Source organism: Magnolia sinica, chromosome 3, assembly GCF_029962835.1.
Source record: "Magnolia sinica isolate HGM2019 chromosome 3, MsV1, whole genome shotgun sequence".
In the NCBI taxonomy this organism is placed as follows: Eukaryota; Viridiplantae; Streptophyta; class Magnoliopsida; order Magnoliales; family Magnoliaceae; genus Magnolia; species Magnolia sinica.
Genome location: NC_080575.1, coordinates 60040127 through 60184305, shown reverse-complemented (window position 1 = coordinate 60184305; position 144179 = coordinate 60040127). Strand labels below are relative to the sequence as shown.

General features: G+C 40.0%; 1 protein-coding gene, 1 non-coding gene and 1 pseudogene across 13 annotated transcripts; 2 read left to right on the top strand and 1 right to left on the bottom strand.

Moving 5' to 3' along the window:
- Positions 1-19963: 19963 nt before the first annotated feature.
- LOC131239947 (uncharacterized) lies at positions 19964-27700 on the bottom strand. Of its 12 annotated transcripts, XR_009168514.1 has the most exons (5): positions 27220-27700; positions 25801-25934; positions 25076-25123; positions 22704-22782; positions 22480-22567 (listed from the first exon to the last, which is right to left on the bottom strand). XR_009168514.1 is itself a non-coding variant. In XM_058237902.1 (3 exons), the coding sequence occupies exons 1-3, from the start codon at positions 23851-23853 to the stop codon at positions 22542-22544; spliced, it is 471 nt and encodes a 156-aa protein (XP_058093885.1). In that variant the 5' UTR covers positions 23854-23911; the 3' UTR covers positions 22480-22541. The 12 variants fall into 12 exon arrangements, 1 of the variants encoding a protein (XP_058093885.1); XR_009168512.1 differs by lacking the exon at positions 25801-25934; XR_009168517.1 differs by lacking the exon at positions 22704-22782 and having other exon boundaries at positions 22481-22567.
- Positions 27701-71782: 44082 nt separating this feature from the next.
- LOC131238897 (uncharacterized) lies at positions 71783-120221 on the top strand (annotated as a pseudogene).
- Positions 120222-130697: 10476 nt separating this feature from the next.
- On the top strand, positions 130698-130804 carry LOC131241884 (small nucleolar RNA R71). Its single transcript, XR_009169450.1, has one exon. It is a non-coding gene; the product is annotated as a small nucleolar RNA R71 (small nucleolar RNA).
- Positions 130805-144179: the final 13375 nt, after the last annotated feature.

The window sequence follows — 144179 nt, the reverse complement described above, 5'->3', positions numbered from 1 at the left end:
AAGCTTGAAATAATTGCAACATTCACCACCATACATACATCCCACAAAAAGAATAAAAACAATTAAAAGAATAAATCAATCAACCACAACTCAAAGGATATATAGTGGTTCGCCTGTGTGTTCACCAACAGTTATCCAAAAGCCACACAAAAAGCTACTCCACTCCTAATATCCTCACACAGGGGATATTAGCGTTCACTAAAGATAGGTTTTCCCAGGTTCACCCAAAACCCTTACAATTGTGTCTTTATATGTGGGCTTACACAATTAAAAAAACCCCACTTCAGAGTTTTCCTGGCTTTCCTCAGATAACCAAAATAACAAGATTTTTCTGGCAAATCTTGAAACAAACCAACATAATAGAAATGAATATAAAATATTTAAATTTACTGAATATCTCCTTCGTTGTAGCAGCCCGGTAGAACCAAATCAGAGTAGATGATTGAATGTCCAAGTTCAATGTCCAGTTCTCGATTACAATGGTTCTAATTCTAATAGATTTTAAATTAAACCAAATAGGGCTTGCCTTAATTGATTTTGATTCCAAAGAAAGGGAATAATAATTCCTCTTTATCAAATCGATTGGAATATAAGAAACAAAATCAATAAAAAAAAAGCTCAGGACAGAAGATATTAAATAAGCACACTTAGCTTAGATGGAGCGCACAATTAACTCTCAGAAGATCGACGAAGATTGGCTTGAATACTATAAATAAATAGATGATTTCTTATGAGATACGTGCTCTATTTTTAGGTGAGAAGATCGAGTCTCGACTTGTCTAGAGTGCTCTACGACTAGTCGAAGCTCTAACGATATTTGAAAAATCCGGCGGGATTTGCTTTGACCGTTCTACGATGGTCGTAGCCCTCCTACGATCGGTCGTAGGTCACCTACGACGTCGTAGGTTTCCTTCGACCGGTCGTAGGTCAAAAGTTCGCCGGACCTCGAGTCGTAGATTCTACGCCTGGTCGAAGATGCCGAAACTCCTACTAGACAGGTCGAAGCAGTTCTAGGACTAGTCGAAGGCTAATGATTTTATCCGAATTTGTAACAAACTTACGATCGGTCGAGGATTTTCTTAGACTGGTCGAAGCAAGTCTAGGACTAGTCGAAGACCTAAGACTGGTCGAAGAACAGACCAATCACATGTAAAATAACATTCGGCTTATGTATCCGAAATGACCTACTTCTAAGGTCATCCTATGGTCAAACAAACCTCAATCATGAAGTATGGACATTGAAACAAGAGACCATGAAGAATGAGCCTTGAAGTCTTGATGTAGACTAAACCTTGAAGTAGCTCAATCATGAAAGTGGCTTAAGTTTCAGCTTGAGTCTTGAGTTCAGCTTGACTTTCAACTTGAGTCTTGAGTTCAGCTTAAGTCTTGCCTTGTACTTTCTTTTTCTTTTCAGCTTGAGTCTTGTGAGCAGTTCTTGCATTCAAGAGTCTTGTCTTGTGATCAGTTCTTTCATTCAAGATCCTGAGTCTTGTACTTGAGAGCTTTGCTTGATGTGAGCTTAGCTTGTTCATGTATGTTGATCCTTGAGAGAGCTTCACTTATGCAAGTTATGTATAACAGAGTATAATAGTGATTTTGGCACTACAAATTTGACAACAAACAGGGATATAAACTATAGCACTTACACAATGGGGTGTCCTAACAGTGAAGTGTGGACTAAAAGTGGGTGGACAGTGTAGTGTGGGCTAACTGTGGGGTCCATGGGACCCATCCACGCCCTCCACCCCACGTGTGGGGCCACACCATAGTACCTGTGTTCTATCCAAACTATCCACCACCCCGATATGGTGGGACCCACGTCCATGTGGGGCCCTCCCTGACACACCCAGATGCATAGCTCCAGTGGTCGACTGAGTGAAAGATACCTCTTTTCAACGTTGAGGTCTTGGCATGGATTCCCTTGTAGGGTGGCTAACGGTGAGTGTGATCGGACAGTGGGGTCCGTGGGACCCACCTTATCCCACGCCATCCATCCAAGTGGTCACATGGTGATGCGTGTGGGACATCCACCGTCCCTGGACGATGGGACCCACCCCACGTGTGGGGCCACCTTGGCGTGCGCATCCGTCCAGGCCATCCAGGGCCTAGACATCAGGTGCATATTAATATAATATTAATATATTATATTATATTAATATATTATATGATATATATTATATATTATACTATAATATAATATAATACCTTATATGTATTGAGGGTGGGTGTAACGACCTTGGAAATTTTTGTGCTAATCTTTCCTTAAGTAGTTGTTTTTGGGGTAATTAGCGCTATACTCGATTGCTTGTGAAATTCGCATCAATCACTTTAAATTGTATCTGCATGACTCAAAACTTGTAGATTAGTTAGCACTATGTTACTCTAAAACCTGAGATCCATCGCTAAATCCAGTTATTCTGGAGAATTTTTGGAAGTTCTAGATCGGACCTGGACCGCGCGTCGAAAGTCCGATGGCAATGATCTTAGGCTGTTGCGGTCACCGAGTTGGGCTTGACCATCACCTCGAAAATCAAGTCCATGTGATGTTCTGGTCGATTTGATTGAGTTCGGAGTGAAGAGTGTGAGAACGGTTGGAAATTTATTAAGCTTTTATGAAATCTGAGTCGTGTCGCTTGCGCGACGATTTTAAGCTATCTGACCGTTGGATTCTGACCCAATTTCACCCTCTGATCAGGGAAGGTGGCCCAGACATATCTTTGTGCTTGTGGACCTGATCGAGATTCTGTGACCGTTGAATTGAGTGTGGTCCGCCACGGCTGATCTGAAGAGTCGGTCGGTACGAAAACTCAGCCTGACCTAGATCCATGGTCAGAGAGCTTAAGTCCGACCTTTCGTGGTTATAGGCCCACCAGAAGTGCTTCGTTGGATCGAGAGAGGCTTGCTTTGGTTATAACCTAAGTATACCTTGTCCCTGGGGTTATTTTCATCAATATAGGCCTATTTATAGTCCTTAAACCCTAGCTCTCTTTTCCATACGAATTTTCTCTAACCCCAGCTTGGAAAGAGAGTGGAAAAGAGAGAGAAAGTGAGAGAGATAGTTGGTGAATCATCTTGGATTCTTTCCTGTTCTCCTTCACTTTAAATCATTATTCTGACGATTCTAAGTTCATCTTGGGGTAAGTTAACCTAACCCTAATCTGTGTTAGAGCTTAGATTAGTCTTGGTGTTGTTGTATCTCATTTCTATCCTTGATTTAGGGTATTCTTTCGCCGTTGACGAAGACAACTCATCTAAATCAGTTCGGCGTTTCTTTCCTTGCTTAAGGTGCGGACTTTAAGTGTATAGGTTATGGTTTTCAAGGCTTTCAATGCCAGTGAATGATTTATTCTTGTTATGGATGAGATTTCACATGCCAAATGTTGTGTTTACATTGCTTTCCTGTTATGCATGTGTTATATTGAGATTTGTGTATTCTATGTGTATGTATAAAGTACCGTATACATATAAAATATGCACTTGTGTTTGCCATGATTATTTGTCATGTATGTATGCTAGATGCATGTATGACAACTCCTTGGCAAAAGGAATTGTCTAAATGCATGTACTTCAACATACGTCATGTATGTTGTTCCATGTATGCTAAGTGTTTGTAGAAATGCATGAATGATCTAAAGTGTAATTTATTACACTAATTACAGGCATTGAGAAGTGATTCTCACACTCCTATTAATGTGCATGATTTCCTTTATGCAAGTTACATTCCATGTTATTTAATTTCAAGCATTACTATGCTTACATTTATGTTAAGTTGATATTCTTCAGATGCTTGAGTACCACTTGATTTAAGTTGTTGTCCCATTACTGTTTTACATTCTATACGATTATCTATTGTAGTGTAATGTGTGTGGGACTATGCATTAGTCCAGGAAATCGGTAATCGGCCTTAAGTTCGTGGTTGAGGTTGCTTTCGCCACGTAGGACGTATTAGACGAACCCGAGTCGTATTAGAGTTGTCGGCAGTGGTTTGGCCACGCGGAGTGTTTACGCACTCTATGTCGTTCAACCCAACGTGCGCTCGTGCTAGTCGAGTTCGTCAAGTAACCCGATTATCCGATGTATGTTCACCATGTATGGACGTTACTGCTTGAATCTAGGGTACCGAACTTACCAGTGAAATCCTAATAACCATGGTACCTTGATCCGCTAAGACTCATGAGCCGGACATGGTGGTATGGGACACCGTGGTCGAGCTGTCGGCCTACGCTGGGGTGACGAGCCTCCCCATAGTGATTAGTGAGCAACTAAACTCGTGAGCTGATTATGGTGGTATGGGACACTATATTCGTGCTGTCGGCCTACATTGATTGGTGACGAGCCCTTTGTAGTGACCTCGAGCATACTTGGATACTGCAAGGAGGTGACGAGCCAAATTGTGGTAATAAAGGTATGAAAGGCGTGCATTGATTGGTGACGAGCCCTTTGCTACGACCTCAAATATATGATCGTATGAGACAACTAGGATTGATGACCCTAGAATGGATCATTGTTTGGATGGTGACATGAGGAAGGTATCTTAGCTTCCCAATCCTACTGTATGAAATGGACTAATAACAACTTGGTAATCATGTTCATGCACCGCATTTGCATGTGCTTTGTAGACGTGGTGCACTTTGAGGCGATGTTATGCGTAACGTAAGATGAAGACGCTGAGGGTGTACGCGTGAGGGCACGCATTATTTTGCATACATCCTTGCATTAACAAGAGTACTTAGGATTTATTTAAATGTTCTGCTTTATCATTACTGCTTGATTGAACTGATAACATGTTAACCAGTGCCTTATTGTTCCACTGAGTTGATCACTCACTCCCACGTTCTGGGGCGGTGTTAAACACCCACCAGACTCTGTCTTAGGTTCTGATGTTGCAGATGTTGATGCGACTTCTGAGGCAGAGCGGGAGATGGATGATGATGAGGCTGCCTTCTCTTATATGCAATTTTCAGACGGGTTCTAGCGAGCCTTGGTCTGATGCGCGGGATGCTGGGATCATTTTTGGGAATTTAAATGATGTAACTTGATACTTATAATTTTATTAAGTAACACTTTCATACGACCTGATTTGTATATGTACTTCAGGGATTAACACTTGTACACATATTGTTCTATAAGTCTTCCGCTTGCTTTATTCACTTATCCCTGAATTATATCTGTGTTTTGGCTTAATCTATTCCATGTTTTATGCACTAATACAATCAACATACATCCATCATTAAATATGTTGCATAAGTGATGTTTTGGAACTCGGGAGCTGAGTTATGCTCGACCCTCGAATTTCAGGGCGTTACAGTGGGCCCTACGTGGGACCCGCCTCTGCTCTTTTTTTTAAATGCAGTAAGTTGCACTAGCAACAGCCATATATACATATATTAAATATATTATGATATATACTTTATGTGTATATAAGGGTGGGCCCTACGTGGGACCCACCTCTGCCTCTTTTAAGCAGCAGCAGCTGCATGTACACGAGAGCTATATTGCTGCTATGCATGACAGCAAGTGGACCCCACCGCCAGCAGGTTGTACACGGCGGTAAGCTCCATGGGTCCCACCTGTTTCACCCACGCCGTCTATTTATGGGACCCACCATGATGCATGTGCGGTATCCAAACTGTCCAACCATTTGTGAGATCATTTTTGGCATGGGGTAAATGAGTGAGATCCAAAGTTCAAGTGAACCCCACCATTTGCAATAATAATAGGGTACAGTGACATCCACCATTTAAAAACTTCTTAGGAGCCACAGTGGTTCCCACCCAAGCCGATACTTGGTTTTCACTTCATCTATCTCTATGCTAACTTATGAATAGGTCGAGTCTCAAAAATACCTAAGGGTGGGCCCAATTTGATATACATGAGCGCCCGAGTGCCGAATATCAGGATTCGCATCTTCTACTGTGCCGTGGTCGGTTGGGAGGGGGTGTGGCCTTACCCGCCCGAGGGAGTAGATATAGCTAGGCTGAGTTTGACCAGCTTGAGGAATGGGTCCGCTATCAACTAGCCGGGTAGGTATTGACAGACTACTGGCCAAGCGGATAGTAAGGTCTCTTCCACTTATCCAATTGTGCGCTTGATGGGGCGGTAGGTGGTGTGGAGTGTACTAAACCCCGGTGATGATCGCAGAGAGGAACTGTACTGATATGTGAACTTATTGAGCAGGAATTGCATATTCATTCATTCATTCATTTATTCACTATCCACTCGAGCTGGTGGTGCACAACTATTTGTTACGTGTACCTTCGCATGTCTATGATTTCGATTGGGCGCGCAACTAACCTGAGATTAGGAGTTTACTACATTGAGTCTGACTATCCAAATTTAAGTATGGGGCTGGTTTGGATAGAAGTCCTTTATGATAGACCTCATAGCATGCGATACCACGTACTATCATCCCCGACTTCACACTCTAGCGTGGTCATTCCATTCGCACCACATATTACATTACATCCTCAGCATATAGCATTTTGGGTTACTATGTTTCTGCACCTATATGGCCTAGACGGACCTAACAGGCTTCTGATATTTGGCTCTCTTTGACTCCTCATTTGCATAGCTGATCTACATTGCTTCATCAGTATATGATATTATTTTTATTGTATTTCTGCATCGCGTAGCCTGGATAAGGCCGATGGTATTTATGGGTCTATCAGTATGTTTTCGTATTACTCTGATTTCGTATGATTTTTATGAACTTGCCAGTATTTCTAATATTGTATGATTTATGAGCCTATCTGTATATTTCCGCTTGCTCTGATTTCTCTGATATTACTTACTTAGCACTTACCTTGTGCACACACTTTCACCACCCTCTAAGCTTTCTATAAGCTTATGCACGATAGATGTGTGCAGGTGGCATTAAGTTACGGCAGTGTTGAAGTTGAAGCGTATAAAAGACTTTTGGAACTTTGATTTTTGACACATGTATTTCTCTTTCAGCATTATATTCAAATGTTCATATTAATGGATATGTGATGATGATGTTGCCTTTATGATTTGGGTATACTTGTGGTTATGCTTCTTATGAGACAAATGTACGTTGGAAAATCCTCCTTGTAAGATCCCAAGATCGAAACCCGACATTTAGACCCTGGGAGCTGAGAATGGGGTACTACGGAGGCTGTTGGCACCGGGTTCGGCGATCGGGATTCCTGTGAATCCAATCTCCGAGTTTGGGGCATGACACCAGTCCTAAGTTGTTACAATTTTTTGAAATTTTTTGGTTAAGCTACAACCAGTCATGGAGACTGCTCGACCGGTCGTAGGAACAGTGTCGACTCGTTCTAGGACCAGTCATGCACCTTCGACTCAAACTATAGTGATCAAATCAGGTACCTCACGACCAGTCGTAGGATGCTCACGACCAGTCGTGGAGGGCTCACGACCGGTCGTGGACACCCTACGACTAGTCACGAAACAGTTTTATCCAATCACGCTTAAAATTTTAAAAATCTATTCGGTCTACGACTAGTCGTAGTGTCCTCAGGACCAGTCGTAGATGCGATTTCTGCAACTATAAATAGACGACGAATTTTAGAGTTTTACAATGCAATTCAAGTAAAATCAAGGCATCACTCTAAGATAAGTCTATGTTCATTCTTAAGCTAATTGTGCATATTTAATATTCTCTTTTTTAGCTTTTTCTTATTTGATTTTATTTCTGCATTCCAATCTAATTTGAAAGAGGAATTAGGATATTCTACTTTTTGGAATCAAAATCAAATAGAGTTAGCCCTAATTGGATTTAATTTAAAATCAATTAGAACTTAGAACCATTTCAAAGTGAGTATTGGACATTGAACTTCCACATTCGAACTTCCACTCAGATTGATTCTTCCAGGCCGCTACAAAAGGAGAAATCCAAGTATTTTACTGTATTATAAATTTCCTTCATTTTGGTTTTTGTTTGAGATTAAGCCAGAAAAATCTTAATTTATTGGTTATCTGAGGAGAGCCAGGAAAACTCAGAAGTGGGGTTTTTGAATTGTCTAAGACCATTGAAAGACACAATTGTGAAGGTTTTAGGTGAACCTATGAAACCTATTTTCATAGTGAACGTTGATATCCCCTGTACGAGGATATCAGGAGTGGAGTAGCAATTTGTGTGGCTGTTGTTTAACAGTTGGTGAACACACAAGAGAAACACTATAATTCTTTGTGTATTGTGGTTTGAATGTTTGCTTAACTTTTATATCATTTATCATTCAAAATTGTGGGATGTATGTGTGGATGTGAATGTTGTAATATTTACATTTCAAGCACTGTGGGAATGCTGTAATAGTTTAGATTTCAATTCTTGTTATTTCCTTTCTGTTCCTTTACAGTTTTAGCTTTTAATTCTCTAATTGTTCTAGTAAGGTTGTCCTGCCATAAACCCTTGGTTTTTATGGTGAAAGGTTGTCCTTAGAACAACTAGATTTTGTGATTGCTTTACATTCTGTATTGTGAATTATTATCTTTCCTGTTCTTAGCTATCCTATTATTTTATTCTGCTGTTATTATTTTAAATATGACATAGTCAGACTCATCACCCCCTTTCCCCAAGGACATATAGCTAGGCCTTTTCAAGGTGTCGCAGGCTAGATGAACAGTGGATCTCGTGATTCCACATTCTAAATTTAAAATGGTCGGTTAGATCATCTATTAATGAAATTGAGATGTTCAAAGTAGGTTTTTCTAACGATGTGATGGTCCTGGATTGATTTATGGATGAAGATCATTCTCAACAGTCAAATTCGTGTCAAAGAATAAGTGTAAGGTTAGGAGAGTTAGATTAATATCGTACACATGTACATATTACGTTGAATTTCATGGTAACACTCGAGAACTTTCAATACTCAGATATTGAAAAGTTTGTGATGTTACATCGGGAGACTCTCCCACGAGTTCTGGATCCGAATCCCTCTATGGTACGCCCCTACTAAATAGGTAGATCTCCTCTATGTCGCCGCCTCTCCTCAACTATAAATAGGAGCATCTCTAATGATGAAAGGTACCGACAATCTTTAGCCTAAAACCCTTTACTCAACTAGACCCATATTTCCAACTTGACTTAGGCATCGAAGGGTCCCCTGTGTTAGCCATGGTCTCATTTGTCCACTCCTTGTGCAGGTATATGAAGGTCCAGGCATGGCTAACCGGATTTCTGCATCAACAAACACCATTCATTATACATTCAACCGCACTTCCAACCCATTCATGCATATCATATAAAAGAACATAGACATTCATCAAATAAGTACTTAATTACAACATATATCAAAGTCATTTTTTTTGTTTAAAGGGTTGAGGTTGAGAGCCAATCCATTAAGGGTCGAGGTTATCACGAAAACAATAAGGGTCGAGGTTGACAATCTACCTTTAACGGTCGAGTTTGTCATACTGATAACCTCGACCCTTACTTTATGCCAACCTTGACCGTGCTAAATGTTGACAATCTCGATCCTTACAGAATGACAAGCCTAATCCTTACTGGATGACAACCAAGACCCATATACTATGTATGAAATAAGAGTGAAAATGGGTTGGGGTTGCCATTCCGAAGTGATCCAGATTGTCAACATTCCTAAAATATATCATTTTCACATTCATAGTCCACAACCATTACCACAACCAACACAACAATAACCTCCACCCACAAAAATCATCGTATTCACAAATGAAATAACTTCTCCCCACAACGGTCCCTTTCCAAAAAATTAATTTAAAAAAAAAAAAAAAACATTTCAAATACTATCCACGTACTTGGGGGGAGGCAATTTTTATGGTTTTCAGTTATGGAAGAAGGCATTTTACACAAGTAAAAGAAGTCAAATATGGAGAAGATGATACCGGTGAAAATCATGCTAAAAAACGGTGCCAAAGGGGTTCGTGGTGCATCCCAGAGAAGAAACTTCGAAATGGAGAGGTGGGGTCGAGCTCGAGAAATAAAATTGGGCCCTATAGTTGTTTTCGGCAATTCAAACCCTCTTCCATACGACTTATGCGGGTCCTATCTTCAGCTTTTGGTCAAATCCACTCTGTTCATTCTTGCCAAATTTTTTAAGAAGGGAAATGTTTAGAGAATGACTAACATATTTTGATCGGGTGGCCCACAACAAAACAAAATAGTAGGTATTATTCGAGCAAATGCTAGGCATTTTCCCTTATTGTGGCCATTGAGAGCTTAAAATAACATGAAGGTAACACTTTCTTAAGAAAATCTTAGGCCAGGAATATCACCAATGGATGGATCTACCTTCCAATGGGCCATGTGATCAAACAGGTACAATATATTATATTAGGAAGCGTAATTGTTTAAATTTCTCACACATTTTTTATGGTACAAACTTATGATTAATTGGGAACCATACACACCACCCATAATGATGTTTATATGTCATCCAACATATTAATAATTTCGCAGATACATGGATGAAGGGAAAATACAAATATCATATTTATACAAAATGTCTGTGGCCCACCAGACAGTTTTCAGCAGTACTGTGCAACTCACACTATTTCTTGTGGTATAGCCTACTTCTTATACAAATAAACTCAAGTTTTGGGGTCATATATTGTAATGAGCTAGTACAATAGATGGATGGTGTAGATCAAATACTTGAATCACATTGGGCCCCACTACCATGAGCATTACCATCCACCATAAGACATCTCTCCTAACATCATTACCTAGCATCTGCCCGCCATGCGCAAGGCTTCGTGCAGGAGCAATTTCATCCTATTTATATTTTAAAAAGTATAAGGGGACTACGTATGGCATATTTCTAAACCCTTTTCGTCATGGGAAATTCTAGGGGTGCACATCGAATCGGTAGAACTGTGGAACCGGACCAGAACCGACCAAACTATCCGGTTTGGTCCGGTTTTAGAGTGCACCGGTTCCAAAAATGAAAGAACCGATTACATTGGTTCGGTTCTCGGTTTGGAGGTATGTAGAACCGATCCGAACCGTGAACCGACCCGTAGAACTACACCGTGGATCTGAATTACGGAACCGAACCAGGAACCCTTTGATTGTTTCCATATTTGATTCATGATTTATGGTTTACAATGCACCATTTGATTGTTTCCATAAATGTATTTTAGCACACCTTATACAATATCTAAACCATTCATCAAATTGATCACAACACGAATGAACATGGGCAAGATTATAAAATAAAACATGAAATTGGGCTGGATTATAAAAAGTCCAGAACCGTGGAACCGAATCGGTTTTATCGGTCCAGTTCCGGTTCAGTTTTAGAGTGCTAACGGTCCGGTTCCGGTTCCGAATATAGTAGAACCATTGGGAACGGTTCGGTTCCAATTTCACCCTAGAACCGGACTGAACCAACCCATGTGCACCCTTAGGAAATTCATCCTTACTATGGGTTAATACGGTCAAAATCCCAAATCATTTTCCTTACTCTGGTTGTAGGATGGATGACACATGTATGCTGAGAAATTGTGCTGGGGTTACATGTATAAATCAATTTGAGCCGTCCAAATTGTTATCCCCATTTATGTGGATCATAAACCTAAATTTAATTCGTTTAATTATTTATCTACTCAATTGGAGTATATTTGTTGGACCAATAAAATTTAAAAGTATTCAACAGTCCTAATTCACCAAACATATGACCACAAATCAGAGTTTTGGAATTGATATACCAATATAATTGTTGAGATATGGCTTATCTAAAATGGGTCCCAAAAATCGTACGGTTGAAATTTGGGTTGGCATATGGCATATAACAAGAATATAATTTATTAGTATATGTGTACCAACCGTCAAAGTCTACTGGCGTATCAAGTAACTCTCCAATGCAGCGACGTGGACTCCCTGCCAAAGGCCGTAGCAGAAACTCCCTGCCGACCGGAAGCTAGGTGGAGCCCACCGTGATTTTTGTGAGATATCAACACCGTCCATCCGTTTTTCCGGATCATTTTAAGACATATTCCGGAAAATAAGACAAATCTAAAACTAAAGTGGGTGGCACGAGAGAAAACAGTGAGGATTGAATGTCCCGTTGAACGATGCTTGGGCCACAGAAGTTTTGAGTAAGGCCAAAAGTCTTGTTATTTCAGTTAATATCAATAGGAATGACCTTATGAGCGGAATGGATGGAATATAAACATCTTCAGTGGAACCCAGGGAGGTTTCAACGTTGGCCATTTCCCTACCATTTTTTCCTGGTAGTGCAGCCCACATGTGTCTTGGATCTGCATCATTTTTGAGCCCATGACCTAACATAATCCAAAAAAAAAGGATGGACGGAGTAGATATCTCGAAAACATTACGGTGGGCTCCATCTAGCTTGCCGTTGCAAAGAGTTCCTGGTAACGCTTCCTGCAGAAAGAGAAATTTACACTGTGGGCCCCACCTTTCATCCATTGGATATTCTTGAAACAATACAAACTTAACATACACACTTAGACCTCTTCGTACGGACGACAAATTGCAGGACGAAAATACCCCTCTTTTTCGCAGAAACGGATTGGGTACGCCTCCTCCCACCCGACAATGGCGGATCGTGAGTGGTATGTGGGTCCCACCATGATGTTTGCTTTTCATCTATGCCGTCCATATGATTTTCCAGATCATTTTATGGAATGAGACCAAAAATGAGGTATATCCAAATCTCAATGTACCACATTAAAGGAAACAGTGTTGAATGAGTGTCAACCATTAGAAACTCAAGTGGAGCCCACTGTGATGTTTGCGAGAAATCCCCCCGTCTACGTTCATTCATAGGGTCACAAAGACCTGGATGAAAAGGAAAAACAAATTTCATAATGATCCAAAACTTCGGTAACCCCTGAAAGGGTTTCAATAGTAGATGTTCAAATCCCCACTGCCTTTTACAGTGTGGTCCACTTGATGGTTAGATCTATCTTATTTTTTGTCTCAAGCCTTAATATGAGCTCGCCAAATAGATGGACGGTTTGGATATAACACAGGCCTCATGATGGGACTCACAAAAGCAACATATAAAAAAATAATAATAACACGTACTGCCGTGACACTACCGCCGGTTGGGCGGCAGTCCCGCAGTAGTCTGATAGATTTATTTTTTTTATTTATTTATTTTTCCCGGGGAGAACTTTTTCTCCCTTGCATATTTCTCTAATACATAATTATATAAATATGTATATATAATTATATAAAAATATTTTTTTATCTTTTAATTCATTTCTTTATTCATGTATTCAACAAGCATATCTCCTAAACTAAAATGATTTGTTTTTTTTTGTTTTTACACACGCACACACACCTCCACACACTCATAGACCTTTGTGACCTTATGAATAAATTGGATAGAAAATAAATGTCATGGTGGGCCCTATAAAATTTTTAACGGTAAAAATCAATTTTCGCGCTGCTTTTTGTTGTGTGGTCCAGTTAACCTTTGGATATGATTTTCTTTTCTGGGGATAATGCTCCGAAATGATCTCGAAATATGGATGAACGTTGTGGATATAATAAATACATAGCTGTGGGGCCATATAACTTTGATCTCTTTTGATCCGTTCGCTCAACTCTCGGTTGGAGGAGGCGTAGTTTCGTCCTGAAATTCGGACTCCGTACGAGGAGGTCCAAGTGCGTATTCTAAGTTTGTATTACTTCGAAAAAACCGCTGGATAAAAAGTAGGGTCCACAGTCGTAAATTTCTCCTGCGGAAACAACCGGAGGGTTATTTGATGCCGCACCATAAAACACCTGATGCGCAGGCACTCAGAAATGTAACACATGACAAACTTTGACAAATATTAAACCGTCTAAATTGAGAAAATCACTGGTTATAATTCAGGGCCCCATAATTAGATTTGCCAAACGATTTTAAAGTCTGATTTTTGGATACATGTTTGTTGTAATAGGACCGTTGGATATTTTCATTTTTTACCATCCAAAACATGGAAAATAATATGAGTTTTATATCATCAAATAAGTTTAATTTTTAGTTTATGATACATCCAAACAAAAAACTTATATTTTGGACTGTTTAATTTGAATTATTTGTATTCTAAGTCTGAAAATTTTAGGTAATTTACAAGTGCATGCGTATCATCCATCACACTCTGCCCCTATATCAATTTTTTTTTTTTTCAGAGAAATGCATCAGCAAGTCAGCATCATTGGCAGGGTCGTTGGCATCATCAGTCATCGGCAGGGTCGTTATTATAAGGATTAGGACCGGTTAGAAGACTGTAGAATATTCTCGGTAAAATGCTCTTTGAGATGGGGATTTATTTGATACTCACATTACTTACAACGCTTGATGCACAGGCATGTGAAAAAAATATAAATGTTTTATATTAACTCAAAATTAAACCGACTTAATTGTTATAACCAATGTTTCTAAAGTATAAGCTAGAAATTAGATTGGTTGGACAATCATATTCTCTGATTGGTGGACACTTGTTGTTTGAAATAAGACCATTAGACATTTTTCACTTTAAGTGTTTAATTATGCCTAGAAATCTACAATTTAAGTAATCCGATATTAGAAATATTTTGCTCGTAATATATCTAAGCTGGCTTATGTAAGTTCGACCGTTAGTTTTGGTTAATTGTATGTTAAATGCCTGCGTGTCATCCATCATACTCTACCGGAGTATCAAAATATTTTCCCACTTGAGATGGAGGTGGGTTTCTTTGCAGCGTTACTAGTATAAGCTTATGGTGTAAGACAGCTAACCTAATGTACATATCATATCCAATTCATCCATAAGGTGGGCCCCTTCAATTCGACCCTTCATCCTGGAAATCAAGCCAATCCAAAATATACAACAGTCACACTGCCGGGAACAGTTAGGAGATATGGAAGCCAACCATTAAAACATTTTCACCTATGGGAGGTGTTTAAAGTATTTTTTTATATTCCTTTAAATCCATCAATCAGATGAGAAAAAGAAAAACTACAATGAATAGACATGCAAAACGATGAGACCATCATAAAACTATTGTAGGGCCAGACCACGTGATTTATTTTATGGATTGTAAGCATGATTTCACATGGTGTACCCCACTTGAGTTTTATATTTGCCTAATTTCTTCGGCAGGAAAGATGCAATGAGGGGGCGTAAATGATGGATGGACTGGATGTCATGTACACATAACGATGGGCCACACAATGTATAAGATTATTCCACGAGGAATGGGCATGTCCGGAGTGAAAGTGACCGTTAACAACGGAATCCGGGAGATTTTTTACAGACTTTGATAAGCCGATGCGCATACCACACACGCCCTCTGCATGATGCCGCTCGTGCTGGAATGGCATGCGTGGGAGACATCCAAAGCTGGGCTAGCTCTCAAGTCTGATAGGCGCATTGAGAAAACGGGGCACGGGTTAGGTGCTGTTGCCAAAAGTACCGCCCGGCGGGTGAGTTGATGCGTTGGGCGCTGTGGTGCCGAACGCGATGTATATGTTTAAAATCCATGCTGTCCATGGGTTTTTGTTTTTTTTTTTTACCAGCTCATTTTAAGCTAGAGCCTGCTCTTATGGATCACACCACAAGAAACAGTTGGGTTGGTGACACACACCATTGAAACCTTTTTACGGCCCACCGTTATGTTTATTTATCATCCAACGTATCTATAATGTCACTCAATCCTCAACAAAGGGAACACACTAGTATTAGCCTGATCCAAAACTTGTGTGGCCTCCAAGAAGTTTTCAACGGTGGCCATTAAATCAACACTATTTCCTGTGGTGTGATCTAATTGAGCTGCAAGGGGGGATGATGGATGGCGTGGATATAAAAACACATTCATTATGTTGGAGCCCATAGCACCCAACGTCCGGGTCCCAGAAAACGTTGAGGCGTCTAGGAGAGCCGGCTGCCTACTGAGTAACTCGGTATGATTTACTAAACTATGTAGGGCCACCGTTATGTATCTTATCCACGCCGTTCATCCGTTTCTCCATGTCATTTTAGTACATGATGCAAAAATTGAAGCATAGTGAAAGCTCAAGTGGACCACACCAGAAAAAAAGAATGTGAGAATTGAATGCCTACCTTTTAAAACTTCTTCAAAAAAAAATGTGAGAATTGAATGCCTACCCTTTAAAACTTCTTCCAGAAAAAAAATAAAAATAAAAATAAAAAAATAAAAAATGTGAGAATTGAATGCCTACCATTTAAAGCTTCTCAAGGGTCTTAGAAGTTTTGTATCAAGATGATATTCTTGTTTTCCCCTCATCCATGTCTTTCTGACCTTATTAATAGGTTGGATGACAAATAAACATCACTTTGGAACCTAGGAAGGTTTCAACAGTGGACATCATTATCCCAACTATTTCCTGTGGTATGGTCAACTTAAGCATTCCATATACTTATATTTTTGTCGCATGACCTAAATTAAACTAGTAAAACAAATGGACTGCATGGATAATACGTATACATCGTGTGGGCCCCACAGGGTTTAAAACATACCAAGTTGGTAAAACAGGTGGACTACATGAATAATACATATACATCACGTGTGGCCCCACAGTGTGAAAAGATTGCCGGTCCTTACCATGCTTCGGTGTCGAAATCACGGGAGTTTCAATGAGGTCCTATGTTCGGGTACCTATTGTTTTGAAATTCAGCCGGGAGCAACCGGTGTTTTGAAATTCAGCTGGGAGCAACCGGTAAAGGTGGTGTTGGCAAAGCGTTTACCGGCTGTCAGCACTTTTACTGACAGTTGTGCTGGCCGCCAGCATAAGTGCCAGTTAACGCCGATCAAAGCGCCGGTGCCAGTAGCATTCAAAAGCAAAAGCTCCTGTACGCTTCTAGAAAGCATGTGCATGGGATAACTAAATCTCAACCATCCAAGAAACTGACCTACTGCAGCTGGGAATAACCTCAAAAATAAGGTTTGATTGGAAAATTCATATTCCCTGATGAATGAACCTTTATTGAATGAAGACCATTGATTTTATTTTTATTTTTTTTTCTCATTGGATCCGTTTCATTGATGGTCACTTATTGAACGGCTAAGATCATCCTTTAGTATGATTTTGTAGTTATGACCACCATTTGAATGGCTACAGATGTGCATTTGCATGAATTCCATACTCCGCTGAAGTATCAATTGTTTTTTCTCACACTATAAGAAAACTGGCCTTTACCGGCGGTCAAAACCGCCAGCAAAGACCAATAAAACCGCCGAAAAATCCTTTGCCCGCGGTCAGCTAACAGCTGGTAAAGCCTCGGTCGGTAAAGGCTTTACCAGTGGTCAGGACCTTTACTGACGATTGTGCTGGACACCACTAAATCGCCAGTTTGAAAAATGATCAAAAGCTACGGATAAAATCCGTAGCTAAAGATAGTAGCCCCATAGTGTGACCGTAGCCATAGAGCAAATCTTTCTCATTAAAAAAAAAAGTGAAATTGAAGACAAAAATTTGGCAAAAATGTACAAGAAACACAGATTGCAAAACAAAATTAATGGATTCACTTACCGAAGGAGTAAAGCCATTAAATGGATTTTTCCCTGCTTTTGAATCTGCTAATAGATTCCTAGCATTTTAAATATATGATGCCAAACCACCTAGATAGCTTGAATTAAGCCGAGTTACATATAGAAAAGAGCTACTTGACATCAATAAGCAGATATGTGAAGAGTATTAACAATCTTGCTGACAGGTACAAAGCAATGTAGGTTTCCATAAACCCATCAAAATCAGTTTGGACTTCTACCAGAAATTTGTGGTCAGCAAGGCTTCCAAAGATAAATTTCAAAATAATCATAATAATAACAAAAATAAATGTTTGAGTGAGGAAAATGGAAAGTTAAAAGTTAAAACCGATGTTAAACTTTTGCTGCTTGGACTTGGAAATCAATAGAGACCATTTAATATTTCCAGGATAAACAGCAGCTGAGTTGTAAAAATATACTAAGAATGCATGGAATACAAGGTTCTTGTACTCGTAAGAACCAAAATAATAATAACAAAAAAAAAAAAAAAAGTGCCATGAAAATGAACTTGATCAAAGAAACTTTTCTTTTCTTCATCATCAACACCTTGTTCAGGCCAATGTACAAAAAGATGACTTTATCCCTCCGCCAACAACATTTTTGCTAGCTCAATCTGGCAATCAACTATCAATATAATGAGGGCAATGGGAATGTTATCAAAGTAGAACTTTTGAGAATGGTGCCTGAATCTTGATGATGGTTTAATGGAAAGCCCACGGAAAAGTAGACATAAGGACTTTTACAAATGTGAGATTGAAAAGCAGACACGGCTATCATGGTGGGACCCACAATTCTCCTTAGTAAGACACCTTATGATGACCAACTGGACTGGATGTTTTCAAACAATCCAGCCAATTGTCGAGCGTAGGATCTAATGGATGTATGCAGTGAGTGGATCAATGGTTTTGGAAAACTAATTAGAAACAAAACTCCGGTATGATTTTTGCCTATTTTTTAGTTAAAGGTGACTCAATTGCTTTTGTAAAAGAGGTCAATGAGGCCCACTATTGTAAACATATCTAATAGACCAAATATGATCAGGAACTGCATGTGGTGCAATCCAAAAGATGCATATTGCTTCTTTGCTTGATGTTGTAGTCATTTCCCTTCTCTTCTCTATTAGAGCTGCCACGACCATGGGAATGACTATTAAAATAATATTTACATGGGCAATCAATTAAATAGTTCCAATAATAATAATAATAATAATCCAACCATCTAACTCCCATTCATCCCTTCCTAAAGCTTACAAAACAAAATAGCAAAAAGAAATTAATTGGTATCAAAGTTAGAGATTGGAATTCAACTCAATATTGCATCCAAATACATATTAAAGCTATAAGTTTAGTACAAATGAGTCAGTTGAACATACACATTAAGAAGTTTATAGCTTTTTTGGGATGGCAGTCATGTATCAGACAAGCTGTTGTTTCCAAAAAACTTGAAAATCGCAATGCAAGTGGAAGATTTGGTTTGTTAACCTGAAAGAAAGAATGCAATAGTTATTTACTACTAGAGCTCATGAAGAAAAGAGATTTAGAACTAAACGAAAAAAAAAAACAGTATAAGGTGAATTGAGATGCTAAAATATGGACTGCCCACTATCTCCGTAAACCGCTTCCCTCTAGAAAATCCCCAAAGTTTCAATGCTAAAATCTCCCAACAGAATAACAAAAATTGCATGAAAAACATTTCAGAATGACAACTAATGAATGGAGGATGAATCATCCATAGTGATAGATAGTTACAAGCAAGGAATCCCAAGGCCTTACCAGGTTTAAAGAACACAGACAACCCAAATCAATTGCCTTGAGCGGAGATGACTCCTTTTTGGGTTGGCTCTGGTTGAACACATCACAGTCATCTGCATTACGTAAATGAGTACGAGCAAGCAATTAAGTATAGATGATCTAGAAATCATCATCTTTCTGCAGAAATTGTAACAAATGACCTTATGGCCCAAATTTGAAAAATGAATAACCAAGCATCCAGAAATAACCTAGATTTCAAAGATCACTTGATCAACTTCTTTGTTTGATGTTGTAGTCATTTTCCTTCTCTTGGCGACCATGGGAATGATTATTAAAATAATATTTACATGGGCAATCAATTGAATAGTTTCAAATACAAATAAGTTTATAGCCTATCATTTAAGGGGACAGATAGGATGATACTGCAAGTTGTGATAGATTGGCCCTCATCTTCATTAGGGAATGATCACAATAATTTAAGCTTATGGTAATAATTACACTTTTCTAGAAAAAACCAAAAAAAAAAAAAAACTCAAAAGTCTTCATTGGGGAATGATCACATGAATTTGAAATCATGATAATAAAAATCCTTTCAAGTTGTGTACGCTCATCATTGATGTTTAAGCATGCTTATTTTCCTTGGATATCCTTACTTAGAACTTGTAATATTACAAAGCTCACTTGCATCCCGTCAACTATTAGTGAAAGAGAAAGCATCAAATTCAGCCAACTATTGTTGAAGAGAAACACTAAGTAAATCTCCAATTGAAGATGAGCCCCAGCCAACAACTTTTAGCCAAAACAGAACTACTGAGCATACACACTCAAGAGAGAAAGAAAAGCAGAGAATGCTTTGGCTCCTTATCCCTAGCTCAAACATCAACCTCTAAAGCTATAACGATGAACAGCTCCTGCAACAAGTTGTGTCACTAAGATTGAGATGCTAGTGCCTGCAAAGACAAAATAGCCATTGATTAAACATGCCAATTTTCATTCTAGACGAATATGCCCAAGCCAGAATCAACCATGGCATCATCTAAAAACCATAAAGATTCACCAATAAACAGCAAAATCCTAACCACTTCAATTCATAAAGAGTGGTTTGGGTGTCTGGAAAATATCCACTATGGAAATGAAAACCATAGGTAGATGCAAATTCTTGCGTTTGGGCCCATGTAAATACTTGGAATTGGTTTCCTGTTGGAATCCATTTCCACCAAAAGAGACATTTTAAAATTCCTTGGTAGGGTTTGGCTTGCATGTTGGCTGAGTTTGATGTTTGATATTAAAAAATAAAAAAAATAATAAAAAAAAAGGGGTACACCGCTGAGTTTTCAGCAAAGGAGATTTGGTCCTAGCCATCAAGAGGACAATGATTCACCACTCAAATCAAAAGCATATTTGAAGGAAAAGTTAGAAGGACCCTTAATCATCTATGTGGTCTAGGAAAGCGAATCTGAATTTCAAAGAATTTTCCAGGTGATATGGTGAAAATCATGCTTACAGGTCCAACTTCCTTTGGGATGTTTCTTGATGCAAAAATAAAAAATAAATAATAAATAATTCAAAGAATCAAGCCAATGTTTACACTAAATAGAAAAATAAACAAGATGTGTTATGGAAGCTTGCAGCTCATACATTTTCTTTCAAATTCATAGGTTAGAATCTTAGTCATACCATATGATTCTTGTGAGAATGTGACTTTTGCACGTATAGTATGTTCAGATCCACCAACAATCTGAAATATTTCACATCTGCGCAAAATCATTAGTATTATGAAACAATAAAAACACTTCAGAAATGATAAAATCAGATATGTATATTGGACCCAAGACTATTCTAAACTACATAATGTGGACCAACCACTGCTACTTCCGGGTCGAACAAATCCATATTGTTTCTCACAATTAAGCATCATATAACACCTCTAAAGTAAGAGACAGGTCTCGCAATCGAGAAAAAAAGTTTTTTTTCTCTCTAAGTTCTTCCTTCTGTGAAAGATTCTAGTGTAGACAGTATGATCTAGAAAGCATGGTAAAAGCATCCATACGGGAGTATATACCTTGTCTATTTCAATGTCAAACAGTTGATTTAATCCATATGGGTGCAGAACATGGGATCAACAAATTGGCATAGCATATTATCTGCCAAATACAGATATCTCCTGTCATATAAAAGCATATAAAAAAGAAAAAGAAAGAAAGAGAGACGCGGTTCATACCATGTCCAGGAGCTTTTCTTCTAATCTGTGACAAAAAGTAAATAATGATTTTCTGGTAGATGCCAACAGTTAAGGTAGCTGCCAAATTAGAAAAGGTGACAGCAAAAGTCATTGCCTGGTTTGAATAGAGAAACCAAAGTGAACCTGCATTTCGCATATGAATTGTCAAATATCTCCATAAGTGCTCCTACACCATCTGGAAACAACCTAAGATTCCCTTATGAGGGGTTTAATAAACAAGAGATTGTAATAAGGTAAGATGACTTTCATTTTATGCACATTAATGAGTAAACAGAATTTGGTGACATTTTTACCGTAATGTTGCATGTTAGTAAATGATAAATGAACTAGATATTGTACAGGCACAGTGTTATTTAGCCTTCAAGGGCCATAGGAATCAACATAGGAAGACAGGAAACAGAGAAAGGCAGGAAATAGAAAAAGGAAGAGAGAGAGAGAGAGAGAGAGAGAGAGAGAGAGAGAGAGAGAGAGAGAGAGAGAGAGAAGGAAACTTTATTGGAGAATTTTGCAAACAAAAAGGAACTTCAAAGTAGCACCAAAATGATCCAAAAAAGAAAGAAATGGATCTGGCCAGTATGTGCAGCTTGGATTAGCTTTGCAAGTTACAGCTTTAATAGATGGAGTTTGACTTGGAATTAAGGGAGCAGATCCATGCCTTCTGGTGCAAAATAGCATTTAAGAAAATTTTAGAACCAATGGAATTTTTGTAATTTCATGAGTAGGGTAGTCTAACAACATCTAAAGGAATTTCTAAAAAACAAAAAAAAAAATTGTAAAATTCACATCAATTTCATGAACTAGATGGATTTACAAGATCTTGACAAAGAAAGTGAAGAGAAAAGGAGAAAACAAGTGACAGTAGATGTGTTTGCACATGGAGCAAAAGGAGTTCACGCATAGAGATAAGGTATCATTATCTAGAGCCACCAAAATTGGAACTTCTAAGTCACAACACAAGTTGATTCCAGAAAAAAAAAAAAAAAAAAAACAACAACAACAACAACAACAAAACATTTGCCTATAATCGAAATAACAATGAAGATTTTCCAAAGCAGCCAGATAGTCTTCGTGGTAAAGACTATTCAAATACCGCAAGTAGTGGACCTACATAGAAATCAAAGGACAAAGGTAAAAGAAATGTATCGTTTTAACTTAGCTAGAATTACTACACGTTATATGTCTTTTGCAGGAAAAAAGAAAAATTAAACAAACACCTCCAATATCTAAATTTACGTCTTACACGATGCAGCTCTGGAGCTAGTTTCTGAAGCTGCATTAGGATGGCCTCGAATGCATTCAAAGGGAATGAGATGGCATGCCTAGTACAGAAAATACACGATTTCATACCATCCAGAGTATATTTCTATCAATAAACTAAGAGAAATGTGATGGCTACTAGCAAAAGTGGAATTTTGAATCCTACTCTTCCCATGTAAAGAAGATACAGTTGTTATCTTGTGGCCCCATCGTGTCTGTGCCATGGCCCAAAAATCAGATCAGTCTAGTCATTAGGTCAGCAACAAAGATACAAAAAATGGATTTTTTTTTAAGGCCAACTTTCCATAATCATCAAACCCATGCTGGCACATGTATTACCCAGAGTTTTCCAGCAGAAGTAGGTTGGATTTGCAATCACAAGCCTGCAAGCCATAGCGAGTGAGCAGAGACAAGAAAAAAGCACAGAGAGTAGAGAGCGAAATATCAAGCATAGTCCTGATTTCCCTAGACACAGTACACAAAACACCGGACAGGCATTTACCATTTTTTGAACTCTAAACCCACCCCAAACTATCAAGCCACAATGCAGGCCCTCCCTTCTAGCTTCTCCACCTCCATCTTACACACCTTCCATATTCTACTAGTTTCCCTCACTATGTTTTTGAAATACCAGGGATATTTGCACTAAGATGTGGCATATTTTTGCAGATCAGCGTTTAATGTGTAGGTTATGTCCATTTTTCATATGGTTTCTTTTCTTGTAAGTTCCATTCATCTAAGCATAGGTTACTTGGAATTTTACTCACCTTCCAGGAAAGATCTTGGGCCATATAGTTATTAATCATCTCTGTAAAAGCAGGTGTACCGTAGACGGAGAGGGTTCTCTTGATGGTTGTGGCAATTGCAGTCACGTCTACGGGATCGACAGCCTCGCACTGAAAAAAATAAAAAGAAAAAGGAACATGGAATGTGAATTCAGTTTTTGTAAAGGGAATAGTTAAAATGGATGGGGAATTCAATTGATGAATAAAAGAACTGTTACTTGCATCAACATTGAAGGATCCCATCTGGAATCCGGTGAAACCTTCTTTGACGGTATCAACTAATCCACCAGTTGAAGCCAATGGTTGGTTATTATTATTTTCTTTTCTTTTTTTTTGAAATGAGGCCATTATGCCTCACACAGGCTGATGAGAGCCTTTTTTCTTTTTCTTTTTCTAAACAGCCTGGTTCACCACCATAATTTTGTGATAATGGAACTCCTAAATGGAAAGCTATTGGGAATATTTATATTCTAAAATTCCCATGTTATCATCAAACCAGATTTCATAGATGTACCAGATTGGCGAGAAAGAAAGATCCACTTACTTGTTGTCATGTCCAGCAATCACCTTTTTCCCTATTTAGTTTTACGTGCATGCTCGATCATGGCAGGGAAAACAATGGCAAACCAACGAGGACAATGACCATCTTCCTCTTTAAGTAGCTCCTCTGTATTTGCATGAATAAATTGCAATCCTTAAATTTTCAAAGAAGATGAGCTTATCAAGTTACAAAGGTTATACACAGTTAAACAATACAAGGCTATATATCTTTAAAAGAAAAAGAAAAAGAAAAAGAAAAAAACAGAGCTCGTCAAGGGATGTGGTCTCCCTCTAAAGCTGGGAAAAAAAAAATGCTTCGTTCCAGCTCTTGCTTAATTATTTGCATGGGCTAAAGGAATGGATGCCATATGGCTGAGAGTTATACAAAGCAATCCAATGTTTAGCCAACTGATATAGTGATCCACGAACAGTAATGAAAGCCCATCCTTGCACCTGGTTTCTCCATTAGAACTAGGTACATCCTTACATGGTCTACACATAAATCAAGTCGATACAAATAAATAAATAAATAAATAAATAAAATAAACAAAACAAAACAAAACTAATCATACTCTTCTCACGAAGTTGTTAGCTTTCATAAATCAAGTATGGAATGGACCAAAATTTCCAAGGTGGTAGCTTCTTAAAAAACTTTGCCAGTAGATTAAGCTGAACCCAATGATGATGATGATGATGATCTGTTGTAGATTCATCAGTGGATTAAACTAAACCTGGTGATGATGATGAAATGGAAAGCCACAAGTTCTAATGAAGACTGTTGGCAAAACAGAAGTAACAATGAATGGAGGAAAAAAAAACAGAAGCACACAAGAGTTTTCTTGTGTGCGACTGTAATTCTCTTAGATTAGCAACCCACCACATGAAACAGTAACTCTGCCCCAACCTATACATCAGGTACTAACTATGCCCCAACCAAAAGTCTGACCTAAAGAAAAATAATGTGAGAGAGTTAAAATAACAGAAGGAAAAGAAGACGAAATGGAAATGCATGGAACAGCTCTAGAGATACCTGTTATCAGCAACCTTTTGTTCCAACATACAATACCCATTCCTTCATCTACACATGAAAACAAAAGAATATCAAGAAAATAGAAATTTTATTACCAACCATTTTCTTGAGTCCTATAATTATCATATATCCATATTTTCTTTCCAGAAAAGGTACTGATATTGCCTGCTTATGCAACTAAATTTGCAATTTAAGAAAACACAAGTGAATGTTTTAAATTCAATTTTCTGACATAATCAACACCCAAACAATACATCATGACCTGAAGTGTATATTTAGAAGCAAGGAAATTACAATTTGGTCATTTCAGTTTACAAGTACAAATAATTGCAATTTGTTTCGACAACACATCCAAACATTCACATCAAAAAATTGGTTTACCTAATCTATGAGAGCCAAGTTAGCATAAAAACAGGACTTAATGGTCCCAATATCTTCCCAGTAGCCATTAAATAGATATGCCTGCCAAGTTATGAATGTGACAACCTTGTTAGAGACTTCTACTACTATGGTTTAAATGCCCAATTTTTGTTCTCAAAAAACTGAGACCAGTATATGGTTCCTTTCTTTATATAAAGGCTGACTGGAACCTGATAACTCACTCTTGGGCCTAGAAAGGTGCCAACACTTGTAGCAGCAACCCCCTTGTAAACTGGCCTTTGAAAGAATCTACACTTTTTAAAGAGAATCTACAATAATACAGAGGATTTTGAGGAATTCATTACCTGAACATTGTATTCTTCAGCAGCCATTGGAATGATCTCTGATCCAAAATCCATTAAATGTAGAATTCGATATGCTTGTAAAAAGAAAAGCATTGTGGAGAGTAGTCCATCCTCTGCAGGAGCCACCCAATGGACTGCAGAAGCTTATGAGCTTATGTTAATGTTTAAGACTGCATACGCTTGACTCAAATAGTTTTGCCTAAGATTTAACTCAAATAGTGAATTGTAAATCATGGGATTTTGACAAATATGCTGACTTGTTTGTTTTTGTTGGACATTGTTAGTTCTTACTCTACAATTTCAATTCCATAAATAAGAAAAATCATGTTTCTCTAGTTCAAACAAGATGTGGTTAAGCAAAAATATATAGTGGCTTCTATTAATTGAACAATACATTAATAGAAGGTTTAGGATTACAACCCAAAGGTTTGTTTTACTAAATTTTGAGTTGTGGACTAAACCCTCATCCATTGCTAAGTACTATAAACTGTGATATTAGACCCCCGGGGTCTAGGGAATTGTGGTTACTGTTGTTTCCCAGATTTTGGTATATGTTTCCAATAGACAAAAAAGGCATTTCTTTTACTCTGAAGTTAGGGGTAGCTTCCTAGGTTAAAGTTTAAGGTTTATTCAATTGCTCAAGAAGGTCTACTCCTTTACTGCCCTCTGCTCATGGATCCAAAAAAGGATATATAAAGATACAAAACTTAGGGTAGAAAATGGACAACTCCTTGTCTGGACACACGGTTTGCATCCAACCAATTAGGCCCTTGAAATTGACATGATCAAATCAAAACACCAGTTCTTCCACTATTGTTGTTGTTAAAAAAATAAAGCTCAGCTAGAGAACAAAACATTTCTGGTATCTTATGTCTTGACTCTTCTCTACATAATGGTCCTCTATTTAGGAAAAAGATAGCTCCAACTCCTATAAACAAGGTTGGACTATGACCCATTAACTTAAAAAAGCAAAAATAAGACTTAATCGTGATTTCCTTCTCTTTATCAATTTAAACATGATACACACAAATAAATGCTTGGACACTACTAAGGTGTATTTTGAACATGAATTCTCAATAGACAACTCAAAAGAGAAGAAACTCATGAGCACAATACAAATCCTAAAAATGAGTATCAACCCAACAGAAATATCATGATAAGCATAGTTTCCTACTAAAGTTAACTAAATAAAGAAGTAGCACCATTAATGAACCTGATCAAGTCCTAAAAGTTCCCCACTAAAAGTCCATTATATGAATAATAATGAACAACCATTAGAACAACTTAAACATGCCAGGCAAAAAATAATAATAATAATAAATAAATAAGAAGGAATACAACTCAAATTCAATAATTCAATAGAGACAAAAAAGAAGAACAACAGCAAATAGAAACGCAACAAAATGGTAACAAACCCACCTTAAAATGATCACCAGCTCCCTCCTCAAGATCTTTCCGGCAGCGCATTTTGGTATCGAGTTTACGAAAGCTACTCGTCGTATTTTCTTGTATGGCGTAACCTGTAGCAAGAATAGTATGACAAATGGAAAGTGAGAACCCATGATTAAGGAATAATTGAAAATGGTAAATGATGTTGGGTTTTGCCTTTTAAGGCATCTTTGGATACACAAAATCCATGCGTGCTTGGAAATTGTTTTCCACTAAAAAGACAGTTGGGCTATTTGGATGTGTAGTTTCACAAAGTACTCATTACACTTTATCCATAAGATTTTTGTGGCACAAGAAACAAAGTACTTGTTACACTTTATCCACAGATGACTTCTTTTTTATGCCAATTCTTTTTTTTTTTTTTTTGGCATATTATGGCCTACCCAGGAGTTAAACAACCTGATTTTTAGGCCAAAAGTTCTAAACAATGTGGCCCACCTACTGAAAATCTCCTAACTATATTGGCACATGTAAATGCAATCATGTTTTCATTACAAACCTCACTTCTTACCTTACACTTCAATTTCCCTGAGTTCTTCCACTCTTTCCATAACTTAAATCTTTCATTTTCATTTTTTTTTTTTTTTTTTTTTAAATTTTTTGCAGAAAGGTGGGAGCACACCACCTGTAACTTTGTTTTTAAAAAAAAGGTGTACAAACACTCAAGTAGGCTCCAAAACAAAAAAAGGGGTCACCCTTGACCTATGAAACATACAACTCACAACATTAGCCTATGCAATAAAAAGTAAAACCAATAAAATAGAAAATACAATAATCTCCAACCACAAAGAGATGCCCCTGCAGCTACAAAAAAGAAGAAATGCCAACAACACTGAGACTTTCCCTCAGCAAGACCTCCACCATTGCAGCAACCAACAAACCCAAATAAATGACAGCAGGATGGCAGCACAACAATCCACAGCTACACTTTCAAACACAGCACAACAGCCCCAACAAACAAAAGACAGTCCAGCAAAACCTCGGTTGCTAACAGAAGCTTCAACAGCTAAACTCCATCTTCCTCATAGGCCACCTGACATCAAAACGACAGCACAAGAGACCCAGTCCAGACTAGCCAAAGACACTGGCCACTACCTGAAACATCGGATACAAACCAGAGCCACCACAGGAAAGAAGAGGGACAAAGCCGAAGAAGCTGCATGGATCCAACCCAAAAAGTTGATATGGTGGGTACCACCATGGATGGGCCATGAATGAAACATTTTTTTCCAAATAAAACCTCTAGGCCAGCTCCATAAATAGGGCAGCAACTCCATGTGAACCATGCTGTAAAGAACAGACAAAAGCAAGAATGAACATGGATAATTGCTGTAGAAACTGTCCCAACCATGTCTCTCCCTGTTCAGTAGCCATGTTATCTTCCAAAGTGAAATAGGCTACTGAATACAATCTTAACCTTCAATTTTGCTTCATCAGGGTTAACATGGCTTCACAATCTGTCAGCATGCAGTTTCATAAAGGATAACCTGAATCGAATCATTTCGATGCAAGCCCGAAACAACCCAATACAGGGCAATGCGATCCACTTTTTTTCAATCCTTGCTATGTACATCTGGTCAAGAATGATATGCATGCACTATTAGCAATATTCCTAAAGTGGGCCACATATGACATCTGAGTTCGGAAAAAAAAAAGGATTTGAATGGTTCACATCATTCAAATGAGCAGGTATACTAAGATGGCATTTTGAAAATCTACATTTGCATAATCAAAATCAATACAGAAACAGTTTACAAACTACTCGATCCGCAGTAATAGTAAGTTTTAGAATGCTATGAAACTAAAAAGTGCATGCCAACCCTAAAAAGGGTTTTGACAATGCAAATCCCTAAAAAGGGATTCGACAATGCAAATCCCTAATTGGTGATTTGACATACAAATCCCTAATTAAGGATTCGACAATGCATATTCCTAATTAGGTATTCTAAATTGCAAAAAGCAACAACAATAAGGGAAAAGCCTTACATCATACCTGAGAATCCGAGATTCATGAGCAGCGGAAGGCCGAACTGCGGCAGAGGGCCGAGGAGATAGAGAGAGAGAGAGAGGACTAGGGTTTTGAGAGAGAGAGAGAGAGAGAGAGAGAGAGAGAGAGATAGGGATAGAGAGAGGGAGAGGGAGAGGGAGAGTGCGCGAGAGGGAGCGAGAGGCAGAGAGAGAGAGAGTCGGCGCCATTTGAGATAGATTTAGGGCTTTCTTTTATATATATATATATATATATATATATATATATATATATATATATATATATATATATATATATATATAGGACCCTTTGCCCGCGGCCGTTAAAACTGGCCACTGGCAAAAGGTAGTCTTGTCGCGCCCCAGACTCAGTGACCGGGCTCACAAGAATCCCGATTACCGATTCCAATGCCGACAGCCTCCGTAGTACCCCATTCTTGGCTCCTGGAACCCATACACCAGGTCCCGATCCTGGGATCCTACAAGGAGGATTTCTATAACATAAGTCTTATTCCTAAAGAGCATACCCAAGATCATAACATCATAACCACAGGTAATAACTACAGGAACACTATTACAAAATCCACTAAGAATTTAAACTTTACAAGATACATGGCTCAAGGGGAAATACAAGAACTATATAAAGAAAGCTCCAAAAGGGTCAACGGCACGCTCCAGCTCCAGCTCCGTTCTTTGGCCTCGAATCACCTGCACGCATCAATCATGCATAAGCTTATAGAAAACTTAGAGGGTGGTGTAAGTGTGTAATACCAGTGCTGGGAATGCAATATCAGAGTATGTGGAAATGTGGCAGGAACCATGAATATCATTAATGCTGTAATGCTATACCAAGGTTATGCTATACCAAGCAGGAATGCTACAAGTCGTCACAAGGCTATGCAATGCGACATATGAGTAGTGGGCGTCATACCAAGGCGATCTAACAAGAGGCCTACATAGCCAATGCTATATCTGTCACGCCCCAAACTCGGATATCGGACTCACAAGAACCCCGATCGCCGAATCTGGTGCCGAAAGCCTCCGTAGTACCCCATTCTCGGCTCCCAGCACCTATGCGCCAGATTCCGATCCTGGGATCCTACAAGGAGGATTATTCAGTGTACATTTATCTCGTAATAAGCATAACCACAAGTATACCCAAATCATAAAGACGACATCATCATCTCATATCCACTAATATAAACAGTTGAATACAGTGTTGAAAGGGAAATACATATGTCAAAAATCAAAGCTCCATAAGTTCATTGCACGCTCCAAGCTCAATGCTACTACAACCTAACACCACCTACACGCATCTATCGTGTATAAGCTTATAGAAAGCTTAGTGGGTGGTGAAAGTGTGTGCACAAGGTAAGTGCTAAGCAAGTAATATCCGAGTAATCAGAGTAAGCAGAAATATTGACAAGCCCATAAATCATACAACATCATAATTAATGCAAAAATATTGATAAGACATGAATCATACGATATCAGAGTAAGCGGAAATATACTGGTAAGTCCATGAGTGCTATCAGTCGTACCAAGGCTATGCGATGCAAAACATAATAAGACAATAACAGATGCTGAGGATGCAATGCAATATGCAAATCCTGAGAGCCACGAACACCATCAACCTCATGCAAAAACATAGTAACCCAAAATGCTAAATATTGTGGATGCAATGTAATATGCGGTGCGAATGAAATGGCCATGCTGGAATGTGAAGTCGGGATGATAGTATGTAGTATCGCAGGCTAAGGGGTTCACCACAAGGGACTTCTATTCAAACCAGTCCCATACCTAAATTTGGATAGTCTGACTTAATGTGGTAAACTCCTGATCTCAGGTTAGTCGCGCGCCCAATCGAAATCCTGGCCATAAAAAGGTACACGTGACAAATAGTTACGCACCCCTAGCCCGAGTGGATAGTGAATGAATGAATGAATGGATATGCAATTCCTGCTCAATAAGTCCACATATCAGTACGGTTGCTCTCTGGGGAAATCACCGGGGTCTATTACACTCCAAACCAGATTGCCTCCTCCCTAGCTGCATAGCCCAGTGAGTGGAAAAGACCTCACTATCCACCTGCCAATATCAGGCCCAGCTCGTCGATAGCGGACCCATTCCTTCAGCTGGTCAGACTCAGCCTAGCATTGCCCCCTCCTCTCGGGCAGGTAAGGCCGTACCCCCTTCCAACCAACCACGACATAGTGAGAGACGCGGCCTAATGGTATACGGCCCTCATGCGCTCATGCATCCACTCGGTCTAGACGTTGAAGTAACCTCTGGAACTAAGAGGGTTCTGGGACTTTCACCCAAGGATATCTATAGCACCCCATGTAGAACAGATTTTCGGTGTCCCATCTGGCCATCCACGAAATACTGGTGGAGGCTACGACCCTGATGTCGCTAGGGCCTATGGTGGTCATGTCACACAAATGCGAGATGCATAAGTCACACAGTCCAATCATGCATCAATCTTTTGCATTTCATGCTCTCAGGTGGGGCAACTTCTCCTATCAGGGAGCCCCAAGAACAACCTGCCATATGGCATATGCAATGATCAATCACATCTCATAACAAACATGCAGATGATGCATATGGGCATGTATTATGATGTTATGCTGTCTCATACTCATAATCGGTATTAATAACCGGCACCAACAATCAGCGTCGATAATGTGGACATTTAACCAACATTGGCTCCAAGGAATGGCCACATAGAGCCAAATAAATGATGGGCCCACAGCCTCACGCAAAGGCCTAATATATAACACGATGGGCCTTAATCAAGGGCCACATATACACAACAGGTGGACCCTGCTCATGGGTCTAATGCATATCACAATGGGCCTTGCCTATAGGCCATGAATACCTCACAATGGGCCTTGCCCATGGGCCTCAAATACATGACATGTGGGCCCTACACATGGGTCTTGAATACATCAAATGGACCTTGCATCATGGGCCTAATACGTGTCACAATGGGCCTCAATTACGGGTCGCATGTATATCATATAGGTTACGACAATCGGCCCTTGCAATCAAAATCGACCTCGACAATTGAGATCGGCCTCAACAATCGAAATCGGCTTCGACACTAGGCCTCGACAATCAGAATAGGCCTATACAATTAGGCTCGACAAATCAGAATTGGCCTCGACAATCAGAATCGATCAATAATTGGAATCAACGAATCGGTCACGTCAATCAGAATGGGCAATCGGCCACGACAATCAGGATCGATCGATAATCAAAATCGGCAAATCGGTCCCGTCAATCGAAATCGGCAATCGGTCATGATAATCGGCCTCGATCGCTAATCGGCAATCGGTAAATCGGTCATGACAATCGGAATTGGCCTTGATAATCGGCACTAATGATCGGTATCGACAATCGACACCGATAATCTGCGTCGATAATCAGCACCGACAATCAGAATCAGTAATCAACACCGACAACTAGCACATAAACAAGGCTGGGTCCATAGATGAACAACCGATCAACCCTAATATAAAGATCGGCCCTCGGCCGTACTTATATCAAATCCGGTAGCACAAAGCTAACCGTTTATGGTGAATGAGGCCCACTGATTAGGGTTAACCCACAAGTGAATGATGAGAATGGCACTATCAAGGCCTAAGGGAAGGTCACGATGTGGACATTCAACCATCATTGCCCATCGACGTGGACGTCTAACTAACATTACTCCCAAGGAGTGGCCCACATAGAGCCAAACATATAGTGGGCCCATGGCCTCACACAAAGGCCTAATGTACATTGCAATGGACCTCACTAATGGGCCATAAATACACAATAGACGGGCCCCATCACATGGACCAAAAATACAACAGGTGGGCCGCATCAATGGGCCGCACCAATGGGCCATCATATACATCAAGTGGGCCGCACCAATGGGCCCTCATATATACATCAAGTGGGCCGCATCAATGAGCCGCACTAATGGGCCCTCATATATACATCAAGTGGGCCACATCAATGGGCCGCACCAATGGGCCCTCATATACATCAAGTGGGCCGCATCAATGGGCACTTAACCCATTTAGAGGTCAATCTAGCGCATTTTCAAAGGAATGAATCGTATCGAAAGATCATCTGGACCAGAACACAAATAGTAGAGGAGATAATGGTTTTCACCGTTATAAAAATTCCAGGGCCCACCATCAAGTTCATTTCCCATCCAGTCTGCTAGTAAGGTCACAAAGACCTGGTTGGGAGGAATAACAAATATCAATTTAGTCCAAGACTGCCGTGGTCCAAAAGGACTTCAATGGTAGGCGTTCATCTCTCCACTATTTTCTGTGGTGTGGTCCACCTAATAAATCTGCCTCCTTCATAGTCTTAAGCCTAAGACGGATTACCAATAGGATGGATGGTGTGGATCACCCAAAAGATGGATGGTTTGGATGGAACACAACCATCAGGTGGGGCCGTAAATGGCACCGTCCAAATGGGCGGTGCAGATGAAATACATACACTGTGGTGGGTCCCACCAGAACTTGCTAACATAAACTCCACAACGGCGAGCTGTGTGAAGTACGCCAACCAAACCGTTCATCAGGAGGGTCCCACGTACGTGGCCCACCATATAGTATTATTAGTATAATAAATATTAGATAATATAATATTATATATTATATACTGCATAATGGCAGAAGGCTGCCCGAGCAAATAATGTATATATATTAAAGGTGGGTCCCACGTGGACATGGCCCACCGTTCATTTATAATATAACATATTATATTATAAAATAATTATATATCATATATGTATAATCACACACGTGTGTGCATGGAGGGTGAAAGTGATAGCATCCACATGGACGACTGGATTTGAATACATCCAGCAAGGTGGGCCCACCCCACACATGCAGGGTGGGTCCCTAAAATGCCATAAAACAATCTCTTCAAGTGGCTGGACGGTATGGATGTAAGGTTGGTCCCATGTGCATAGAACACGTACACATGAGGTGGGTCCACACATGTGGACCCACAGCTTTGGAGGAGGCTGATATGTGGTTTCCAATGTCCAGCAGCGGTGCGTGTACAGCACCAGAAAATGGTGGAGCCCACCTCAATGGACAGCTTAGGTACACATACACATCACGTGGGACCCACAGGACCTGCTACGTCAGTTGGCAGGTGGGTCCCACCATCAAAACGGATGGGCAGCATGGTGAAACACATACGCCAGTGGGGGACCCACATAAATTGCTGACGTCTATTACAGCAGTAACATAGCTGGTGTGTGGCGTACAACAGCCAATCCTTTTCCAATCTAGGTGGGTCCCAAGTGGGGCCCGCCATAACGTTTATATGTCATCCAACAGTTGATAAGGTCACACGGACCAAGATGAAGAGGTAAAACAAATATCATTTTGATTCAAAACTTCTCCTACCCAAGAGGGTTGCAATGGCAGACGTTCAATACACTGTTCCCTGTGACGTGGGCCACCTGAGTCACGTACACGGCTAAGTTTTGGAGGGACCCACTATTTAAAAGGGGCCCATCAAATGCACAGTGTCGATGTTCAACTCACATCATGGTGGGGCCTGAGGTGGGGCCCACTGACCCTGTCCCAATCCAAGCTGCGAACGCTGCTTGCTGCAGCGTCCTCTGGACGCTGATAGCAGCAGCGTCTGCTATTAATATATTTTTTTTTGCTAATTGGAGATTTTTATAGGTGGGGCCCACATCAAGGGAATCCAGTCCGTTGGCTAGATTCCTTAGCTCAAGACGGGTCTGACAAGCTAGATATTGGGTAAGTTTGATGTATAGAAACATTGTAGTGGGCCCTATCAATTCTCACTATTAAAATAATTATTTAGACGGTGTGATCTACTAGAGTATTGGATTAGCCTCATTTTTTGGCTCAACGCCTAAAATGGGCTGAGAAACAAGGTGGATCGCGTGGATTTAATCTATACATCACGATGGGGCCAGCACGAGCAGCCCACACATCATTGTTAGCCACTCCACGTAGTTCTCACTTCACTATGAGGCCACGTCTAGCGTCCTTAGACGCTGGACAGTTTGGATACCACGCAGCATCATGGTGGATCCCACATGTACGTGGCCCACCTGATGGTATAATATACATATAATATATTTATTATATGATAATTAAAAGGAAGAAAAAGTGGGTGGCTGGGTGGTACACACTCCACCGTCAGATCTCACTTCTCAGTTGGCTACACCCCACTGTCAGTTAACACTACACTATTAGCCGCCACCATTGACTGACGGTGTGGCATATGCCTTATCAAGGGGGGTCCCACATGTACGTGGCCCACCTGATTTGGATCAATCTGATATTTTTGTTTTCCACCACCATGAGGTAGGGTCCACATGACTTGGACGATTGGATAAAACATACATCAAGGTGGGGTCCATCTGAGTGGGCCACACATCACACAAAAAAATGAGAGAAAGAGAGAAGCACCCATCTTTGATCTCTTCTTCCTTCTTCCGCCAATGTGATCTAAAGTTCCAAGTGGATGATTTCAACGGTCAAGATGATCATTGGATGGTGGAGATGGGAGGTAGGAAAGTGGGCCACACAAGCTCTCTCCCATGGAAGCTTGGACATGAGTTGCTCTCATGGAGCTTGAGAGAAATGAGAGAGAAATGTGAGAGAGAGAGAGGTGATAGGTGAGAGAAGTGAATGATGGATAGGTGTACATGATGGGTGGAGAGAGAGAGTGTGTTGACTTTAGGGGTTGCTTGGGGATGGGTGTTTGTACTTGAAATGATGGGATGGGTTACTTGACACTTGATGCGATTGATGGGACATTCTCTTGGGATTGCAATGCGTGGCGTTTCCCTCGAACTGAACGCGGGCCCACATCTCCTAGCTCGGGTATCGCCTCGACGCGTGAGATACGGCATCAGAACCACGGCGACGGCGCGATCACACTGGTACAAGTCTTGGGTTGAGCCGACTCTGATATACGGGACACGACTCAGGATCGCACGCAAACGCCGATTATATGTCGTGGGTCACCGAAATTCGACAGGGAGGATTGCGGGAATCTACGGAATAGTACGGACTATGATACGGGTCTTACAATATGCAAAGTGCAATGCAATCATGTCAGTCCTCATCGTAAGTACACATATCAAATAGTTCCACTTTAGGGAATCCACTGGGGTCAAATACACTACCTGCTGATTGCCGCTCTCTTAGCCACATAGCCTAGCGAGAGTAAGAGACCTCACTACCCACCTGTGGATAGCCAATCACCAACAAGGCTCGCCGGTAGTGGACCCATTCACGAGCTGGTCAAACTCAGTCTAGCTATTGCCCCCTCACTCAGGCGGGTAAGGCCACACTCTATCCCAATCGACCACGCTACAGTGGGAGACACGACCTAAATGTAAAGGCAATCGGGTGCTCATGTTTTTCACTCGATCTCAGCATTGGGGCGTCTCCTGGTACCATGAAGGTTTAGGGGCTTTCACCCAAGGACATCCTACGTACCCTAAATGCTCAAGTAACATTTTCGGTGTCCAAATCTAGCCATCCATGATATACCTGTGGAGGCTACGACCCTGATGAAGTAAGGATGAATATCCAAGGGTTATGCAATGTCAGATGCATAAATCACACAATCAGTCATGCATCAATCCCAAGCATCCAATGCGCTCAAGAGGGGCAACTCCATCCCTCTAGGAATACCATAATATCCTGCTCAATGGCATAACCATGACCAATCATAATCTCAACCAAGCACACATATGATGCATCTGGGAATGGGTCATGAAGATAAGTAATTATTTCATGCGGTAATGTTGTACTCTCCTCCTAACCAAGTAAGGTCTAGGTACTTAAACAAATTCCATAAGGAACACAACCTCTAGTGGGGGACCAATAGCCTGGGTAGCCCACAAGACTAAGATAGACAATGACATGGGCCTAAATGATAAGAATGGACCTAACAAGGGTCTATGGTAGACATTTAACCACCCTTAAATGCGAGTGAGCCTAGCTAGGCCTAGAAGGGTACACAAATGTGGACATTCAACCACCATTTGTCCCAAAGAGGCAGCCCAATAACAATTTACCAAGAATCAAGGCCCGTGGCCCGAGCACAATCATAAACAAGAAATGGGCAGCTATATACATACATACATACATACATACATACATACATATATATATATATACTACTTTCATCACATGTTAGGCCTCAATAAAGTGGCCCAAGGCCTACATACATTATGTGGGTTCAAAAGGGCAATACATGGCCTAAAAACATGCCACAACATGGGTCCAAAGAGGAGGTTTTGGCCCAAGGATAAGACTACCAAAACCCATGCATTATGTAACGTCCCAGATTTTTGCCAACATAGAGTTAGACGTCCTTGGACAATGGGTCTATCATAACACCTTATTAACTTCTCAAAACTCAATCCTAAAATCTCAAATCCCCTTTCAACCCATTTCCTTCAAAATCTCACCTTTCACCACTGTATTCTTCAAATATTTTCAAGTACTTTCATATTAGACACCAATCCTAAAGTTTAAATGATGAAGAACAATACTTAAACTAAAATTTACTATAAATAGTAAATTTATGAATAAAATAAGTTTTTAACCATTAACCTTATGGAATATCATAAAATAAATAGGTTATTTGGATAGATCGGCTTCTCCTACCCCAAATTCATATATGGCATGTCGCATAACTCATTCCGGATTGGAAGATACGCCCATTTCAACAAAACAAGTGGCAGAACCACCACCAAGTGAGCGCGACAGCACCGCCCGCCTCCACAGTGGGGCGTGGAGGCACCACCCTGCCCGTGGCGCGCCGCTAGTGCACCGGATTTCGGTGGACCCTCATTGTGATTTTCTGCAGTTTTCGACCGACTTTAAAAAGTCATATCTCCTTCAATATAATTCCGATTTAGGTGATTCAAAAGCTAGATTGAAGCTTGTTAAGTATAGTTTCATATAAAAATAAGTAAAAAATATAATAAAAATTTTAATATAGTTAAATCTAGGTTGATGTGACAACTATCTAAAAATTATTAGTTCAGACAGCTGCTACTTCCAGAATTTTTAAAATTTTCTAGAAATGAAATTTAATGAAATTTGATGGAGATAAAGTAGACTTGATGATGAACTACTGAAAAAATAATTAAAATAATATACTAACTGAAAATGCCAAAAAGGGACATAGAACTACCCTAGGACCTTATTCTGTCATAATTAAGGCTGAATTTGGTTAAGTACTAAACTAAATAATTGCTGGATTTAACTTGAACCACTATCTATACAATCTGGAAGACTCAAAATCATTAAAATCGCTAACTCAACATTACTTGAAAACCTAAGAGAAATCTCAAAACCAAATTGCTCTTGGGAGCACCTTGAAACTCAGTATCGGACCTGGACCGCGTGTCGAAAGTCCGATTACCGTAAAACTATAAGGTTATGACCGCCTTATTAGGCTTGACAACCATTGGGGGAATCGAGCTCAAATAGTACCCAGAAACGCACAACTTGAGCCTGGAGTGAAGTGTGTGAGAAACGCGAATATCTTTAGGAAATGAACTCAAACTTAAGTAATTTGGCTCATTCGCTTGGGTCGAAATTGAGGACTTCAAATCATCAGATTCTGACCCAAATACACCCATGGATCAGAAAAAATTTCCTGCACCTATCGGTATACTTGTGTCCCTGATCGAGGAAAGACGACCGTCGATCTGATACAGGTCCTTCACAGCCGATCTGTTTGTTAGATCGCACCAAAAACACAGTCCTGGCATAGATCCATTGTCAGGGAGCTTACCCTACGATGTATGTGAATTATGGAGCTCCCTATGGGCCCTGTTTGTAAAAAACAGTCGCCCTTTAGATACAAACTAGGTATACCATGGCCCTGGGGCCATTTGCATCACTTTTGAGCCTATATAAAGCCCTTAAACCCACCTCTCTCTCTCCCATACGAATCTCTCCAAACCCTAGGAGAGAGAAGAGAGGAAAGGAGAGAAAAGAGTGAGGAGAAGAGAGTGAGATTGGGAGATCGTTGCTGGGATTCACTCCCACTACGCCACGTACTGAATCGCCTCCCCACTATCACTACACGAGCCGTTCCAACTTCGATTTGGGTAAGAAATCCTAACCCTAATCTTGTTTTAGGAATCCAAATAGAGGAATCCATGAAATAGTTAACCCATTTCATGATTTAGGTACCGTTGTTCTGTATATAGGAATGTAGGATTCAAACCAAGTTCGAAACGAGTTATCCGACGAAAGGTGTGGACTATAAATGTTCAAGTTATGGTTTTCAAGGCTTTCAATGTCAGCAATGATTTATGTCTGACTTGATTGCTGCCATATGATGTTAGTTATGACATTTTCGATAAATTATATATTGGTGTGAACTATGTTGAATATAGATGCATTCCATGTGTTTGTTGAAATACTTGAATTAACATGAAATCCTGATTTGTGCTTGATATGATTTCTAATGTAAGATCTATATATGTTACGTTCTTTATGACTTATGTTGTGTTATAAGTTGCTATGTCACATGTTGTAACTAATTTAGTCTATGTATTTACTAGGTGTAATCTAAGTGTTTGATAAAATGTGTGAATGAGAATCTGTCTATGGATTGTATTTGTTAAGTGTATTACGATAAGATTCTTGATTTCCTTAATTATATGAATAACTCTTTCATGGAATGATATCACCACTACGTAATTTATGGATGAAATACATATGTATGACAACATGTTCAATGTGTTTGATAAAATGCTTAAACGAGAATTATGTTTGAATTATTTGTTAAATGCTGTTATGATTAACATATGTGACTACTTATTGTATTTGAGTATGATTGGGACTATGTCGTAGTTCAGGCAATTGGTAACTATCTATGTACAGGTGGCTGAATTAGTCTCGCCACATTGGGTAATTCAACGAATCCAGGTCGCATGACGATTGTCGACAGTGGTTAGGCCACACGGGGTGCTTATGCACTCCATGTCCATTACATTAGCATGTGCCCGTACCAATCGAACTTCCCTAACAAACGATTGGCCTATTATATGTTCACCATATATGGACGTCACTGCTTGAATCTAAGGTACCACTTACCAATATAAAGACTCGTTTCAACCATGGTACCTCGATCCGATAAGACTCATGAGCCGAGAATGGTGGTATGGGACACCGTGGTCGAGCTGTCAGCCTACGCTGGGGTGACGAGCCTCCCTGTAGTGACTAATGAGCAACCCAAACTCATGAGCTGAATATAGTAGTATGGGACACTGTATTTGAGTTGTCGGCCTACACCGACGTAGCCTGGTTGCGGTCCCAGCGAGGGTTGGGGTGAGCTGTCTAATCCAGACCCCTTTCAAAAATAGTGCTCCAGCTGGTAGGCATTAGTGGAGTGACCTCGAGTATAAACTCATGAACTTGCCTATCCACTGCTTTTAACCGGGAGTGATGACCCCACAACTTGTCTATCATATGCGATTAACTAGGATTGATGATCCTAGATGGATCATTTATTTGGGTAAATGATATAAAGGAAGGTACCTTAGCTTCCCGAATCTGCTATATGAATAAGCCTAATAAATTACTTAGCTAACACAACCATGCACCGCCATTGCATGTGCTTTGGCGAGGAAGTACACGTTTAGGGAGTTTGTCATGCGCGATCGTGAGATGAAGTCACTGAGAGAGTGCAGGTGAGGGCATGCATCATTACAACATACCATTCCTGCGTTAATAAGAGTACTTAGGAAATGATTATTGTATTGCTTTATCATTACTACTTGACTGAATTGATAACATGTTAACCTTTACTTTATAGTTCCAATGAATTAGCTACTCATTCCCACCTAGGACGGTGTTTTAAAACACCACCCAAACTCTGGTTTAGATGTAGGTGATGAAGAAGTCTATGCGATGAGGTTGGACTTTGTAGACCTGGAGGAAGAATTATCCTACATTCAGCCCTTAGGCAGGTCTAAGTAGACCTCGTGCTAATTCGACGGGATTACAAGGACTTATGGATTAGTTGAACGCTTTACATTTTTGATATTTTTTCTATTCTAAAACGTTACATGAATATATATTCAGCCCGGTTACATACTCATACTCCGGAGTTTGTGAACTACTTTTGTATTTACATACTTGTGCTTCAGACTTCCGCTGCTTAATTACATTATCTCTGGAGTATGATATGCTGTTTTAGTATAATCTCACTCATGTTTAACTCATTTATATGGACGAAATCTGAACATCATCATCCATGTTGCATAAGTGATGCACCAGACCTCAGGAGTAGCTTTGCTTGACCCCCGATTTTTGGGGCGTTACACATTATGATGGACTTAGTGGGGAGCCCAAAAGCCCAAACACATAGGCAAGAATCATGTCCAAGTTGGGCCTAATGGGTCTTACACATTAGCTAAAAAACTGGTTAATTAAATGGGCAACCAAGGGCCCAACCACCTCTACATTCCAGCCCACTAGTCCAGCATAATACAATGGTAGAAACAGCCCATGAATTCACTGGGCCAAGCTAGGACGTTCCAACCCATTTGGGCCTACAAGATGTCCTAAAAATCTGGTTAAACATAGGTTCTCATAACCCAATCAAAGTGGGCCTCCAATAGCATTAATTAAGCCCAAAACTTTGAGAAATAAATGCATGATACATTCCCACAAGTCCTCTCGACATGGTGGGCCCCACACCCTTAAAATTTCAGCCACAAACAATGCATTCTTTTAAGGCAACAAGCTGGATTTTCAACCCACTTATCTTTCTGGGCCTGCTGAGGTCCAGAAATATGTAAGATCAAGTGAATAAAATTCTTAGAGTGACCAACAACATACACAGGGAGGGTGGGTCCCACCACATGAGGAGTGGTTATTCAACACATAAGTCAAATGGGCCTTACTGCTAGACTGGAAGTCTAGCAGTCAGCCCATAGCAGTGGGCGTCCCAACCTGGTGGGCGGTCCAATGGACTGGATGGCTACCCAAAATAAACTCAAGGTGGGCCCCACCATGGGCGCCCCTCCAAGGTTAGGCCACGTCCAAGTGTGCCACACCATATGGGTGGAAGGGTGGATAAAACATTACATCATGGTGGGCCAAATGAAGGTGGGACGGCCAGACCATGCTGGACGTCAACCACCATGGGACGTCCAGCATGGCTGCTGGTCAACCATGTCTCCCAAATTCTAGTGGTCCAAATAGCCCCCAATCATATATGATGGGTCCCAGTAAGGTGGGCCACAATGGAGGGAAATTTTGAGGTCATTAGGCATGTCAAATAATTTTTACAATTTATGGACAGCAAGGTGTTTCTGAAAAATCTGCTGTTGAAATTGTTGTTGTCCCTATCTTTAACACCTCATGGGGTGGGCCTAGACCTACCAACCCAAGGGGAAAATGGATGGATTTGATGCTTCTATGTATGGACAACAAGTGGGGTCCACTGGAGTGGCCCACTTTCCCCAAAATCAAAGTGTAAAAGGTCCATTTCCAACATGCAACCTTGCTGGGCTGTCCAGAAATTTCTAGATGTCCAGCCTCCTTTGGCCCATCCCATAGGCCTCAATCAAGTGATAAATGATGTGGGCCCCATCCTACATCAAGGTGGGGTCCATACCTCAGAAAACCCCTAAAGAAATCAGGGATAAAAAGCCTAAAAAATGGGCTTGAAACAATGCCCAAAAACAATGCAACAAATGGGCCTGAAATTTGGACAGCAACATATGCTATCCATATTTCAGTCCTTAGAAATATCCAAAGGGATTTATACCCAAATACATCAATTGGGGTCCACCTTAAGGGACCATGAAAATTCCAGATCCATGTCCATACCAAAATCTCCAAGAAAATCATGGTTTAGAGGTCATCCAACCCATGCATGTTAGGGTGGGCCTGGACGTCCCAAATTTCCTGGCGAATCTGGGATTTTCTGATCACATTAGTGGGCCACCAATGTCCGGCATTAAAAGGGAAAGAAATAGAGAGAAAGAGAGAGAGATAGGAAGAGAGATCATGGCCATAGGGGAGGGTTCCATCGCTATGAACCCTACACCTTCACAATCCACACCATACACTATACATAGATCATACATGCATGCTATCTTACAAATCAAAGAAGTTACTGAGGTAGGGATGCTATCCCTACAATGCACGCAAGGTCTAGATGACCAATGAAATGCTAAATCAAAGGAAAATCCATCATGGTGGGTCCATGGAGAATGGCCCATCATGGAAATGAACATGCATGAATAAGGCCCTTGGCCTCTCATCTTAGAGCTATTTAGGACCTCCACCATTAATTGGTGGGTCCTACATACTCCTAAGCATGCTAGGAAAGAAATGCAAGAAGAATGAGATGAAAGAGAGCTTCAAGCAACACACACCTCCAAGATTTCCTCTAATCTTCAAGGTACTAGCGCCAATGGTCCAAAGGGAAGGTTTTAATGGAGGAGATGATATTGTAATGGTGGGATTGGGAGAGAGAAGGGAGGAAAACTTGCTGAAAAAATGGAGGAGAGGTGGACGTTCCACCATACAAGAGAGGGAGAAGGAGAGAAATGAGAGAGAAGGGAGAGAGAGGAGAGGTAGTAGGGAGGTAATGATTTGTTTCTTGGGAGAGTGGGTTGCATGGGAAGAGGGATTGCTTAGATAAGAGAAAAATCTAATGATGGGTTCTAGAAAAGAGAAAAAGAAACTCATGATGAGTTTTAGAGAAAAGAGGCAATCATGGCTAGGCTAGGAGTAGCTATCATAGAAGGATGTGCTCTAGGTGGGGCCCTTATGGGGAAATGTGCCCATGGGTCTAGGTAGGTCCCACTTGCGTGATCAATGACCAAAAATGGTGTGGTCAATGTCCCAAGATGTACATATTGAATTCATGCATGAGACGTGGCGTTGGAACCATGGCATCGATGCGGTCGCAACAGCATAAGTTTTGAGTCAATCCGGGTCAAGAACGCAAGATGGAACTTAAAGATGACCGTAAACGGAATCTACAAGTCGCGGATCATCGAGATTCAACCGGTAGGACCGCGGGACCTAGAGGAATGAAATGGATACTCAGGATAGGGTCTTACATCTCTCCCCAACAACAAAAAAATTTCATCCTTGAAATTTACCACACTATAAGAAAGAGGATTTTTAGCAACGGAACTGTTAATTCGTAGCTAAAAGTCACTTTTAGTGATGACAATTTTCGTCGCTAAAGGCTGTAAACAATTTTACTTTTAGCTACAACAATTTTCATAGCTAAAAAATGTGGATGAGACTTTTAGCGACGAAAATATTCATCGCTAAAGACTGTAATCAATTTTTAAAAAAAATTGAAAGGTTTACTTTTAGCTACGAAAATTTTTGTAGCTAAAAAATGTGTATAAGACTTTTAGCGATGAAAATTTTCGTTGCTAAAGGTTGTAAACAATTTTTAAAAAAATACGAAAGGTTTACTTTTAGCTACGAAAATTTTCGTAGCTAAAAAATGTGGATAAGACTTTTGGCGACGAAACTTTTCGTCGCTAAAGGATGTAAACAATTTTTCATCATATTCGAAAGGTTTAATTTTAGCTACAAAAAGTTTCGTAGCAAAAAAAAACGTGGATGAGACTTTTGGCGATGAAAAGTTTCATCGCTAAAGGCTATAAACAATTTTTCAAAAAATTCAAAAGGTTTACTTTTAGCTACGAAATTTTTCTTAGCTAAAAAACGTGGATGAGACTTTTAGCGACAAAAATTTTCGTCGCTAAAGGCTACAAATCATATTTCAAAATACTTTTAGCTACGAAAATTGTTGTAGCTAAAAAGCGTGGATGACACTTTTAGCTACGAAATTGTCGCTAAAGGCTATAAACAATTTTTCAAAAAATTCAAAAGGTTTACTTTTAGCTACGAAATTTTTCGTAGCTAAAAAACGTGGATGAGACTTTAGCTGCAAACCATATTTCAAAATACTTTTAGCTACGAAAATTATCGTAGCTAAAAAGCGTGGATGACACTTTTAGCTACAAAATGTTTCGTCGCTAAAGGATTTTTAAAAAAAATTGTGGAAAATTCGAGAAGTTTACTTTTAGCTACAAAATTTTTTGTAACTAAAAAACGTGGATGAGACTTTTGGCGAGGAAAATTTTCGTCGCTAAAGGCTGTAAATAATTTTTCATCCAATTGGAAAGGTTTACTTTTAGCTACGAAAAGTTTCGTAGCTAAAAAATGTGGATGAGACTTTTGGGGACGAAAAGTTTTGTCGCTAAAGGCTGTAAACAATTTTTTTAAAAATTTGAAAGGTTTACTTTTAGCTACGAAATTTTTCGTAGCTAAAAAACGTCGATGAGACTTTTAGCGACAAAAATTTTCATCGCTAAAGGCTATAAACAATTTTTCAAAATACTTTCAGCTACGAAAATTGTCGTAGCTAAAAACCGTGGATGAGACTTTTAGCTACGAAACGTTTCGTCACTAAAGGATTTTTAAAAAAATTGTGGAAAATTCGAGAAGTTTACTTTTAGCTATGAAAATTTTCAAACCTAAAAAACGTGGATGAGACTTTTGGCGACGAAAATTTTCGTCACTAAAGGCTGTAAACAATTTTTCATCAAATTGGAAAGGTTTACTTTTAGCTACGAAAAGTTTCGTAGCTGAAAAATGTGGATGAGACTTTTGGCGACGAAAAGTTTCGTTGCTAAAGGCTTTAAACAAATTTTCAAAAAATTCGAAAGGTTTACTTTTAGCTACAATTTTTTTCGTAGCTAAAAAACGTAAAGAATTTTTCAAAATACTTTTAGCTACGAAAATTGTCGTAGCTAAAAACCGTGGATGAGACTTTTAGCTACGAAACGTTTCGTCGCTAAAGGATTTTAAAAAAATTTGTGGAAAATTCGAGAAGTTTACTTTTAGCTACGAAAAGTTTCTTGATATACACCTGTTAGAATATAATTCATCATATTCTTCCTGAAATACACCTGTTATATAATATGTTTCATCATATTCACATTCACATCACATCCATCTAAACCCAAACTACGTAAATTCATCCAGACATAAACTACATTCATCCAAAGATAAACTGCATCCATCCAAACACAAACAATCTTATAGAAAAAAAACAAATGAAAAGAGAAAGAACATATGAGAGGTGATGCAGACAAATGAAAAGAAAAACAACCTTAACTTAAACCTAAACCTATAACCTACACTTATAGGTTTAGGTTTAGGTTTTAGGTTTAGATTAAGGTTAAGTTATAGGTTATAAGTTTAGGCTATAGGTTATGGGTTATAGGTTATAGGTTAAGGTTTAGGTTATAGGTTTTAGTTTAGGTTAAGGTTATGGGTTTAGGTTTAGGTTAAGGTTTAGGTTTAGGTTTAGGTTTAGTTTATAGGTTATAGCTTTAGGGAATTGAGAATAGGTTAAGGTTTAGGTTTAAGAAATCAAGTTCTGGTTCGAGTTCGGTATCGGGTTTAGGTTTCGATTTTCAAGTTTGGGTTTAGGTTTAGGTTAGGGAGTTGAGAATAGGATTAGGTGTAAGTTTAGATTTAGGAATTTGAGAATACATTTAGGTTTTAGGTTTAGGTTTAGGTTATAGGTTTAGGTTTAGGTTATAAGTGTATGTTATAGGTTTAGGTTTAAGTTAGGTTATAGGTTAAGGTTTAGGGAATTGAGAATAGGTTAAGGTTTAGGTTTAGGTTATAGGTTTTGGTTTAGGTTTAGGTTATAGGTTTAGGTTATAGGTTTAGGTTAGGTTTAGGTTTAGGTTATAGGTTATAGGTTATAGCTTTAGGGAATTGAGAATAGGTTAAGATTTAGGTTTAGGAAATCGGGTTCAGGTTCAGGTTTAGGTTTAGGTTTGGATTTTCAAGTTTATGTTTAAGCTAAGGAGTTGAGATTAGGATTAGGTGTAGTTTTAGGTTTAGGGATCTGAGAATACATTTAGGTAGTAGGTTTAGGTTTAAGTTTTAGTTTATAGGTTTAGGTTATAGGTTTAGGTTTAGGTTTTAGGTTTAGGTTAAGGTTAAGGTTAAGGTTCGGTTATAGGTTATATAAGTTTAGGTTATATGTTATAGGTTATAGTTTAGGTTTAGGTTATAGGTTAAGGTTTAGGGAATTGAGAATAGGTTAAGGTTTAGTTTTAGGGATTTGAGAATACATTTAGGTTTTAGGTTTAGGTTTATGTTTTAGGTTTAGGTTAAGGTTATAGGTTTAGGTTTAGGTTTAAGTTTAGGTTATAGGTTATAGCTTTAGGAATTGAGAATAAGTTAAGGTTTAGGTTTAGGAAATCGGGTTCGGGTTCGGGTTCGGGATAGGGTTTAGGTTTGGGTTTTCAAGTTTAGGTTTGGGTTTAGGTTAGGGAGTTGAGATTAGGATTAGGTGTAGGTTTACGTTTAGGGATTTGAGACTACATTTAGGTTTCCGGTTATAGGTTTAGGTTTTAGGTTATAGGTTTAGGTTATGGTTAGGTTATAGGTTATAAGTTTAGGTTATAGGTTATAGGTTATAGGTTATAGATTTTGGTTAAGGTTTAGGTTTAGGTTTAGGTTATAGGTTATATGTTATAGGTTATAGCTTTAGGGAATTGAGAATAGGTTAAGGTTTAGGTTTAGGAAATCGGGTTCGGGTTCGGGGTTGGGTTTAGGTTTGGGTTTTCAAGTTTAGGTTTTAGGTTTAGGTTATGGAGTTGATATTAGGATTAGGTGCAGGTTTAGGTTTAGGGGTTAGAGAATACGTTAAGGTTTAAGTTTAGGAAATCGGGTTCAGGTTCGAGATTAGGTTTACGTTTGGGTTTTAGGTTATAGGTTATAAGTGTAGGTTTAGGTTTAGGTTTTAGGTTTAGGTTATAGGATATAGGTTTAGGTTATAGGTTTAGGTTTAGGTTTAGGTTATAAGTTTTGGGATTTGAGAATAGGTTTAGGTTATAAGTATAGGTTTAGGTTATAAGAATAGGTTTTGGTTATTAGTATAGGTTTTGGGTTTAGGGTTTATGTTTAGGTTAAGGTTATAGGTTTAGGTTTAGGTTATAAGTGTAGGTTATAGGTTTAAGTTTAGGTTAGGTTATAGGTTATGGTTTAGGGAATTGAGTTTAGGTTATAGGTGTAGGTTATAAGTTAAGGTTATAGGTTTAAGTTTAGGTTTAGGTTTAGGTTATAGGTTTTGGGATTTGAGAATAGGTTTAGGTTAAGGTTATAAGTTTAGGTTATGGTTATAAGTTTAGGTTTAGGTTATAGGTTAAGGTTTAGGTTTAGGCTATAGGTTTTGGGATTTGAGAATAGGTTTAGGTTAAGGTTATAAGTTTAGGTTTAGGTTTAGGTTATATGTTAAGGTTTAGGTTTAGGTTATAGGTTTTGGGATTTGACAATAGGTTTAGGTTAAGGTTATAAGTTTAGGTTTAGGTTATAGGTTAAGTGAGACCCAGGACCCACCCATGTGCGTGGGACTACTTACTGTGGGGCCCACCTTGATGTATGTGACTACATCCATGCCTTCCATTTGTAGAGGTGGGCATTGAGTCGAGTCGGACCGGATTAGGTCCAACTCGACTCGATCTGGTTTTTGCAAGTACCTGACCCAAACTCGATCCGATTTGGGACCGAGTCCAGCAGGGCTGACTCGATCAAAACCGATTCCTTGCTGGACTGACCGGAACCGAGTCCAACTCAGTTAGAGAAGCCGAGTTGGATCGAGTTGAGTCTATTCGATCGATTTGGATCGGGCTCAGTCAAGCCGAGCCGGAGACTCTAGTGCTAGGAATGAAACAAGAGGGAAATTGAGAGAGAAAGAGGGAGAGAAATGAGGAGAAAGCAGGAGGAAGGAGAGGACGTCGGCTCGGGCTGCGGTGCCGCATAGGTTCATCTGGTGGCGCCGGCTCGTGTAGGGTTAGAGTTCGGGTAGAAGAAGGGTAAAGGTTAAAAAAAAACTAAAATCTGAGTTTATACTACCCGATTCCGGTCCGGATCGGATCGAATTCGAGATTGGATCGAGTTGTCACATGACCCAAACTCGACTCAGTTTGGCGTCGGATCCAAGTGGGTCTACTCGATCCGACCCGACCCTAGCTTTCGGTTCAGGTCGGATTGGATCCGACTAGTTCGGTCGAGTTGGATCCTGCCCACCTCTATCCATTTGTATTAAAAACTCATTTTAGAGCATGATCCAAAAAATGAGGCTCATCCAAATCTCAGATGGACTATTGTATAGATGGACTATAGTACAAGAAACAGTAGTAATTGACCATTAAAAACTTCTTTTGGGCCACAGATGGACTATAGTAATTGACTATAGTATAGATGGACTAGGACCGGGTCTGTTTAACATTATGATTTTGGTTTCCCTCTTTGTGCTAGATTGAGAAGCGCCATTGCAAGAACTTCAAGAAAAAAAAGGTATATGCTTCTTTCTGACATTTACTACTACCATTGGATTTTCTATTTTAGATTCTTTTTCTTCATGAAATACATGCGACAGCAATTTATCTCCCTGTCATTCTCAAGGTTCCATTTTGGATTTGTTTCCATCTTGTAACTTAAACATTAGTATTACAGTATTTACATCTGTCACCATCATTACCATAACCTTAGTAACATGAATCTTCTAAGGTGCTCAGTCTATTTGGCATTCTACTTCTATAGATTGGGATCTGTCTCCCACACTGCATATCATGTGTCTACTTCAAATCCACCTTTGTTTCCGTAAAGTGCAGTTGTTGTTTGATGTTAAGTGTTTTATTGATCAAATTCCTGAAGATATATCAAATTGTAATAAATAAATAAAAAACTAGTATGATCCAAAATTCAGGTCCCGATGAGGCCCACCTGATGAACAACATGGTGGACCATGGAGCTTTTATGTACGATGGGAATTGTTAGGGATTCAGAAACTGGTTATGTTGGTCATGTGTGGTAACTACGAATGATTCCATTTTCATTCAGGGATTCATTTTTTGCTATACCTCATTGTTGAGTTTCTCTCCTACAGGGGTTGGGTACAAGTACAGCTAACAATTTGATGTGTCGGGAACTTCTACAGGGAGTTACAAAACAGATTGGCGAGACGATGCATGAACTAGCTGCAAAAGTTGACGAGTATGCTCGTGGAATGATCAATGGGTCTGGTTCAACCCTATTTGAGGAGCTCATGAGAACTCCCCATGAGGTCGAGCTGTGTTGGCCCCACCATGATGTGTGTCAAACATCAACACCATGCATTTGATGGGTTCCCTTTAAATTATGGGATATCCCAAAAATCAACCGTGCACTTGGTGGGGCCCCAACTGAAATTTAGATGCGTCTGAAACTTGGTATGACCCCTCATCCAAGGGGCACACACATAATGGATGCACTGGATTTGTGAACCTAAACCAATGTAGGCCCAAAAAATAATTATGAATGTTTTAATGGAGGGTAACCCCTCTCAATTTTTGTATGTGGTGTGGCCCACCATGGGATGGTGCATATGACTGATGGGGTAGATGTTTTACACGCATCATGGTGGGGCCCACAAAGCCATACCAGACCCTGGCCGAAATTTAGGGCATGAGCCAAAAAATGAGCCAGATTTAAAGTTCAAGTAGACCACACAACAGCAAAAAGGGAATTAAACACCCCCTGTTTACTTTGGTGTGGGCCACTTCAACGTTGGATCTGCCTCATTTTTTAGCTCATGCCTCAAAATGCCATGGTAAAGTAGATGGACGACACGGATATGTCATATACATCATGGTGGGCCCACAAATAATTATAAATGTTTTAATGGAGGGTAACCCCTCTCAACTTTTGTATGTGGTGTGGCCCACACAAGTGATAGATTGATTTGATTTTTAATCCCTGGGCCCACCATGGGATGGTGCATCTGACTGATGGGGTAGATGTTTGACACGCATCATGGTGGGGCCCACAGAGCCATACCAGACCCACACAAAAAATTGGGCGGGCACTCTTAAAATTCGGCGCCCAAAAAATCCCCAAATTGGGAGCGTGCTATCTCACCCAAACCCCTCTCCTCTCTCTCTGTCACCCTAATCCCCTCCCTCAACCCTCTCTCTTTATCTCGATCTCTCACCCTCTCTCTCTCTCTCTCTCTCTCTCTCTCTCTCTCTCTCACACACACACACACACACACACACACACACACACGGCTGCCTTCGGCTCTCTCCAGCCGCAACAACGTGATAACCCATCAGGTATCTCGATCTCTACGCTTTGCGAGTTATTATTATTATTTTTTACTGGTTATGGTGGGGATTTACTAGATTTAGAGCCAGGGTTTGGATTTCAGAAGATTGAAGTGAGAAGATGCTTTTTCTTTTTCCATTTGTCTTTGCATTCATATGATATAGTTTCCGCTAATTAGAAATTTCAGTATTTGGTAGTTGTACCATTTAGGGCTTGAGATGTGTTGCCTTTATTCTTTGATTCATTGCAGTTTTCTTGATTTTATATTGTTTCTTGCAGTCTTGCTTCATAGTCAGAGACACCATGAAGCAAGACTGGGGAGAATAGTGCTTGGGTGGCTAGTTTTATCCAGCTAAATGGATGGCCTGTCCAAATCGATTGAACTGCCATGTTGAACTATGAAATCATCATGATGTTGTAAATCATTTAGCCTAATATCTTGTTTGAAAAAAGGTCCAAATTGGGTCAATCCCTGCTGTGAATGTTTTCTACTGTCTTAGGCGGTTTGGTTCAACCCAAAACCAGAGAGAGTCCTGGTTCCAATTGGACCACTACACATCTGTTCTGATATTCGGGACTCACTTGACAATGTAATCTGCAAGGTCATTGACCTTAAATTTTGATTCTTTATGAATTGTGGCACTTCATCGCACTTCTGGAGTTTTAGTTGTGAGTGCAGAAGGGGCTGTCGGCCATCTTACGAGGCATCTTTTCACACACTGGCTTTGCTAAACCATTGACTATAAGCTTCTTGTTGTTCTGTTCAGTGTAAATATGAGCCTGAAGTGACTTGGCTGTCCTCGTTATAACACAGGGTTGATCCACCATGGCCCAGAGTCATTACTGTGTTGTGTATGTGCTTCCTCTGATTGTTCTTTTTAGCAACACCATGACTACTATGGAAATGTCAGGAACAACATGCGATTTTCCTTTGAGATCACAAAAGAAATGGAATGGACACCTAAGAATCTAGCTGCCTAACCTACATAGGTGAAGATGCTTTCTCAGATTTAGGTGGTGTCCCAGCTTTAGTGTTTCTCATAGCCACCTGTCACGCCCCAAACCCGGAAATCGGATTCACAGGAATCCCGATCGGCGAATCTGGTGCCGACAGCCTCCATAGTACCCCATTCTCGGCTCCTAGCGTTCATACGCCAGATTCCGATCCTGGGATCCTACAAGGAGGATTTTTTATTTTTTATTGGCCAATGTACATTTAACTCGTAATAAGCATAACCACAAGATTACCCAATTCACAAGGGCAACATCATCAGCACATATCCACTAATATAATCATTTGAGTACAATGCTGAAAGGGAAATACATGAACTGAAAATCAAGCCCCAAAAGACCGCTGCACGCTCTAAGCTCAACACTACTGCAATCTAAACATCACCTGCACGCATCTATCATGCATAAGCTTATAGAAATCTTAGAGGGTGGTGTAAGTGTATGCACAAGGTAAGTGCTAAGTATTCAATACAATGCCATCATTATACAATACTGGAAACACTAGTAATTCCATAAATCGTACAATATCGGAATAAGTAGAAATGCTGACAAGATCATGAATTATCAGAGTAAGCAGAAATACTGACAAGATCATAAATCATGTGCTAACAGAGTAAGCGGAAATATGGACAAGTCCACGAGTCAATCAATATCGGAATACGCATTATAGAACAGCTATGCAAATGAGGAGTCAAAAGAGCCAACTACCAGCTGCCGAGGATGCGATGCAATAGCGGTGTGAATGGAATGATCATGCTGGAGTGTAAAGTCGGGATGATAGCACGTAGTATCACAAGCTATGGAATCCATCACAAGGGACTTCTATTAAACCAGTCTCATACCTAAATTTGGTTAGTCAGACTCGATGTGGTAAACTCCTGATCTCAGGTTAGTCGCGTGCCACAACCGAAATCCTGGCCATTGTGAAGGCACACGTAATAAATAATTGTGCACCACCAACCCGAGTGGATAGTGAATGAATGAATGCATGAATGAGTATGCAACTCCTACTCACTAAATCCACATATCAGTACAGTTCATTTGTGGGATCATCACCGGGGTTTAGTACACTCCAAACGGCACTGTCGCTCTCCTAGCCACATAGTCCAAGTGAGCGTAGGAAACCTCACTATCCGCCTGGCCAATAGTCTGCCAATACCTATCTGGCACGTCGATAGTGGACCCATTCACGAGTTGGTCAAACTCAACCTAGTATTGCCCCTACCCTTGGGCGGGTAAGGCCACGCCCCCTCCCAACCGGTCAGACATAGTGGGAGACACGACCTCCTGGTATTCGGCACTCGGACGCTCGTGTATCCACTCGGTCTCGATGTTGGGGCGTCTTCTGGCCTTGGAGGTTTATGGATTTTCATCTAGGGACATCTATGGCGCCCGTATGCTAGAACCAAACATTTTCGGTGTCCCACCTGACCATCCACGATATGCCTGTGGAGGCTACGGCCCTGATGTCGCTAGGGCACACAATGCAAGATGCATGAGTCATACAATCCAGTCATGCATCAATCATGCGCATACCATGCACTCATGTGAGATAACCTCCGCCTATCAGGGAGTCTTATAACAACCTGCCCAATGACATATGCAATGGTCAACCACATCTCATAACAAACATGCAGATGATGCGTATGGGCATGTATGATGATGCTATGCTATCGCATACTCATAATCGGTGTCAATAACCGGCCTCAACAGTCGGCTTCAACAATGTGGACATTTAACCAACATTTGCCCCCAAGGAATGGCCCACATAGATCCTAACATATAGTGGACCCATGACCTCACACAAGGGCCAAATATACAACAGCATGGGCCTCACTCAAGAGTTTAATACACATCACGATGGGCCTCGCTTACGGGCCATAAATACTTCACAATGGGCCTTGAATACGAGTTGAATAAACATCACAACGAGCCTCAAATACGGCCCACATATACATCACATTGGGTCTCGACAATCGGAAATCAGAATCGACAATCGGAATCGGCCTTGACAATCGAAAATCAGAATCGACAATCGAAATTGGCCTTGACAATTGGGATTGAGCGATAATCAGAACCGGTAAATCGGTCACGTCAATTGGAATCGGCAATCGGTCACAACGATCGGAATTGATCGATAATCAGGATCAGTAAATCGGTCACGTCAATCGGAATCAGCAATCGGTCACAACGATCGGAATCGATCGATAATCAGGATCGGCAAATCGATCACGTCAATCAGAATCGGCAATCGGTCACAACGATCGGAATCGATCGATAATCAGGATCGGTAAATCGGTCACGATAATCGGAATCGGTAATCGATCACAACGATCGGAATCGATCGATAATCAGGATCGACAAATCGATTACGTCAATCAGAATCGGCAATCGGTCACAACGATCAGAATCGATCGATAATCAGGATCGGTAAATCGGTCACGTCAATCGGAATCAGCAATTGGTCACAACGATCGGAATCGATCGATAATCAGGATCGGCAAATTGATCACGTCAATCAGAATCGGCAATCGGTCACAACGATCGGAATCGATCGATAATCAGGATCGGTAAATCGGTCACGATAATTGAAATCGGTAATCGGTCACAACGATCTTAATCGGCAATCGGTCACAACGATCGGAATCGATCGATAATCAGGATCGGCAAATCGATCACGTCAATCAGAATCGGCAACAGGTCACAACGATCGGAATCGATCGATAATCAGGATCGATAAATCGGTCATGGTAATTGGCCTTGATTGTTAATCGGCAATCGACCACGACAATCAGGGTTAGTAATCGGCCTCGTTCGATAATTAGCCTCGATCAATATTCGACAATCGGCCAAGACAAATCAGAATCAGTAATCGACCTCGATCGATATTGGACAATCGGCCACGATAATCAGAATCGGTAATTGGCCTCGATCGATAATGGATAATCGGCCACGATAATCAGAATCGGTAATCGAAAATTAGAATCGGCAAATCGGTCACGGCAATCGGAATCGATCAATAATCAGAATCGGCAATCAGCTACAACAATTAGAATCGGCAATCGGTCACTATAATCAGCCTCGACAATTGACAGCGATGAGAATGGGCCTAATCAAATGGGTCAAGTTAAATGGACCAAATCAATTGAGTTGATTCAAATGGGCCGAATCTATCACAATGGGTCGAATCAATGAGTCGAATAAAACGGGCTGAATCAATGGGTCGAGTCAAACGAACCAAATCAATTGGGTTGATTCAAATGGGCCAAATCTATCATAATGGGCTGAATCAATGAGTCGAATAAAACGGGCCGAATCAATGGGTCGAGTCAAACAGACCAAATCAATTGGGTTAATTCAAATGGGCTGAATCTATCACAATGGGCCGAATCAATGAGTCAAATAAAATGGGCCGAATCAAATGAATAGAATCAATGGGCCCAATCAGATGGGCCGAATCAATGCACCATTCATCCATTGTTAGAGATCATTATAAAGCATTAACAAAATGAATCATATCCAAGGGATTATTTGGACCATACCATAATAACAGCGGTGATAGTGATCAAAATGTCATTTGGACCGCATCAGAAATAGCAGTGGTGATAGTGATTTTCACTGTTTAGAAAATTTCATAGGGGCCACCATAACATTTATTTTCCATCCAAACTATTCATACGGTCATAAAGACTTGAATAGGAGGGAAAATAAATTTCATATTGGTCCAAAACTTCTGTGACCCCAAAAGTCCTAGTGCTAGATGTTCAATCCCCACTATTACAATGGCGTGGTCCACTTGATAGCTAAATCAATCTTATTTTTGGTCTCAGGCCATGAGACGAGGTGGCCAAATAGATGGACGATTTGGATGGATCACATATATCAAGGTGGGTCTACATAGGTGGTTGTCCATCAAATGAATAAATGGTTTGGATGTAATACAAGTATCAGGGGGTGGGTGTGGGTCCACGTACGTGTCTCACCAAAGGATTGAGTCTGCTTCATTTTTTTTCTCGCCAAAAACGAGCTCGCCAGATAAATGAACAGCGTGGATACAAACATATATCATGGTGGGCTCCACCCATCCAGATTACTGGACGGCTGGACCACCATCGCTAGTGGGTCCCACATAATTAGGATGGACGGCGTAGGTAGAACGATACATCAAGGTAGGGCGTACGACAGATGGATGAACAGTTAGGTATAACACATACCTAGTGGGGTCCACAGGCTGCAGACGTCAGAGCTGCAGGATATATAATATATATTATATATTATAATATATAATATATAATATAATATAATATATTATATATAAGATATATTATATCTCAATATCTTTAAAACCCCACCGTCCAGACCCTCTGGACATTCTGGACGGTGGGACCTAACACATCCATCATGGTGGGTCCACATGTGTGGCCCACCTCAATACATATACAATATATATATATATATATATATATATATATATATATATATATATATATTATGATTATTATTATTATGATTATTATTATTATTTTAAACTCAACATCCAGCGTCCAGAGGAATGGACAGCTAGCTGAATGCTTCTGTAAAGTGACCCACCGTCCAAGCAATGGATGGTGGATACAACACATCATCAGGGTAGGGCCCACCAAGCCGTGGTTCACAAATTCAGCCCATTCAATAAGTGTGTCCCACCTAGTTAAGGGGTCAGACCGAGTTTCGGAAGCATCCAAATTTCAGATGAGCCCCAGCAAGTGTATATATATGTTTTAGGCATGTTTCCACATAATTTTGGACGGTGTGGGCCACCTGAGTTCCATGTACGACTGACCTTTGGGGACATCCCAATTTTTTAGGGGACCCATCAAGTGCACGGTGTAGATGTTCCACATACATCAATGTGGGACCAGTGGTGGGGCCTACCCTGTCGTTCCAAGCAAAGGACACTGCTTGCTGCAGTGTCCTCTGGACGCTGACAGTAGCAGCGTTAACCACCCCTTCTTCTTTTTTTCTTTTTTTTACCGGTTATCATAAGTGGGGCCCACATTAATAGAATCCACCTCGTTGGTTGGGTTCCTAGGCTCGAGACAGGCCTAACAAGCTCAATTTTAAGTGTATTTGATGCATATAAACATCACAGCGGCCCCTAACAGTTTATATCACCAAGACTGCTGCTTTTCATGATGTGGCTCATGAGAGATTTGGATTAGCATCATTTTTCGGCTCAACGCCTAAAATGGGCTAAGGAATGGTGGACGGTGTGGATTAGTTCTATACATTAAGGTGGGGCTTGCATGAGTGGCCCACCCCAAAACTTTAAAAGGCTATATATATACATTTTGTTAGTTGTTAGTATATGCCCATGTCAGTACACGCACTCCATGTTAGCTATCAACACGTCCAGCGACCCTGGACGCTGGACGACAGGGATACAAACAGGCATTGTGGTGTGTCCCACACAGAAGTGGACCACATTTCATCAAGGTGAGTCCCACATGAACGTGGCCCACCATGTATATATATATTAATATAATATCAATATATTATATGATATTTAGTCCAGCAAGTGGGACCTCCCACCGTCCCAACAATGGGTGGCGGATCTTGCCTGAAATGCGGTGGGCCACACTATCTGATGGATGGAGTAGGTTTAACACAAATAGGTGGGGCTCACTTCATTCTAGGGGGAGGATAGAGAGAGAGAGAGATATGTAGCGGAGGGACCCCACCACTATGGGCCCCTCCTTGATCATACAAATACATTAAAATGGGTCCCATCATAAATGGGCCCTCAATTCATCAAATCCAAATAAAAATCACCCACCTTGAGATTTCTTCTTCCTTCTTCCGCCAATGCATGATAAAATCTGAAGGGGACAATTTCAATGGTTAAGATGGGCTTAGGATGGTGGGATCGGGTGGTAGAAAGGTGGGCCACACTAGCTCTCTCTCCCATGGAGCTTAGACGTGGGTTGCTCTCATGGAGCTTAGGAGGAAAATGAGAGATAAATGAGAGATGTGATGTAAAGAGAGAGAGAGAGAGGGATGGGTGAGAGAGTGATAGGTGATGGTTTTTGTTGACTTTTGGGTGGAAAGAGGAATGGGTGTCATTCCTTGTTGGTGAAAAGGGGATGGATAGGTAAGGTTGTGTACTTGACTTTCATTGATGGATTGATGTGATGTTTAGGATAGAGATTCTCTTGGGGATTGCGACGCGTGATGTTTTCCTCGAACTGAACGCAGGCCCATATCTCTTGGCCTGGGTATCGCATCGGCGCATTATACGCAGCATCGGAACCGCAGCAACGGCACAGTCATTAGGGTACAAGTCTTGGGTTGAGCCGACTCTGGAATACGGGACACAACTCAAGGTTGCACTCAACTACCAATAACAGATCGTGGGTTGTTAAAATTCGACCGGGAGGACCACAGAACCCTACAGAACAGTACGGGTTAGGATACGGGTCTTACACCACCAATCGAATTACAAATAGTAAAATGTTAGTTACTTTCTAACAGCCCGTATTCCCTTTACTCACAGAGTACTTCCTGCTTTCAATATCAAAGTTCAAGCAACTGCATCTGAAACAATCAGCCCAAACATTCATAAACTGAGGGGATCTAACAGGGAAAAATATTTAAAGGCTTAAATATTTATTTTACCTTAAACATTCATAAATATTTCTTACTTTCGGTATCAAAGTAAGAGATCCCCAGTAATATTCCATGATCCATTTTACCTTAAAAGCTTTGAAGGTGTTCCTCCTTGACTCTTTTTTTTGGTTGAGTGTTTTTTTCCCTGTGGAAACCATAGGCCAGTAGCTCAATTTTGCAGACATCCCTCTCTTTTTCAGTGGATCCTCCATGTATGTAACCTCACATGGATTAGATTTATTAACATAAAGATGAATGAAAGTACTGATACATAGGAACAATAGACAAGCAACGGATTGCCCCGCATAAAGAGAAACAACAGCATCAGACATAAAGACAATAAAGTAGACAAAGCTAGTTGTCTCATGGAAACCCTCACTATTTCACAACAATACCCCAAGACCTCTCTAGAATTGTATATCCATTATCCACCACAACGAAGAGGTAAACTACCATGTGAGTTTTTGACTGTTTCTCAAGTGGAGGTGACTAATCCTAGTTACAGCTGACATGTAAACTGATTTGGCAAAATGGATGGACAGTGGATTTTTTAAAAACATTTAAAGTAGTCCCCACCTAACTTCATGTTGCAGGCAATCTGCGTGCCATTAAAAAGGGTTGGAAATTCACATCCTCATGACAAAGTACGTGAAGTTCCCCTGTAACACGTGTTAGTATATTCTTTGTGGGGTCCACGTGAATGTTTGTGTGACATCTACTCCGTCCATCAGTTTCACCTGGTTAAATGTAAGCTAAAAGTGAAGTAGATTCTAAACTCAGCTGGGCTGCATCACATGCAACAGTAGAATGAAACTCCTACGTTGAAACCTTTATGTAAGTTTTATATATATATATATATATATATATATATATATATATATATATATATGTAAGATCAACCTTTCTAGGGCCTATTGTTAAGTTTATTTTCCATCCAACCTATTGATAAGGTCACATAGAAGTGAATGAAGGGAAAAATATAAATTTTAGCTTGATGACGTCAAGCAGTATTAAGCAGTAGGCAATCAAGCTGATATTCGCTTCATCCATGTCCCTGTGTTACTAATGCAGCTTATATTGTTCCATTATCTTATGTTGCCTATAATTGCCCTTGCAAACCTTAATGAACTTGTATATTACATTTTTGTCTTAATTTATTATTGTGTTAACCTAATTTATAGTTACGACTAGTAATTTATAGATTTGTAAGTTAGATAATTAGTTACTCGTTTGAGGATTTCTATGGGACCGTACATAGATATGGTATATTTTTGGTGGCATAGAGATCGCTCAAATTGTCCCATTTTGGACAGTTCAAGGTTAGATGGATAGTATGCTTTCATATAATCTATTTAAATGTTTATGCTTGATCCGCGGTGCATCTCCTCGTTTCTCTCTGGATATGTTTATTCCGTTCCGTATCCAATGCCAAATATCTTTACATTGTTTTAGATATTTGGCATCGAAATGTAACATAAGATCAACTTATCTGGAGAGGCATGAGGAGATGCTTTCGGATTTTCGACGTGGACGTTTAAATGGGAATATGAAAGTATTATAATCTATCCAACCTTGGATTAGTAACTAATTTAGGATTTAATTGTATTAGCTTAGAATTGATGGAGCAGACCTGGATGTGTGTCAGAGCTATTCGGTTGTTGAGCGGGGGTCCCTGAAAGGTGGAAACCACTGTTATGACCATGATGAAGCTGTCCATTTCCTATGGACAACATTGCAGTGGCCTGGCCAATTGGAGCAGGTCGTGTTTATATCTATATTTGCTCAAAATTAATGAAGCAGACCCGGATGTACGTCGGAGCTATCCGGATGTTGAACGGGGATCCTTGGAAGATGGGAACCGCTGTTATGACCATGATGAAGCTGTCCATTTCCCACAGACAGCATTGGAGGGGCCTGACCAATTGAAGCAAGCCATGTTTATATCTGTATTTGTAGGGACCACACCCTTAACCTAAACCACACCCTAAACCTATAACCTAAACCTATTCTCAATTCCGTAAAGCTATAACCTATAACCTAAACCTAACCCTAAACCAAAACCTATAACCTAAACCCGATCCCAAACCTGAACCCGATTTCATAAACCAAAACCTTAACCTATAACCTATTCTTATAACCTTAACCAAAATCTATTCTTAAATCCCCAAACCTATACTTATAACATAAACCTAGACCTAAACCTATAACCTATAACCTAAACCTATAACCTAAACCCAATCCCGAACCCGAACCTGAACCCGATTTCATAAACCTAAACCTTAACCTATAACCTATACTTATAACCTTAACCTAAACCTATTCTCAAATCCCAAAACCTATACTTATAACCGAAACCTAAACCGTAACCTTAACCTATAACCTATACTTATAACCTTAACCTAAACTATAACCTTAACCTATAACCTATACTTATAACCTTAACCTAAACTTATAACCTTAACCTAAATCTATTCTCAAATCCCAAAACCTATACTTATAATATAAACCTAGACCTAAACTAATAACCTAAAACCTAAACCTATAACCTAAACCCGATCCCGAAACCAAACCCGATTTCATAAACCTAAACCTTAACCTATAACTTATACTTATAACCTTAACCTAAACCTATTCTCAAATCCCAAAACCTATACTTATAACCGAAACCTAAAGCTTAACCTTAACCTATAACCTATACTTATAACCTTAACCTAAACTATAACCTTAACCTATAACCTATACTTATAGCCTTAACATAAACTTATAACCTTAACCTAAATCTATTCTCAAATCCCAAAACCTATAATTATAACATTAACCTAGACCTAAACCTATAACCTATAACCTAAAATCTAAACCTATAACCTAAACCCGATCCCAAAACCGAACCCGATTTCATAAACCTAAACATTAACCTATAACCTATACTTATAACCTTAACCTAAACATATTCTCAAATCCCAAAACCTATACCTATAGCTGAAACCTAAACCATAACCTTAACCCATAACCTATACTTATAACATTAATCTAAACTATAACCTTAACCTATAACCTATACTTATAACCTTAACCTAAACTTATAACCTTAACGTAAATCTATTCTCAAATCTCAAAACCTATACTTATAACATAAACCTAGACCTAAACCTATAACCTATAACCTAAAACCTTAACCTATAACCTAAACCCGATCCCAAATCCGAACCCAATTTCATAAACCAAAACCTTAACCCATAACCTATACTTATAACCTTAACCTAAACCTATTCTCAAATCCCAAAACCTATACCAATGGCCGAAACCTAAACCTTAACCTTAACCTATAACCTATACTTATAACCTTAATCTAAACTATAACATTAACCTATAACCTATACTTATAACCTAAACCTAAATCTATTCTCAAATCCCAAAAGCTATACTTATAACATAAACATAGACCTAAACCAATAACCCACAACCTAAAACCAAAACCTATAACCTAAACCCGATCCTGAACCCGAACCCGATTTCATAAACCTAAACCTTAACCTATAACCTATACTTATAACCTTAACCAAAACATATTCTCAAATCCCAAAACCTATACCTATAACCAAAACCTAAACCTATAACCTATACTCATAACCTTAACCTATAACTTATACTTATAACCTTAACCTAAATCTATTCCCAAATCTCAAAACCTATACTTATAAAATAAACCTAAACCTAAACCTATAACTTATAACCTAAAACCTAAACCCAAACCTAAACCCGATCCCGAACCCAAACCCGATTTCATAAACCTAAACCTTAACCTATAACCCATACTTATAATCTTAACCTAAATCTATTCTCAAATCCTAAAACCTATACCTATAGCCGAAACCTAAACCTTAACCTTAACCTATAACCTATACTTATAACCTTAACCTAAACTATAACCTTAACCTATAACCTATACTTATCACCTTAACCTAAACTTATAACCTTAACCTAAATCTATTCTCAAATCCCAAAACCTATACTTAAAACAGAAACCTAGACCTAAACCTATAACCTATAAACTAAAACCTAAACCTATAACATTAACCTGATCCCGAACCCGAAACCGATTTCATAAACCTAAACCTTAACCTATAACCTATACTTATAATCTTAACCTAAACCTATTCTCAAATCCCAAAACCTATACCTATAGCCGAAACCTAAACCTTAACCTTAACCTATAACCTATACTTATAACCTTAACCTAAACCTATAACATATACTTATAAACTTAACCCAAATTTATAACCTTAACCTAAATCTATTCTCAAATCCCAAAACCTATACTTATAACATAAAAATAGACCTAAACCTATAACCTACAACCTAAAACCAAAACCTATAACCTAAACCCAATCCCGAACCCGAACCCAATTTCATAAACCTAAACTTTAACCTATAACCTATACTTATAACCATAACCTAAATCTATTCTCTAATCCCAAAACCTATACCTATAGCCGAAACCTAAACCTTAACCTTAACCTATAACCTATACTTATAACCTTAACCTAAATCTATTCTCAAATCCCAAAACCTATAGTTATAACATAAACTGAGACCTTAACATATAACCTATAACTTATAACCTAAACCCGATCCCGACCCCAAAACCCGATTTCATAAACCTAAACCTTAACCTATAACCTATACATATAACCTTAACATAAACCTATTCTCAAATCCCAAAACCTATACCTATAGCCGAAACCAAAACCTTAACCTTAACCTATAACCTATACTTACAACCTTAACCTAAACTATAACCTTAACCTATAACCTTTACTTATAACCTTAACCTAAACTTATAACCTTAACCTAAATCTATTCTCAAATCCCAAAACCTATACTCATAACATAAACCTAGACTTAAACCTATAATCTCTAACCTAAAACCTAAACCTATAACCTAAACTATAACCTTAACCTATAACCTATACATATAACTTTAAGCTAAACTTATAACCTTAACCTAAATCTATTCTCAAATCTCAAAACCTATACCTATAGACGAAACCTAAACCTTAACCTCAACCTATAACCTATACTTATAACCTTAACCTAAACTATAACCTTAACGTATAACCTATACATATAACCTTAACCTAAATCTATTCTCAAATCCCAAAACTTATACTTATAACATAAACCTAGACCAAAACGTATAACCTATAACCTATAACCCGATCCCAAACTCGAACCCGATTTCATAAACCTAAACCTTAACCTATAACCTATACTTATAACCTTAACCTAAACCTATTCTCAAATCCCAAAACCTATACCTATAGCGGAAACCTAAACTTTAACCTTAACCTATAACCTATACTTATAACCTTAACCTAAACCTAAACCTATAACCTATACTTATAACCTATAACCTATAACTTATAACCTAAACCTAACCCTAAACCAAAACCTATAACCTAAACCTTAACCTAAACATAAACCTAAATCTAAAACCATAACCTATACTTATAACCTTAACCTAAACTATAACCTTAACCTATAACCTATACATATAAACTATAAACCTATATCTATTCTCAAAACCCTAAACCTATAACCTAACCTAAACCTTAACCTATAACCTACACTTATAACCTAAACCTTTAACCTTAACCTATACTATAACCTTAACCTATAACCTATACTTATAACCTATAACCTATACTTATAACCTTAACCTAAACCTATTCTCAAATCCCAAAACCTATACTTATAACCGAAACCTAAACCGTAACCTTAACCTATAACCTATACTTATAACCTTAACCTAAACCTATTCTCAAATCCCAAAACCTATACCTATAGCGGAAACCTAAACTTTAACCTTAACCTATAACCTATACTTATAACCTTAACCTAAACCTATTCTCAAATCCCATAACCTATACCTATAGCCGAAACCTAAATCTTAACCTTAACCTATAACATATACATATAACCTTAACCTATACTATAACCTTAACCTATAACCTATACTTATAACCTTAACCTAAACTTATAACCTCAACCTAAAACCTAAACCTAAACCTATAACCTAAACATATAAACTAAAACCTAAATCTAAACCTGAAAACCCAAACCTAAAGCCGATCCTGAACCCGAACCTAATTTCATAAACCTAAACCTTAACCTATAACCTATACTTATAACCTTAACCTAAACCTATTTTCAAATCCCAAAACCTATACCTATGGCCAAAACCTAAACCTTAACATTAACCTATAACCTATACTTATAACCTTAACCTAAACCTATTCTCAAATCCCAAAACCTAAACCTAAACCTTAACCTAAAACCTATACTTATAACCTTAACCTAAACCTATTCCCAAATCTCAAAACCTATACCTAGAGCCGAAACTAAAACCTTAACCTATAACCTATACTCATAACCTTGACCTAAACTATAACCTTAACCTATAACCTATACTTATAACCTTAACCTAAATCTATTCTCAAAACCCAAAACCTATACTTATAACATAAACCTACACCTAAACATACAACCTAAAACTTAAAACCTAAACCTATAACCTTAACCCGATCCCGAACCCGAATCCGATTTCATAAACCTAAACCTTAACCTATAACCTAACCTTATAACCTTAACCTAAACCTATTCTCAAATCCTAAAACTAATACCTATATCCGAAACCTAAACCTTAACCTTAACCTATAACCTACACTTATAACCATAACTTAAACAATAACCTTAACCTATAACGTATACTTATAACCTTAACCTAAATCTATTTTTAAATCTCAAAACCTATACTTATAACATAAACCTAGACCTAAACCTATAACCTCTAACCTAAAACCTAAACCTATAACCTAAACCTGATCCCGAATCCAAACCCAATTTCATAAACCTAAACCTTAACCTATAACCTATACTTATAACCTTAACCTAAACCTATTCTCAAATCCCAAAACCTATACCTATAGCCGAAACCTAAACCTTAACCTTAACCTATAACCTATACTTATAGTCTTAACCTAAACTATAACCTCAACCTATAACCTTTACTTATAACCTTAACCTAACCTTATAACCTTAACCTAAATTTATTCTCAAATCCCAAAACCTGTACTTATAACATAAACCTAGACCTAAACCTATAACCTATAACCTAAAACATAAACCTATAACATTAACCCGATCCCGAACCCGAATCCGATTTCATAAACCTAAACCTTAACCTATAATCTATACTTATAACCTTAACCAAAACCTATTCTCAAATCCCAAAACCTATACCTATAGCCGAAACCTAAATCTTAACCTTAACCTATAACCTATACTTATAACCTTAACCTAAACTATAACCTTAACTTGTAACCTATACTTATAACCTTAACCTAAACTTATAACCTTAACCTAAACCTATTCTCAAATCCTAAAGCCTATACCTATAGACGAAACCTAAACCTTAACCTTAACCTATAACCTATACTTATAACCTTAACCCAAACTATAACCTTAACATATAACCTATACTTATAACCTTAACCTAAACTTGTAACCTTAACCTATATCTATTCTCAAATCCTAAAACTTATACTTATAACATAAACCGAGACCTAAACCTATAACCTATAACCTATAACCTAAAACCTAAACCTATAACCTAAACCCGATCCCAAACCCGAACCCGATTTCATAAGCCTAAACCTTAACCCATAACCTATACTTATAACCTTAACCTAAACCTATTCTCAAATCCCAAAACTTATACCTATAGCCGAAACCTAAACTTTAACCTTAACCTATAACCTATACTTATAACCATAACCTAAACTATAACCATAACCTATAACCTATACTTATAACCTTAACCTAAATCTATATTCAAATCCCAAAACCTATACTTATAACATAAACCTATACCTAAACCTATACCCTATAACCTAAAACCTAAACCTACAACCTAAACCCGATCCCGAACCCGAACCCGATTTCATAAACCTAAACCTTAACCTATAACCTATACTTATAACCTTAACCTAAACATATTCTCAAATCCCAAAACCTATGCCTATAGCGGAAATCCAAACCTTAACCTTAACTTATAACATATACTTATAACCTTAACCTAAACTATAACATATACTTATAACCTTAACCTAAACTTATAACCTCAACCTAAATCTATTCTCAAAACCTAAAACTTATACTTATAACATAAACTTATACCTAAACCTATAACCTATAACCTATAACCTAAACCTATAACCTTAACCCGATCTCGAACCCGAATCCGATTTCATAAACCTAAACCTTAACCTATAATAACCTATACTTATAACCTTAACCTAAACTATAATCTTAACCTATAACCTATACTTATAACCTTAACCTAGACTTGTAACCTTAACCTAAATCTATTCTCAAATCCCAAAACTTATACTTATAACATAAACCGAGACCTAAACCTATAACCTAAAACCTAAACCTATAACCTAAACCCGATCCCGAACCCAAACCCGATTTCGTAAACTTAAACCTTAACATATAACCTATACTTATAACCTTAACCTAAACCTATTCTCAAATCCCAAAACCTATACCTATAGCCGAAACCTAAACTTTAACCTTAACCTATAACCTATACTTATAACCTTAACCTAAACTATAACCATAACCTATAACCTATACTTATAACCTTAACCTAAATCTATATTCAAATCCCAAAACCTATACTTATAACATAAACCTATACCTAAACTTATAACCTAAAACCTAAAACCTAAACCTATAACCTAAACCTGATCCCGAACCCGAACCCGATTTCATAAACCTAAACCTTAACCTATAACCTATACTTATAACCTTAACCTAAACCTATTCTCAAATCCCAAAACCTATACCTATAGCGGAAACCTAAACCTTAATCTTAACTTATAACATATACTTATAACCTTAACCTAAACTATAACCTATACTTATAACCTTAACCTAAACTTATAACATTAACCTAAATCTATTTTCAAAACCCAAAACCTATACTTATAACATAAACCTATACCTAAACCTATAACCTATAACCTATAACCTAAACCTATAACCTTAACCCGATCCCGAACCCGAATCCAATTTCATAAACCAAAACCTTAACCTATAACCTATACTTATAACCTTAACCTAAACCTATTCTCAAATCCCAAAACCTATACCTATAACTGAAACCTAAACCTTAACCTTAACCTATAACCTACACTTATAACCTTAACTTAAACTATAACCTTAACCTATAACATATACTTATAACCTTAACCTAAATCTATTTTCAAATCCTAAAACCTATACTTATAACATAAACCTAGACCTAAACCTATAACCTCTAACCTAAAACCTAAACCTATTACCTAAACCCAATCCCGATCCCGAACCCAATTTCATAAACCTAAACCTTAACATATAACCTATACTTATAACCTTAACCTCAACCTATTCTCAAATCCCAAAACATATACCTATAGCTGAAACCAAAACCTTAACCTTAACCTATAACCTATACTTATAACCTTAACCTAAACTATAACCTTAACCTATAACCTATACTTATAACCTTAACCTAAACTTATAACCTTAACCTAAATCTATTCTCAAATACCAAAACCTATACTTATAACATAAACCTAGACCTAAACCTATATCTTATAACCTAAAACCTAAACCTATAACCTAAACCCGATCCTGAACCCGAACCCAATTTCATAAACCTAAACCTTAACCTATAACCTATACTTATAACCTTAACCTAAACCTATTTTCAAATCCCAAAACCTATACTTATATCCAAAACCTTAACCTTAACCTTAACCTAGAACCTATACTACAACCTTAACCTAAACCTACAACCTTAACCTAAACATATTCTCAAATCCCAAATCTTATACTTATAACTTAAACCTAGACCTTGACCTTAACCTATAACCTATACTTATAAATTTAACCTAAACCTAGACCTTAACCTAAACCTATAACCTAAACATAAACCTAAACTTATAACCTAAACTTATTCTCAAATCTCAAAACCTAAAACCTAAACCTAAACCTAAAACCTAAATGTATTCTTATATCCCTAGACCTTAACCTATAACCCAACCTAAACCTATACTTATCACCTAAACATATTATCAAATCCCAAAACCCATAGCCTAAACTTAAACCTTAACCTAAACATATAACCTATAACCTAAAACCGAAACCTATAACCTAAACCTATACTTATAACCTAAAACTATTCTCAAATCCCAAAACTTATAACCTAAACCTAACCTTTCCGTAAACCTATAACCTACACTTATAACCTAAACCTAAATCTATAACCTAAACCCTAACCTAACCCTATAACCCATAACCTTAACCTAAACTTATAACCTTAACCTAAACTTATTCTCAAATCCCAAAACCTATACCTATAACCTAAACCTTGACCTTAACCTAAACTATAACATATACTTATAACCTATAACCTAAACCTTAACTTAAACCTATAACCTATAACCTAAACCTATAACCTATAACCTATTGCCTTAACCTAAACTTATAACCTTAACCTAAACCTATTCTCAAATCCCAAAACCTATACTTATAGCCAAAACCTAAACCTTAACCTTAACCTATAACCTATACTTATAACCTTAACCTAAACTATAATCTTAACCTATAACATATACTTACAACCTTAACCTAAACTTATAACGTAAACCTTAACCTATAACCTAAACTTATAACCTAAACCTACACCTATTCTCAAATCCCAAAGCCTATACTTATAACCTAAACCTAAACCTAAACATATACTTATAACCTTAACCTAAACTTATACCCTTAACCTAAACCTATAACCTATAACCTATAATCTATAACCTAAACTCAAATCCCTAATCCTAAACCTACACCTAATCCTAATCTCAACTCCAATTCCCTATACCTAAACCTAAACTTATACCTATTCTCAATTCCCTAAACCTAAACATATAACCTAAACCTATAACCTAGCCTAATCTTAAAGCTATTTCCGTAAACTGACTTTAGTCTTTTCATTGTAAACATGGTTAAGAGTTGGATGCGAGCTAAGAATAGGTTTGGCCTAAAGTATAAACAAGGGGTTCAAGAGTTCATACAATTTGCATGAAATCAGGCAGATTCAAGGAATAGGATTAGGTGTCCATGTTGAAAATGCAAGAACATGATATATAAGACTTTAGACAAAGTAGAGGATGATTTGTTCATAGTTGGGATTAACTAGGGTTACACTTGGTGGATCTATCATGGTGAAGATATGACCCATAGTTGAGCCCAATGAAGTCCTTGTTGACCTAATTGTGCCGAATGACAAGGATGAAGACGTTAACGAAATGCAAGATATCATAGGGGATGCGTTCAGGGGAACAGCTACGGATATTGATTTTGCAGCGACAAGTAGTAGCCAAGATATTCCTCCAATGGGTGATGTCGAATCAGAAAAGTTTAGTAGGTTGTTGAGGGATGTATAACGTCCACTTTATCCGGGGTGTGAGAACTTCTCCAAGTTGAATTTTCTTATAAAGTTACTTCATTTGAAGACAATAAATTGTTAGAGTAACAATTCATTCAACATGTTGCTTGCGTCGTTGAAAGAAGCATTACCGGACGATGAGACATTGCCTAAGTCTCATTACGAGGCAAAATCCTTGATGCGAGACTTGGGCCTTAGTTATGAACTCATACATGCATGTATAAATGATTATTTATTATATCGAAAAAAGCATGATAAGGCTGAAGAGTGTCAAGAATGTGGAGAGTCTAGGTGGAAGTATAACAGATCCAGGGGTAAGAAAATTCTGTAAAAGGTGTTAAGGTACTTCCCATTGAAACCCAGATTACAAAGATTATTTATGTCTCGTAAGACGGTTGAAGATATGAGGTGGCATAAGGAGAAACGTGTTCATGATGATAGTACACTGAGGCACCCTATGGACTCTGAAGCCTGGTAAAATTTTAACAAGCAACATGACTGGTTTGCAGAAGATTCTTGCAATGTTCGACTAGGTCTTGCAAGTGATGATTTTAATCTATTTGGTAATATGAGTAGCTCGTACAGTATGTGGTCAGTGGTACTTATGCCCTACAATTTACCTCCTTGGCTGTGTATGAAGGAGTCATTTTTCATGATGTCATTGCTTATTCCTGGACCCAGGTCACCTGGGAATGACATTGATGTGTATTTGTGATCGTTAGTAGACGAGTTAAATGAGTTGTGGAGTTAAGGTGTACAAACGTATGACACATTTGTAGGACAGACATTTCGATTGCATGCAGTGGTCTTGTGGACAATAAATTACTTTTCTGCGTATGAAAATTTATTTGGGTGGAGCACGAAGGGCAAGTTGGCTTATCCTACATGTGGTATTGAGACTAGTTCATTGTCATTGAAGCATAGTAGAAAAATGTGTTATATGGGCCATCGTCGCTTCCTTCCGAGCGATCATAGTTGGCGCAGGAAGATGATGATCTTTGATGGCAAACAAGATCATAGGCCACCCCCAAAAGAGCTATCTGGAGAAGATGTGATGCAGCAACTGAGTAACATTGGAGAAGTTAGATTTGGTAAGTCATCACACTTGAAGAAGAGGAAACGTACAGTATTGGACTATAACTGGAGGAAGAAGAGCATCTTTTTTGAGTTGCCCTATTGGAGTGATCTGAAATTGTGACACAACTTGGATGTCATGCATATTGAGAAAAATATATATGACAATGTCTTCAGAACATTAATAAATATAAAGAAGAAAACAAAAGACAATTTCAAGGCTCGATTGGATCTACAAGAAATGGGTTTAAGGAAAGAGTTGCAGTTGCAACCACATGAAAATTCGTATACTATACCAGCAGCCTGCTACACGTTGACAAAATTAGAGAGAAAGCATTTATGTGAATGGTTGAGGTCGGTGAAGTTTTTCGATGGGTATGTATCAAATATATCTCGGCGCGTAAACATTACGGATTGTAAGGTAACAAGAATGAAAAGTCATGATTGTCACGTCCTTCTGCAACGCCTACTGCCAGTTACGATTCATGGATTCCTGAGTAAGGATATCAGTGCGGCGCTGATTGAGTTAGGGATATTCTTTAAGGATTTCTGTTCGAGATCGTTGAATGTAGATGTTATTAAACGACTGGAGAGGGACATTGCCATAATCCTTTGCAAACTTGCAAGAATATTTTCAACTGTATTTCTCAATGTCATGCTACACCTAGCGATTCACTTACCGCACGAGGCAAAACTTACAAGCATAGTACAATATCGTTGGATGTATCCGATCGAAAGGTGGTAGCTACTATTAAAATTTTTATTCATTCCATAAACTACATATATCCATGTTTTCATACGTATAACATAGTGGTTTTGTGTACAGATACCTTCACACACTGAAATGATTTGTGAGGAATAAGGCACAACCGGAGGGGTCGATAGCTGAAGCGTACATTGATAATGAGTGTCTTACATTTTGCTCCATGTATCTTCGTGGCATAGAGACTAGATTCAACCGAGAAGATCGGAATGCCGATGAAGGGTAGGAGCATGAACAAGGACTCATATCTATATTTGTACATAATGTTCATCCTTTAGGATCCCTGATGTTTCAGGATATGGACCTTGGGGATCTAGCAAAGGCGCGATGTTATGTGTTGCATAATTGTGAAGAAATAAAGTCGTACTTGGAGTAAGTCTTCCCTCGATTATTATTTTCTCTACATACAATGATTTTAATGTTTTTGGCTGATGACGTGCTATTTATGTGTAGCGAACACATAGACGAGATGAAGTCCAAATTCTCCACAAATTATGATGAATGCATCAGGATCAATTTCCAGAATGGTTCACCAAACGTGTAAGATTTCACATTATAATTCACCACACTATGAAATTTTCATTGTATTGCACATTATTTCAACCTAACAAAATCTCTAAACAATTATATTCTGTACATGATAATAGATGAAGACGTTGCGCACAAGCAACTGTGTGGATGCGTCTGATGCACTATACTCACTGGCATGTGACCCTAATAGACGTGTATCTAGACATACAGGTTGTATTGTAAACGGGATTCGGTTCCACACCGAAGAACGTGAGAAGTACAGGACCACATAAAATAGTGGGGTGGTTGTGAAAGGAATAAATGAGGAGGATGAAATTGACTTTTATGGCATTTTGACGGATATTATTGAGCTAAGTTATTGTATGAGAAAGCGGGTGTACTTATTTAGATGTGATTAGTGGAACATTAGAAATAAGAAGTTGAGAATACAGACTGACAACTACTTTACGAGCATAAATTTATCTTGAAAGTGGTTTAAGGACGACCCATTTGTCCTCTCCAGCCAAGCCAAACAAGTATATTACCTCGCTGACACCAAGTTAGGCAGCTCTTGGCACGTGGTGCAGAAAATAAAGCCCAAAACGTATTTGACGTTCCCATACCAAAAGTTGAAGATAGCGAGGATGGGGGAAATGATACGTCTAGGGTTGAACAAGCATATTAAGAAGACATGTCATCTACGGATACAGGGACTGATTCAAGTGTTAATATTGATGTGGTACAATTAGACAGAGATGATGTGCCACCTGTTCATGTTAATGCCTCAATAATACAAGACATTGTTAGAGATGATAGTGGTTTCATTGATGACAACGTTGCAGATGATGAGGAGGAAATACTGATCAGCGATAGTGATGGTGAAGAAGAAATAGCCCTAAGCGATAGTGATACAGACGACGATTATTAAATGTACACATGATTTACATGTCATTTTTCAATTCGAATAATTTATGTATTCCATGTATACATAAAAATTATAAGTCATGATTAATTCCTTTTATTGACTTGTTTATAATCCACATTTGCAGTTGAGTCAATTTCTGATCATGTCATCCTCAAACTAGAGCATAGCAGAAGCACGCAACATTCTTCATCAGTTGTTGCAGATGGATGTTTCGGTCATTTCTTCTTCTGGTAGGGTCATAGAGATACCCAGTCTGGTCGATGAGTGTAGAGTGGAATATATTGACGATGACTCAAATGAAAGATTATACTATCTCAAAGAAATTTAGGGGCTGATAGAGATATATAACCATAAGAAACGAGATATGGAAGATACGACTCTGTCACTTGCACATCTGAATGGAGTCTCGAGAGACCAGATTTCTTCTATTGTGACTGGCATATTGGCTATAAAAATGTCGAGTGCTTCACACTATATGACATATGCTTCTAAAGCATATGATAACTTACGCAGGGAGTACTTCGGATAGTTTACCTCAAAGTTGTTTCGTATTACAACGAAATATGTGTATTTAATATAGAATGATAATGTGTAATGGAATTTTCAATGATTATAGATTAAAGTTTACAGTTTTATTATATTTTGCTTGCATTATAGTGTAATGGTCTAATCATATTTTAATCATCTCTCTAAGCATAAGTACAAATGCATTGTACTGTCAACACTACTTGTATAATGTTTTAGTATATTCCACTTGCATTGACATTGTTTAAATTTATAAGTTCGTAGCTCGTACATATTCAGTGATGGCACCAGGTGGGAGAGTATGTCATTCGTGCACTGGATCTACTCCTTCTACCCGTGATGCGACGGAGCTAGCATCGCCATCACATGTTGCATCGCAGGCATCTGATCCCTCAGTCGCGTATACACCGGGCACTGCATGTAAATCTAGACATATATTTCTTTTAATGATTTCTGTTTATGTTTAGACTAAAATATTTCTTTTACAACAGCACCATCGACTAGTCGATGAGGATGTGGACCCACGCATGGGTTGCTTTTAGAGCGACTTATGCGTGAGGGTAGGGTGACGGTAGAGTTCCCATAGGACTGTATTAGACTTGTTGGGAACAATTTCATGTTATTTACGTCAGAGGTCGATGTCTTATGCCGATCTCTGATCCCCCCACCACCCCCCGTTGGGGAGACGTGAAAGATGATGTGCGGCAGTTCATCCGTCAGTGCCTTCAGGTAAATTTTAGTAAATTAAAATTTATTTTATAAAAGTTCATTTATGGTTAAGTTATTTTCTTAATAAGTTTATTGCCTTAATCTATTATTTACGAAACTGCAGGATAAATTTGACTTGGATTTGAGTGTTCCGCACATCTCCCATGCCGTCGATGACATGATGAAGGAGCAGTTCAAGGATTACCGTGGTAAGTTACACCAGCAGTACAAGCGGTGCATGAGCCACGAGGAGGCCGTATAGTCCGCACCACCGCACGTGATCGATGGAGACTGGCGGATACTCTGCGATGGGTTTTCGTCTGATTCTTTTTAGGTAATATTTACATATTTATGATATCTTAACGTAATAATTAAATTCGTAATTAATAACAATGTATTAGAAATAATGTATACAGAAGAGGAGCAAAATAAATTCTGACAACAGGGGAAAGTTAGAAGTGAACCACGTAGCTGGTTTAAAGTCATTTGTACGACTTCATCACGACATGGTAAGAAAGTACTGGTAATTATTATGTTTATATATTCTTTCCATGCATTTATATTAACTCTATTGTCTTTTTGATTATGCAGCGAGATTCCGTGGCCAGGAACCTGGACTAATAGACTTTTACAGAGGGACTCATTGTCGGCAGGCGATGAGATCTTGGGTACATCCTAGAGCCAGCGAGATTTGGGTAAAAATTCTTACATTGTAAAATTTAATTGCATTAAATTATAATAATGCCATTTATTATGAAAATTTATATGTTTTTATTACAAGAGGAGATGGACACCTTACGCAGTCAGCCCACTCCCGATGGTACTCAGTGGAGTGAGTCAGAGATCTTGAGTTAGGTGCTTGGCACCTGTTCTGGATATGTGTGTGGGTTTGGTCATGGTACCAAGCTCATGGCACCCGCTAGAGCTACCTCCAACCGATCCATCGTCGTTGGCGACAGCGCCGTACACCGAGCTGATACCGCAGAGAGAGAGGTTCAACAGCTACGGGTCATCGTCGATGACATCAAAGATCAGCTGGACAGGCAGAGGGAGGAGCAGGAGAGGAAGATGATGGATCAGTTGGTGAGGCAAAGGGAGGAGCAGGAGAGGAGGATGGAGGAGGAGTTGGTGAGGCTGAGGGAGGAGCAGGAGAGGAGGAAAGAGGATCAGCAGGCGAGGTAGAGGAGGATGGAGGAGGAGCTGGTGAGGCAGAGGGAGGAACAGGAGAGGAGGATGGAAGAGATGCGGTGGAGCATGAGCGACGGATGACGGAAATGTTTCAGGCTTTCACTGCACACTTACCCACCGATGCCCCACCACCTCCACCTTCATCTTTGTGATTTTTTGTATATTTGTTTATGATGTTAAGTTTATATGTATTTATGCATGAATGAATGTGATGTGGATAAGATTGTTTGTGTTTGGATGAATGTAGTTTATGTTTGGATGGATTTAGCAGTTTGGGTTTAGATGGATGTGAATGTGAATATGATGAAATATAATAGGTGTATATCAGGATGAATATGATGAAATATATTGTTAATAGGTGTATATTAGGAATTTCATGCTGGAATATTTTTTTTTTTAAAGGAGACTTTTAGCGACGAAAATTTTCGTAGCTAAAAGTTTTGTAAATGTTTTTTAGCGACGAACATTTTCGTCGCTAAAAGTTTTGCAATTATCTTTGGTGACGAAAATGTTTGTATCTAAAAGTTTTGTAAATGTTTTGTAATTATTTTTAGCGACGAACATTTTCGTCAATAAAACTTTTGTACAATGATTTTTTAGTGACGAACATTTTCGTCACCAAAAAGGTTTGTAATATTTTTTTAGCGACAAAAATTTTCGCTGCTAAAAGTCTTGTGAGGTTTTTTTTAGTGACGAATATTTTCGTCGCTAAAAGTGGAACCAATATTTTTAACAATGAAAATTTTGCTGTTAAAAGTCTTGTGAGGTTTTTTTAGCGACGAATATTTTCGTCGCTAAAAGTGGAACCAATATTTTTAGCAGTGAAAATTTTCGCTGCTAAAAGTATTCTAAGGTTTTTTTAGCGACAAATATTTTCATCACTAAAAGTGGAACCAATATTTTTAGCAGCGAAAATTTTTACTGCTAAAAGTCTTGTGAGGTTTTTTTAGTGACGAATATTTTCGTCGCTAAAAGTGAAACGAATATTTTTAGCAGCGAAAATTTTCGCTACTAAAAGTCTTGTGAAGTTTTTTAGCGACGAAAATTTTCATCGCTAAAAAGCTTCCCTTTGGCGACGATTCAAATTTTTCGCCGATAAAACCCTTCTGCTTAGGTCTTTTAGCGACGAATTTAGCGATGAAAATTTTCATCGCTAAAACTTTTTAGCTACGAAAATTTCCGTTGCTAAAAGTGGGATTTCTTGTAGTGCCATAACCAAGACAAATGAAATGTAAAAACATCATCGTATATAAATTAATCAACCAGTAATCATAAGAAAAGGTAATTTATAAAGTAATACAAGCAATCAATCAATCAAAAAGATGGGGATAGCACTCCGAATCTCTGCTTCACGCTCCCAAGATGCCTCGGCCTCCGAATGATGACTCCACTGCACCTTCACTAGGGGAATGACCTTGGTCTTGTGTAACGTCTCGAAAAAATCGTACAAAGACCCGAGTGCCACCTCAAGCAGAAATCCCTAAGGACCGTACCCTGTAGAAATTAGACAAAAATTTAGTTAAGTCCTAAACTAAATAATCAATGGATTTGGCTCGAACCACTATCTATACAAATGGCAAGACTTAAAACCATTAGAATCACTAACTCAACACTACTTAAAAAAACCTAAGAGGAATCCTAAAAGCCAGTTGCTCTTGAGAGCACATCAAAACTCTATATCAGACCTGGACCGCACGTCAAAAGTCCGATGACCGCAAAACTATAGGATTATGACCGTCTTATTAGGCTTGACAACCATAGTAGGAATCGAGCCCAGATAGTACCCAAAACCACACAACTTGAGCCCTGAGCAAAGTGTGTGAGAAACACGAATACCCTTGGAAAATGCATTGAAACTTAAGTGAATTGGGCCTTTCGCTTGCAGGTGAAATTGAAGATTTCAGACCGTCAATTTCTAACCGAACTGCACCCATGGATCAGGGAAATTTCCTTACACATATCTGTATACTTATGGCCCTGATCGAGCGACAACGACCATTGATCTGACCCTGGTCCTCCGCGATCTATCTGTTAATCCAATCGAACCAAAATCATAACCTGGCTTACATCCATGGTCAGGGAACTTGCTCTATAACGTAGGTGAGAAATGAACCTTCCTAAGGGCCCTGTTTGTCAGAAACAGGCACCCTTTGGTTATAACCTAAGTATACCATGGCCCTGGGGCCATTGACATACTTCTGAGCCTATATAAAATCCTTATTCCACCCCATCTCTCCCTCATACGAATTTTTTAAAAACCCTAAGGGAGAGAGAGAGAGAGAGAGAGAGAGAGAGAGAGAGAAAAGAGGAAGGAAGAAAGAGGGATTCAGGGAGATTATTGCAGGAATCTTCTCACACGACTCTACATGCTAGATCGCTGCTTCCTTACGCTATCTGACCTGTTTTGGCTATGGATTTGGGTAAGAAACCCTAACCCTAATCTCGTTGTAGAGATCCAAGTTGGTAGTTTGCCGACCTAGCTAACCTATTATGTCGTGTAGGTGTTTAACATCTCATTTTCGAAAACGTACAGTTAAACCGAGTCCAAATCGTGTATTCCGACAAAAGGTGCAGACTATAAACATTTAGGTTATGGTTTTCAAGGCTTTTAATGTCAGCAATGATTTATGTTTGACTTGATTGCTGTCATATAATCTTAGTTATGATGTTTTCGATAAATTATACATGTGTGAACTATGTTGAATATAAAATGCATTCCATGTGTTTGTTGAAATGTTTGAATGGGTATGAAATTCTGATTTGTGCTTGACTTGACTATAAATCTAGGATTCATGCTTGTCGTATGTATCACGGGTTCCTTGTGTAATGAATCGCTATAGTTCCTGTCGTAACTAATCTAGTCTATGTACTTAGTAATGCGTAGTCTAAGTGTTTGATAAAATGTCTAAATGAGAATTTGTTTATGGTTTGTATTTAATAAGAGTATTGAGTTAGGATTCTCAATTACCTTATCTATATATCTAGCTTCCTTCATGTAGTCATAATTTCGATTACACAATTTATGGATGAAATGCAAATATTTGGTAACGTGTTCAATGTGTTGACAAAATGCTCAAATGAGCGTTGTATTTGGATTGTTTATTAAATGTTGTTATGATTATCACATGTGTTCTGGCTATTGCACTTGAGTAAGATTGGGGCCATACCCTGGCCCAGGCGATCGGTAACAATTCCCATTTAAGGGCGGAATTAGTCTCTCCACATTTGATACGTTCGATGAATCCGAGTCATATGACAATTGTCGACAGTGAAAGTACCTTGGTTTGTCAATTAGCATGAGTGTTGAGTCAGCAAGATAGAGAAGCTTCATAGGAAGATCAATCAACCGTCTGCCTTAACCGGATGTATGCTCAAACTCGCCACAGGTAAATCTAAGCCTCACATCCCATGTCCCAAAACACCATGTACTTAAAACCCTTAAAAATTGATTAGAATACCATGATTTTTGAGTTAGAAAACTTTTCAAAATATCAGAAAATCTCTAAGTTTTCTACCTCTGTTGATTTCTCGATAGACTTATCGATATAATCGAGAAGTGTTGTCGATGTCCTTGATGATCAATCGATATCATCGAAATGAGGACCAAAGATGTCCAGCAACCACATATTCATCTAGACAGAATTATCGATGTATCGATACCCCTATCGATATCATCGATATTTGAAACTTGAGTCTATCGAAGTTGACTCGATAAAATTGACAGCAGAGTGTATGTGTCCCTATTTTTATAAGAAAATCATATAGACCTTCGATATATCGAAACACTCCTCGATATCCTTGGAATTCAAAAACAGATGATATAAGAAGGCCTTCGATGATATCGGTCTCGGACATAGTTTTCCCAGCAACATTTTTCAGGTGGTTTTTATCTAGGATTGAGGGTCACTCGATAGAATCGATATTCAAATATCGATGATATCGAGGTCGGATCGATGGCATCGAGAAAGGACATAAACCGTGCAACAAGCTCACTGATAAAATCTTTGGATTTATCAATGCATCGACACAACCTTCGATATCATCGACATTCAAATTTTGATAATATCGAGTGTACCTCGATCATATCCTTGACCTAAAAAATTTTAAAGGCTTTGTCTCTCTCATTTTCAAATGTCGAGGAATTGAACCTCGTGTCGATGAAATCGAAGTTCGAAATCTGATGACATCGATACATGTTTTGATCCCCTTGACCTGCTGGGAAAAAGTTTCAAAAGCGTATGACATTTGAGATCCTGTCATCGAGTAGCCAGTCGATGCAATCGAGAGTATACGCTCGATGATATCAACCCTGCTCGATGTTATCAAACTCTGTCATAAATGTAACCGTTTTATATCTATTGGAACTTTTTGCCTATATATAGAGAGCTTATCTTTTGTTGCTGGTAGAGAAAGAAGAGAGTGCTTTTGAGTGTTTAACCTTAGATCATATACCTAAAGCCCTTTCTCTCAAGGAAGTTCATCCTCTAATCCACTCTCATCATTAATATTCAATAGAGTGGATTGGGGAATGAACTTCCGTATTCAAGGATCCTCTAGCTACCCCCTTAATGGAAAATCATTAAGCTGGGATGCCTTGAATGCATAGATGATTGGAATCTCTCTATCTCCTTAATAGGAATACATTTGAGAGTAAGATTCCATCATAACCTTGACCCAACCCGTCCCTATGCATTGGTATATCTTCTGAGTTGCGGTTCAAGGAAGCAGAAGACTCTTCATCAGCAAAGGAGGAGATCTTTGTCAACGAGCTAAAAGGGACTCATCTGCTTATCTGTAAGTTATCAGAGTCCAAGGGACCCTTGTGATCATTCCTTTGTAGGATTGGGTCAAAGGTGTTTCTCACCCCTTGCAAGTCCTCTAGGAGGCCTTCGGCGGGAGTGTACGTGGTGGGTGCGTTGTGTTGACCCTTGCTCTGTGGAGAGCATAAATAGTTAGGGTCTTATGGAAGATCCTTGGCCAGTGTGCCTAAAAGTGGGTGCGTTGTGTTGACCCTTGCTTGTGAGAGCATAAACAGTCAGTCTAGGTGTAGGTTGTAAAGGTTAAAGGTGAACCTAATTTAAAACCTTGGGTTTGGGATAAACCATGTGAAACCTCCTTGGTGAAATCTGGTACACTTAAGGGTTGAGTGCGGTTACCAGGAGTGGAGCAGACAAGTAGTCGAACCACTATAAAAATGACTGTGTTTGAGATTGTTATTGTCTTTCATTTGTTTTTGTGATTTCCTTAAATACATTTATATTTGATTATCTAAGATCACACTTCACACACGCACAGTCATATCCATCATAAACTAGTTTACATATTGCTCATCTCTTAAATAGTTTCATCGTGCGCTCGTACTAATCGAACTTATCCAACAAAACCAATTGGCCTATTGTGTGTTTACCATGTATGAACATCCCGCTTAAATCTAAGGTACCACTTACCAATGTAAATGTCCGTTTCAACTATGGTACCTTAATCCGCTAAGACTCATAAGCCAAGCATGGTGGTATGGGATACCATGGTCAAGTTGTCGGCCTATGCTGGGGTGACGAGTCTCCCCGTAGTGACCAGTGAGCAACCCAAACTCGTGAGCCGGGCATGGTGGTTTGGGATACCGTGTTTAAGCTATCAGCCTACGCTGAGGTGACGAGCCTCCCCGTAGTGACCTCGAGTATAAACTCTTGAAGTTGCCCATCCACTATTTTCATTAGGGTGATGCCCTACAACTTGCCTATCGTATGTGGTTAACTAGGATTGACGACCCTAAATGGATCCTTTATTTGGGTAAATGATTTAAAGGGAGGTACCTTAGCTTCCCAAATCTGCTGTATGAATAAGCCTAATTAAGAACCCGGCTAACACAACCATGCACCACATTGCATGTGCCTTTGTAGATGAAGGGCACGATTAAGGAGTTGGACTTGCGCGAATGGCTGATGTTGTCGCTTGTGAGGGAGTTTTGTGCGAGTGCATGCATCATTACTACACTTCATTCTTGCATTAACCAGAGTATTTAAGAAGTGATTGTTGTATTGCTTTATCATCACTGCCTGATTGAATTGATAACATGTTAGCCTTTGCCTTATAGTACCACTAAGTTGATCACTCACTCCCACTCTGAGACGGTATTTTAAAACACCAACCAGACTCTGTTGTAGATGCAGGTGATGAGGATGTATATGCAGCGGAGTTGAATTTCGTAGATGAGGAGGAAAAGTTCTCCTATGCTCAGCTCTCTGGCAGGTCTATGTAGACCTCGTGCTGCTTCGATGGGATCACAGGGATACATAGATTAGTCAGACATTTACATTTTGACATTTTGTATATTTTGAAACAACACTTGTATAAATTCAGCCTGGTACATATTCATACTCCGGTTTGTGAAACAGTTTCATGTGTTAATACACGTACTTAAGTCTTCCACTTGCTTAATTTAATTGCACCTAGAGTATGATATGCTGATTTAGTATAATCCCTCTCATGTTTAATGCACTAATTTGTACAATATTTAAACATCATTACCTATGTTGCATAAGTGATGTGCTGGTTCTCGGGAGTTGAGCTTTGCTCGACCCTCGAAATTCGGGGCATTACAAGTTGGTATCAGAGCATAATTTGGATTAAACTGGACCTGGGTTATGGTAACAAAATGCACTCCGACACACTTTGACTTAGGAAGGGGGTGATAAATGTAGAAATGATCATAGGATCCCAAGTTTCACCGACGGGCGAAACAAAATGCTGTAGGTTAATTCCCAGTGTGAGGCACTTGGATCATGTGTAGTGATCCAAATCACCTCTGGGCCATCGATCTGATCGACGGGTTTGGACGATAATTCGACAAATTCCAAACTCGAAACGACCTAAAAAGTGTGAATACGCGCTAGTTGGATCGAGAAAACACATCACAGGGGCATGGGAGCCCAAACTGTAAAATGTAGTGGGACCCAAGGGGTCCCCCGCGTGTGTACAGCACCCCAGGAGGGGGTGGCTACCGCCGAACACCCGAGAGGGGTGCGGTGGCGCACCGCCGGCACCTCCAGCCGACCGCGGTGGCCCCGCGACAGCGGCGACACACCACCACCCTCCGGTCATGTGGGGCCCTCCCACGTGTGGGTCCCTCCTTTTAACTCTCAAAACCCCATTTCACCTTGTTTTTATGATTTTCAACCCTCTAACACCCTCCAAACCCTCCAAAATCTCCCTTTTTCTCTCAAATCCTTACTTTCATACATACAAACCTCTCAAATCTTTCATACTTTACACCCGTCCACCATTATTCCTCTAAAATCATCTCTTACTTCTCTTAATCTTCCCATTTCATACCCATTTCAGTACAAAACCCACCTCTTTGTGCCTCATAACTTTCAAATCCTCCAATCCATCTCATTTTCTAAGCCTTTCCACTTCCATGGCTCTCTTTGAGCTAGTCACTACTATTTTCTCCATCTCAACGCTCCTTTCCCTTATGGGAAAGAGATGAGTGGCCCTAGATGAGGCCGAGCCAAGCCGTCCAACCCGCCCGAGGAAGAAGGCGAGTGCTGAGGCTAGTACAAGTGTCGAGCAAGAGCGAAGATCGAAATGGGATCTCGACTCTCAGGTCCCTATTGAAAGATCTCTATCGCCAGACACCACACTTAGTAAGTTCCGTGACCACAAGGTTGTATTTGAAGCTGATGTTGATGAAAAGCTTTTCGGGTTGTATCTAGTAATTGACATGCTCCTGGAAAATGGGTGGGATCCCATATTTGAGAGAAATACTCATGCAAGTGAAGGCGTTGTGCGAGCCTTCTATGCCCACATATGGAACCCACTACTGGAGCCTCTTCAGTTTACTATCCCTTTGGGGTGGCAGGAAGTCATAGTCAATGTGGATGTCATGGCTCGCATCATGGGAATTGAACGTGGAGTTGTACATGCCAGTGAGAAAAATCTCGCTAGTAAACAAGAAAGAAATCGTCGCACACGTTTCCTTTATGGCCAGCTTGAGCGGTGGAGGCGAGGAAATAGCCTTGCAGCGATTAAAATGACAAATAATTTCTGCCTTCTCCACCACATATGCATGTACAATGTGTATCCTAGGTGGAGTAACTGCATGGAATGTACTCGACTCATGGTAGATTTCTTATATAGGCTGGTCAGGGAGACAAGTTGTGCCTGCATACGTTCGTCTTGTCTCAGATTATTGGTACTGCATGATCTGCACATGGAGATGCCTCACTCCCTTTCGGTCGACTTATTTGTAAGATCGCCTGAAATTTTGCCTTTAGACTCCACATGGATAACCATGCCCCGATCCATATTATCAGTGACTTGATGCTCAACAATATGGGCATAGGCCCCAGACAACGACAACCAAGGCTTGATGAGTTCGGGGATGAAATAGAAGAGGAATGTGAAGAGGAAGAAGGTAGTGAAGATGAGGAAGGCAATGATGAGAAAGGCAGTGAAGAAGAAAGCAGTGAGGAAGGAGAACAGGAAGAAGAGGAGGCCTAAGACTTAGATGAGGAGCCTCCTGCTACACATGAAGACCGCCATGATCGGGTTGCCTTGGAAGCCCGCATGGCCAGGATTGAAGAAGACCATGTCGCCCCGAAACAGGAGATGAAGGAGAATCAGGCTTATCTGAAACAGAAATTCAAGAAGATGTCTTGCACCTTGAATACCCTCTTGTGTTGTATGCAAGATAAGGGTGCTCCTCCACCTTCGCTAGAGTTAAAGGACTAGGCGTATGTTGCAGTTGTCTTCTGTTTGTTTTTCTGTTTCTTGTTTTTCTATGTATCACCTTAGTTGGATTAGTTTGGTGTTAGGATAGTCAGTGTTGAAACTTTTGTTGAGCTTAGCTCTCATGCATTCTCGGTCATGATTCATGTAATGCTACATCATATGTATCGTGATAATTTTAGTAATATGAAATGCGTGTAGATCCTTTGATTTAAAATGTGTAGAATGTTTGGGAAAGTGATATTATTCTAAATCTTACACACGTTGCACCCTATGTTGTATAAAGGGGATGCCTCCTAAAAACACTCGGAATATGGCACGTCTCGCACTTGGCGGATCGATTGACGGGGCACCTTCCCTGAACGATAGCCAGACGGACCCTAGCTTAGGTCTGAATTTTTAGACAATGCTGGATTCACAGCCAGCCACTGGCCCCACCAATGGGGCAACACCTTGTGCACCACTGGTTCCAGAATAGAACCGCGCGTCTACATCGACATCCCACATGCCTCAGGCGGCTTCTCCTCCTGATAGGTTGGAGGAGATGATGCTCCTGATGCAGCAACAACAACAGTTTTTGGCCACGATAGCGGGGGCCATTGCCCAGAACATGAACCTAGTCCCACCTACCCCACCAGTACAGCCCACTGGAACTATGAACATGAGTGGCTTGTTCGAGCTCTTTCAGTGCCTTCGCCCTCCTACTTTTGTGGGTACCTAGCGACCCGAGGAGGCAGAGTATTGGTTGGATGATATATCTAAGATGCTAAAGCCGCTGCACTGTACTGAAGCAGAGCAGGTGGAGCTAGTTACGTATATATTTGAGAAGGAGGCTAGTCTTTGGTGGGACAGCATCCTACGAACCGTCCCCGTAGGATACGTGTGAACGTGGGACACGTTTGAAACCCATTTTCATAGAAAGTACTTCCCCTCACTTACTGTAACAAAAAGGAGGGTGAATTTCTTCGCCTCCGACAAGGAGGGATGACAGTAGCCAAGTACGAGAACCACTTCATGGAGCTAGCCAGATATGCTCCATTGATCCTGGCAGACGAGCCAATGAGGATGCAGTGATTTTCAGAGGGTCTGCAGCCTGATATCTGCATGAAGATGTGTTGCGCTAGCATTCCCAACTACGCTGAGCTAGTGAACATGTCCTTATGAACTAAGTAGGATGGAGACAGAGTGTCATGGGCACGTATACCTATGGGTCCGAGGCCTCGGCCTGATTTACTGAACCGACCATTCCTCGATAAGAGGCCTCGTGCAGATTTTCCTCCCAGGCTAATGGCTCCAACGACCCAACCAAGGTGATCGGATACTTGGTGCACCTACTGTAAGAAAATAAGTCATACGAATATTTACTGTTTTACTAAGATGAGGGACAATGGCTTTATGCCACCTCAAAAGATCAACCGTCAGCTGTCACAAGCTATTTCAGCCCCACCTCTATGATCAGCACCGCCAGTACAGCCATTCTACTGACCTCCCGTACCTCGAAATAGGATGCCTCAACAACCTATGGCAGCGCAACCCAATCGTTCTCAATAAGCACGTGTATATGCACTTATAGCTGAAGCATCTGAGTCAGCAACTGCAGTGCCTTTAGCCTTTGAAGTCACTGCCCACTTCAAAGTACACCAGTTTTTCTGTTGGTGGACACTAGGTCCACTATTTCGATAATATCATACTTTGTAGTCAAGCGTTTGGGGTTGAATACTACCCCTATGGTTGGAGTGAGGGTTATCGAAGCAAAAGGAACTTTTACTGACGTCACTAAGCAGTGTAAGAATTGCTTAGTAGACTTAAGAAGCAGGGTGGTGTGCATTTACCTGATTGTCACCATGATATACCATTACGATGTCATCCTCGGCATGGATTGGCTCACTGAAATGAAGGTAGAGATCGACTGCGATACCAGATTGGTGACAGCCCATGGACCTAAAGGCACGACCTTTACTTTCCCAGTTCATGTCAGTCGGCTCTAATGCATAAGTTGTTATGCTTCCTTATTGGAAAATGTTGATAATCTGACACTTGGGGATATGCCTGTAGTCCAAGATTTCATGAACATGTTCAGAACGATAACTGGACTACCTCCTCGGCGCGAGATCGACTTTACTATCGACCTTGTACCTGGTGCGACGCTCATTTCCCTACCAAGATACCGCATGCCTCCGTGTGAAATGGAGGAATTGAGGAGACAGATAGATGATCTGTTGGAATCAAGTTTTATACAGCCTAGTGTATCTCCTTGGGGAGCACTTGTATTGTTTGTAAATAAGAAAGACGGGTCGCTGCGATTGTGTATTGATTATTGCAGGCTGAATCATCTCACAGTCAAGAACAAGTATCCTCTGCCCAGGATAGATGACCTGTTTGACCAGTTGAGAGGGGCACAATATTTCTCTAAGATCGACCTACAGTCCAGGTATCATCAGTTGCCCGTCAGGGATGAAGACGTGAAGAAAACAACATTCAGAACTAGTTTTAGGCACTTTAAATTCCTTGTGATTTTATTTGGACTTACAAATGCACCGGCCGTGTTCATGGACCTTATGAACCGGTGTTTCAGCCGTATCTGTACTAATTCGTCATTGTGTTTATAGATGACATTTTGATATACTCCAAGAGTCGGAAAGATCATGAAGAACACCTGCAAGCAGTCTTCGATACTCTCAGGAAGAATCAATTATTTGCACAATACCAAAAATGCGACTTCTGGAAGGAGGAAGTCAAGTTTCTGGGACACGTGGTGTCTAAGGAAGGAATGGTCATGGACCTTGCCAAGGTGGCCGTGGTAGAGGACTGGGAACAGCCTGGTTTAGTAATAGAAGTGAGGCATTTCCTCAGACTTGCTGGCTATTATCACCGATTCATTAAAGATTTTTCCAAGATAGCCAGGCCGTTGTCTCAACTCACTCGGAAGGATCTTATGTTTGCTTGGAATGAGAAAGCAGAAGCAGCCTTTCAGGAATTAAAGGGTAAGATAACGTCTGCACCCGTGCTAGTATGGCCAGAGCAAGGGGTCAAATATACAATATACACCGACGCATCTCGTGTTGGTTTGGGTTGTGTTCTTATGCAAAAGGACAGAGTGATTGCCTATGCATCGCGACAGTTGAGGAAACACGAAGAAAACTACCCCACGCACGACCTAAAATTGACAGCAATCATCTTCACATTAAAGTTCTGGAGACATTACCTCTACGGAGAGGAGTTCGAGCTCTTTTGCAACCATAAGTGCCTCAAATATATTTTTACGCAGAGGGACCTGAACATGAGGCAACGACGTTGGATGAAAACCTTAAAAGACCTCAAGTTTGAGGTCTCCTACCATCCTGGCAAGGCCAACCTTGTGGTCGATGCGTTGAGCCGAAAGAAGACAATGAAATTTGTAGCTTCGCTGATGATAGAAGAATGGAATATGGTAGAGTTTGTACGAGACTTCGAACAGAAGCTTAAAGTTGAGGAGCCTTTTGAAAGCGTCGCACACATCCACATGTAGCCACTTATTGATGACCGAATCATTGTGGCTCAGAAAAGAAGATGAACCGTTGGTGAAAATGAGGGAAATGAAAGTGACAACGAAGAATTTGAATGGAGGATTAGCTTAGATGGAGGTTTACGATATTGTGGCTGCTTATGCATCTTAAATCTCCATGACTTGAGAAGGGAAGTTCTAGAAGCTGCTCACAATTCAAAGTTGGTAATGCATCCAGGTAGTATGAAGATGTATGAGACATGAAGTGTTCGTACTGGTGGGACAACATGAAGGCCCAGATAGCAGACTTCGTCTCTCGTTGTCTCACGTGCCAGTAGGTCAAGGCCAAGCATCGCCGACCTTCTGGTTTACTTCCGCCTATGCCCATAGCTGAATGGAAATGGGATTTCATATATATGAATTTCATTTCTAGGTTATCGAAGACAAGAAAGGGGCATAACTCTATTTGGGTGATTTTGGACCGATTGATGAAATCGGCTCATTTCCTCCCGATTAGAGTTTCGAACTCGGTAGATGATTTAGCCAAGCTGTACATCAAGGAGATTGTACGACTACATGGAGTTCTATGGAGATTATGTCGGATCGGGACACACGATTCACGTTCATTTTCTGGACACGGATTCAAGAAGCAATGGGAGTGCAACTGAAGTTCAGTACCGCATTCCACCCACAGACGGATGGGCAGACGAAACGGGTAAATCAGGTACTTGAAGATATGTTGCGAGCATGTGTGCTTGACTTCAAGGACAGTTGGGATGACTGTCTCCCTTATGCCAAGTTTTCTTATAACAACAGCTTCCAAGCAAGCATTAGCATGGCTCCTTATGAAGCCTTGTATGGATGCCCATGTCGAGCACCACATTTTGGGCAGAAGTTGGCGAGAAGAGTTTGGTTAGCCCAGATTTAGTACAGGAAGCCTTAGAGAAAATTGACATTATCAGGCGTCGACTTTTGGCAGATCAGAGTAGACAGAAGAGTTATGCCAATACCAGACGGCGACAGCTGGAATTTGAAGTTGGGGACCACGTATTCCTAAAGGTTTTCTCATTGAAGGGAGTTCTTCGATTTGGCAAGAAAGGGATACTCACACCGAGATTCATTGGCCCATTCCAGATTCTAGGCCGAGTGGGTGTGGTAGCATACTGTCTCGCCTTACCCACACTACTCGCAGGAATGCACAATGTATTTCACGTATCGATGTTGAAGAAATATGTTCCTGACCCTACTCATATTATCAAATGGGAGTAGGTGCAGCTAAGTGAAAATGCTACCGATGTACTGTGACTAACACGTGTTCTGGATATGAAGGAACAAGTGCTACGCAGCAAAGTTATCCCACTTGTGAAAGTATTATAGACACACCACACTGAGGAAGAGGCGACCTAGGAAACGGAAGCTAATGTCCGTAAGAACTATCCTTAGATCCTCGAGGAGTATGAGAAGGTACTAATTTCAAGGATAAAATTTTTCTTTAAGAGGGGTAGATTGTAATGTCTCAGAAAAATCCGTACAAAGACCCAAGTGCCACCTTAAGCAGAAATCCCTAAGGACCATACCCTGTAAAAATTAGACGAAAATTTAGTTAAGTACTAAACTAAATAATCAATGGATTTGGCTCAAACCACTATCTATACAAATGGCAAGACCCAAAACCGTTAGAATGACTAACTCAACACTACGTAAAAAACCTAATAGGAATCTTAAAAGTCGGTTGCTCTCAGGAGCACATTGAAACTTCATATCGGACCTGGACCGTACGTCGAAAGTCCGATGACCGCAAAACTATAAGGTTATGACCATCTTATTGGGCTTGACAACCATCGCGAGAATCAAGCACAGATAGTACCCAGAACTACACAACTTGAGCCCTGAGCAAAATGTGTGAGAAACGCGAATACCCTTGAAAAATACATTGAAACTTAAGTGAATTGGGCCTTATGCTTGTGGGCAAAATTAAAGATTTCAGACCGTCAGTTTCTGATAGAACTACACCCATGGATTAGGGAAATTTCCCTGCACATATCTGTATACTTGTGGCCCTGATCGAGTGACAACGACCGTTGATCTAACCCTGCTCCTCTGTAACACCTCGTAGCTTCTAGTACTCGAGTGTTACCATGTAGATAAATTTAATATAAACACAACTATATATATATATATATATATATATATATATATATATATATATATATATATATAAATAGTGCAACCTAAATACACTATGAGATATATATACTTTGTAAAGATTTAAAATTTCATGCTAAAATGATACGTATGTATTTAATACATATAAGACATTATGAAAATAATGTTATATTAAATAAACATAATGAATAATAAATTCACAACATAAAATTAAATTACAAATAATAATGTAGCATTGAATATCTTTTATAGATATATATACAAAGATCATTAGATACTTTAATGGAATTGTAGGTTATTTAACAATATTATCAAATACAAATATAATTTCAATTAAATATGATATTGTACAATCTTCAATTCATTTATACGTATAATATGATATTGTATATTATAAATTATGTATATTAATGAATGTGTGAACAACAGCATGTAATTAGTAGTATGTTAATATTAAAAGTATATTTATATATATCCATATGAGATTTTAAATATATTGTAATTATAAGTAATATACAAAAATAATAAAAATTATATTAAATCAATATCAGTTAGTAATATATGATAAAAGCCTTAAGAATGGCCCATTAGGATCTTTTAACCGTTGACGTCCAACTTCAGAATCATCCGACCACTAGGTTGATGAGAAACCCTCCTACGACTACAAATCGAGTTGTGGGCTCCACCTAGACCTTAGAATGGGCTGATCTTTGACCAGGGGTCCTGATTTGGGGCCCTAGGGAGAATGGACGGTGTGGAGTTTCCTTCAGACATCATAATAGGGTCCACATGAGGTGCACTTGCACCTCACATAGCTATGCACGATGTGCACTGGATGACCAGCGTGGCCAGCCGGGCGCTGACCCGATGGGTAGCAAGAAAAGAGAGATTTCTCTCCCATTTTTCACCCACCGTCAAGCAGGACCGGATGGTGCCATTTGTAATGGATTGTGGCCCACCTGTGGCCACTATCAATGGGATCCAGACCGTTGATCGGACCTATATGGTCCAAACGACCATGCCCACGACAGTCAGCTAAGCCCATGCAATCATGCATGACTGTAGGCAAAGGACGGTAAGAAGACGTCTGCTGTGGACGCACTTTGGCCCACTTCTAGCCACTATTTGAACGATTTGAACCCTCCATTAGATAGGGAGGCTCTGGACGACCAAGTCCATGTCAGCCATCCGAACCCATGCACCTGCACATGTGTGCAGGCGACGGGAGGTCTCGACTGAATGACTGCACTCTCCAGGAAAGAACCGTTGTGGTGCCCTCCACATCAGCAATCCGCGTCCCCGACTCTCCCCCCATCCTAGTCGTTCTTTCGAGCTTAAATCCAAGCTTTCCATCCACTGCCGGTTATGGGTAGGCATCCGCCTGTGGCAACAAAAGGCGTGGGAGACATTTTTCGTTTCTGAAAAACTTCTCTAGTGCGATCCGAGCTCCTCCCTGAGCCACGCGGAATGATCTCCGCCGTCCGTTGTAGGGCTATAACGGCTCTCTCCGAAAGGCCTCCCATCTCACGAGAAAACTAAGGAGGCGCGGGAAAATCTCCCGAGATGTGCAAAACGGCAATGAATGGCCCAAAAAGTGGGCCCCATAGTGGTCAACAGTCCCATCTGATCCATCCAAACGGACTAGATCACGAGAATATACCGTAGACAAGAACCTATCATTGCCAACCACATCATCTTCCCCATTTAAACGAAAAACCCACCACGAAATAGTGGGCCCCGTTCCGAGGTCTTAGACGCTCATTCGGTGGGCCATGATGACATGGACAGTACCCCACTGATAGATCTTGTCCATGCTAGACAGAAAGAAAGAAAAAGAGGGCCCAATCCAGCAACATTCGAACCGTCCGTTGAGAGATAGGCGCGGCTCTTGCTCTATAAATAGAGCCTTATTCCCTCGAGATTAGCACCGAGCAATCTCGTAGGGAGCGAGAGAGAGAGAGAGAGAGAGAGAGAGAGAGAGAGAGAGAGAGAGAGAGAGAGAGAGAGAGAGAGAGAGAGAGTGTGTGTGAGAAAACAGCCGAGCGGGTGAAATTTCTGGTGCCGCACTGCACTGGGTCGAGCCGTCTGAATTGGATCGAGACGGGTCAGTGCAGCCCGTAATCACCATTGAAAGAGAGAGAGTGAGAGGTGTGAGCAGATACAGAGAGAGTGGGAGGAAAGAGAGAGAGAATGGTAGGGGAGTGTGACTGTTGTCAGGTGTGGTGCTGCACTGCGCCAAGACAACCCTTTGGAAACAGAGTGTGTTGGGTCAATGCGGGCCAGGGGCAACGTTGTAGGGAGAAAGAGAGAAGGAAGAAGAGGAAGAAGGACAAGGAGGTTGTGAGGAAGTAGAAAGCAAGGATGAAGAAATGAAAGACAGGTGCATGCTTGGTGCTGCACTGTGTCGACCCGGCTCTTCTAAACTGAGTCGAACCAGTGTGGTCCAACAGCGTCTCTGAGCGTGAGGGGGAGCGCAGGTAACACCAGCAACCCAGCTCCATTAATCCGTTGGTTTCCAATGATAGTATAGTCGTTTGGCTCTTTGAATCATGTCATATGATGGCTAAAACTCAGGCCAGAACCATGCCATGTAACGGCTGAAGAACCAGGCCATGTAACGACTGAAATATGGGCTGTTACCAGGGCTGGAAATGAACATCCACTGGGCCGAGAAATAGGCTTTCACAGTTCCATTTTGGGCTGCAAAAGTCCCAGCAGATGGTCCTAATCCTAGTTGAAAACAAGCCCTTGGAGGGCCGTATGTGGGAGGTAAAAACTAGGCTTTTGCTAGGCCGAGATTAGGGTCAAGATCAGGCCCTGTAATATGCTCAAAGCAGGCCACCTTGCAAGGCCGAACCAGCCAACCACCTGGGTCACAATCGGTTCTAGATGTGGGCCAGAAGGTGGGTTGTGAGTGTCATCCATACAGGCCAAGAATCTAGCTGAGAACGTCCTTCAATCGGGCCCAAATCTGGGCCGGATGTAGCCCACAACCTGGATTGAGATTTGGACCCAAACCAGCCTCAATCTCAGGCCGTGCCCAACCAAATCCTTATGGGCCATAACCAAGTTGGATCTCAGTGGGCCTCACCATAGATTACAGCTGGACCATCAATGTCCAGCCACTTTGGGCCATGATCAGGCCCATTTCGGGCCTTGGTGTTGGGAACTAATTTTGGGCCCAATGTGGGCCACTTGTTAGGACAGAATCTGGTGGGCCTATTCACCCTAATGTGGCCCCAATAATCTTATCCATGGGGCCCTTTCAAACCCGCACTAGACTTATTTTGTGTGTTATTTTCATTGTCGCCTTGCTTTCATGAGGGATAATATCATTAGATGTGGCTAACCGTGGTTAAGTTAATTTGGCTAGTATTACTTATTAAGGGTGTTAGATATTAGCAATTATCATGGCTATTCTTATTTTATCGTTGATTATAATGTTAGTATTGATAATATATATAAGCGGACAATTACTAATTATTTTACTTCATTCTAATATTATTATAATTAATTATATAAGTTAGATTTCAAACCCTAAAACTAGATAGCATGTTAGGTCTGGATCTAGTTATGGAAGCTCGTAATTCATGGTAGACCATAGTACTTATTATCATGACTAGATTGATAGTCAAGGCTATTACCATAAGAAACTCTTTATCATTTCCCTTTTGGGATTAGTATAATACTCGTGAATGTAATTATTAAGTATTAATCTTTACTATAGTATCATTAGTAAATATTCTATTATTATTACTCGAATTATTTAAGAGATTATTAGTAATCATAAGAATATTGAATAATGGCGGTACATTCAAATATGAGCTTATAAACCGTCATTATTAATATGGATGGATTGGTACTCCTATTATGAATATCAATTGGCACGTTGTACGATGATAACAATAACAATAATATTAATAATAATTTAGGATTCGAATCCTGCGATCTAAAGCCTATGACTAAACCCTAGTGTGAAGCCCTAATTCTATATTGAAACCCTAAACGTAATCCAAACCCTAGGTGAAAACCCTAACCCTAAATAATGTGTAAGCTTGGATCTAACTGTATAGCTTTATAATTCATGATAGGGTTTGATTCTAAAGGAACACACACTCTTTAGCAATACTGGTAGGCGATCCAACTATAAGGTGATGATTCTTCCCCTTGAGCTTTCCATTTTCCTATTAACTTAAGTTATAGTTTTTATTTAAATTCATAATTGATATCTCCTTTTATAATCACATGTATTAGCTGGTGGAAATTGAATTTCTATATTACATGCTTAATGTTCATCCTGTACATTTGTTCATCATTTGTGTATTGCTTATGGACTTTAAACTGGTACATTAGTGGAAAACCCCCACCTATAAATGTACACCCATACTTGGGATGTAACACGACTGGTTATAATTAAAATGGACTTTCGGCTTAGTGGTTATTGAGTGATGGTCTAAATGGATCATGGATGCGGGCCTACCATCCAGGGTTTTTGTGTCCAATGGTTTTCAAGGATGGTCTTTTATCGCATAGTTTTAATACTCGCCCTATGAGGCCTATTTTGAAAATTGCCCTATGTGGCTTGTTTGATATCGCCTTACGTGGTTTTCTTTTGATGTTTTTCCCAGGGCACAGACCATCTAGATGTTTTACCCAGGTCCATGATTGCATTCATGCAGCCATGCATCTAATAAGACTGCATTTACTCTGTTTTGATTGTCTGGTTGTCTTATAACTATGCTTAGCTAATGTGGTGGTGTGTAATCTTAAGGGGAATTCACACTGAGTTGGTCACTCATCCATCAAATATACAACCGTACAGGTAGTACAGGTGGCTTTAGTGATATGTATGTTCAGACTTAATGAGGAGCAGGGTACGATCGCCAGGGATGCATGGTTGTATTTACCTAGAGGAGCTGCGTGATCTTGCGGCTTATATTTATATGCTTTCTGTTATTCTTCATGTATTAAATTCTTGTAAATCTTGTACTTGTTAAATTCAGAGACATTAGTTTGTATAAGGCATTATGGGTAAGCTCTTGTATATTTCAAATGTAAATAAAATTTTTCCTTTATGTTGATTTGTCCACACTACACTTATTTGCTTACTCTAATGAAGGAAAAAATGTACACTTGAATTTGACCATCCTTCAAAGCTAACACTCGAGTTTTTGGGACATGGGTCATATACTCGGGTCCTGAAAAGTCAGGGCGTTACATCCTCCGCAGTCGATCCGCTAATCCGATCGAATTGAAATCATAAACTAGCTTAAATCTATGGTCAGGGAACTTGCTCTATGACGTAGGTGAGAAATGGACCTTCCTACAGGCCCTATTTTTCAGAAACAGGCACCCTTTGGTTATAACCTAAGTATATCATGGCCCTAGGGCCATTGACATCACTTCTGAGCCTATATAAAATCCTTATTCCACCCCATCTCTCCCTCATACGAATTTTCTAAAAAACCTAAGGGAGAGAGAGAGAGAGAGAGAGAGAGAGAGAGAGAGAGAGAGAAAAGAAGAGGAAAGAGAGATTCAGGGAGATTGTTGTAGGAATCTTCCCACACGACTCTACGTGCTAGATCGCTGCTTCCTTACGTTATCCGACCTGTTTTGGCTATGGATTTGGGTAAGAAACCCTAGCCCTAATCTCGTTGTAAAGATCCAGGTTGGTAGTTTTTTGACCTAGTTAACCTATTACGCCGTGTAGATGTTTAACGTCTCATTTTCGAAAACATACAGTTGGACCGAGTCCAAATCTGGTATTCCAGCGAAAGGTGTGGACAATAAACGTTTAGGTTATGGTTTTTAAGGCTTCATTCTCAGCAATGATTTACGTCTGACTTGATTGCTGTCATATGATCTTAGTTATGACGTTTTCGATAAATTATACATGTGTGAACTATGTTGAATATAAAATGCATTTCACGTGTTTGTTGAAATGTTTGAATGGGTATGAAATTCTGATTTATGCTTGACTTGACTATAAATCTAGGATTCATGCTTGTTGTATGTATCACGGTCTCCTTGTGTAATGAATCGATATAGTTCCTGTCGTAACTATTCTAGTCTATGTACTTAGTAATGCGTAGTCTAAGTGTTTGATAAAATGTCTAAATGAGAATTTGTTGATGGTTTGTATTTAATAAGAGTATTGAGTTAGGATTCTCAATTACCTTATCCATATGTCTAGATTCCTTCATGTAGTCATAATTTCGATTACGCAATTTATGGATGAAATGCAAATATTTGGTAACCTGTTCAATGTATTAACAAAATGCTCAAATGAGAATTGTATTTGGATTGTGTTGTTAAATGCTGTTATGATTATCACATGTGTTCTGCCTATTGCACTTGAGTAAGATTGGGGCCATACCCTAGCCCAGGCGATCGGTAAAAATTCCCGTTTGACGGCGGAATTAGTCTTGCCACATTTGATACGTTCAGTGAATCTAAGTTGTATGACGATTGTAGACAGTAGTTAGGCCACGTGGAGTGCTTATGCGCTCCATGTCGATTAATTCACCGTTCGCTCGTACCAATTGAACTTATCCAATAAAATCGATTGGCATATTGTGTGTTTACCATTATGGACATCCCTGCTTGAATCTAAGGTACCACTTACCAATGTAAATGCCCGTTTTACCTATGATATCTTAATCCGCTAAGACTCATAAGCCAGGCATGGTGGTATGGGACATTGTGGTCGAGATGTCGACCTACGTTGGGGTGACGAGCCTCCCCATAGTGACCAGTGAACAACCTAAACTCTTGAGCCGGGCATGGTGGTATGGGATATCGTGTTCAAGTTGTCGACCTACGCTGAGGTGACGAGCCTCCCCGTAGTGACCTCGAGTATAAACTCTTGAATTTTCTCATCCACTGTTTTCATTAGGGTGATGCCCTACAACTTGCCTATCGTATGTGGTTAACTAGGATTGATGACCCTAGATGGATCCTTTATTTGGGTAAATGATTTAAAGGGAGGTACCTTAACTTCCCAAATCTGCTCTATGAATAAGCCTAATTAAGAACCTGGCTAACACAACCATGCACCGCGTTGCATGTGCCTTTGTAGATGAAGGGCACGATTAGGGAGTTGGACATGCGTGAATGGCTGATGTTGTCGCTTGTGAGGGAGCTTTGTGCGAGTGCATGCATCATTACTGCATTTCATTCTTGCATTAACCAGAGTATTTAGGAAGTGATTGTTGTATTATTTTATCATTACTGCTTGATTGAATTGATAACATGTTAACCTTTGCCTTATAGTATCAATGAGTTGATCACTCACTCCCACTCTGGACGGTGTTTTAAAACACCAACCAGACTCTGTTGTAAATGCAAGTGATGAGGATATATATGCAGTGGAGTTAGACTTCATAGATGAGGAGGAAGAGTTCTCCTATGTTCAGCTCTCTGGCAAGTTTATGTAAACCTCACACTGCTTCAATGGGATTACAGGGATACATTGATTAGTCGGACGTTTATATTTTAACATTTTGTATATTTTAAAACAACATTTGTATATATTCAGCCTGGTACATATTCATACTCTAGTTTGTGGAACACTTTCATGTGTTAATACACGTACTTAAGTCTTCCGCTTGCTTAATTTAATTGCACCTGGAGTATGATATGTTGATTTAGGATAATCCCTCTCATGTTTAATGCATTAATATGGACAACATTTAAACATCATTACCTATGTTACATAAGTGATGCGTTGGATCTCGAGAGTTGAGCTTTACTTAACCCTCGAAATCCATGGCGTTACATCCTGAGAACCTGCTCCTTCCGATCAAGGATGCGAATAGGCTATTTAATGTAAGAAGCATCCTCACGGACCTCTAGGGGCTGTTAATCAATCACTAGAATAATGTCTGACCCACACTTTTGCAACATCGACACATGGAATACGTCATGGATACTGGACAACTCGGAAGGTAAGGCGAGCCTATAAGCCACGGCGCCTACGTGCTCAGTAATCTCAAAAGGTCTAATGAATCTCGAGATAAGTTTGTCCTTCGCTCCAAACCACGCCATGACCTTCATGGGCGAGACGTTGAGATACACCATGTCCCCAACTACAAACTCAAGGGGTTAATGCCGACGATCAACAAAACTCTTCTACCAGCTCTGAACTGTGCTCATCGTCTGCCTGATAATATCAACAATCTCTAACATTTGCTGCATAAGCTCGAGACCTAGGAGACGATGCTCTCCAACCTCTGTCCAACAACTAGAAGATCTATCTGCCATATAGTTCCTTAAAAGGAGCCATGCTAATGGTCCCCTGATAACTATTTTTGTATGCGAACTAGGCCAAGCACAAATGATCATCCCAGCTACGCGCAAAGTCGATCACCCAAGCTCTAAGCATATCCTCTAGGATCTGGTTGACCCTTTCGGTCTACCCATCCATCTGTGGATGATAAGCGGTGCCGAGCTGTAAAGTAGACCCCATCGCCTACTGAAAGCTCCTCCAAAACTGAGACGTGAATCTAGGGTCTCGATCAGATACGATCGAAACTGAAATGCCGTGCAGTCTCACTATATCCTCAGTGAATACCTTTGCAAGCTGATCTAATGTCCAGGTCACACGCATCGGAATAAAATGTGCCAACTTTGTCAGACGATCGATGACAACCCAGATGGCGTCGTGACTGCGCTGAGTCTTCGGCAAGCCCATGATGAAATCAGTCGACACATGCTCCCACTTCCACAGTGGAACGCTCAACTGCTTCAAAGGACCAGGGGGCATCTGGTGGACAGCCTTGACACGGTGGTAAGTGTCACATTCTGCCACAAATCTAGCAATCTGACGTTTCATCCCCGACTAGAAGTATTGCCTCCTCATATTTTTATACATCTTCGTGGAGCCTAGGTGGGTCGTAAGTCTCGATCGGTGTGCCTCAGTCATCAGATCTCTACGCAACTCTAGTACGTCTGGAATACACAATCGGCCTCTATAGTGAAGTTCACTATTAGAATCTTCCAGTCTGACTGCTCCACAGATGCTGCCTCTACTTAGTATCCCTGTAATGACTCGTCTGTCTGTTGAGCCTCGATCACCCTTGCGACAAGAGAGGGTTGAATTGACAGGCTCAAAAGTTGAACAATAGAGGACTACAGGCCAAACTCAAAGTCGAACTCTGATACATCCTCGAGCATCTTCCATTCACGAACCATCATCTATGCCACCAGGCCTCATGGCTGATGGCTGAGCACGTTCACCACCACGTTTGCCTTGCTTGGGTGGTACTGAAGGTCAAAATTATAATCTTTCAGAAGCTCCATCCATTACCTCTATCGCATATTCAGCTTCGACTGTGAAAATAAATACTTCATGCTCTTATGGTCCGAGAAGAGCTGGAACCTGACCCCATAGAGATAATTCCTCTACACCTTCAGTGCGAAGACAACTACTGTAACGCCCTGAAATTCGGAGGTCGAGCATAACTCAGCTCCCGAGTTTTAAAACATCACTTTTGCAACATATGCAATGATGGATGTATGTTGTCTGTATGAGTGCATAAAACATGGAATAGATTAAGCTAAACTACAAACATAATTCAGGGATAAGTGAAAGTCACAAGCGAAAGACTTAAAGAAATATATGTGTAAATGTGCAAGTCCCTGTGATATGTATGCTCTACCAGGTCATAATTACAAGTGTTTGTCTTCAAAATACAAGTATCAAAATGAAATTATCTATTACAATAGAAAACCCAGAATCCCCATAGATCAGGACACGACTCACATGAACCCGCCTGAGAACTGCATGAAAGAAAACGCGTCCTCATCATCCTCATACTCCTGCTCTGCCTCAAGGGTCGCATCATCATCTACATCTAAGACAGAGTCCGGTTGGTGTTGAAACACCATCCCAGAATGTGGGAGTGAGTGATCAACTCAGTGGAACTACACAATAAAAGTTAACATGTTATCAAATCAATCAAGCAGTAATGATAAGACAATACGATCAAACACGTCCTAATTACTCTTATTAATGCAAGGATGTATGTAGAAATGATGCATGCTCTCGCCTGCACTCCCTCAGCGTCTTCATCTTACGGTACGCATGATAACCTCCCGCAGTGCCAACGACGCCAACGCACATGCAATGCGGTGCATGAACATGATTACCAAGTTATTATTAGTCCTTTTCATACAGCAGGATTGGGAAGCTAAGGTACCTTCCTCATATCAACTCTCATACAGTGATCCATTCTAGGGTCGTCAGTCCTAGACAATCTCATACGATCATATGGTTATAGGTCACTGCAAAGGGCTCGTCACCAATCAATGTATGCCTATCATACCTTAGTTACTACCCTAAGGCTCGTTGCCTCAATGTAGTATCAAGGTATGCTCGAGGTCACTACAAAGGGCTCGTCACCAATTAATGTAAGCCGGCAGCATGAATATAGTGTCCCATACCACCATAATCGCCTCACGAGTCTGGTGTGCTCACTGGTCACTACGGGGAGGTTCGTCACCCCATCGTAGGCCGACAGCTCGACTACGGTGTCCCATACCACCATGCCCAGCTCATGAGTCTTAGCGGATCGAGGTACAATGGTTAACGGGATTGCATTGGTAAGTTTGGTACCTTAGATTCAAACAAAAGCATCCAAACATGGTGCACATCCGCCGGGACAATCGAGTTACTTGACAAATTCGACTAGCATGAGCGCATGTTGAGTTGAACGACATAGAGTGCGCAAACACTCCGTGTGGCCAAACCACTGCCATCAACCCTAATACGACTCGGGTTCGTCAAACACGCCCTTCGTAGCGAAAACAACCTCGGCCATGAACTCAAGGTTTGTTACCGATTTCCTGGACTATTTCATAGTCCCAAACATCTTCAATCATAACAGATATTCATACTAATAATTTAGAACAGTAATGGATCAACAATTCTAATCATACAGTATGTGAGCATTTAATGAATATCAACTTAACATGGATTTACATATAAGTAGTGCTTGAATTTAAACAACAAAGAATGTAAATCGGATGTAAGAAATCATACACACCAATAGGATAGTTGAGAATCTCTTCTCAACGTCCGTAAACAGGACAATATATTACACAATTGATCATTCAGACATTTCTACAAACACTTAGACTACATATTCCAACATACATGACATATGTTGGTGATAACACACATTTGGACAATTTCTTTTGCCAAAGAGTTGACACACATACAACTAGCACAAATACACGACAATTAATCATGTCAAACACATGTTTGTATTTCATATGTATACGATACTCTCTACATATACATAGAATACACGAATCTCAATATAGCTCATATATATCAAGAACGTAAAATGAACATCGCATTTGGCATGTGAAATTACACCCACAACAATAATAAACCATTATCTGACATTGAAAGCCTTAAAAATCATAACCTATACGAATATAGTCCGCACCTTAAACCAGAAAAAACGCAACAGATCTGATTCAGACGATAAGTCTTCGTCAACAGTGACTAGAAAACCTAAGGCATGAATAAAATGAACTACATCAACACTTAGATTATTCTAAGCTCCAAAATAGACTAGGGTTTGATTAACTTACCCAAGAATGAACTTAGAATCGCCGGAATAACGATTCAGAAGTGATGGTTTAGAGACGCAGAGTAACAGGGAAGAATCTCAAGATGATTCACCAACTTCTCTCTCACTTTCTCTCTCTTTTCCTCTCTCTCTTTTAGCTAGGGTTAGAAAATTCGTATGGAATTGAGAGTGAGGGTTTTAAGGTCTTTATATAGGCCTAAAATTGATGAAAATTGCCCCAGGGCTAAGGTATACTTAGGTTATAACCAAATCGGGTTTATATCGGTCCAACGGAGAGCTTCTAATGGTCTCTTTTTCACGTGCATTCGGACTTAAGCTCACTGACCATGGATCTAGGTTAGGCTGAATTTTTGTACTGATTGGATTTATAGATCAGCCATGGCAGACCAATCTCAATTCAACAGTCACCGAAACTCGATCAGGTCCACCGGCACTATGACATGCCTGGGCCATCTTCCCTGGTCCGAGGGTAAATTTGGGTCAGAATCCAATGGTTAGATTGCTTAAAATCATCGCACAAGCGACACGACTCAGATTTCATAAATTCACATTTAATTTCTCACCTTTCTCACCCTCTTTACTCCGGACTCAAGCAAATCGACTCAGGACATCATCTGGCCTTGATTTTTGAGGTGATGGTCAAGCCCAACAAGATGATTATAATTGTCTAAGATCATCGCTATCGGACTTTCGACGCGCGATCCAGGTCCGATACAAGGTTTCCAAGTACTCCCGAGAGCAACTGGATTTAGCGTTGAATCCTAGATTTCAGGGCAACATAGCACTAACGATTCTACAGGTTTTGAGTCTTGCAGATCAAATTTAAAGTGATGGGTGCTAATTTCACAAGCAATTGAGTTTAACGCTAATTAACCCACATTTAACTTCTAAGGAATTTGAGGTAGTACTCAGGTCTTTGCACGAAATTTTTCGGGTCATTACAACTACTGCCAACTCTAGATCATGCGTAGGGTAGTTCAGCTCATGGACCTTGAGCTAGCATGAGGCATACGCCACTGGCCTCCCGTGCTGCATCAGAACAACACCCAACCTAACTCTGGAAGCATTGCTGAAAACAACAAAACCATCGCTCCCATCGGGAAGAGTGAGGACAGGAGCGGACGTGAGGCAATCCTTTAGGTCCATAAATGCCTCCTCACAAGCGTCACTCCACACAAACTCGGCGCCCTTCCTAGTCAGCCTGGTTAGCAAGCTGCAATACAAGAAAACCCCTCAATGAATCACCGATAATCATACTAGACCAAGAAAGCTACGGATCTCGGATGCGCTCATGGGCTGGCCCCACTGACCCACTTCATCAACCTTCAAGGGGTCCATAGTGACACCCTCCCTCATCATCATGTGACCAAGGAATCTCACCTCCTCCTGCTAGAACTTGCACTTCTCCAGCTTCACATACAGCTGGTGGGCACGTAGGGTCTCCAACATAATTTGCAAATGCATCTCATGGTCCTCTCGGGTCCTCGAATACACCAGAATATCATCGATGAAGACTATGATAAACTGGTCGAGGTAGGGCCAGAAGACCATATTCATCAGCTGTATGAAGACGCCGGGTGCATTGTTTAGCCTAAAAGACATGACCAGAAACTCGAAATGACCATAGCGCGTTCGGAAAGCTGTCTTCGGAATGTCCCCCTCTCGGACCCGAATCTGATGATAACTAGAGCGCATGTCAATTTTGGAAAAGAACTGAGAACCCTGCAGCTGGTCGAACAAATCATCAATCCTCGAGAGCGGCTATCTGTTCTTGATCGTGACTTTGTTGAGATCGCGGTAATCCACGCAGAGCCTCAACGAACCATCCTTCTTCTTCATGAACAATACTGGGGCTCCCCACGGCGAATTGCTAGGATGAATAAAACCCAACTCTCATAACTCATCCAACTGCCCCTGCAGTTCGCATAACTCCATTGGTGCCATCTGATAAGGGGTCTTCGAGATAGGCGCGGTACCGGGCATAGATCTATCTGAAACTTTATCTGCCGGCATGGCGGCAAACACAGAATCTCCGAAAACACATCTCTAAGAACTCACAAACTATCGGCAACTACTCGAAACACCCAGCCACTGACTCCTCAACAACATAGGCCAACAAGCTAGATAGCGGCTCTCCTCTGGGCTCGGCAACGAACTAAAACATATGCAAGCCGGGTATGCAAACGTGACCATCCGGGCGGAGTAGTCCAACACAGCATGGTACTCGGCAAGCCAATCCATACCCAGGATGACATCATACTCAGCCATCGGCAACACGAACAAATTCGTGGGCAAGAACATCTCTCCGACTAGCACGGGATAAGACAAATAGATATGGCCCTAAATAGAAGACTTCCCCAAGGGAATCAAAACTGATAAGGCCTCTAGCGCGGACTTTGACGGAAGACCGGTTGATCGGCAAAACTCCTCGGCCACAAACAAATGGGATGGTCCGAAATCAAACAATATACGGGTAATAGAAGCGGAGACAAGAATAATACCCTCAACTACTCCTCCTGACGATGACTGAGGGTCCTAAACCAGCACCTGTTGCATGGCATAAAATTTACCCTGGGCGGGCAAAGGAAGCAATCCTGCTAACTGAGGGTCCACAACTTACTGAGTGGCATAAAACCTACCCTGAGCTGATGGGGGAAGTGCCTATCCCCTCTGCGGTGGTCTTTGTTGCTGTTGCGATCACTGTAGCGGCCTACCCTGTTGCCTTTACTGCTGCAGAGGAGGCCTAAGAGGCTGATGCTAGAGTCATTATTGTTGCTGCTGTGGTGGATGGTGTAGGGGCTGCTGCAGTGCCCTCTACTGCTGCTGGGGATGGGGACACTCGCGCCTATGGTGTCCGTCTGTCCACAACCATAGCAAACACTAGTGAATGATATAGAAGAAGAAGCTGGTTGTGCTACTAAAGATGATGCCGGCTGTGCTTCTAGGTGTCTGAACCCTGGACGGCCCCTATGCCGACGATGCTGATGCTAACGGGAGCTACCGAAAGGCGCCTTCCTATTTTGGTCCCCACTCTGATCTCTAGCCCTATGCGAAATGGCCTAATCCTCCTCATACACTAGGGGCATATGTACAACCTCAGCAAAAGTAGTGAGAAGATGCCCAACTACTCTACTCCTGAGAGTGGGACGTAAGCCGCACACAAAATGGCGAGCCTTCCGCCTCTCATCATCCACCAAGTAAGTCACGAAGTAAGACAAAGCAACAAAGTAGGCCTCGTACTATATGTAAGACCCGTATCCTTAACTGTACCATTCCATAGGCTTCCGCGGTCCTCCCGATCGACTTCCAGCAACCCTCGACCTGTATCCGACATTTGCGCGCGATCCTAATCCGAGTCGCGCATATTAGAGTCGACTCAACTCAAAACTTGTACCTTTGTGACCGCGCTGTCGCCGCGGTTCCAATGCCGCAACTCGCGCACCGATCCGATGCCCAGGCCAGGAGATGTGGGCCCATGTTCATTTCAAAGAAAACGCCGCGCGTTGCGAATTTTGAGGTAATCTCTACAACATGTCCTATCAATCAATCAATCAAGTCAAGTACACTCCATACCTCAAGTACCAACTCCCATCCCTCCTTTTTTCACAAGTCAACTCTCTCTCTCCCCTACCCATCCATTTTTTACAAAAATTCAAACACACTCATACCTCTCCATCCCCTTTCCTTACAACACCCATCTCTTATCAATCTATCACCTCTCCCTCTCTTATTTCTCAAACTCATTTTTCCAAGCCACAAAAAATTCTAAACGTCCAACCCCTCCAAGAGCAAGCCAAGTGTGGCCCACTTCTCTACCACCCAACATCTCATCCCCACCATCAAAACTCCATCATCCACAGTTAAAAGTTAAGCATAGGAGCTAAGGAGGCTAAGGGAGCAAGAAGAAGGCCAATAGGTGGGTGATTTACCATCGATTTGCATTTGAGGGCCCACTTATAGGTGGAACCCATTATGATGTGTGTGTTGTAATCATGAGGGGCCCATTGTGGCGGGGTCCCTCTATCACCATCTCTCTCTCTCTCTCTCTCTCTCTCTCTCTCTCTCTCTCTCTCTCTATCTGTTTTGATAAAGTAGGCCTCACTAATTTGTGGTTTATCTGCACCGTCTGTGGGACTCCATGAAGTGCATCCGCATCCAAGCTGTCCAGGGCCTGGACACACCCAGATCCATAGCCCAACTAGCAAACTGAGTGGAGATACCTCGTTTCAACACTTGAGGTCTTGGTATCGATCCCTATGGGGGTGGCTAATATGAAGTGTGTGTGTGTACTGACATGGGGGTATACTAACAAGCTAACCAAAAAAAAGGGCTTGGACGCTAATGCCCTTCACCCTCTCCCACACACACACACGATCATATAATATATATATATATATAATATTATATAATATAATTTATATTATAATATATACATATATGGTGGGCCACACTGCATGGACCCACCCCGTTGCATCCAGACCGTCCAGCGTCCCTGCTGCTGGACGCTGGCTGGATGAATTTATAATATATATATATATATATATATATATATATTATTATATTAATATTATATTATTATATAATTATATTATATATAGATACCAGACTAATATTATATTAATATAATATGTGCGTGATTATGGTGGGCCACATGCGTGGGACCCACCTGACGAACAGTTTGGATGGTATATATATAACAGGTGAGCCACGTACGTGGGACCCACCTATATATGTTTGGGTTGGCTGGTGCGTCTCACAGCAATGACGTCACCAGTCTCTATGGCCCCCAGTGTATGTGTTGCATCCCTACCGTCGATGGGAATCCACCTGAGACACAGAGATGTCACCAAGTAATGTGGACCCTACCGTGATGTATGGTTTCATTCACACCGTCCTGGTAGGGACGGTGGATCCCCACCATGATACATGTGTTGTATCCCAACTGTCCATCCATTTGGCAAGACTGTCTCAAGGCTTAAGACTAAAAATAAGACAGATCCAGTTATCAAATGGACCACACTACAGAAAATAGTGATTTGAATGTCTAACATTAAAATCCCTTTTTGAGATTTCAGAAGTTTTGGACCAATATGATCAGGTCCTTGTGACCTTGGGAACAGACTGGATGGGAAAATAAATATTAAGGTGGGCCCACTAGAAATTCAACTATGGAAATCATTATCACCACTACCATTTGTGGTATGGTCCAGATGATCCTTTGGATATGATTTTTTTTAATAATGCTCTAAAATGATCCCTAATAATAGATGATTGGTGTAGTGGTGCGGCCTATTCGCCTTGGCATATTTGACTCGGCCCATTCGATTTGGTCCATTTGAATCGGTCCATTTGACTCATTGACTCGTCCTATTCGAATCGACCTATTTAAATTGGCCCATTTGACTCGGTCCATCTGACCTGACCCATTGATTCGGCCCATTCGATTCAGCCCATTTGAATCGGCCCTTTTAGTTCGGCCCATTTGGTTCGACCCATTTGATTCGGCCCATTTGAATCAGCCCTTTTTTATTCGGCCCATTTGAATTGGCCCCTTTTTTATTCAGGCCATTTGATCGGCCCATTTGAATCGGCTCATTTGATGCAATTGAGGCCCATGATGATGTATACTAGGCGCTGGAGCGAGGCCGTGGGTCCACTGTATGTTTAGCCCTATGTGGGCTATCCCTTGGGAGCAATGTTGGTTAAAGGTCCACATTGATGGACAATGATGGTTGGACGTCCACATTATGACCTTCCCTTAGGCCTTATTTGGCCCATTCTCATCATTCTCTCGTAGGTTAACCCAAGTTCTTGGGCCCCATTGATTTTAATTGATCCATCATCGGCCGTCCATTTATGGACCCCGCCTTGCATCGAGGTTAATAATCAATGCCGATTATCGGTGCCGATTGCCGATACCGAATATTGTTGTCGACTATGCGTTTGTGACAGCATAGCATTATGATACATGCCCATACACATCATCTGTATGTTTATTATGAGATGTGACTGGCCATTGCATATGCCATAGTGTGGGTGGTTTATGGGACTCCCTGATAGGTCACATGAGCGCACGGTATGCGCAAGATTGATGCATGATTGGACTGCATGACTCATACACTTTGCATTTATGTGATTGTGATTACTGTATGCCTTAGAGACATCATGGCCATAGCCTCCACAGACACATCGTGGATGGCTGGATTGAATACCAAAAATACTATTTCTAGCATCGGGGCGCCATAGATGTCTCTGGGTGAAAATCCTTAAACCCGATGTTACCAGAGGATGACTTCAACGTCGAAACCGAGTGGATACATGAGCGCATGAGGGCCGTATACTAGTAGGCCGCGTCTCCCACTGTGTCATGGTCAGTTGGAAAGGGGTGTGACCTTACCCGCTCGAGTGAGGGGGCAATTTATAGGTTGAGTTTGATCAGCTTGAGGAATAGGTCCGCTATTGACGAGCTGGGCCCGATATTGGCAGGCGGATAGTGAGGTCTCTTCCACTCTCCCAGTTATGAGTTTGGATAGGAGCGGCAAGCTGGCGTAGAGTTTACAAGACCCCGATGATTATCCAGAATGAGAACTATACTGATATTTGCTGAGTTGTATGAGGATTTGGATGATGATTGGCATGCTTGAGTTGCATCTCGCATCGCATGGTCTTGATATGGTCGATAGCGTTCATATCTTGCACCGCATAGCTTTGGTACGACTGATTGCATTCACGTACCCATCAGCATGATTCCACATTACTCTGGCTTGCATTCTGAGCATGTTCATACTAAGCTCACACTTACACCACCCTCTAAGCTTTCTATAAGCTTATACACGATTGATGCGTGCAGGTGACACCAGAATGCAGCCATAGCCTCGCCGTAGTTGGAGTGTACAGTCGAGCTTCCGGAGTTTCTGTTATTTTCATTATCTTGTATTTCCCTTTCATATGCATTGTACTCAAAGTTTTTTATCATAGTGGATTTTGTAATGGTGTTCTTGTGGTTATTGTTCGTGGGTTATGCTCATTACGAATCAAATCATGTTTGAAATCCTCCTTGTAGGATCCCAGGATCGGAACCTGGTGTATGGGTACTGGGAGCCGAGAATGGTGTACTATGGAGGATGTCAGTGCCGGATTCGGTGATTGAGAATTTTGTGAGCCCGGTTTCTGAGTTTGGGGCGTGACACTACGCCACTGTCATATCACCCTAGACTAATGTCTCAAACTCTAAGGCTCTCTACTCCTGAATGTGTTCAGGGAAGAACTTCTGGTCAAAACGATCCACGAAGTCCTTCCAAGTCCATACAAAATCTGGCCCGACAGTTCAGGAAACAAAAGCCCACCAGTGCTGGGCCTCGCCCTAGAGAAGAAAAATGGCCAGAGGAACTCACTGCTGTGATGTAAATCGTATGGTATCGAAGATCCTCTCCACCTCTGTACACCATAACTCGGCCGCTGTGGGATCGAGCTCACCCCTGAAATGTGGGGGATCATTTTGTCTGAAATCTCATAACAGAGCACTGCTCACATCTGTTCGGCCTACTTGGGAGTCTCTATAGGATGCCTGCCCTGTTACTAGAGGGCGGTGGTGATGGCCTACAGCATCTGCTGAAGCTGCTCAGCTCCAACTGGAATGGTAGGCGCGGGAGGGGCTACACTCACCTCAGGTGGAGGCGCAGGAATTGCAGGAGCGGGAGCCTCGGGCACACATACGGCAGGCTCCGGCGGAGGAACGGGATCAACTAGGGACGGAACAAGGACCTCCAGAATGGGGTCGGGACTAGGGTTTGCAATAGGTGGAGCCGGATGCTCTTGGGTCGCTGGAGCGGAATGAAAACCATGGCCACGGGCGCCTCGTCTAGGTGGCATGATCTACAAAAGAACAAAGGTGATGGATGCCTTAAGATTAGAATCCTCAAGGACTCGGATATTAGGGAAAAAGAAACAAAGAGAGAACGCACTTAAAGCAGATATGTATTGTTATCCTGAGTTACTTCTGGGTTATTTTGTTATGCTCTGATACTCACAACTGTCACGCCCCAGACTCAGTGACTGGGCTCACAAGATTCAAGATTGCTGATTTCAGTGCTGACAGCTGCTGTAGTACCCCATTCTCGGCTCTTGACACCCATACACCAGGTTCCGATCTTGGGATCCTACAAGGAGGATTTTTATAACATAAGTCTGGTTCCTAAAGAGTATACCCAAGATCATAACATCATAACCACAGGTAATAACTACAGGAACACTATTAAAAAATCCACTAAGAATTTAAACTGAGGATGTGGGTATGCTCTTTAGGAACTAGACTTATGTTATAGAATCAAGATTGTTGGACGCTGGGCAGTTACCTCCCTTCGAATATTACACCGTCCAAGGATTTGGATGGTGAGGGGGGTCATAGCATCAAGGCAGGTCCACGTGGTGTGGCCCACCCACTCTGGATCCAACTAATATTGGTGTTTTTCCTCCATCCAAGTCTGTCCAGACGAATGGGCAGCAATCCCGCCCGCTGGACAATTCAATAAGGTGAATCTGGTGCATGGACGGCATGGATGTACCACATACTTCATGGTGGGCTGCGCATACATACCAAGTGGGCCACACACCTCTACAACATACAAGAGAGAGAGAGAGATAAAAAAGAGACATGAAGGAGAGGGACCTTGCCACTAATGGGCCCTCTCAATACAATACATGCATCAATGGGTCCCACATCAAGTGGTCCTTAAAATTTGAAATCAATGGTGGATCACCCACTTATCGACCTTCTTCTTTAGCTCCTTGGACTTGTATGCTCCATGCCTTCAATTTTGATGGAGGTTGATAAAGAATGAATGGTTGAGATGGGAGATAAGAGGGTGGGAAAGTGGGCCACACATGTTTTTGGGAAAGCTTGGGGAGCTCATACGTTGGGGCTTGGGTTGCTTGGGAGTGAAGAGAGAACTGATGGGTGAAAAGGTATGGGATGATGGGTGATGGTTGAAGTGATGGAGTTGTAAGAAAGGGATGGGTGGAGAGAGAGAGAGTTGACTTTAGGAATGAGAGAGAGATGGGTTACTTGTACTTGACTTGTACTTATGATAGGATGTACTTGACATTGATTGATTAATTGATTGATTGATTGATGGGATATGTTGTAGAGATTCTCTCAGAACTCACAATGTACGGCGTTTCTTCGAAATGAACCTGGGCCCACATCTCCTGGCCCGGGTATCGGATCGGTGCGTGAGTCATGGCGTTGGAACCGCGGTGACAGCGCGGTCGCTAAGATATAATTTTCAGGTCGAGTCAACTTCGGTATGTAAGACTTGACTTAGGATCGCATGCAAACATCGAATACAGGGCAAGGGTTGCCAGAATTCAACCGGGAGGACAGCGGAAGCTTATAGAATGGTACAGACTAGGATACAGGCCTTATAGAGAGAGAGAGAGAAAGCATCTTTGACGTGGAGAAGCAAGCGTGGAGAGAGAGAGACATGGAGATTGCCGGTTGGAGTCTTCCTTCTTCAGCTTTTCTCCCTTCTTTTTGGTTTTTCTTCTCCTTTTATGCTTTCCTGATATTTCAACATCATCATGTCGATGATAGGCTAAACCTCTTAGCTAGGGCTAAGAGGTGAAGCTTGTAGCATGATGGGACGTGTCTATGGCTTTGATTTATTTTAAGTACAACTAATTTTGATTCTAGTTTGATTAATAGGAATGCTTTTAGTTTTTAATAGCATATTGTGACTTAAATTACAATGGATCTATGATAGCTTTGAGTATATCCTGTGCATGTATTGAGGTTGAAAGCATAGGAATCCTGTTGTTCACCATCGTCTCATGGACATGGTGAGACGATGGAATCCTTCCTAACGTTTATAACTCTCTCAGATTAGATGTGGATTGGTTAAATTCTATTGTTTGCTTTGTCTCATGGGCATGGTTTTGTGATGGAATCAATTCCAGTTCTCATCCCTCTCTTCCATTGAAAACTAGAATAAAGGAAGTTCATATTTGATTTTTAATGAAATATCTTCCAACTGGATGGATATAGGACTCTAAATCCAATTGAGTTCGTGAATTAAGCATAGATCTCCCTAATCTCTATAAGTGGATTCTTGGCACCCTAGTTACCACCTTTAATTTCATTAATTTTAATTACTTTTATCATAATTACTCTCTCAAGTATTCCAAATTAGGTTTTCATCTTTTTCTAGTTCTAGTTCTAGTTGCTTTCAGAAGACACAAGTTCAATCCCTGTGGATTCGACCTCGGTCTTACCGAGATTATTACTACATCGCGACCCTATACATGGGGTGGTGAACAAGTTTTTGGCGCCGTTGCCGGGGATCGACGGTTGCATTTTTCAAAGATTAACTAGTTTTAGAATTAGGTTAAGATTAGGGATTTCTAATTTTTGGATTAGGTTTTTCTATTTGAATTTTTTAGAAACTAACTTAACTTTCTTGTTTTGTAGGACCCTGAGATAGACTTTCTAAATTTGTAATCTCTTTCTAATTTTCTATTTTCTATTTTTAGAATTAGGGATTTTTTCTATTTTTAGAAACTAACTTGTTTTCTAATTTTAGGTTTAGACACTTTCCTTTTTTAGAAACTAGTGTACTTTCTAATTTTAGAATTTCTATTTTTAGAAAGTAACTTATTTTGTTTTGTTTTGTAGGATCTTGATTAGGAACTTCTAATTTGGTAACTTCTTTCCAACTCTTCTCTCTTTCTAATTCTAGATTTGTATTCTTTTATTTCTTTTAGGTTTAGGTTAGAATCTGAGATTGAGGGTTGTAAGTGTTTCATACCCAAGTGGATCCGTGATAACACTCGATGTCTCTTGATTGAAGGAGGATTGGTTGAGGGGTTAACTATCCATCGCAGAATTAGACACCACTCGAGATCCTCAGTGTTAATTGAAGTGATGGTTGTAAATCAATCAGTAAATCAACAACCTCAACCTAGGGCTAAGGAAGTCCAGGATGAGAATGAGATACATCGAGCACCCCCGCCTCGTACTTTGCTAGATTATTTACAACCGACGGGGGTGAACACACCCTCATGTATGGTTTTTTCAAAAAATATGGGACACATGGATATCAAGCCAGGGGTGATCCAACTCCTTCCTAAATTTCATGGGCTTAAGTCAAAAAATCCATATTTATACCTGAAAGAGTTTAATGAGATCATAACCACTTTATATTTTCCAAACGTATCTGAGGACACAGTCAAGCCGAAACTCTTTCCCTTTTCTTTGAAAGAGAAAGCTAAGACGTGGTTGCATTCACTATATCCTAGATCTATTGGCACATGGAATGATATAATAAGGGAGTTCATAAAGAAATTTTTTTCACATCATAAAATGAACGCCCTTAGAAAGTCAAACATGAACTTCGCCCAAAAGGAGGATGAAACATTCTTCCAATGTTGGGAGCGGTTCAAAGATCTTGTCAGTTCATGCCCACAACACGGTTTTGAAACATGGCGCATTACACACTTTTTCTATGATGGATTGACATCTTCCATGAGCCAATTGGTTGAGACAATGTGCAATGAGACATTCATGAATAAAAATGTCAATGATATGTAGGACTACCTTGATAGACTTGCTGAAAACGCACAATCATGAGACACATACCCAAAATCAAGTGCCACTTCTAAGCCCACTCAATCAAAGGAATGGAGAGGATTATACCTTCTGAAAGAGGATGATGATATCAATTCTAAAGTGACTAATCTCATAAGGAAATTCGAGGCCATGGAATTAAAGAAGGATAAGGTTAATGAAACTGTTTGTGGTATTTGTGATTGCAACATTCACACAATTGAAATTTGTCCAACAATACCTACCTTTTGAGGGGTGCTAAATGATGAATCTAATATTGTGAACAGTTACCAAAGACCTTTCAATGGACCTACCTCCAATACATACAATCCTAGTTAGAGAAATCATCTAAATTTTAATTAAAGGAATAGACAAACTGCTACTCCTCAAGGTTTCTTTAATCAAATTCCAAATCAAGGGAAACCTCAAGAGGATCCCGTTCAAAAACATATTCGAGACCAAGAGTTACTCAACCAGGAAATCAGATCGGCTTTGGGATCACTTACGTCATCTATTCAAAGAATAGAGTCACACTTAACAATTGGGGGAAAGGGGATGCTTCCTGCTCAACCTCTCCCCAATCCTAAATCGAAATATGAGATAAGCGATCCAAGCTCTTCAAATCAGATGGAGCAAGTTAAATCTATCACCACTCTTAGGAGTGGGAAGACCATTAACAAAACTATTCCGGTTAGGCCTGAAAAGCCTAAGGAACCGGAAGAGGACAACAATGATGGATCTAGCCATGCCCTACAAGAATTAGAACCAAAACTTTAAGGCAAGTCGATTGCCCCATTCCCCCAACAGTTCGTTGCACCAAAACCTCTCTCTAACTCTTAGGATATTCTAGAGGTGTTGAAACAAGTGAAGGTCAATATTCCTTTACTTGATGTCATTAAATAAATACCTTCATATGCCAAATTTCTGAAAGACTTGTGTATGACTAAAAGACGGCAAAATATTCAAAAGAAAATCTTCTTAACTAAGAAAGTGAGTGTCATCCGAAACCAAGATGTGCCACAGAAATTCAAAGATCCCAGTAGCCCAACCATCACTTGTGTAATTGGGAATTACCGCATTGAGCATGCACTTCTTGACTTAGGAGCGAGCGTAAATCTGATTCCCTATTCGGTGTATAAACAATTAGGTTTGGGTGAATTAAAACCCACCCTAACTGCATTACAACTTGCTGATCACTCGGTTCATGTACCGAGAGGGATAATTGAGGATGTGTTGGTCCAAGTTGACAGATTCTACTACCGTGTAAATTTTATCATCCTGGATATAAAACCCATCAGTAACATGAGCACTTAGATTCTCATCATTATTGGTCACTCATTCCTTGCCACTTCAAACATAATTATTAATTACAGGAATAGAGTCATGAGTATGTCTTTTGGGAATATCGCATTGGAGTTTGACATCTTTTTCAATACAGGCATATGGTTAGAGGATGATGACGATTTCCACGACATTAGCATGATTGACTCTTTCATGGAAGATAGAACACCTTTAACCTTATCCTCTGACCCTCTAGAGACGTGTATGGCCCACTCCCATAATTTTAATAATGATGTGATTAAGGAGATGGGTGTCATGCTTGATACAGCCCCGATATTTAAAGTTAACTAGTGGAGGCCACAATTTAAAGAGTTGCCCTAAACTAATGAAATGTCTCTCTCGTCTAACCTCAAGGCACTGAAGCCTGACCTAAAACCTTTCCTCTTATTTGAAATATATTTATTTAGGTCAAGATGAGACATACTCAATGGTGATTTCTTTCCACCTTGAGCAAGAACAGGAGAGTATGCTCATATCTACCCTCATTGAGCATAAGGGAGCCCTTGGATGGACGATTATAGACCTCAAGGGAATTAACCCTTCGATTTGTACTCACTGCATTTATCTTAAGGATAATGCGAAGACTTCTCGGTAATCACAACGTAGACTAAATCCAAACATGAAGGAAGTGGTTAAAGCTGAGGTTCTTAAACTATTAGATGTGGGTATCATATACCCTATATCCGATAGTCAATGGGCGAGTCCAACTCAGGTGGTTCCCAAGAAGTCTGGAATCACAATTGTAGCCAATGCTAACAATGAACTCGTGCTAACTAGAGTCACTACTGGTTGGAGAATGTGCATTGATTATAGGAAGTTGAATACTGTTACGAGGAAGGACCACTTTCCTTTGCCCTTTATTGATCAAATCTTGGAAAGGCTAGCTGGTCATTCTTATTACTGTTTCCTTGATGGGTATTCGGGTTATATCCAGATAGAGATAGCTCGTAAGGATCAAGAAAAGACCACATTTACATGTCCTTACGGCACATTTGCTTACCGAAGGATGCTATTCGGACTATGTAATGCCCCTGACACTTTTTAGCGATGCATGATGAGTATTTTTTCTGATATGGTGGAGCAATATCTAGAGGTCTTCATGGACGATTAATCTGTCTTTGGTCCATCTTTCAGCATTTGCTTAAAGAATCTTACATGTGTATTGAAAAGATGTGAAGAAAAGAATTTAGTACTCAATTGGGAGAAGTGTCATTTCATGGTTCATAAGGGAATTGTCATTGGACATATCATCTCGTCCAAAGGAATCGAGGTAGATAAGCCAAAAATTGATCTTATCTCTAACCTACCTTCGCCTAAAAACATACAAGACGTGCAATCCTTCTTAAGACATGCTGGTTTTTACAGAAGATTCATAAAGAACTTTAGTCTCCTCTCTCATCCTTTATGTAATCTACTTCAAAAGGATGCCCCATATGAGTGGACTGAGCAATGCTAGGAAGCTTTTACTAAGCTTAAGAGCATGTTGACCACTGCACCTATCATGCAACCAGCCGACTAGAGCCTTCCTTTTGAACTTATGTTCAACGCGTTTGACTATGCTCTTGGGGCGGTTTTAGCTAGAGAAAAGAAAACAAGCCTTACGTTATTTATTACATAAGTAAAACTCTAAATCCTACCCAAGTTAACTACTCGATTACGGAAAAGGAACTCTTAGCCATAGTGTTCACTTTGGACAAATTTAGGTCCTCCTTAATCGAATCTAAGATTGTCGTTTACACAGATCATGCGGTGCTCAAGTATTTTCTTTCTAAGAACGATGTTAAGCCCCACCTGATAAGATGGATCCTCCTACTCCAAGAATTTGATTTAGAAATGAAAGATAAAAAGGGAGTAGAGAACGTAGTTGCTGACCATCTTTCTCACCTTGATCTCCCTAATTTCCCTGAGACAACACATATCAATGACATGTTCCCTGACGAACAACTGTTCAAAGTCTCCCATTCACTTTAGTTTGTTGATATTACTAATTATCTTACCACAGGTTTCATGGTGACACATTGGACTGCGCAAGATAAGAAGAAATTTTTCACCAAAGTGCGCAAATTCTTCTGGGATGATTCGTATTTATTTAAATATTACCCAGACCAAATCTTAAGGAGATGTGTGTCAGATGATGAGCATCAAAGTGTCATCTCCTTCCATCACCACAGGCCTATGGTGGGCACTTTTCAAAAGACTACGGCCAAGATTCTGTAGTGTGGCTTTTACTGACCCACTATGTTCAGGGACACTCATGAGTTTTGCAAAGCTTGTGAGCGTTGTCAGAAATTGGGAGCATTGTCCCATCAAAATATAATTCCCTTGAACCCCATTCTTATCATAGAAGCATTTGTTTGCTGGGGCATTGATTTCATGGGACCATTCCCCCAATCCTTTGGAAATCTATATATTTTGCTTGCCGTAGACTATGTTACTAAATGGGTCGAAGCGATTCTGTGCCAGAACAATGACCATCGAACGGTCATTAAATTTTTAAAATAGAACATCATTTCCCAGTTTGGAACACTTCGAGCCATCATTAGTGATGGGGGCTCACATTTTTATAATAGACCATTCGAGAATTTAATGAAGAAATATAGTATCTCTCATAAAGTGAGTACTCCATACCACCCACAAACAAGTGGGCAAGCCGAGATTTTCAATAGGAAAATTAAATACATTTTGGAAAAGACAATTAACCCTGACCATAAGGATTGGTCAATTCGATTGACCGATGCCTTATGGGCTTACCGTACCACATTTAAAACCCTTATTGAAATGTCTCCCTTCAAACTTGTCTATGGGAAGGCTTGAAACATAGAGCCTACTAGGCGATCAAAAATCTAAACAACGCTGGCTCGCTGCGCAAGCTTCAGTTGAATGAACTCAAAGAAATCCGAAACGATGCTTACGAGAACTTGAGAATTTACAAGGATAAGATGAAAGTGTTTCATAACCAACATATTCTACGAAAATCATTCATGTCAGGTCAGAAAGTCCTTTTGTATAATTCTCGGTTACATCTCTTTTCAGGTAACTTCGATCTCATTGGATTGGCCTTTCACCATTATCAATGTTTATCCTCATGGGGTTGTCGAGATTCGGACAATGGCAATGAGTTTAAAGTAAATGGACATCAATTAAAGCCATTTGTTGAGAAAATTGATTCAGAGGACATGTCCATGCCTCTGAATGATCCTATTTACCAAGATTGATCTCCTAGTCTTATGGAGGTATAGGTAGGTTTAAAACTTATAGTCGGCTTTATGCTGTTAGGATAGTTTGTTTTGTTGGTTTAACTCTTGTGCCAAGCCACCTTCACGTTAAGATCTCTTTGAAAAAAGTCGTCCAATTTCCTTCAACAGGTACTATCTTTCCATCACTTCTCCCTTACTTTCGTTGTCTTATGTGCATTGCATGCTTATATCTTTTACATTGAGGACAATATAGATTTTAGGTTGGGAATGGGAGATTAGGTTACCTAATCAGTGTTTTCTTGGTCTTGAGCAAAAATTGTGAAATTTTTTTAAATTTTTCTAGAAATTCTCGTGAATTCGAAGTGATTTTGACGGCCATCTTTGATTTAGAAATATAAGATACTTAATGTTGGTTATATATCACTCTTGGATTCAGCTATCTGTTAGATTTTATAGTTAAGTTTGAATTAGTAATCCATGATTAGAAGTTTCAAACATTGATTGAGTCATGATTTCACATATCACACCTAACTTACACATTAAAGCTTCAGTTCGATATTGAATTGTTAACCTGGTGATCACTAAGCATGGAAGGAGCCAACCTGGGGAATTTGTCCATCATGTTCAAAAAAAAAAGGAATACCAAGCTAAAAAACAATTGTCATCGAAAATGGCTACCTATTAAAAATCTTTAAAAAAGGTTGACACAACGTGAAAGCCATCGATGGAAAAATCAAAAGTTGGAAGAATAAAAAGGCTGAACTGTAAAGCAAGCTTCGGTTTAGGTTGAGTTATCTGGAATGCTAGTTTTTATCAATGTTATCATGAAAATTAACGATTGAATCTATAATTGTGATAAGTCGAGGTCGCACTAAACACCGATGGAACTCAATGTTTAGAATTGTTCTAGTTAATGGAGTAATACCTTGAACTTGACCATGAAGTTTACCGTGTGCTTAAGTTTAGGAGAAGAAAATTCCTAACATTGACATATCTTAGAATTCTAGTATCTAGATTATTTTTCAAAAATCACTCGGGTTTATAAAAATTTTCCTGTAATTCTTAAAATATTTTTTGCATACTTTGATCGGGACTAGCAAAATGCTAGTTAGGGATTGTGTTGAGGGTCAAATATTGCATACTAAACCCCAGTTATTGCATGATTTTACAAACATGATACTGTTTAACGTCCTATTTTGATCATGTTTGTGTTGCAAGGTGAATTTAAAAGCTTGGATTGAAAAAGGGTGTTAAATGCATGGATTTGATGCTCAAGAATCACCAAGGCAAGGGACAAATCTTAAGGGACCGAGATCGAAGAATTCACACACTAAAGATCCAAGAAAATCAAGTGATTAACGATAAAAGGGCCTGAAAGTCATCCTTAATGCAAGATCACAGGGTTCCCACCATCCGTTTGGCTCGAAACTTTATATTTGGCGTAAGGATCACAAAGTAACCGTTCACGTAAAATTTTAGTCATTGGATCTTTGTGGAAGTGGCCCAACAGATAGATCAGCCACTAAATCACTGATTTGGGACCCACCTAATATCTAGATATGCTTCAATTTTAGTCTTAACACCTTAAATTGGATGGAGGAGAGGATGAACAAAGTAGATTTATCAAAAACATCACTGTGGGACCTACCCATGTGATGTGTTGCACTGCAGGTGCACAGCCGAGCTGCATCGAACCCAAACCCCGGTCAAAGATCGAGTAGACCCGATCTCTTACGCAGCAAGGGACGTCTGTCCCACTGTGATGCGTAGTGGGCCACCACCATCCATCATGTGGAATATTTTGGACCATCCATTCGATCCAGGGGGTGGCCACGACCCTAGCCATGGAGTCCTTTTGCTCCCATGCACGTGTACACACGTAGATCACCGTCAAACGCAGGATAAATGGCAAGAAGATTCAATCCTTTAGACTGCACCAAACTCAACCAAAACCATCCCTTTCCGATAAAAATCACGGTAGGAATCCAATGGACTGAGTGGATTTCTCCGAAAACATCACTGTGGAGCCCACTGAACACCTCAGCACAATCTCATGTGCATGGCTTGCGTCTAGGAAAACTGGGAATTTTGGGCCATTCTACAACCAAGATCACGACCGAATTTGTGATCCGAACAGTCCAAACCACTTTCGGGGGGCAACCGACCATCGCTAAGGAGCCTGAACGACTCAGATCCCGCAACCAGTTCTCCCTTGTGCCAAAACATGGTTCGAGCGCAAGACGAGTTGCAGTTTTGCATTTTCTGGCTGCGTAAGAGTTATGCACCACCTCTCCACCGACTTCAGCCTCTCCTTACGCACAACCAACCCTCCTGCTGCCTATAAAGAGAGAGAAAACGTGGAGAGAGAGAGATGTGGAGACGGCCAGTTGGATCTTCCTTCTTCAGCTTTTCTTCCTTCTTTCGATTTTTCTTCTCCTTTTATGCTTTACTAAGATTTTAGAGTCATCATGTCGATGATAGGCTAAACCTCTTAGCTAGGGCTAAGAGGTGAAGCTTGTAGCGTGATGGGACGTGTCTATGGCTTTGATTTATGTTAAGTTGAACTGATTTTGATTCTAGTTTGATTAATAGGAATGCTTTCAATTTTTAATGGTTTATTGTGACTTAAATTACAATGGATTTGCGATAGCTTTGAGTATATCCCATGCATGTATTGAGGTTGAAAGCATAGGAATCTTGTTGTTCACCATCGTCTCATGGACATGGTGGGATGATGGAATCCTTCCTAACATTCATAACTCTCTCAGATTAGATGTGGATTGGTTAAATTCTGTTGTTTTCTTTGTCTCATGGGCATGGTTTTGTGATGGAATCAATTCCAGTTCTCATCCCTCTCTTCCATTGAAAATTAGATCAAAGGAATTTCATGTTTAAGTTTTAATGAAATATCTTCCAACTAGATGGAGATAGGACTCTAAGTCCAGTTGAGTTCGTGAATCAAGCATAGATCTCCTTGATCTCTATAAGTGGATCCTTGGCACCCTAGTTACCACCTTTAATTTCATTAGTTTTAATTACTTTTATCACAATTACTCTCTCAAGTATTCCAGACTAGGTTTTCATCTTTTTCTAGTTCTAGTTCTAGTTACTTTCAGAAGACACACAAGTTCAGTCCCTGTGGATTCAACCTCGGTCTTACCGAGATTATTACTACATCGCGACCCTATACTTGGGGTGGTGAACACCTGATGAACAATTGTTTAAAATCTCCCATTCGCCTTAGTTTGCAGATATTGCTAACTATCTTGCTACAGGTTTCACCCCAACACATTGGACTGCGCAAGATAAGAAAAAATTCTTCACCGAGGTACGCAAATTCTTTTGGGATGATCTATATTTGTTTAAATATTGTCTGGACCAAATTCTAAGAAGATGTGTACCAGACAATGAGCACCAAAGTGTCATCTCCTTCTATCACTCTAAGGCCTGTAGTGGTCACTTTTCTGCAAAAAAGACCACGACCAAAATTCTGCAGTGCGGCTTTTACTGGCCCACAATGTTCAAGGACACTCACGAGTTTTGCAAAGCCTATGAGCGTTGTCAGAGATTGGGAGCACTGTCCCATCAAAACATGATGCCTTTAAACCCCATTCTGATCATTGAAGCATTTGATTACTAGGGCATCGATTTCATGGGACTGTTTTCCTAATCCTTGGGAATTTGTATATTTTGCTAGCGTTAGACTATATCACTAAATGGGTCGAAGTGATCTCATGCCGGAACAATGATCATCAAACGGTCATTAAATTCTTAAAAGAGAACATCATTTTCCGATTCGAAATGCCTCGAGCCATCATTAGTGATGGAGGTTCACATTTCTGTAATAGGCCATTTACGAACTTAATAAAGAAGTATGGCATCTTACAAAAGGTGAACACTCTATACCACCCATAAATAACTGGGCAAGCTTAGATTTCCAATAGGGAGATTAAACATATTCTGGAGAAAAAAGTTAACCCTGACCGTAAGGATTGGTCAATCCAATTGACCGATGCCTTATGGGCTTACGTACCACATTTAAGACCCTGATTGAAATGTCTCCTTTTAGACTTATCTATGGGAAAGCTTGCCACTTACCTGTGGATTTGGAACATAAGGCCTACTGGGCTATTAAAAATCTGAACTTTAATTTGGACAATGCTGGCTCACTACGCAAACTTCAGTTGAATGAACTTGAAGAAATCCAGAATGACACATACGAGAACTCGAGAATTTACGAGGACAGGATAAAGGTGTTTCATGACCAACACATTCTTCAAAAATCATTCACACCAGGTCAGAAAGGTCCTTTTGTATAATTCTCGGTTATATCTTTTTCCAGGTAAACTTCAATCTCTTGGTTTTATGAATATGATACTGTTTAATGTCCTATTTTACTCATGTTTGTGTTGCAAGGTGAATTTAAGAGCTTGGATTGAAAAGGATATTAAAAGCATGGATTTCATACTCAAATATCACCAAGGCATAAATGGATCATAGGAGACAAATATTAAAGATTTCAAGGTCCCAATATTCAAGAAAACCAAGTGAAGAAGGAAGGAAGCTAAAAGAACAAGTGTAGAATTCACATTGACTATGTCATCGATCACCATTCGAAGACATCGAAACTACCGTTTAATGACATCGAACATAGGTCGATGACATCAAATTTATGCATGAAAATTGAGTTGGTCGCTAGAAAAATTAAAGACATTTCTTGATGACTCGAGGACTTTTTCAATGACTCGAAGCTTTTCTCGATGGCATCAAAGCCAGTTCGATGACATCGATATTATTGTGAATTTTCGACAAAACTCGCTAGACATATTGAGCGCAAACTTCAATTACTCGAAGTCCTCCTCGATGATATCGAAGACATATTCAATGATATCGAAGGCCACTTCGATGGCATCAAATTTTCTAAGAATTATTTGATTAACTCGCTGGACTGTTTTGGACACATTTTTTATTCCTCGAACACCATTCGATGACATCGAAGACACCTTTAATGACATCGAAGGTAGGTTCGATGACATAGAAGGATTACGTGATTTGGACAAAGTTACGTAGCACAAAAAAGCATGGATTTAAAATACCTTTGATGACATCGAAGGCAATTCAATGTCATTAAATGATTTATGCAGAGTTATGCAGAGTTACACGGAGTGCGTAAATTTGAGGCGGTTTCCAAAAATTTCAAGGTCGGTTCGGACCTTGGAGTTCCTCAACTATAAATAGGAGTCCCCAGGGCATCCCTGGGCATCATCTAGGGTTTGGATGAGCGAAGCACAAGGATGGAGAGCCGTCGCTAAGCATTTTTCTTCCTTTCTTCCTTAGTTTTCATGCTTTCTTCTATGGTTTTAGATCCAACATATCTATGGTTGGCTAAACCTCTTTGCTAGGGCTAAGAGGTGAAGCATATAGTGTGATGGGATATTTCTATTGCTTTGTTTCATGTTTATATTGAACTTTCTTCGATACTAATTTAATTTTAATGGAATACTTTCAGTTTTTAATGGTTTATTGTGACTCAAATTACAGTAGATCTACAATAGCTTTGAGTATCTTCTTTTCCTACTGTGAGATTATGGGATTGGTAAATCCTATTGTTTATCATTGTCTCCTGGGCATGGTTTGGTGATGGAATCCCTTCCAATCATCATAATTCTCCTCTCTTGAGAATTAGGTCAATGAAAGTTCAGATTTGGTTTTATTGATATATCTTCCGATTAGATAGGATAGGACTCCAATTCCAATTGTGTTACTTGAATCAAGTAAGAGAGCTGCCTGATTGCTACAAGTGGATCCTTGGCACCCTAGTTCCCACCTTTGAATTCTTAAGTTTCTAATTTAATACCTCACAATTACTTCCTTTTATTTCCAATTTAGATTTGGATCTTCTTCTAGTTTTGATTCTAGTTACTTTCAGAATACACACGAGATTAGTCCCTGTGTATTCGACCTCGGTCTTACTGAGATTATTACTACATCGTGACCCTACACTTGGGGTTGTGAACAAATACACATGAGATAACGAAAAGAAATGGGAAGTGATGGGAAAATTATACCTAAAGAAGGAGAATTGAAGCTTTTTCAAAGTTCTTAACATGTTAATGGGTTAGCACGAAGACTAAACAAACTGAAATCAAACTATTATAATCCTAAATTTTATTAAAGCAATAAACCTAACTACACCTCCATTAGACTAAGAGGTCAATCCTAGTACACAAGATTAGTCAGAGGCATGGACATGTCCTCTGAATCAAAATTCTCAATAAATGGCTTGAGATGATGTCCATTTACTTTGAAAACATTGTCATTTGTCAGATTCTTTATCTTGACGGCCCCATAAGAATAGACATTAGTAACAGTGAAAGGGCCAGTCCAACGAGATCAACATTTTTCTGAAAAAAATGTAACCGAGAATTGTACAGAAGGACTTTTTGACTGGTTATGAATGATTTTCGAAGGATATTCCTGTCATGGAACACCTTCATTATATCCTTGTAAATTCTCAAGTTCTCATAAGCGTCATTCCGGATTTCCTCAAGTTCATTTAGTTGGAGCTTACACAGCGAGCCAGCGTTGTCCAAGTTAAAGTTCAGATTTTTGATAGCCCAATAGGCTCTATGCTCCAGCTCCACAGGCAAGTGGCAGGCTTTCCCATAAATGAGTCTAAAGGGAGACATTCCAATAGGGGTCTTAAAAGTTGTACGGTATGCCCATAAAGCACCAGTCAAATGGATTGACCAATCCTTATCGTCAGGGTTAATCTTTTTTTTAGAATTTGTTTAATTTCTCTATTAGAAATCTCGGCTTGCCTGCTTATTTATGGGTGGTATGAAGTACTCACTTTATGAGAGATATCATATTTCTTCATTAAGTTTTCAAATGACCTATTGTAAAAATGTGAACCTCCATCCCTAATAATGGCCCGAGGTGTTCTAAACCGATAAAGGATATTTTCTTTTAAGAATCGAACGACCGTTTTATGATCATTATTCCGGCATGGGATCGCTTCGACCGACTTAGTGACATAGTCTAGTGCTAATAAAATATAAATATTCCCAAAGGATTGGGGAAATGGTCCCTTGAAATCAGTGCCCCAACAATGAAATGCTTCAATGATAAGAATGGGGTTCAGAAGCATCATATTTCGACGAGAGAACTCTCTCAATTTTTGACAATACTCACAAGCTTTGCAAAACTCATGAGTATCTTTGAACATCGTGAGCCAGTAAAAGCCGCACTGCAGAATTTTGGCCATGGTCTTTTTAACAGAAAAGTGACCACCACATGCCTGAGAATGGCAAAAGGAGATGACACTCTGATGTTCATTGTCTGGCACACATCTCCTTAAAATTTAGTCTAGGCAATATTTAAACAAATAATGATTATCCTAAAAAAACTTACGTACCTTGGCAAAGAATTTTTTCTTATCTTGCGTCGTCCAATATGTTGGCGTGAAACCTGTAGCAAGATAATTTGCAATGTCAGCAAACCAAGGTAGTTGGGAGAGTTTAAATAATTATCCGTCAAGGAACATATCGTTTATCAGTGTCGGCTCAAGGGAATCAGGGAGGTCAAGTCAAGAAAGGTGGTCGGCCACTGTGTTTTCTACTACTTTTTTGTCTTGTATTTCAATATCAAATTCTTGGAGTAGGAAGATCTATCTTATCAGGCAAGGCTTAGCATCCATATTAGAAAGAAGATGCTTTAACACCGCATGGTCTGTGTAGATGATGATCTTAGATCCGATCAGGTAGGACCTAAATTTATCTGAAGCGAACACTACGGCTAAGAGTTCCTTCTCCTTAATAGAGTAGTTCACTTGGGCAGAATTTAGAGTTCTACTTGCATAGTGAATAACATAGGGCTTCTTTTCTTTTCTCTGGCCTAACTCTGCCCCAATAGCATAGTTAAATGCATCACACATAATCTAAAAAGGGATCCTCCAATCAGGTGGCTATATGATAGGTGCGGTAGTTAACATGCCCTTGAGCCTAGTGAAAGCTTCTTGGCATTGTTCAGTCTACTCGTATGGTATATCCTTTTGAAGTAGATTGCATAAAGGATGAGAGAGATGACTAAAGTCCTTTATGAATCGTCTATAGAATCCAGCAAATCCTAGGAAGAATCGCACATCACATACGCTCTTGGGTGGAGGTAGGTTAGAAGTAAGATCAATTTTTTCCTTGTCTACCTCAATTCCCTTGAACAAAATTATGTGTCCAAGTACAATTCCCTTGGGAACTATGAAATGGTATTTCTCCCAATTCAAAACCAAATTCTTTTCCTCGCATCGTTTCAACACATATTTAAGATTTTCCAAACACTCGCTGAAGGATGGACCAAAGATAGAGAAGTCGTCCACGAACACCTCTAAATATTGCCCCACCATGTCAAAAAAAAATACTCAACATGCATCACTGAAAAGTGGTTGGGGTATTACATAGTCCGAATGGCATCCTTGGGCAAGCAAAGGTGCCAAAGGGACATGTGAATGTTGTCTTATCTTGATCTTCAAGGGCTATCCCTATTTGATTATAGCCCGAATATCCATCAAGGAAGCAATAGTAAGAGTGACTGGCTAGCCTTTTCAAAATTTGATCAATTGAGGGCAAAGGAAAGTGGTCTTTCCTTGTGACAGTATTTAACTTCCTATAGTCAATGCACATTATTCAACTAGTAGTAACTCTAGTTGGCACGAGTTCATTATCGGCATTGGCTATGATGGTGATTCTGGACTTCTTAGGAACTACATGAGTTGGACTCACCCATTGACCGTCAGATATAGGGTATATGATACCCACATCCAATAACTTAATTACCTCAGCCTTAACCACTTCTTTCATATTTGGATTGAGTCGACATTGTGGTTGTTGTTCACAACCCCAAGTGTGGGGTCGCGATGTAGTGATAATCTCGGTAAGACCGATGTCGAATCCACAAGGACTGAAACTTGTACATTTCTAAAATTAACTAGAAGTAGAACTAGAAGAAGATGTGAAACTAATTCTATAGTATTTGAGAGAGTAATTGTGAATAATTAAAACTAAAAATTTAAAGGTAGGAACTAGGGTGCTAAGGATCCACTTGTAGTAATCAGGGAGCCCTCTTGCTTGATTCAAGTAACACAATTAGAATTGGATTGACTTAATTCTCAATGAAGGAGAACTATGATAATTGGCAGGGATTCCATCACCAAACCATGCCCACGAGACAATGGCAAATAACAAGATTTACCAATCCTATAATCTCAAAGCAAAAGAATTGTGAAGATTAGGAAGGATTTCATCACCCTACCATGCTCAAGGGACGATGGTGAACAACAAGACTTAGTAATTTCACAATCTCAAATCAGGAAAAGAAGATACTCGAAGCTATTGCAGATCTACTGTAATTTGAGTCACAATAAACCATTAAAAATTGAAAGTATTCCTTAAATATCAAATTAGAATCAATGGAGTTTAACATAAATATGAATCAAAGTAATAGAAACATCCCATCATGCTACAGCTTCATCTATTAGCCCTAGCTAAGAGGTTTAGCCAACCATAGACATGATTGGACCAAAGTCTCTTAAGAAAAAAACAAAAATAACTAAGGAAGAAGAAAAAAAACTCTTGGCGACGGCTTCTCCACCCTTTTGCTCCACTCCTTAAACCCTGGAAGATTCCTAGGAACATCCTAGGGAGTCCTATTTATAGTTGTGGAACTCCAACTTTCGTACCTAGTTGGAAAACTCTGGAAACTGCCTCAAATTTATGTATTTGCTAAAACAGACTTCACTCTGCGCAGTTTTCCAGAATAGACTTCACTTTGTACAATTTCACAAAATGACCCAGAGTTTAAGAATATATTTTTTCAGGACAATTTCAGGATTCCTTTTCTTCACTTCAAATCTTTGATTCTCTTCATTCTTCACTTGATTTTCTTAGATCTTTGGCATATGGATTCTTCAACCTTGGTCTCCTAAGATCCATCCCTTGCCTTGGTGATTCTTAAGCATCAAATTCATGCTTTTAGCACCCTTTTCAATCCAAGCTCTTAAATTTACCTTGCAACACAAACATGAGTAAAATAGAATATTAAGCATTATCATGTTCATAAAACCAAGATATAAATAGAGGATAATATGTAATATTTGACCCTCAACAGTTGTCAAGAGGTTTTCACATTATCCTCAAGATGGATGCGGTGAGTACAAATCAAAGGGTCAATTCCCTTGAGGTCTGTAATCGACCATCCAAGAGCTCATTTATGCTCAATGAGAGTGGAAATGAGCACACTCTCTTGTTCTTTCTCAAGGTGGGAAGAGATCACCACTGAGTATATCTCATCTTGACCTAAATAGACATTTAAGATCGGTGAGCAAAGGTTTTAGGTCAAGCATCGGTGCTTTGAGGTTAGACAATAGAGGCACTACATTGGTTTGGGGTAATTTTTCAAATTGTGGCCTCCACCAATTAACTTCAAGTATCGGTGTAACATCAAGCAAGGCATTCATCTTCCTAATAATGTCATCATCTAAATAAGGGGAGTGGGCCAAGCACGTCTCTAGAGTGTCAGAGTATAGAGTCATGAGTGTTCTATCTTCCGTGAAAAAATCAATCATGTTCATATCGTGGGTATCGTCATCATCCTCTGGTTGTTTGTTCATGTTGAAAAAGATGTTGAGATCTAATGTCATATTTTCGAAAGATAAATTCATAATTTCATTCCTATAATTAATGATAAATTTTGATGTAGCGAGGAATGGTCGACCAAGAATGAAAGGTATTTGAGTGCTCTCATCTATGATGGGTTGAGTATCCAGGACAATAAAATCTACTAGATGTAGAATTTATCAACTTGGACCAACACATCCTCAATCATCCCTCTTGGTACATGAACTGAGTGATCGACAAGTTGTAATGTGGTCCGGGTGAGTTTTAATTCGCCTAGACCCAATTGGTTGTAAACCGAGTAAGGGATCGGATTTATGCTCGCCTCCAAGTCAAGAAGTACGTGCTCAATCCAGTGGTTCCCAATTACACAAGTGATGGTTGGGCTACCGGGATCTTTGTTTTTTTGTAGCACATCTTGCTTGAGGATGGCACTCACTTTTTTTGTCAAAAAGATTTTCTTTTGTATGTTTTGCCGTCTTTTAGTCATACATAAATCTTTTAGAAATTTGTCATATGAAGAGATTTGTTTAACAGCATCTAGTAAAGGGATGTTGACCTTCACCTGCTTAAGCAACTCTAAAATATCATGAGAGTTAGAGAGAGGTTTTGGTGCAATCAAATGTTAAGGAAATGGCACAATCAATTTACTTTGAGGTTTTGGTTCTAATCCATATGGAGCATTGTTAGGTCTATCATTCTCATCTATTTCCGGGTCCTTAGCCTTTTCAACTCTTACCGTAATAGATTTGTCAATTGTCTTTCCACTCCTAAGAGTGGTGATAGATTTAGCCTGCTCCATTTGTTTTGAAGAGCTTGGGTCACTAATTTCATATTGTCGTTTTGGGTTGGGGAGAGGCTGAGCTGAAAGGATCCCTTTCTCCCTAATCGAATTTTTTATTTCAAGCCCTTGTATGGCCTTTGTAAGGTCTTGAAAGGCTTGCAGCATACCGTGATAAAAAAAAAAAAAAAAAAAAACTCTTAGTTTTATATATGTTTTGAGACTGCATCCTCTTGAGGTTTCCTTTGATTCAGAAATTGGTTAAGGATCACTTGAGGAGTAGCCGTTTGTCCGTTCCTCCAACTGAAGTTCGGATGGTTCCTTAAGCTTGAGTTATATGTATTTGAGGTGGGTCCACTGAAAGGTTTTTGGTAGTTATTTATGACATTTTATTGCTCATTCAATATCTCTTGAAAAGTAGGAATTGTTGGGCAATTCTCAGTTGTATGTATGTTACAAGCATAAATACCACAAACAACTTTCGCAGTCTTTTCGAATTTTACCTTCTTAAGTTCTATGGCCTCGACTTTTCTTGTGAGTTTGGCCACTCTTACATTTATATCATCTTCCTCTTTTAGAACATAAATTCCTCCCCTTTCCTTTGATTGAGTAGGCTTAGAAGTGGTGATTCTTGAAGAGGTATCCCATGATTGTGCGTTTTCAACAAGTTTATCAAAATAATCTCACGCATCATTAGCTTCCTTATTCATGAATTCCTCATTACACATCATCTCCACAAATTGGTGCATGGGTGAAGTCAATCCCTCATAGAAAAAGTTTATTATACGCCATGTTTCATAGTCATGTTGTGGACATGAATTTATGAGATCCTTAAATTTCTCCCAACATTGGAAGAAGGTCCCATCCTCTTTTTGCGCAAAATTCATGATTGCTTTCCTTAAGGTATTTGTTTTATGATAGGGTAAGAACTTTTTAAGGAACTCCCTTGTCATCTCAGCCCACGTGTTAATGGACCTTGCTCTTAAGGAATATAACCCTGACTTAGCCTTTTCTTTCAAAGAGGAAAGAAACAATTTCAATCTAATTGTGTCCTCAGACACGTTTGGGAAGTATAATGTAGATATGATTTTATCGAACTCTTTCATATGCAAGTACAGACTTTCATGTTCTAGTCCATGAAACTTAGGGAGGAGTTGAATTACCCCTGGTTTAATATCCGCAGTTCCTGCATTCAATGGAAATATCATGTGTGAAGGTGTACTCACCCCTGCCAGTTGTAAATAATCTCGTAGAGTATGAGGCGGGGTACATTCTGCACCTCATTTTCATCTTGAACTTCCTCAACTAGAGGTTAAGGTTGATTTACTGCCATCACTTCTATTAACTCAGAGGGTCTCAAGTGGTGTCTAAACCTGTGATGGATAAGAAATCCTTCGACTAATCCTCCTTCATTCAAAAGATGTAGAGTGTTATCACAGACCCACTTGGGCATGAAACACTCTCAGCCCTCAAGTAACTAAACAACTAAGCCTAAAAGAAAAGTAGAAAAACTAAAACAAATAAGAGATCTAAAAAAGATAAGAGAGGGGGTTGGAACAAAATTACTGAATAAGAGTTGCTATGTTAGGATCCTACAAAACAGAAAATAATGTTAGTTTCTAAAAATAATTTCAGAAAAAATCATAACTTAAAAAAAAAAAAAAAAAAAAAGTTAACCTTAATCTTAACATATTTCTAATACCAATTAATTCTAGAGAAATGTAGTTGTAGTCCCTGGCAACGGCGCTAAAAACTTGTTCACAACCCCAAGTGTAGGGTCGTGATGCAGTAATAACTCAGTAAGACCGACGTCGAATCCACAGGGACTAAACTTATACGTATTCTGAAAATAACTAAAACTAGAACTAGAAAAAGATCTAAATTGAAATCTAAATAATTGAGAGTAATGGTAAATAATGTTGATTAAAACTTATGAATTTAAAGGTGGGAACTAGGGGGCCAAGGATCCACCTGTAGCTATCAAGATGCTACCAATGATTTAAGGAACACAATTGGAATTGGAGTCATATCCTATCCAATTGGAAGATAAAGCAATTTAAATCAAATCTGAAATTTCATTGACCTAATTCTTAATGGAAGAGAATTGTGATGAGTGGAAGGGATTCCATCACCCTGCCATGCCCAGGAGACGATAGTGAATAAAAGGATTTGCCAATCTCATAATCTCAGAATGGAAAAGAAGATATCAAAGCTACCATGGCATCTATTATAATTTGAGTCACAAAAAACCATAAAAAATTGAAAATATTTCTTAAATTCAAACTAGAAATCAATGAAGTTCAATAAGAACAAGAATCAAAGTAAAATAAACATCCAAACACGCTATAAGCTTCACCTCTTAGCCCTAGCTAAGAGGTTTAGCCAACCATAGAATGATTGAAACCAAATCTTTAAAACAATGCATGAAAAATGAACTAGGGAAGAAGAAAAACTCTTTGGCCGCTACTCCACCCTTTTGTATGCTCCATGAGACCTTTCCAAACCCTGGAAGATGCTTTGGAGCATCCTAGGGAATCCTATTTATAGTTGTGGAACTCCAACTTTCGCACCTAGTTGGAGAAATCTTGAAATCGCCTCAAATTTACGTATTCTGCATAGTTTTTCAAAATAGGCTCGGAGTTTAAACCGCCTCAAATTTACGCAATCTACATAGTTTCCCAAAATATACTTGGAGTTTCAGAATATACTATTTTAGGACAATTTCAGGAATATATTTGTTTTCAGGACAATTTCATGATTCTCTTCATTCCTCACTTAGTTTTCTGAGATTTTTGGCATGTGAATTCTTCATTAATGACTTTCAAATCTTCAAATCTTCATTTAGTAATCTTTTGAGCATATATTTTCCTTTTGGTATCAATTTCACCTTAAGCTCTCAAAATCACCTCGCACATGAAAACATGCATAATTAAATCGATTAAGCACTATCATGTTTATAAAACCAAAGTATTAATAAGGAGAAATAAGTGATATTTTACACTCAACACTCCTAGTGTGAGTCACCAGGGCTAGGTCAAGGTATTTTGAGGAATCTACTCTATTGAATGATGGTCTTTAAGTAACAATGAGATTCCAGAGTATTATGCATTTAAGGGGTTCCAGCTTAATGATTTACCATTAAATGTGTTGTTGAAGGACCCTTGAATGATGAAGTTCATTCTTCAATCCAATTAATTGATTCTTCAATTATTGCAATTAAGAAGGGGTTAAAGGATGAACTCCCATGAGAAAAAGGATTTATGATGGTAGGTAACAATAACTCTCTCAAATCTTGCTCTTTTTCTCAATGCAGACTAAGAAACCAAGCTACTAAATATAAAGGCAAAAATCTCAATGGTTAAAAAAAATGGGCAGATTTTGTCTCCGTTCGATGTCATCAAAGTGTGTTCGATGTCATCAAAGATCAACTTCAATGACATGGAAGAACAATTCGATGACACTGGGATTTTCCCTATAATTTATTAGAGCTCACTGGACAAATTCATTCAATTGTTCTATGTCATCGAACATGACTCAATGTCATTAAAATTTGAATTTTGATGTCATCGAATGCAATTCGATGAATTCGAAGAATTTAGTTCATTTTCTTTAAAACACTCTGAACAAGTCTGGTCCATTTTTTGATGAATCAAACATACCTTCGATGTCATCAAATTTTGAATTTCAATGACATAGAAGGGATTTCAATGTCATTTGAAGAGTTCAATGGAACTCTCTGGACAAGTCAAGTCCATGTTCGATGTCATCAACCATACATACGATGTCATCGAATTTTGAATTTTGATGTCATCGAACCTAGTTCGAGTCATCAAATATTTTAAGTGATTTTTCGACTGGAGCTTGCTAGACATGAGTGCTTCATTTTCCATGTCATCGAGACAGGTTCGATGACATCGAACATGTAAGTTTTCTATCATCGAGAACTGTTTAATGACTCGATATTTGTTCCAGAATCTTGATTTGGTTGCTGGACATTTGAGAACTCTTATTCAATGTCATCGAACATGTAAGTTCACTGTCAGTGAACAGGTTTGTAGAAAACTTGTGATTTTTCTAGAGGTTCTTGGAACTTGTTTTTCTAATCTGCCAAGATGTTTTCCCAGTTGATTTTGGGATAGATTAGTTCATTTTCAAGGGGATATTTACTTGAGGTGTTTTGGTCATGGGATGTGAGGTTTAATTTACCTTTAAAGATCTTTGAATACTTCCACTTTGTTGAGTCTATAGCTTGTATATCTTTCATGTGGGGCTTACTTGACTGAATGACTCAACCATCACATTAATCAACAAACAAGGGCACTTTCAACACATATACCTCCACCTCCTACAAAGAAGAAACTTTCATTATTATTAGAAGTGCATGATGAGCCGTGGGAGGAATGATAATAGGAGGCATGAACAGATTAGATGTAGCATGGTAAAACAAAATGTGTTCCAATGTGCACCATCAACTCTTTCTTTCATATAAGGGCTCAATTGTATAGGCCAACTTCATAACTTCTCATTATCCGAGTAATCGCATCACGAGTTTTCAATATTGTCTGGTCAAACCCGAACTGACATGCGAACCTGTTCGGGTAGCAAGGCTCGCATCATCACTTGTTAACTTCTCTTAAAATATAGTTGATGAATGAAAATTGAAAGAACAAGATGGACTCTATGCTCTCGATCTTCTTCACAACCTAGCTTGGGACACTTGCAATGTGTTACCACATCTCCGAAGGCTCGGTATAAAGAGCAGAGCATCCGAGTGCCAATGAGTACTTCTTTTCTTCAGTCATTAACAAGCTCTCGCACAATAGAAAGTTGATCCAAGTTTGATTCAATCTCTAAATAAATCAAAGAGGATCGAGGAGGCATCTGTTATGGCATAAAAAATTCGTTAAGGAAGGTATTGTGTGAATGCACAAAAAGGAAGTGTTGTGCGGGTTCTGAAGGTGTTGTGCAACCATACAACAAGGCAGTGTTGTGCGGGTTTTAAAGAGTTACACGGGTTCTGAAGGTGTTACACGACCGTACAACAAGGCGGTGTTGTGCGGGTTCTGAAGGAGCTATGGGGATTTTGAAGGTGTTACACGACTGTACAACAAAGTAGTTTTGTGTGGATTCTAAAGGAGTAAAGCGGGTTATGAAGGTATTGCACAACCGCACAACAAGGCAATGTTGTGCAGGTTCTAAAAGAGTTACATGGGTTCTTAAGGTGTTGTGCGATCGTACAATAAGGTAGTGTTGTGTGGGTTTTAAAGGTGTTGCGCAACCACACAACAAGGTAGTGTTGAGCGAGTGCTAAAGGTGTTATGCGACCACACTATAAGGCAGTGTTGTGCTACCGCACAAAGAAAAGTTGCACCACGTGCAACATGTTTAATTCAAGGATATTTTGTGCAACCGCGTAATAAGATTGAGTTGTGCAAATGTATAGTTTCACACATACAGATGCCTATAAATACCCCACGCCTCCCTCTCATTTGCATATAGGGAACATTTGAGGGCTCTTGGAGTAGACGAATCATGAAATTCAGGTATTGAGAAGTTTGTGAGTTAGAGAAGAAAGAGAAAGGAGAAGTGTAGGAATTGAACCTGTTGCATGACCACACAACAAAGCTGCCTTACATGATTGTGCAATAAGGTTGCCTTATGCGACTGCACAACAAAGCTTCCTTACGCGACCACGCAACAAAACTACCTTACCCGATCATGCAACAATGGTCTCACGCAAATCATTCAACAAAGTTGTTATTGGCCATGTAATCAAGGCTATAAATTATTAATTCAAGTCTTTTCGCTCGTGTATCAATATGAAGCTAGGGTTTTAAACACAAAACTCTTCTATCATTTTGACAGACACTATACAGGGGCAATTCAAGCCCCAAATTTGGGAACCAGGCTCATAAAATTCTTAGTCACCAAATCATATGCCAATAGCCTCCGTAGTACCCCATTCTCAGCTTCCAACTCCCATGCGTCAGGTTCCAATCCTGGGATCCTACAAGGAGGATTTTTAGGGTGAATTTTTTTTGTAAAGAAGCATAACCACAAGTGTACCAAGTCACAAAACATCATCACCACATATCCGCTAATATAATCTTTAAGTACGGTGCTGAAAGGAAAATACATGATATAATAAAACTCCAAAAGATCGGGCACATGCTCCTGCCTCAATGCTGCTACGGTCTAGCATAACCTGCACGTAACAAACGTGCATAAGCTTACTAAGAAGCTTAAAGAGTGCGTACGTATGTGCGCAATGCATGTACTAAGCATATAAATGCCTGAGTAAGTGAAAATGAAAGAAGGCTAAACAATAAAGTCCATAATGATGTTAGTCATACCAAGGCTATGCAATGTAAGGCCTACATGGCCGAATGTCATATTGTAAGTGCTAAATTGTTTGATCACACTTTAGTGAGACAATATATCTTCAAGATCAAGAGAAGATCAAGCTCAATTGAGAGAAAATCAAGCTCAAAATCAAAAGAAGATCAAGATCAAGATCAAGAGAAGATCAAGCTCAAGTTCAAGAAAAGATCAAGCTCAAAAGTTAAGATGAACTCGGAGACTTAGTTCAAGTAAAAGAAGAACAGATATTTGATCTATCTCAGGTGGTATAAAACCTTAGAAAGACCTTAGGACTAGGTGCTTTCAAAAATGTTTAAAATTGGGTTTTTATACTTATTTTGATTGGAATTCAGCCAACCCAACTTTTAGTTCGCCTAGACTAAGTTTTCTCGGCCAGCCCAAGTTCAAGCTCGAAGCAAAACTGATTTTTTGTTACAAATTTGGCTAGCCCGAGTTTTGGTTCGGCTAGCCCGAGAAATTTTGAGTTAAATTCTAGCAAATACATCTTTTGAAAATCGGACGAAATCGGCCAGCCAAATTGGGGTGTTTAGGCAGCCAAAGTTGACCTCAGGCTAGCCAAATTTTGCATAAAACTTATCCCGTATGATCCAAAGTCCATTGAACTAAATCCAATCTGCTCGGGCTAGTCGAAGATTGTAAGTGCTATATTGTATAAAGCACACCTTTGTTTGTCAAATTTCATTTAGACAAAACAACTTATGAAGTAAGCCTTCTAGTGTGGATCAAGATGGAAAGTTTAAGACTCTACTAAAGTTGAAGATCAAGATGGAAAGTTCAAACTCTACTAAATTCAAGATGATTGAGTTCAAGTTCTACTAACGTTCTAGTAGAAGATCAAGCTTCATCTTTAACTTCAAGCTCTATTGAAGATTCAAGTAGAAGAACAAGTTCCATAAAGTTCAAGTTACTTCAAAGTTCAGTCATATCAGGTATAACAAACCCTAGAAAGACCTTAGGCTTAGGTACTTTCAAAACATAACTTAAATGGGTTTTTATGCTTATGTTTAGGCTAAAGTTCGACTAATCTAAGCTAAGGCTCGACTAGTCTAAGCTATGGTTCGACTAGTCTAAGCATTTTTTGATCAGTCCTAGTTTAAACTCAAGAAAAATGGACTTTTCCGTTACTTCTTCGACCAGTCAAAGATGGGGCTTCGACCAATCGAGGGTTGCTTGACTCGAAGTCTAGCAACAGAATCAGTTCAGATTTAGGCACCCTCAACCAGTCAAAGACCTTGCTCGACCAATCGAACAGGGCCCTTGACCAGTCCAACAGGGCCTTCAACCAGTCAAAGATCTGTTTTATCTTATCACGCTCAAATTTGAAAATTTGTTGAAACAGAATCCGATTCTTAGAATAGTCGAAGACTGTTTTGGACGAGTCGAAGCAACAACTTCTTTGCCTATAAATAGAAGCTTTCTCTCAATCTAAAGTTAACAATTCAATTTTATTAAATCCTTCCACAAGTGAGAGAGAAGCCCCCATTATTGTCAATCTATTGCACGGTATTTATAATATTTTTAATAGCTTTTTTGTTTTAATTCCTTATTCTCCTATTTTCTAAATCTTATTTTATAAAGAGAGTAAATACTCTTCTTTAAGATCTTAAGGAATTCAAACAAGTCGCCTTTGGTTTGAATTTAACTAAAATCAATCTAGAACCTTAAACCCTTGTCTATATGGCTAAACATTGAACTACAAGAGAAGTGGTTCTGCGGCTACATCAACTGATACATCTTCGAAAGAGAAGATAAGTATTCTTTACTTTTGTAGTTTGGTTTTACTGAGATAGCCAATAATCTCATTTGTTTGGTTTTATTGAGATAGCCAGAAAATCTCATTTGTTGGTTTTTCAGAGATAGCCAGAAAATTCTCAGAAATGGGTTTTTTTTTGTGATAGCCCTTTAAAATCACAACTGTATCAAGTTTTAAGGTGACCCTAAGAAAACCTTATTTATAGTGAAAGCCAATATCACGTGGATTGTGATTATTGGGAGTAAAGTAGGTGTGGCTATTTAAGAACAGTTGTTGTACACACTGAACCACTATAACTCTTAGTGTTGTGGTGAATGTTTACTTTTTACATTTGTGGAGAATGTTTGTAATTTCATTTATACAAAAGTAGTAAATATTTGTAATACATAGCTTTATTTTCTCTTACTTGGTTTGAGATCTTGATTCTTACAAACGTTCGTGAAATAAGGTTGTCCTACCTAAACTTGGTTTGGGTGTAGGTTGTCCTACGAATTAGTTTGAATCAATTTTTCAATACTAGTGCAATTAAGATTTCTGATTTATTTATTATTTCAACACTTTAATTTTTATTTGGCATAGTCCTATTCACCCCCCCCCCCCCCCCCCCCCCAGGACTTCTTAAGCTTACCTTTTTAAGTGGTATCAGAGCTAAGTTGCTCATTTTTTTTGGATTAAATTCCTTGATTTAAAAGATCTAGAGCATTTATAATGTCAAATTTCGATAGCTTGTCTATTACCAAGCCACCACTTTTGATGGCTCTAACTATGCATACTGGAAAGCCAGAATGATGATTTTTCTAAAATCCTTAGATGAAAGCATGTGGCAAGCCACTGTAACTAAATGGAAACCTCCAATGACTGAGGTAGTAGCCGAAGATGGAACCAAGTCTATGAGAGAAATTACATTCTATTTATGGACTGGATCTCAGAAAAGTGAAAGCAGTGCTAATGCTAAGGCCTTGACTGTCATAACTTGTGGTCTATCGCCTGATGAATTCAAAAGAATTATTTGATTGTGATAGCCCATGAAAATCACAAGAATTGTATAAGGTTGTTAAGGTGAACCTAGGAAAACTTTTTCATAGTAAAAGTCAAAATTACTAGGGAAGTAATTTTGGGAGTGGAGTAGGTGTGGCTGTTTTTAAAGCACCGAACCACTATAATCCTTTGTGTTATGTGGTAAATGCCTTTATTTTATTTATGGTGAATGATTGTATTGAATTTCAGTTAAGTGGTGAATGCTGTAATATTTTTATTACTCTTGCAAGTTTGAGATTTTGATTTTAAAGAAATTCATGAAATAAGGTTGTCCTACCTAAAACTTTAGGTGAAGGTTGTGTAATACCCTATACTTTTCAATACTCGGGGTGTTACCATGAAAATCTAAATCAATTTACACGTGTGTGGAAACACACATAGCTTTCCTTACACATCAACATCAAGTGATCCTCAAATCATCCATCTCAACCGTCTAGTACAACATTCATTCATATAACAAGTCATCCATCCGATTGATTTTCAAAATAGTCCATCATAGCTTCAGAGACGTATATTTTAGGATCTTAGTCGCTTCAATAGACCAATTAAACCGTTCATCATCGATTGCAAGCCCGAGATCTTAAGATCCATCATTCATCAAGTCTATGGCACCTTATTCAACGATCCAATGCCAAATCATGTGAATCCGACTGTTAGATGGTAATGCCGAATATTAGGGTGCACCTAGACTAGTTTAAGACCCTTAATATCATTGAAAGAAATCCCCATCCATAAATCAAGTGGTCCATATGTTAATTTTAAAGATGGATCATATTTTGGAGACACATCGAACCATTTAATTTTAGTATTAACCCCTATATCACACTTAAACATCCCTTAGTGTAAGGCCCGTATCCTAGTCTGTACTATTCTGTAGGCTTCTGTAGTCCTCCCGGTCGAATTCTGGTAACCCGCGATCTGTTATCGGCATTTGCGCGCAACCCTAAGTCAAATCTTATATTCCAGAATCAGCTCAACCAGAGACTTGTACCCTAGTGACCGCGTCGTCACCACGGTTCCGATGCCACGTCTCACGTGCCGAAGCGATACCCAGGCCAGGAGACGTGGGCCCGCGTTCAGTTCAAGAAAACACCGTGCATTTATAATCCCAAGAGAATCTCTACAACATGTCCCATCAATCAAGTGCACATCAATCACCTTATGTCAAGTACAAAAGTAACCCCAAAGTCAACTCTCTCTCTTACACACCCATACATGTCAAGTACATACCCATCACCCATCACTCACTCCCCATCACTCCATCACTCACACCCATCCCTCTCTCTCCTTACATCACCTCTCTCTCTCTCTCATCTCTCTCATTTTCTCCCAAGCAAGCACCGTCCATGGTTTTTCCAAGGAGAGGAAGAAGTTAGTGTGGCCCACCTTCCTACCACCCAATCCCACCATCCAAAGTCCATCTCAACCGTTAAAGTTCGTTCATTAGAGCTCTAGGATGCTTTGGCAGAAGAAGGAAGAGAAGATCATATGTGGATGTTTTTTTTTTTGAGTTGATTTGTGGATTGATGACCCACATATGGTGGGACCCATCTTGATGTATGTATTGTATAGAGGGGCCCATAGTGGCGGGACCCTCCTCCATCTGTCTCTCTCTCTCTTTCTCTCTCCCTCCCTCTCTTGATGTGTGTGGCCCACCAATGATGCATACGTTTCATCCATGCTGTGGGGCCAACCGTGATGTTTATACCTTACATCCACACCATCCAGCGATCTGGACGGTGGAAACCCATCTAGATGTATGTATTGTATCTGTGCACCGTACAGATCATGTGGACCCACCTTGGATGTATGTATTTTGCACCCACACCATCCATCTAGACGGTGGGTCCTAGCAGCCACAGCCGCTGGTTTATGTCAGCAAGTTCTGTGGCCCCTACCTCTGATGTATGCGTTGTATATCTAAACCATCCATCCGTTTTGATGATTGTGGGGCCACCTTGATGAGTATCCATATGGACCGTCCAGATCATGTGGACCCACCTTGATTTCCACATGTATATCCACCGTCCAGCAGCAAAGGACGGTGGGTCCCACATGGAGTTGATATCCAGGCCGTCCATAGGCAGCACGTCCAGCATGCCTAGACGCAAGAAACACAGCTAGCAGCTTGGTCCGTGGGCCCCTGGGCCACCAGGTGGACCCCCACCTCATGTATATGTTTTCTCCACACCGTCCTGGGGAGTGGGATCCACCTCTGCATGTCTGGATCCACACCGTCCATCCCTCTCTCTGGACGGTGGGTGGACACCACGATGTATGTGATCTGCACCGTCCATCTGGACAGTGCTATGTGTGCAGGCCAACCGTGTTGTATCTGTATACCCAGCCGTCCATTTGTCATGGGCGTGGCCCACCCCACACGTGTGAAATGTGTGGGTGGGACCCACCTTAATGTATCTATTCTATATCCACTTCGTCCATACATCCAAGACAGTGGACCCCATTACAATGTATGTGTTTTATATATATGCGTCCATCTATTTCTGCAGAGACGGGGTCCCACTGCTGCTAACATCAGCAAGATCTGTGGGTCCCACACATGATGTTTGTATATCCACAGTCGTCCGTCCATCTCGACAAAACCATGGGGCCCTAATGTATATTTCTCATCAACGTCATCCATCCAACTCCCTAGCCATGGGCTAGGGAATGAGGCAGATTCAAATCACTGGTGGGCCACACGCGTGGACCCACCTGATATATATGTTATATCCAGTTCATCCGTCCAGTAAGAGGACGGTAGACACCCACCTCTCTATGTGTGTGTGTGTATATATATATATATATAATATTATGGTGGGCCCCACGTGGGACCCACCTCTGATGTATGCTTTTCATCCAAGCAGTCCACTGTCCACACGTAGACGATGGGACCCATGTGATGCATGTGGTTTAAATCCGGGCAGTCTGTCCAGATGTGGACCCACCTGATGCATGTGTTGAATCCAGACCATCCAAGGTCTGGACGTGGCCCACTTTGATGTATTTATTTCATCCACACCGTCCAGATTGTGCTGGACAGTGTTGGACGATGTTTGGGCGGTGCTGATTTACATGGACAATGTTTGGATGGTGACGTGGGCTCCACCGCGATATATGTTGTATATGTTATACCCACACTGCCCACCTGGTGGGGCCCATTTGTTGCGTATGCGAGGCCAACCTGTTATGTATATTGAGGCCCATACGATGAGGCCCATGAGATGTATGTGTGGCCGATGGGTTGTGGCCCATTGTGAGGTATTAGTCCCATTAATGCGGTCCATTCGATGTATATGAGGCCCGTTGGTGCGGCCCATCGATACGGCCCACTTGATGTATATTGGCCCGTTAGTGCGACCCATATGATGCGGCCCACGTAATGTACATTGGCCCATTGGTGTGGTCCATATGATGCGGCCCACTTGATGTATATTGCCTCATTGGTGCAGACCATGTGATGCGACCCATTTGATGTATATGAGGCCCATATAGTGCAGCCCATTTGATGTATATGAGATCCATGTATTGCAGCCCATTGTGATGTATGTGAGGCCCATATGATGAGGCCCGATGTGATGTACTCATGACCCATGTGTCGAGGCCCACTGTGATGAGTATTTGGCCCATGAGTAAGACTCATAGTGATGTGTATTAGGTCCTTGTATAAGGTCATGGGCTTACGATACGTTTGGCTCTATGTGGGCCACTCCTTGAGAGTAATGATGGTTGAATGTCCACATTGATGGGTGATAATTGTTGAATGTCCACATTGTGACCTTTCCTTAGGCCTTGTTAGGCCCCTTCTCTTAGGCCTTGTTAGGCCCATTCTCGCTGATTTCGATTATTGAAGCCGATTCCAATTATCGAGGCTGATTCTGATTGTTGAGGTCGATTCTGATTGTCGAGGCTGATTCTAATTGTTAAGACCGATTCCGATTATGGAGGCTGATTCCAATTGTCGAGGCCGATTGTCGAGACCGATTCGATTATCGAGGCCGATTCTGATTGTCGAAGCCGATTCCGATTGTCGAGGCCAATTGTCGAGACCAATTCCAATTATCGAGGCCAATTTCAATCATCAAGCCGATTGTCAAGACTGATTTCAATTATTGAGGCCGATTCCGATTGTCGAGGCCTATTCCGATTGTCGAGGCCGATTATCAGTGCCGGTTATCGATACCGATTATGAGTATGTGATAGCATAGCATCATGATACATGCTCATACTCATCATCTATATGTTTGTTATGAGGTGTGGTTGACCATTGCATATGTCATAGGGCAGGTTGTTTATGGGACTCCTTGATAGGTGTAGTTGCCCCACATGAGCGCGCGGTACGTATAGGTTTTGATGCATAACTGGATGGTATGACTCATGCATCTCGCATTTTGTGATATGACCACCGTACGTCCTAGCGACATCAGGGCCGTAGCCTCCATAGGCATATCGTGGATGGCCAGATGGGACACCGGAAATCTGTTTTACATGGGGTGTTATAGATATCCCTGAGTGAAAGTCCTAGAACCCTCTTGGTTCCAGAGGTTGCTCCAACATTTAGACTGAGTGAATGCATGAGTGCATAAGGTCGTATACCATTAAGCCTCGTCTCCCACTATGTCGTGGTCGGTTGGAAGGGGGTACGGCCTTCCTGCCCGAGAGGAGGGGGCAATGCTAGGCTGAGTCTGACCAGCTCGAGGAATGGGTCCGCTATCGATGAGTCGGGCCTGATATTGGCAGGCGGATAGTGAGGACTCTTCCACTCACCTTGTTGTGCGCGATGGGGTGGCAATCTGGTTTGGAGTGTAATAGACCCTGGTGATTCCCCAAAGAGGAACCGTACTGATATGTGTACTTTTTGAGCAGGAATTGCATACTCATTCATTCATTCATTCACTATCAACTCGGGCTGGTGATGTGCAACTATTTGTTACGTGTACCTTTACATGACCAGGATTTTGATTGAGCACGAGACTAAACTGAGGTCAGGGGTTTACCACATTGTGTCCAGCTATCCAAACTAGTTATGGGCCAGTCTGAATAGAAGTCCCTTGTGATGAACTCCACAGCTTGTGATACCACGTACTATCATCTCGACTTCACACTCT

Coding starts and splice junctions, on each gene's coding strand:
- LOC131239947 (XM_058237902.1), bottom strand. CDS start 23,853: ATGGCCTCATTTCAAAAAAAAAGAAAAGAAAATAATAATAACCAACCA. Junction 22,783..23,487: donor CCCAAGATCTTTCCTGGAAG/GTGAGTAAAATT, acceptor TTTCTGTACTAG/GCATGCCATCTCATTCCCTT. Junction 22,568..22,703: donor TAGCTCCAGAGCTGCATCGT/GTAAGACGTAAA, acceptor ATTTCTATGTAG/GTCCACTACTTGCGGTATTT.